This window comes from Taudactylus pleione, unplaced genomic scaffold, assembly GCF_031769625.1.
Source record: "Taudactylus pleione unplaced genomic scaffold, aTauple2 ptg000393l, whole genome shotgun sequence".
In the NCBI taxonomy this organism is placed as follows: domain Eukaryota; kingdom Metazoa; phylum Chordata; class Amphibia; order Anura; family Myobatrachidae; genus Taudactylus; species Taudactylus pleione.
In genome coordinates this window covers 6436282-6580460 of record NW_028284794.1, presented here as the reverse complement: position 1 = coordinate 6580460, position 144179 = coordinate 6436282, and the positions used below count along the sequence as shown (strand labels likewise).

The 144179-nt window shown below is 42.5% G+C and overlaps 1 protein-coding gene and 1 pseudogene across 1 annotated transcript; one reads left to right on the top strand and one right to left on the bottom strand.

Annotated features, from left to right (window-relative positions):
* Positions 1-16066: 16066 nt before the first annotated feature.
* LOC148507434 (5S ribosomal RNA) lies at positions 16067-16185 on the bottom strand (annotated as a pseudogene).
* A 44491-nt stretch (positions 16186-60676) lies between these two features.
* LOC148507433 (galactose-3-O-sulfotransferase 2-like) lies at positions 60677-134483 on the top strand. The gene is made up of 5 exons (XM_088446146.1): positions 60677-60731; positions 93018-93128; positions 97221-97337; positions 126434-126689; positions 128474-134483. Coding segments are annotated over exons 1-5 (1302 nt in total). The 5' UTR covers positions 60677-60729; the 3' UTR covers positions 129290-134483.
* Positions 134484-144179: the final 9696 nt, after the last annotated feature.

Here is a 144179-nt window from a genome sequence, read left to right as displayed (position 1 = left end):
ACCTCGGTGCAACCTTTTGGACATAAAAACACTATTGTGAGGTGTGAGGTGTTCAGAATAGACTGGAAATGAGTGGAAATTAAGGTTATTGAGGTTAATAATAGCATAGGAGCAGAAAAACCTACAAATTCTGTGATTTTAGCTGTTTTTATGCTTTTTTTTAAAAAAATACAGATCCAAAACACAAAACCCAGAAACCAAAACACGGAAGGGTGGTTTTGGCAAAACCAATCCAGATCCAAAACACGAAGAAAGATCCAGATCCAAAACCAAAACACAAAACACGAAAAGTGGCCGGTGCACACCCCTAGTAATAATAAGAATAATTGTGTTTGTTGTGTGTACTTGGGTGAATGTAAGAGTGAATCTCTGTTTAAGTTCCTGGTATTTTCCAGTACCCTGTCAAGGAGATTGTCAGCATAATGTTTTTCTTTAAATACTCATATTAATTCATTGTCCTCAGTTGAGAAGGCGCCTACAATGGAACATTTTCTTTTAAGCCATCTCAGTTGTCCCTGAGGGATATTATTTAAGATTTTTTAGTGGTCACTTACATATTTTAAATAAAGTGTCCACTTTTTTCTTGTTAGTGCAGGTCTCAATCTTATTGTCAATAATTCCTAAGGCTATTTCCAGAACATTCACACTTTGTTTTGATAAGTACTGGTGAAAATTAGGTTATACTGGTTAATGTGAATAGTTAACAAATGTGAGGTTAGAAATATCACGTTTTGCGTCATAGAGAAGCATCTTGGATACATGACCTAAAGACTTTACAGCCTGAAGGCCTCAACTTAAATTCCTAACAAGCCATTATTTCTTCTTAAGGTGAAGTGTCCTCGGGGCTCACTACGGGCCTGGGAATGATCGGTCACACTAAGCCCGGCTGACATTCCAGAGCTTTTCAACCCAGTTATATATGTACAGAAGCCATCTAATTTTCCTATATTCTCAAAAATGTATATGCTTCTAATAAGCCAGCTACCAGAGCTGTAACTAGACTTTTTTATGCCCTGTGCCAGAGAGAGCATGGGCACCCCCCTCCCCAAAAAACATTTTTTAAAAAGGGAATGCACACCTGAAAAAGGGGCATTGCCTCATGGGTAAAGGGCCAAATACAGTGTGAATCCAATGGCTGCAGTGTTGATACACAATCACTTTGCAGTGTAACTCACCAGCTCTAGATGTAGGAAAACGCTGGTGAAGCTGCACCTGCAGCAAGATTTGTCCATCAGAACAGTCGTGCACAAGACTGGAGCTGACTGAAGGTAAAGAATGTGTGATACTTGTAGTGTATATGTAGCAAATACCAGCGGGGGGAGATCCCTGTATGTATCCTGTGCTGGCAGCTGAACTCACTGGCAAGGGTACTCGAGGTGTGCTTGTAACACCTGGGTCAGGAATCAGTGTCTATGTTCAGGGCTGCCATCAGAAATTGTAGGGCAGATAGCTGTGAGTGTTAAATAAAAGAGGATATGACTGAAAGAGATTGGAGTCAGCCAGGGAGGAGATGAGGTGCCCAGGAGATTCTGGGGATAAGAAGAGGAGGATATAGGTTAGAATTATTTAAACTAAACAATTGACAGGCTCAAACAATGCCCCCTGCCCAGCAATGCCCTGTGCCATGGCACATGTTACACCACCCTAGTTATAGCCCAGCCTGCTACCATTGATTCCGCATTGTAGAGGAGTGACACCAGCATGGATAGTGTTAGCCAAACTTTTTACTGTGACAAAGCACCTTATACACTATAAGGCTGAGCTTAGAAGAGCGAGGAACATGTGTGTTTGTAAAGGGCCATTTAACCAGACAAGGTTATAAGGTTTCCCAATAAGAGGAGTCATTTTCCTTTAATATGGGAAAGACCTTATTACCATTGTATTGGATAATGATGACTATAAAATAAAGATGAGCCTTTACAATGGGGCAAGTGGGCAGAAAATCTCTAATGTTAGAGATTCCGCATCGCAGTCCGGCAAGTGTAATGTATCAGAAGTATGGAAGTGTGACAGAAAAATTTCTCAGGAGTTGGCATTCAAAATATCCTAATATACCATTAAAAGGAACTTTTGATATAGGTACAGTAAATGGAAAGGATTAAGAACACGGAGGGCATTTTATATGATGGAAGTGACTCAAACCTCTGGTCTGTCACTCAACACACTTAGGGAACATTAATATTTTATTATGGCATGCAAATATTCCAAAATACGGAATATTCCGATATCCCAAATATCCCTGGTCCCAAGCATTTTGGGATTTGGGAGACTCAACCTGTATTACACTGTGACTGCTACACTCAGTGCCTATGCCTGGTACATTATATTATTACACTGTGACTACTACATTCAGTGCCTATGCCTGGTACATTATATTATTACACTGTGACTGCTACATTCAGTGCCTGTGCCTGGTACATTATATTATTACACTGTGACTATTACACTCAGTGCCTGTGCCTGGTACATTATATTATTATTACACTGTGACTGCTACACTCAGTGCCTGCACCTGGTACATTATATTATTAGGTAGAAAAAAAGGGGGGTCTAACCCCCTAATGTTCCTCAGCACACCAAATTTCACCTGCAACAATACATGAAGACTATATGGTATTAGAAATTAAGAGATATTAGTTGCATGCATTTGCAAAACCATGGGAAGCTGCTAGGCCACATCACAGCTTCTCTGTTACTAACAGTCCCTAACACTAAGGGGTTGACGTCCAGGGTGCAGGGCTCCCCAAAAAACGTCCAGCCCAGGACCCCCAGGGCATTACACGAAAAAAAGGAAGAAGGGTGACAGTGAAGTGTAAAGTATAGATGTGTAAGACTAATTAATAATGGAGCATACACATGATCAGATTTGTCAGATTTGTCAGATGAACGATTGAATGATTTGAACGATTTAACAAATGTTTTGAACGATTTGAACGATTGAACGATTTTTGACTGCATTAAAATGAATGGAATCGTCCAAGTCTGACTGCAATCACATCAGATGTCCGATATCGTTATCTGACAAATGGGAACGCGCATCGTTCATCGTTCATCGTTCAGGCATGTCAGATATGTCAGATTTTCCTTCAGATATGAACGACTGAACGATTTTTAAATCGTTATCATTCAGATCTGAAGGAAAAATCTGACCATGTGTATGCACCATAAGTGTTGAAAAAGGGTTAAAATATATGTGAAAAAATTAAAAAACAAACATAAAAGGTGATATGAAAAGTGACTATGTGTATTAAGTGGTGATGCCCTGAAGAGGCCCAGCCAGAGTAGCCCCCGGGCCCTACGCCCAAACGCTCACCCCACAGGTAATATATTTTCCAATTATAAGGCCTCATGATAAAGGCACATATATATTTTGTCAATTATAAGGGCTTTGTGATAAAGGCACATACATATATGCATCCAAATTGAGAGCCAGCTTACCTGGGAGTCACCCCTGGGAACTCCAACTAGCACTACTAGAACCAGCATGCCCTCCTAATGCTGGCTCATTCATGCATCTCATAACAACAAATAGAAAATGGCAGCTGCTCAAATCAATCTGGCAGTACTCTTCAAGTGCTTGAGAGGGAGGGGTCATACCAAGTAGATTGATTCTAGAAAATGGTGCACTATATACCTCTAAAAAAACAACCTTCAGCTCCTGACTTAGCTCAACTTTTTATCAATATATTTCATCTACATGGACTCCCGACTGAAATCATTTCTGATCGGGGTGCGCACTTTGTAGCAAAATTCTGGAGAGCCCTATAATCTGTCCTATAAGTGAAATTATTGCCAGTGCAACATCTTATACAGCGTAGGCTATGTGCTACTTCTCTGTGCTCTCATTTGTATTTGTGCTAATATTGCAGTTCCGGCTATAGATATCCACTACTTACTTTGTTCCAGTACCAGCCTCATACCTACCCGGTTCCTGTGTGCTAGAGCATGTCTCCTGGTTTCCTACCTCCGCTGGTCCTCCTGCCATCCCAGGTTATTCAGGTTCCACCGTGGGTCTCTGCTGCTGTGCTAACTCCTTGTGCACCATAGTACTTCCTACTATTCAGTCTGCTCCATATTATCCTTGCTCCATTCATGAGTAATACCCCTCTGAGACTGGCTACATACCAATACCATAAAATGGTCCAACAGACAACTCCTGACTCCACTCTGGGACCTAGCTCCTATCAAGTTGTGACAGGGATATTTCACATGCAAGCCCAAGAGAGGTTGTGGAGTGATTGACAGTTTTCTCAACTGTTCCCTCTCCCTTTTAACTTCAAGTTTCGGGGACTCAGTGTGCAGTGTCCAACATTGCAGGGCCTGCCTAATTTTGGTAGAGGGTGCAGGATGTATTGCAGTGCTGGAGGGGTCGCAGGCAAGTTTCCGTGGCTTCTGCAGTGGCTGTTTTGTGTCTCTGCCCTTGTGTCGCAAGTAGGCTGTATGGCCAGCTTAGTCTCCAGGGGATTTTGCAATGTTGCACTTGGTTGCTGGAAAGGTGGCCTGCTGATTTTGACGTGCATCATTTTGTACTGGGCAGATTGACCAGTGCATTTCATTGGCTTGGCAGGAAATCAGGCACTTAGGTGTATAAAAGGCTGGTGTTTGCTTTGTTACATTAGAGTTCGGTCTGTTTTCCATCCTAACTTGGGGACTAGCTATTCGCCACGGTGGTGGTCTTGAGGAATTTTTGTTTAACCACTGGTGTTAACCGAGGCTTCTGCCAACCAGTGGAGGTTTCATTTTTTTGCCCCTTAGACTCTCCCCATGGATTTGTGATGTTTCTGACCAAAGTTTGTTCTTTAGCCTTTGAGGTAAATTTACTAAAGTGAGAGTTTTTGGAAGGGGATCGGTATGAAATACCGCTGGACCTGTGGCTGTAAGTTCACATCCCGGCAGCGGCAGGCCAACAGAAGCAGAGTTCCTGGCAGTTGAAGCCTGACAGTGCTGGAAATCCCAATCGTCCATAGGTAAGTAAAAACTAACCTAACCTAACCCCCTAACCCTCCTTAGGGGTGCCTAACCCTAACCTCCTCCCAAGTGCCTAAACCTAATTCCCCCTCTTTGTGCCTTACCCTAACCCCCCCTTCCCCGCTGCATAAACCTAAGTCCCCTGGGGGTACGTAACCCTAAGTCCCCCCAGGGGGTGCCTAACCATAACCCTCACTCCACCTAGCCTAACCCTAACCCTCCTGGGGGTGCCTAACCCTAAGTCCCCCCTGGTGCCCTAAACCTAACCCCCCCACCCCCGCAGCTGTCTGGTCGCGGCCCCTGGCATCCCTCCGATCGGGATGCCAGGCACCGGTCTCCCAGCATCGGGAAAATGACAGGCGTCTAGATATACTGAAAACTGACTTAAAACCTCTATGTTGAATGACTAGTATCATCATGACTAGTGGCAGCAGCTGCAGCACTAGTACTTGATTGCTGCTCCTGCTACTCTATTGAATGATCATGATATATATAGTATTAATGCAGTGGCATGGCCTGGCCCTAAAAACAGACAAGTTTTGTTTTTTTAATGATTTTTTTTATATTCTATTATTACACACAGCTGCGAATCACGGCACTTATATTATAGAAATGGTAGCACACACAAAAAACTTTTGCAGGTTCCTGAGTGCACCAATATAGGGTTAATGCTACCCTGTATAAGGACTCAAGAGCTCTGGGCTGTACTGTGGGCAACTAAGTGACAGCACCAGTGTGACTGTGAAGTGCAACAATACAATGTTAATACCAATCAATGCTGCATGTATATTAGGAGGAGCTTTAGGGGCTGTGAGCACCAGTAAAAATATAATGCAATTCTGTCATGTATATTAGAAGGAACTCTGGGGGCTGTGTACACCAGAAAAATATAGATTGTAATGCTGCCCATTATATTAGGAGGAGCTCTGGGGGCTTTGTGTACCAATTAACTAATAATAGGCTGGCTTTCCTGTATATTAGGAGGAGCTCTGTGGGCAGTATGTGTGCAACAGAAAAAAAAAGAATACAATACTGCTTGTTACCCTGCATGGAGGAGCTCTGAGATATGCACTATGCTCTCTGTCAGTTGTCTACTGTGACAACTGAATCACCACGGGAGGGACTTATATTGATCCAAAACAACCGAGATCCTACACCGGTAAAAATACTTTTTGCCTCATTTTAAAATCTGAGCCTGGCTGGAAAATCTGAGCTATAGCTCAGATGGGTAAGTTCAGGTGGGTTCGGTTTCCAAGAAACCGAACCCGCTCATCTCTAATTGTAATTAGGGATGAGCGGGTTCGGTTCCCTGAGAACCGAACTCACCCGAACTTCGGGGATCCGGGGCGATCCGAGCCCAAGCTCGGATCTCCCTGTCTGCCCCGGATCCCTCTCCCGAGGCAAAACCTCGAGATCTGCTGTCGGATCTCGAGGTTTTGCCTCGAGCGGCCATTTAAAAAAAAATGCCTTTGCCTTTAATGGGCAAAGTGCTGATTGGCTGACAGAGCCGTCTGTCACGGCTCTCAGCCAATCAGCATTATGGTGCTCATTTGCATGTAGCACGGACTCGTGAGATCCGTGCTACATGCATCTGTGTGATTGACAGTGACACAGAGCACAGATGGGTCCCTCCATTGTAGTCAATGCTGGGAGCCGCAAGGTTATTAAAGTTTACCCTGCGGTTCCCACCATTGACTACAATGGAGGGAGCCGTTCATTGGCTGAGAGACGGGAGATGACCTCTCTCAGCCAATGAACGCTTAGCAGCGGGGTTTCCATGGTGATACCCCGCCGCTAAGCTCTCATTCGGGAAGTACCGTTCTATAGAACGGTACTAAGTTCGTGGATCGCGTTTTCGTTTTTTTTTTTTGCCAAGTCCGGGGATGCCTACTTTGGAACGAAGAGGACAGAAACTCGCATAGGAGATGGTGAGTATGTTTTTTTTCACAGGTCCCCTAGGGATACTTTACCGGACAAGTGGACCGATGCTACAGGTTACATAGGTGAGTATGTGTACATGTGTGTGTGTGTATGTATGTTTAATAAACTTATACTGTCACGGTGTGTGTGTCCTGTGTTTTTTTAAACATTTTTTTTACAGGTGAACTACAGGTACTAGTGGGCCCTTAATGCCCTGCATGCTGGTACTTGTGGTTCTCCAAGTACCAGCATGCGGGGCAGGCTAGCTGGGACTTGCAGTTCTACTTGTAAAGACAATGTTTGATATTCTTTATTTACACCACACCACACAATCAACCCGCCACCCACCGCCACCAGGGGTGGCGGGGATAGCCCCGGGCTATCAGCCTGGGCCTGGGGTGCCCTGGAGAGGGTGACCCCTTTATTGGGGGGGTCCCCAGCTCTCCAGGGATCCCCGGCCTGGGCTGACTAGCGGTCAGGGTTGATGCTGCGGCTGGGGGGCCCGGTGAAAGGGCTCCCCTGGCTGTGGCATCAGCCCCCCGCTAGAAAAAGTCCAGTGCTGGTTCTGGAACATACAGGGGAACCCTACTCATTTTTTGTCCCCTATATTTCCAGAACCAGGACCGGATCAGAGCCCAGAGCTGGTTGCGCAGAATACAGGGGACCCCTACGTCGTTTGTCCCCCGTATTTTGGCAACCAGCGCTGGTTCTGACTAGCCCGGTGCTGGTTGTGCTTAAGTACAGGGGACCCCTACGTCATTTGTCCCCTGTATTTAAGCACACCCAGCACTGGGTTACTAATGCCCGGGGCTGGTTGCTCTTTTTTGGGGGGGTGCACGCCATTTTTTTCTTTTTTTACACAGGTTTTTTTTTTTTTTTTTACCACAGCAGCACAGACGGGTCTCACGGACCTGTCATTGCTCTGTGCCAATCACACAGATGCATGTAGCACGGATCTCCCGGGTTCGTGCTACATGCAAATGGGCACCATAACGCTGATTGGCTTCCTGTCTGCCACTGCAGTGCCACTCCTAGATGGGCCACGTGTTTGTGCCGCCCCCTTGTGTCGCTTAACATAGTCATCCAGCTTCCTCGGTACAACCTTTTGGCCTAAAAACAATATTGTGAGGTGTGAGGTGTTCAGAATAGAGTGGAAATGAGTGGAAATTAATGTTATTGGGGTTATTAATAGCGTAGGAACAAAAAAAGGCCCATTTATGTGATTTTAGCGTTTTTTTTTTATTTTTTAAGAAAAAATCCAGATCCAAAACACAAAACCCAGAACCCAAAACACGGAAGGGTGGTTTTGGCAAAACCAATCCAGATCCAAAACACGAAGAAAGATCCAGATCCAAAACCAAAACACAAAACACGAAAAGTGTCCGGTGCACACCCCTAATTGTAATACATATAAGACATAATTACTATTATAGTTGATGAATAACTTGATGGGAAATACTTTACCATTTTTTGTAGATGTTAGAATTTCCCCTCCCCCCAATGGCAGTGACACACCTCTATTTTGGAAGATGGAGGCGTTGCTGCCCCCTCCCCACTCCCAAATGGCAGCGACATGCCTCTGTTTTGGAAGATGGAGGCGTTGCTGCCCCCTCCCCACTCCCAAATGGCAGCAGACTGTAAATCACTGACAGTTTGCTTCCTCTCTGTGTCCTATCATGCAGGACCCGATCTGCACTTACACAGAATGGGTCCTGCGCACATGCAGATTTCTGGCTATCTGGAATCTGTGTACAGCAGCTGCTCCTAACTGTCACTTTATAGGCTGCGTTTGAAAAATGACTGTTAGGAGCTGATTGGTTGGTACTTTATAGCTTTCGAAGGCTTAGTATGTTGAAGTTGGTTATGATTGCTATTGAGTATTGCACACTCAGGCCTCATGTCATCTATGCCTCTCCCCTAGATTGTAAGCTCCTAGGAGCACGGTCCTCCTCCCCACTGTCTCACAGCCTTCTTCTCTAGCACTTCTATGACAGCCTTCACCTTCCCAGCTGTATTGTGTATGGAGAATTGTGTTGCTAATTGTTACTTGTGCTCTGTTTATAATTTGGTTACTGTATTATAAAGTAAAGTTCTGTGTACCCTTTACTGTATGTACAGCGCTGCGGACCACTTGTGGTACCCTATAAATAAATCTAATAATAATAAGAATAATTGTGTTTGTTGTGTGTACTTGGGTGAATGTAAGATTGAATCTCTGTTTAAGTTCCTGGTATTTTCCAGTGCCTTGTCAAGGAGATTGTCAGGATAATGTTTTTCTTTAAATACTGATATTAATTCATTGTCCTCAGTTGAGAAGGCGCCTACATTGGAACAGTTTCTTTTAAGCCATCTCAGTTGCCCCTGAGGGATATTATTTAAGATTTTTTAGTGGTCACTTACATATTTTAAATAAAGTGTCCACTTTTTTCTTGTTAGTGCAGGTCTCAATCTTATTGTCAATAATTCCTAAGGCTATTTCCAGAACATTCACACTTTGTTTTGATAAGTACTGGTGAAAATGAGGTTATACTGGTTAATGTGAATAGTTAACAAATGTGAGGTTAGAAATATCACATTTTGCAGACTACGTCATAGAGAAGCATCTTGGATACATGACCTACAGACTTTACAGCCTGAAGGCCTCAACTTAAATTCCTAACAAGCCATTCTTTCTTCTTAGGGTGAAGTGTCCTCGGGGCTCACTACGGGCCTGGGAATGATCGGTCACACTAAGCCCGTCTGACTTTCCAGAGCTTTTCAACCCAGTTATATATATATATATATATATATGTAGTTATTTATATATTATTTTGTGTACAGAAGCCATCTAATTTTCCTATATTCTCAAAAATTTATATGCTTCTAATACACCAGCTACCAGAGCTGTAACTAGACTTTTTATGCCCTGGGCCAGAGAGAGCATGGGCACCCCCCTCCCCAAAAAACATTTTTTAAAAAGGGAATGCACACCCGAAAAAAAAGGGGCATTGCCTCATGGGTAAAGGGCCAAAAACTGTGTGAAACCAATGGCTGCAGTGTTGATACACAATCACTTTGCAGTGTAACTCACCAGCTCTACCGTGTTTCCCCGATAATTAGACCTACCCCGAAGATAAGCCCTATCCTTACTATTGATGAATGGCCCAAAATAAGCCCTACCCCGAAAGTAAGACCTAATAAAATCTAAATTTTTCCCGGTCCCTGCACTACACTAATATGCACCCAGCTCCGCCCTCCGCATGAAATCCGGTACTACAGTAAATTAAAGAGCTGGAGGAGGCTGCCCGGCCCGCTCCTCCACCAGCTTACAGGAACGTACTCAGACTGCAAAACAAGCTTTCAATAAAGCTTGTTTTGGAGTCAGCGCGCGTGACGTCATGAAGTCACGGCACGCCTCTGAAGGTGGACAACGGAGGAGCCGCGGATCGTGGAGGAATGCGTGACTCTGAAGGTGGACTTCTTGTTGTAAAGGTAAGTTCAACAGGGAGAGGGAGAGGCTGAATTCAACACCGGGGTGCTGGAGACGCATAGGCTGTATTCATCAACAGGGGGGGGGGGGCTGGAGAGGCACAGGCTGCATTCATCAACAGGGGGGGGCCTGGAGAGGCACAGGCTGCATTCAACAGGGGAGGAGAGAGGCACATTGAAATGGCTGTCAATGTTAAATTAAATAAGCCCTACCCCGAAAATAAGCCCTAGTGTGTTTGTTGGACAAAAAAAAAAATAAGACAGTGTCTTATTATCGGGGAAACACGGTAGATGTAGGAAAACACTGGTGAAGCGCACCTGCAGCAAGATTTGTCCATCAGAACAGCCGTGCACAAGACTGGAGCTGACTGAAGGTAAAGAATGTGTGATACTTGTAGTGTATATGTAGCAAATACCAGCGGGGGGAGATCCCTGTATGTATCCTGTGCTGGCAGCTGAACTCACTGGCAAGGGTACACGAGGTGTGCTTGTAACACCTGGGTCAGGAATTGGTGCCTATGTTCAGGGCTGCCATCAGAAATTGTAGGGCAGATAGCTGTGAGTGTTAAATAAAAGAGGATATGACTGAAAGAGATTGGAGTCAGCCAGGGAGGAGATGAGGTGCCCAGGAGATTCTGGGGATAAGAAGAGGAGGATATAGGTTAGAATTATTTAAACTAAACAATTGACAGGCTCAAACAATGCCCCCTGCCCAGCAATGCCCTGTGCCATGGCACATGTTACACCACCCTAGTTATAGCCCAGCCTGCTACCATTGATGCCGCATTGTAGAGGAGTGACACCAGCATAGATAGTGTTAGCCAAACTTTTTACTGTGACAAAGCACCTTATACACTATAAGGCTGAGCTTAGAAGAGCGAGGAACATGTGTGTTTGTAAAGGGCCATTTAACCAGACAAGGTTATAAGGTTTCCCAATAATAGGAGTCATTTTCCTTTAATATGGGAGAGACCTTATTACCATTGTATTGGATAATGATAACTATAAATAGAGATAAGCCTTTACAATGGGGCAAGTGGGCAGAAAATCTCTAACGTTAGAGATTCCGCATCACAGTCCGGCAAGTGTAATGTATCAGAAGTATGGAAGTGTGACAAAAAAATTTCTCAGGAGTTGGCATTCAAAATGTCCTAATATACCATTAAAAGGAACTTTTGATATAGGTACAGTAAATGGAAAGGATTAAGAACACGGAGGGCATTTTATATGACGGAAGTGACTCAAACCTCTGGTCTGTCACTCAACACACTTAGGGAACATTAATATTTTATTATGGCATGCAAATATTCCAAAATACGGAATATTCCGATATCCCAAATATCCCTGGCCCCAAGCATTTTGGGATTTGGGAGACTCAACCTGTATTACACTGTGACTGCTACACTCAGTGCCTATGCCTGGTACATTATATTATTACACTGTGACTACTACACTCAGTGCCTATGCCTGGTACATTATATTATTACACTGTAACTGCTACACTCAGTGCCTGTGCCTGGTACATTATATTATTACACTGTGACTGCTACACTCAGTGCCTGTGCCTGGTACATTATATTATTATACTGTGACTGCTACACTCAGTGCCTATGCCTGGTACATTATATTATTACACTGTGACTACTACACTCAGTGCCTATGCCTGGTACATTATATTATTACACTGTGACTGCTACACTCAGTGCCTGTGCCTGGTACATTATATTATTATTACACTGTGACTGCTACACTCAGTGCCTGCACCTGGTACATTATATTATTAGGTAGAAAAAAGGGGGGTCTAATCCCCTAATGTTCCTTAGCACACCAAATTTCACCTGCAACAATACATGAAGACTATATGGTGATAGAAAGTCAGAGATATTAGTTGCATGCATTTGCAAATCCATGGGAAGCTGCTAGGTAACATCACAGCTTCTCTGTTACTAACAGTCCCTAACACTAAGGGGTTGACGTCCAGGGTGCAGGGCACCCCAAAAACATCCAGCCCAGGACCCCCAGGGCATTACATGAAAAAAAGGAAGAAGGGTGACAGTGAAGTGTAAAGTATAGATGTGTAAGACTAATTAATAATGGAGCATACACATGATCAGATTTGTTAGATTTGTCAGATGAACGATTGAATGATTTAATTGATTTAAACGATTTAACAAAAGTTTTGAATGATTTGAACGATTTGAACGATTTTTGACTGCATTAAAATGAATAGAATCGACCAAGACTGACTGCAAACACATCAGATGTCAGATATCGTTATCTGGCAAACGGGAACGCGCATCGTTCATCGTCCATCGTTCAGGCATGTCAGATATGTCAGATTTTCCTTCAGATATGAACGATTTTTAAATCGTTATCGTTCAGATCTGAAGGAAAAATCTGACCATGTGTATGCACCATAAGTGTTGAAAAAGGGTTAAAATATATGTGAAAAAATTACATGAGTAAAAAACAAACATAAAAGGTGATATGAAAAGTGACTATGTGTATTAAGTGGTGACGCCCTGAAGAGGCCCAGCCAGAGTAGCCCCCGGGCCCTACGCCCAAACGCTCACCCCACAGGTAATATATTTTCCAATTATAAGGCCTCATGATAAAGGCACATATATATTTTGTCAATTATAAGGGCTTTGTGATAAAGGCACATACATATATGCATCCAAATTGAGAGCCAGCTTACCTGGGAGTCACCCCTGGGAACTCCAACTAGCACTACTAGAACCAGCATGCCCTACTAATGCTGGCTCATTCATGCATCTCATAACAACAAATAGAAAATGGCAGCTGCTCAAATCAATCTGGCAGTACTCTTCAAGTGCTTGAGAGGGAGGGGTCATACCAAGTAGATTGATTCTAGAAAATGGTGCACTATATACCTCTAAAAAAACAACCTTCAGCTCCTGACTTAGCTCAACTGTTTATCAATATATTTCATCTACATGGACTCCCGACTGAAATCATTTCTGATCGGGGTGCGCACTTTGTAGCAAAATTCTGGAGAGCCCTATAATCTGTCCTATAAGTGAAATTATTGCCAGTGCAACATCTTACACAGCGTTGGCTATGTGCTACTTCTCTGTGCTCTCATTTGTATTTGTGCTAATATTGCAGTTCCAGCTATAGATATCCACTACTTACTTTGTTCCAGTACCAGCCTCATACCTACCCGGTTCCTGTGTGCTAGAGCATGTCTACTGGTTTCCTACCTCCGCTGGTCCTCCTGCCATCCCCGGTTATTCAGGTTCCACCGTGGGTCTCTGCTGCTGTGCTAACTCCTCGTGCACCATAGTACTTCCTACTATTCAGTCTGCTCCATATTATCCTTGCTCCATTCATGAGTAATACCCCTCTGAGACTGGCTGCATTCCAATACCATAAAATGGTCCAACAGACAACTCCTGACTCCACTCTGGGTCCTAGCTCCAATCAAGTTGTGACAGGGATATTTCATATGCAAGCCCAAGAGAGGTTGTGGTGTGATTGACAGTTTTCTCAACTGTTCCCTCTCCCTTTTAACTTCAAGTTTCGGGGACTCAGTGTGCAGTGTCCAACATTGCAGGGCCTGCCTAATTTTGGTAGAGGGTGCAGGATGTATTGCAGTGCTGGAGGGGTCGCAGGCAAGTTTCCATGGCTTCTGCAGTGGCTGTTTTGTGTCTCTGCCCTTGTGTCGCAAGTAGGCTGTATGGCCAGCTTAGTCTCCGGGGGATTTTGCGATGTTGCACTTGGTTGCTGGAAAGGTGGCCTGCTGATTTTGATGTGCATCATTTTGTACTGGGCAGATTGACCGGTGCATTTCATTGGCTTGGCAGGAATTCAGGCACTTAGGTGTATAAAAGGCTGGTGTTCGCTTTGTTACATTAGAGTTCAGTCTGTTTTCCATCCTAACTTGGGGACTAGCTACTCGCCACTCCGGTGGTGGTCAGAGGGATTTTTGTTTAACCACTGGTGTTAACTGAGGCTTCTGCCAACCAGTAGAGGTTTCATTTTTTTGCCTCTGACCAAGTTGGGATATTTTCCTTGCAAAATTATCCATTCCTTGTCAGGTGCTAGGGCTCTTTTAAATAGGCCTTGTATGAGATTAGGGAGGTGATGCCCCATTATAATAATTGTAGCTTGGCTACCGTTCTGGTTTATAATTTGATTTTTCAAATATATTGACATCTTTCTTTAATTTTTCTGCCAAGTTGTCGATTGGATGAGTTATTCATAGCATGCCGAGGGATTTAGTGGTTTTTATAGAGAGATGGCCACTTTTGTCACCTCATATGGTCCGAAATAGTTCTGAGGTTAGTTTGGAGAGGGTTGGTGACCCCTGCCACAATTGAGCAGTCTCGGAGGAGGATTAATTCTGTCATTGGCAGAGCAGTGATGGAGAGGGATGGGGCTATATTGAGGCATCACAGAATTTCTTTTTTGATAGACATCTTTTCCAAAGTGATGGGGTACATCTATCCAGGGGAGGTTTGGAGTTATTTGCAAGGGACTTGGTGGAGGTTTTGAGAGGTTTAGACAGTTAGGGCCAAATGTAATATGGTGAGAGTTTAGAAAATATGTGAGAAAACTCTCACATTTTTAAACTCAGCCAATGTAATAAAGTCACAGAACATGCAAACGCGCATGTTTTTGAGACTCAAAAAGCTCTCAAGATTTAAACGCTCATCCAGGTGTTTCTCTTGGGAGTTACCCATGCAGCTGGGTTGGGCTGGAGGCCAAAGACCTTTGTGAGTTGCATTGGAAGGGGGCAGTGGGTCCAGTGAGTTTAATTTCTAGTGGGCTAAATAGGTCCTTCTTTTGTTATTTTCGCATATTGTATTTGTTTTCAAGATTTGCCAGGTGCTAAGCCATTCATATCACCACCACCATTTTTTCCTTCCTTAGAAGGATAAGTATTTTCATTAGTTAAATAAAAGATAGTTTAATTTAAATAGGTTCCTATTGTAGTAACAATAAAAAACTGACCCATTCCTGGCAATGCACTGTGTCTGACTCTTTATTTTTACTTATAGGATGTGGCATGATGTGTGCGAGGAGTGTGCTTGGTGATCTGACCATAGAGGATTTCAGAGATAAATTAGGGGAAAAGCCTGATGAGTGGAAGGCATATACATCAATATTAGCAGCATCTAGTTATGTTCCCCCTCCAGCCTATGTAACACAGAGAATTCCTGTTAAGACAAAAGACCCAGAGATTCCAGACTCATTGGAAGCTATTCTTTTAGCAATAGTGGCATTAGCTAGCAACAGAAAACCAAGTGCACCTAAGGAAAAAGATTAATAAAAAGAGAATTACTATTTAATTCTATAGCATAATTGTATTCTACATATCAGACAGATGAAAATGGAATGTTACCATTACATATGTTAAGCAACAAAAATGAAAAAAGTAGGGCTATTACCTGGGGCACTCTTGTGAAATAATTATAATTGTATTAAAATATCACTTTTATTTGACTTCAAATAAAATAATGTAGTACCATACAGTTTAATCATAATAATCAGATAATGTGCATCCATCATCTGTAGAAATCAGACTTCATAAACATTGTGAAATCTGGTGGCGAATTGTTAATAAATTGTACATTACACAGATTAAAGCTTGATATAAAGTGTTGATACTATATAAATAAAATAAGTATTGAATTGTATTTATAATGCTTGGCCGTGTGCAAAAACAATCCCAAGTTTTTATTTTCATCTACAGCACCTGGTATTCCCAGGAGGTCACCCTTCCAGGTACTAACCAGGCCAATTACTGTTTGGCTTCCAAGATCAGACGAGATTGGGCAAATCAAGTAATGTATGGCTGTAGGTATACTGGTATAGGGAAAACTGCACCATTGCCTGGTCAAAGCAATATATATGTAGGACTAGATCAATGTATAGTCCATTTTATTAGTAAATAACAACATTCAAAAAAAGTAATGCATAAGCAAACTTTATTTGTTACACATGGATACTCAATATATCAAGGATATCACCCGATTATATATGCAGGTAATATTGCGTGTTTCTATGCGTTTTAATCTTGTTCAAAGGCAAATCATATGTTATATACATTTATAGAAATCGCATTTTGAGCATATCACAGAGTATCCTATTGTTCAATATAGCATGTAACAAAATATAGCATTGTTTATCAATCAAGCAAAGAACGGTATTCTATACACCAATATAGCAAGATTAAAAGTCAGACTGACTGTTATATTCTAAATGGTGTATCAGGCACAAATTGCGGAACAGGTATCTCCCTATTGGGGTACAAAAATAAAGAGAATATTCATGAAATTGCAGCTAGTAAGTGAAATATCACTGTGAGAAGTCACATAGACAGAGTGCATAACAGGTGTTTCATTAAACAAATAAAAAATTAATACAAGGGGTTATCACGATTGGCAACTCCTGTCTCTGCAAAGATTACTATAGACTATTATAATAAGTCCATTGTGTATATATGCTTGAACCAAACCTGGTGAGCAGAGTCACTGTGGAAAAAAACACATGAACCTGTAAATGTGCTATTACCCAAGTCCTGGATACGGAGGTCCTGGTGTGTGTGCATGCGAGTAAATACAATACCAGTTCAAGCATAAAGTAGCTAGGAGTCCAGCCCGTGCACTGACTGTATGACCATGGAGTGTGTAGATTTCAAAGAAGACGCGTGTTTCGCCTGGCTGAGGGCTTGTTCATCTCATCCAATTTCTACAGATGATGGATCCACATCATCTGATTATTATGATTAAACTGTATGGTACTACATTATTTTATTTGATGTAAAATGAAAGTTATTTTTTAATACAATTATAATTATTTCACAAGAGTGCCCCAGGTAATAACCCTACTTTTTTCTCTTTTGTTGCTTAACATACGTATTATTGGGCTTTGGGAGCACCACCAACAATTATTGATTATATAAATTATTTTATTAATGTCGGATGGTTGGTATATTTTATTGAATCTATCTTAAGTTCTGTGCAGAATCTTCCTTCTTTTCCCATGTTACCATTACATCACAGATCCCATAACTCTGTTGCATAGCAAGGATAGAGATGGTATTGAAGGTACAGTAAATATACTTATAATACTTTTACCCCCACTTATGATACACCATGTACTGATGATAATGGAAATTTAGTTCAGCATCACTAAGAGAGAAATAATGACAATTAGTACTGCACAAAGAGAAGAGTAGTACTTTAATGGGAACAGATTATGCCAAAATACACACAGATATCATCAATACAATAGGTAGGACATGAAGTATTGGTGAGTATAGACGTGGAATCGCTATACACCAGTATCGGTCATGATGACGGCATAGCAGCCATGAAGTAATTTTTGATGATGAAAGGTCTTGATGATTTCTACAAATTTCTCCTGAGGCTCCTTAATTTCATACTGTACAAAAATTACTTCACCTTTAACGATCAATTCTTCTTGCAGACCAGAGGCACAGCAATGGGGGCAGCATATGCCCCCCACCTATGCCAATGTATTCCTAGGGTGGTGGGAGCGAGAGGTAGTATTCTGCAAAGACAATGACCACCACACTGAGTATGTCATCACATGGCTTCAATACATTGATGACATATTGGTGATCTGGAAAGGCAACTCAGATCAGTTGGTCCAATTCATCAATACTCTCAATGACAACAATATAAATCTCAAATTCACTTATAAAGTAAGTCCTACCAGCATATCCTTTTTGGACTTAAGGATATACAGGGACAAGGACAATATGATAGCCATAGAACTTTACAGCAAACATACAGCGACCAACAGTCTTCTGCACCATGCAAGTTTACACTTCCCCCCTACCTTGGAGAACATACCTAAGGAATAATTCCTGAGACTTCAGAGGAATTGCTCTGATAAAGCAATACATTAGAGCAAAAGTACTGAATTGACCAATCGTTTAAAGGAAAGAGGTTATAGCATAAAAACCATTAAAAAGTGAGCCATTTTGCCTCCATAACAAACAGAGAAGATTTAATTTTTGGTGGGAGAAAACATAAGGAAATTACCAAATCAGGCAATACCAGGTTTGTAGGTAATTTTGGTGGAAACTGGAGGAGGTAAAGAACTCAATTCAAAAACACTGGCCCATATTACTGTCTGACACAGATTTGGCATCAAAACTTGACAAAACAGTACCCATGAGCTGGAGAAGGTCAATGAACCTAAAAGAACATCTCACAAGGAGCCACTACACAAAATATCCTCCCAAAAAACCTACTGTGACAGGGACCTAGCCTTGTGGTTCATGTAAAATATGCAACCACACAGTTAATATAAAAAAATCAGAGATAAATATGGAGAAGACATCAAATTAAAATACTACATCAATTGTTGAAGCAATAATGTCATCTATTGTATCATGTGCCCATGTGGATTGAAATACATCAGCATTACATCACGCATGCTCAAACAGAGAACACTTGAGCACATGGGTACCATCAGACATGCGGAATCAGTTGTGGCTAAAATGAAGCAATTAACCACAATAGCATGACACTTTCAACTGAAACATGGAGATCTGAGAATATGTGGTTTAGAAATTGTGAACTATGGTATCAGGGGGAAGATGCTACTAGTGAACTCCTGAAGAAGGAAAGCTACTGGACCTTTAGACTTGGTAGTATTACTCATATGAATGAGAAGATCAATTTCAGTGCCTTTCTATGAACCATTCCTTTTTTAAGGAATATTTTTACTTACTGCAAATCAGAATGCATGTCATTTAGGCAATTTGATTAACTAGAATTCACTAAGGAATATATTTGTCCTATGCTTTGATTTAGATTGACATTATCATTTTTAATTGTTCACATAGCTAAACACAATTTTATATTATTATTATTATTATTATTATTATTATTATTATTATTATTATTATTATCTATGTATGTCACTTTATAGTATATATATCTTACACCAATCATGTTCAATGCAATCACTCACCATCCAGCTTTACACAATATTTCACAACACAGGCACCACCTTTCACTTGCTATATTTCCTTAGATGAATTTGACACCTTTTTCACACAAAAAAAATGTATACCTTTTTATTGACATTTTTATGGCACCCTTTTACTATAAAACACTTCAAAAAATAATTGTTTCCTTTTTCTTTCTGTTCTTTTCCCCTTTCAATTCTTTTCTCCCCTCATCTCCCCCTCCCAAATACATATACACACCACTCAGGTGTTAATCTCATGCCTATCATCATATTAATTTAATAAGCAGCACTATGATAATTCACCACTCAGCAGCCTATATTATTCAATATATGTGATTACTAAGGTTACTTTATTAAATACACAAATATAAATTTTTACTAACTACCACATTATTATAAGTCCCACCATTTTCTTCCCTCCTACCCCACTGTTTTCCCCTCCCCCCTTCTTTTCTTCTTTCATAGGTCAAACTATTTAATATGCAAATAAATAGATAATTTCATACCTTAGGATAATAACCCCCCCCCTCTTCCAAGGTTTGTATACCTTTATTGTCATTGTTATTGTGATACAAAAAACACAAACCTTATTGAAGATTATATATACCACCACATGACTTGTCGTTTCATTCTTTTCAAAAAATGTTTAAAAAAAAACATTTATTCTTATAAACTTTCCTAGAGCTAATTTTACTGATTCTAATATCTAATAAAGCCTGCTCCTAATTATCAACCAGATGATCTGTGTTGAAGTCCACAGTCATGCTTTGCTTCAGGCAAACATTGACAAATTTTTAATTTCTGTTGCATATATTTTTCATTAATTATAGTATGTTAACATTAGACCAAATATCAGTTATGTACTGTAATTTCTAAACACTTATTAACAATAATGGATCCATATATTAGATTAAACTCACTGCTAATATGGTTACTGTCTCATTGACATGTCAATCACCTAAAAGAGTCTCATGACTAAATACTATGCATGGAGATAGCTGATTGACTTAGAACCCTGTTAATCTAAAGGGTGATTGTTCTGATTGGATGCTAACTGAACTTAACCAGGATAGTGAGAATGGGGGATCAGGTGACTTGTTGTGAACAAGCCTAACGTCGAAACACGCATCAACCACTTCCCTCCCACCGTCGGCCCAGTCAAATGACTGGCAGACACGCTGACAAGACTCCCAGCTACATGCTGACTGCACGCTGATTCCTTATCCGGCGCTGACTTCCAGCCGCACGCTGACACGCAGTGTTACATGGACCTGGCAGAGAGAAGAAGCACTGTTATTCTTACTGCAATCGGGCGAGATGAGTGCTCAGCACAGCTAACATGGGAATCAATTACCTGGCACAGTCTGAACATATGAGCAGGACCTTATACAGGTTACAATACTTTCTGGTGGTGGTTTTGACTGATCTGAGTGAAATTAACCTCTGCAATACCAATTGGCATCAGGGATTTCTAACTCACACTACTAAAAGACCTTTAACAAACCACCACTGTACTATCATTTATTTAGACACAAGCTTCCCCACTCTCTCATCACTGGTTCAATACGTAGGAATCGGATAACAGGTGAAAGCAGAAGTGGGGAACACTTATAGTGTCTTACTTATACTTACTCATGCTACAAATTTATATGTATTGTGAATTTGTGACATACCTGCTATCACATTACAAGAGGAGATAATTATGTGATGATTTACATATTATTTTTGGTAGGATTGTTTTTTTTTTTTGTGAACAGTCCTATCTTCAATCACTAGATACCATTTTTGTATCTCCCATTGTGAATATTAGACATTGCTAAAAACACTGGGTTCTAACTTAATAAACAATCAATGTGATACTTACCACAAACCAGAATGAATGCTATATTTAGGCATTTTGAGTAGCAAGATCCCACTAAGCAATGAGTATTGGTACTGCCACACAGATATATATTGCACACTTTTATATATTGTGCTGCTATTGTGCTGCTATTAGGGACAAGTGCAATATTGAGGACACTTGTTTCATACAATTTATTTGCCCTCTACTGCAACCAAATGGGATATGTGCTATATAGAGTAACACTTCTCAGCAGGGATCTGTGCAATATTGATGACAAATAACATATGCACATAGAGTTTGGTGCAATATTAAGTACAAACGTCCAGTCTGCAGATCTGTGAATAAGGGAACTATGCAATATAGAAGATTGAGATATTGTGCAATTGATTAACCCTACACTGCTGCCATATAGCATACGTGCAATTAAATTAACATTACAAGTGTTTCTACATGAACGACTATCAGATTACAATCAAATGATACATACTGTCACTATTTATGTTGCTTTCAGACGGAATGTGTGAAATTGATCATAAGCTGCTACCAGAAGGGATAAATGCAATACTAGAAATGTGAATAGAATTGTATTATCAGATGCATAAAAAACAGATGCGGAGGTGAATATTTAAATTCATAATTTCTTGTACCAATGATATAAACAATTTCATGGGAGGTGTGCAATAATTCTAGCGGGCCTGGCGCTGCTGAGGAGCACTTTGGAGACAACAGACATGTAAGTATAAAGAGTACATGGGTGCATGGTGTGAGGTGTGGGTCCCATGTGAACCGCACACCTTACACCCATTATAGATATGCCCCTGCACAGAATCAATAAGGGAATATTGGGTAATTTAAAACATAGGTACAAAAATATGGAGATATTTAAAAGATATTTCAACAAAAATTGATTTTCCCAATGCTATCCAGTGCTATTGTTTGACTTGGTTGACTATTAATAATCCCCTATGGCAAAAGTTCCAGAAGGTCTAGCAGCTTAGGTGGTACATCAAACTACAAACTGAGGGCCTGATTCAGAGCCGGACGCTCTGACCAGAGCGCTCGCTCTGAATCAGTGCCCTCCTACCTAAAAATGGAGCAGCCTCTTGGACGCTCGCATAGCTGTGGGTTACCACCCACAGCTATAGCGAGCGACCATGATGATGGTCGCGATGGTCAAGACCATCGCGACCATCAGGCTTGCGATGAGACCCTGTGGTAGGGTCTCGCTGCCGCAAGCCCTGGACTGATTTTGGCTCTATCAGAGCCAAAATCACTCCCACTGACATCACTAGTGATGTCAGTGGGGCCGGACCCAGACGGTAGGCGTTCCCATGGGAACGCCTCCGTCTGGCAGCCACGCCCCTGGCATGCCCACCAAAGGGGGCGTGCTGTCACTCACCATCGACAGCACGCCCCCTTTGGTGCGAGACCCCGAGCAACGGCTTCCTCTTCGCTCGACGGGTCTCGCGCATGCGCACGACGGAGCTCCCTCCGTCGTGCGCATGGACATTCAGGCACCATCGACCCGCTTGCGAGCGTCATGCGCTCGCGAGCGGGTCTGAATCAGCCCCTGAAACTGAACTCAAGCAGCTCAAGATACTTATGATATGGCTGGGCAACAGAAAAGTAAAAATGCTATTACCCATCGCCGAAGATTTGACAAATCACAAATCATTTGTTACAATTGTCAGAAGGTGGGGCACTTTGCCAGTGATTGTAAATGCTCAAAGAAACCCAGAAAATTCCTTTCTAAAAAAATACACCACAGAAATTGAAGAAGAGTTTCAATGACTGGATGAAGCAGCCCCGTTAACACTATGACATTAATATGTTGTGATCCTAAAGAACCAACTATTGTCTAAACATTCATTACTGATTGATAGTAGGGGTGTGCACCGGACACTTTTCGTGTTTTGTGTTTTGGTTTTGGATCTGGATCTTTCTTCGTGTTTTGGATCTGGATTGGTTTTGCCAAAACCACCCTTCCGTGTTTTGGGTTCTGGGTTTTGTGTTTTGGATCTGGATTTTTTCTTAAAAAATAAAAAAAAACGCTAAAATCACATAAATGGGCCTTTTTTTGTTCCTACGCTATTAATAACCCCAATAACATTAATTTCCACTCATTTCCACTCTATTCTGAACACCTCACACCTCACAATATTGTTTTTAGGCCAAAAGGTTGTACCGAGGAAGCTGGATGACTATGCTAAGCGACACAAGGGGGCGGCACAAACACGTGGCCCATCTAGGAGTGGCACTGCAGTGGCAGACAGGAAGCCAATCAGCATTATGGTGCCCATTTGCATGTAGCACGAACCCGGGAGATCCGTGCTACATGCATCTGTGTGATTGGCACAGAGCAATGACAGGTCCGTGAGACCCGTCTGTGCTGCTGTGGTAAAAAAAAAAAAAAAAAACCTGTGTAAAAAAAGAAAAAAATGGCGTGCACCCCCCCAAAAAAGAGCAACCAGCCCCGGGCATTAGTAACCCAGTGCTGGGTGTGCTTAAATACAGGGGACAAACGACGTAGGGGTCCCCTGTACTTAAGCACAACCAGCACCGGGCTAGTCAGAACCAGCGCTGGTTGCCAAAATACGGGGGACAAACGACGTAGGGGTCCCCTGTATTCTGCGCAACCAGCTCTGGGCTCTGATCCGGTCCTGGTTCTGGAAATATAGGGGACAAAAAATGAGTAGGGTTCCCCTGTATGTTCCAGAACCAGCACTGGACTTTTTCTAGCGGGGGGCTGATGCCACAGCCAGGGGAGCCCTTTCACCGGGCCCCCCAGCCGCAGCATCAACCCTGACCGCTAGTCAGCCCAGGCCGGGGATCCCTGGAGAGCTGGGGACCCCCCCAATAAAGGGGTCACCCTCTCCAGGGCACCCCAGGCCCAGGCTGATAGCCCGGGGCTATCCCCGCCACCCCTGGTGGTGGTGGGTGGCGGGTTGATTGTGTGGTGTGGTGTAAATAAAGAATATCAAACATTGTCTTTACAAGTAGAACTGCAAGTCCCAGCTAGCCTGCCCCGCATGCTGGTACTTGGAGAACCACAAGTACCAGCATGCAGGGCATTAAGGGCCCACTAGTACCTGTAGTTCACCTGTAAAAAAAATGTTTAAAAAAACACAGGACACACACACCGTGACAGTATAAGTTTATTAAACATACATACACACACACACATGTACACATACTCACCTATGTAACCTGTAGCATCGGTCCACTTGTCCGGTAAAGTATCCCTAGGGGACCTGTGAAAAAAAACATACTCACCATCTCCTATGCGAGGTTCTGTCCTCTTCGTTCCAAAGTAGGCATCCCCGGACTTGGCAAAAAAAAAAACGAAAACGCGATCCACGAGCTTAGTACCGTTCTATAGAACGGTACTTCCCGAATGAGAGCTTAGCGGCGGGGTATCACCATGGAAACCCCGCTGCTAAGCGTTCATTGGCTGAGAGAGGTCATCTCCCGTCTCTCAGCCAATGAACGGCTCCCTCCATTGTAGTCAATGGTGGGAACCGCAGGGTAAACTTTAATAACCTTGCGGCTCCCAGCATTGACTACAATGGAGGGAGCCGTTCATTGGCTGAGAGAGACGGGAGATGGCCTCTCTCAGCCAATGAACGCTTAGCAGCGGGGTTTCCATGGTGATACCCCGCCGCTAAGCTCTCATTCGGGAAGTACCGTTCTATAGAACGGTACTAAGTTCGTGGATCGCGTTTTCGTTTTTTTTTTTTTGCCAAGTCCGGGGATGCCTACTTTGGAACGAAGAGGACAGAACCTCGCATAGGAGATGGTGAGTATGTTTTTTTTCACAGGTCCCCTATGGATACTTTACCGGACAAGTGGACCGATGCTACAGGGTTACATAGGTGAGTATGTGTACATGTGTGTGTGTGTGTGTGTATGTATGTTTAATAAACTTATACTGTCACGGTGTGTGTGTCCTGTGTTTTTTTTAAACATTTTTTTACAGGTGAACTACAGGTACTAGTGGGCCCTTAATGCCCTGCATGCTGGTACTTGTGGTTCTCCAAGTACCAGCATGCGGGGCAGGCTTGCTGGGACTTGCAGTTCTACTTGTAAAGACAATGTTTGATATTCTTTATTTACACCACACCACACAATCAACCCGCCACCCACCGCAACCAGGGGTGGCGGGGATAGCCCCGGGCTATCAGCATGGGCCTGGGGAGCCCTGGAGAGGGTGACCCCTTTATTGGGGGGGTCCCCAGCTCTCCAGGGATCCCCGGCCTGGGCTGACTAGCGGTCAGGGCTGATGCTGCGGCTGGGGGGCCCGGTGAAAGGGCTCCCCTGGCTGTGGCATCAGCCCCCCGCTAGAAAAAGTCCAGTGCTGGTTCTGGAACATACAGGGGAACCCTACTCATTTTTTTCCCCTGTATTTCCAGAACCAGGACCGGATCAGAGCCCAGAGCTGGTTGCGCAGAATACGGGGGACCCCTACGTCGTTTGTCCCCCGTATTTTGGCAACCAGCTCTGGTTCTGACTAGCCCAGTGCCGGTTGTGTTTAAGTACAGGGGACCCCTATGTCGTTTGTCCCCTGTATTTAAGCACACCCAGCACTGGGTCACTAATGCCCGGGGCTGGTTGCTCTTTTTTTGGGGGGGAGGACGCCATTTTTTTCTCTTTTTACACAGGTTTTTTTTTTTTTTTTTTACCACAGCAGCACAGACGGGTCTCACGGACCCGTTAGTGCTCTGTGTCAATGACACAGATGCAAGTAGCACGGATCTCCTGGTCCGTGCGTGCATCTGTGTCATTGAAATACACAGCAGCACAGACGGGTCTCACTGACCCATCTGTGCTCTGTGTCACTGTCAATCACACAGATGCATGTAGCACGGATCTCACGAGTCCGTGCTACATGCAAATGAGCACCATAATGCTGATTGGCTGAGAGCCGTGACAGACGGCTCTGTCAGCCAATCAGCACTTTGCCCATTAAAGGCAAAGGCATTTTTTTTAAAATGGCCGCTCGAGGCAAAACCTCGAGATCCGACAGCAGATCTCGAGGTTTTGCCTCGGGAGAGGGATCCGGGGCAGACAGGGAGATCCGAGCTTGGGCTCGGATCGCCCCGGATCCCCGAAGTTCGGGTGGGTTCGGTTCTCAGGGAACCGAACCCGCTCATCCCTAATTGATAGGGTCACTGATAGGGTCACTGGGCTGCAAGGTCACTTATAACAGACAAAGGGCCTGATTTAACATGGATTGCACATGCTGCAACGATCGCACAAAATTGCGATCAATCCAAGAACTGCAAAAGGATTTAAGCACACCACCAGTACGCAGTTGCACATGCAATCACAATTACAAACATGAACGCAAATACAATTGCAACCAGGCATGATCGCAGCTGACCACAGATTCTGCATACTGTAGCTTAGGACCTGAACCAATTTATCACATCATTCAGTGATCTTGCTGTTATGTGCAAACATAATTAATGCAAATTGTCCCTTTGATCTGGCCAATTTACTCCTATAACCTACATAAAAAGACTAGTTGTACAAAGCTTTTTTTCCTATCAATCAGTTGTGTGCAATGTGTACAACTAGAAAAAATTATATATAGATACAGTGCATCCGGAAAGTATTCACAGGGCTTCACTTTTTCCACATTTTGTTGAGTTACAGCCTTATTCCAAAATGGAATAAATTAATTTTTGTCCTCAAAATTCTACACACAATACCCCATAATGACAACGTGTAAAAAGTTTTTTTTGAGATTTTTGCAAATTTAATAAAAAAACTAAATCTAAGAAATCACATGTACATAAGTATTCACAGCCTTTGCCATGAAGCTGAAAATTTAGCTCAGGTGCATCCTGTTTCCACTGATCATCCTTGAGATGTTCCTACAGCTTAATTGGAGTCCACCTGTGGTAAATTCAGTTGATTGGACATGATTTTGAAAGGCATACACATGTCTATATAAGGTCCCACACTTGACAGTGCATGACAGAGCACAACCAAGCATATCCAAGGAATTGTCTGCTGACCTCTAAGACAGGATTGTCTCGAGGCACAAATCTGGGAATGGGTACAGAAAAATATCTGCTGCTTTGAAGATACCAATGAGCACAGTGGCCCCCATCATCCATAAATGAAAGAAGTTCGGAACCACCAGGACTCTTCCTAGAGTTGGCCGGCTGTCTAAACTGAGCAATCGGGAGAGAAGGGCCCTAGTTAGGGAGGTGACCAAGAACCAGATGGTCACTCTGTCAGAGCTACAGCATTCCTCTGTGGAGAGAGGAGAACCTTCCAGAAGGACAACCATCTCTGCAGCAATCCACTGATCAGACCTGTATGGTAGAGTGGCCAGATGGAAGCCACTCCTTAGTAAAAAGCACATGGCAGCCCGCCTGGAGTTTGCCAAAATGCACCTGAAGGACTCTCAGACCATGAGAAACAAAAATTCTCTAGTCTGATGAGACAAAGATTGAACTCTTTGGCGTAAATGCCAGTGGTTATGTTTGGAGGAAACCAAGCACCTTTCATCTTTCAGCAGGACAATGACCCTAAGCACACAGCCAAGATAACAAAGGAGTGGCTTCAGGACAACTCTGTGAAAGTCCTGTGAAAGCCCAGACTTGAATCTGATTGAATATCTCTGGAGAGATCTGAAAATGGCTGTGCACCGACGCTTTCCATCCAACCTGATGGAGCTTGGGAGGTGCTGCAAAGAGGAATGGGCGAAACTGCCCAAAGATAGGTGTGCCAAGCTTCTGGCATCATATTCAAAAAGACTTGAGGCTGTAAATGCTGCCAAAGGTGCATCAACAAAGTATTGAGCAAAGGCTGTGAATACTTATGTACATGAGATTTCTTAGTTTATTTTAATTAAATTTGCAAAAATGTCAAAAAAACTTTTTACGCATTGTCATTATGGGGTATTGTGTGTAAAATTTTGAAGACAAAAATGAATTTATTCCATTTTGGAATAAGGCTATAACATAACAAACTGTGGAATAAGTGAAGCACTGTGAATACTTTCCGAAGGCACTGTAGATAGATAGATAGATAAATAGATAGATAGATAGACAGATAGATAGATAGATAGATAAATAGATAGATAGATAGATAGATAGATAGATAGATAGATAGATAGATAGATAGATAGATAGATAGATAGATAGATAGATAGGTAGATAGATAGACAGTACTCCATATTTTTTTATTAAAGTGTATTGTTTTAAATTAATTTAATACAAGTTATGTGTCGGAAATGTGTATTTTTTTTGCTGTGTGTATTATTGCTATACTAAGCTAACCTATAATAATTACAAAACATGTTATATTGCATAAACGATTTTTAGAAACTTTTAAATGATTAAAAAATATATATATACTGTATATTACAATAAATTAAAAATTCTGTCTACAGAGTCTTGCATGGGGCCCAAATACTCTCTTATGCGCCCCATCTCTGTGACAAGTGCCTGCTGACACTCGGGCCTCTGACGTTCTACACCTGAAAATGAAAAGAAATACAGCACATCAGCATATTTCTGTTATTCTATGTACAAATGCAAACAATAACATAAAATACAAACTCATGCCCAAAATAAAGTATAGTAAAGATTATCTAAAAAAAAAATTAAATTCACAGTTTAATTAAGGCTAATGCCAGGTACACACCTAACAATATGATGTACGAGCCGGCAGATTGGATGACGTATTGTCCGCATCGGCCATTGTGTACTGGCTCCTGCGCGTCGTCATCAACATGGCCCGTCGGATCTGCATGCATGCAACTTATTGCGTTTGATAAATGGTGCAGAAGCAAAGAGATGGTAGCTGATTAGCTGGAGCACCATAATCATACACAACAGGTTTGAACACTTCTTGTGAGTGCTTGAGTCTGGTACTTGTGAATATTCTCCATTAGGGGTGCAGAACACAGTGCATCCAAGTTTGCATAATAAATCTCTTCCTAGAAAATTTGCAGGAGCATCTCCTGCTAATAGGAATCGGTGCTCACTGGTTAGTGGACCAATTGTTATTTGTGCCTCTTGTGTTTGCTTTAGGGGAATACCTTTGTTGGGATGTAGTTATCAGCCCGGCAGATGGCATTCTGCCACTCTGAATCCCGACACTAAAAGTCCGACACAGAACTTAAAATCGGCGTAGAAATACTGATGCCTATCTTAATCCCGACGCCGGAATCTAGAAGGACGTTAGCCCTAATGAGGTAAGTCTGGGGCTCCCTTAGCATTGGTTGCAGGGGGGGAGTATTAGGTTTGGTAGTGTAGCAGGGTTAGGGTTTGGTTTTGGGGGTAAGGTTAGAGTTAGGCACCACTAGGGGGGATAGTTAGGCACCACAGGGGAGGGTTATGGTTAGGCACTAAGGGGGAGGGTTAGGGTTATGCACGAAGAGGGGAGACATGTTTAGGCACAAATGGGGAGGGTTAGGGTGCGGGGTGGGGAAGGTTAGGGCTAGGATACAAGAAGGGAGGGTTAGGGGGAGAAGGTGGAAGGGTAAGTATACATACCTGACACCTGTCGGGATACCAACCATCGGGATGCCGCTGTCAGTATTTTGACAGGAGGCCTACGCTACCCCTACTGCATGTACATTATTATTTGAAGTAGGTAGCGTATTTTGGGCCTGATTCAGTATGGATCATAACTGCAATCCCGTACGCAGGTCGGTCGATGGGGCGTACTGCGCAGGCGTATGCATCCCAGGCCGGCTGTACATGATAGTATTGCGATCACTCATGCAGCAATAAAGCCATCGCAGAATTAGTGGTGGGCTGTCAGCATTTGGGGGTGGTGACGGGGTAGTGATTGAAGAAACACAGGCGTGCCAGTCCATTTGACCACTGTTGCATGGGCGTGCATAAATTAGTAACTGCGACAGCATACGCAGCTTGTGTACTCACTGTGTGCGACGAGACTTGCAATTACAATCAATTGCACCAATCCGCCTGCAGGGCTGAGAGCGCATCCGAGGACAGAGCTGGAGATGGGAATGACAGCAGGTGCCATCTATCATGGAGCTTGTAAGCAGGAGCAGGGAATCCTGCTGAGTAGGTTGTGTTACACAGGTATGAACGCATGTATACTTCTGCAGTGCAGACTATTGCATATTTCTGCCCGGTGTGTGGAATGTACAGCACTGTCTTGTGAGGTTTTCTTATTGCACTTTTATTTCAATGCAAGTTGTTAACATAAATTGATTATAATAAAGAATACTACACATTTCCATCACCTTTGCCAAAGACAATTCTGATCTTGCTACAAAATATGTGTTTTTTAATTTACTTTAAATGTACACTGTCTTTGTCATAGTATAATTACTTTGAATTAGCGGTGAGCGGGTTCGGATTTCTGAAATCTGAACCCCCGAGCCCCCCCGATCTGAGGCCGATCCGAGTCAGGCTCGACTTTTCCCGCCTGACTCGGATCTGAAATCGAGGCAAAACGTCATCATCCCGCCTTCCGGGTCTCGCGGGTTTTGGATCCTATATAAGGTACCCGTGTCGGCGCCATTTTCTCACTCGGCTGTGGACAGTGAAGAGGGAGGGTGGGAGTTAGGGCTGGCTGGGCTGTGTAGTGCAGAGTAGTGTTGTGCTGTGCTGCTGTTGTCCATAGGGGCTGTGTCCACTACTTCAAAGTCCATAGGGGCTGGCTGGACTGTGTTGTGCAGTCAGTTGTCCATAGGGGCTGTATCCACTCCAAAGTCCTGTGCAGTGTCCGAGTCCTAAAGGGGTGCTGTAGTGTTGTCCAGTGTTGTCAACAAAGGAGCAGCGCCAAGCGTGCGCCTGTGTCCCATAAGTAAAAGACCAGCTGGCTTGTCCGTTAAAGGGGGCTGTAACCCCCAAAAGGCACTCCAAGCAAAATAAAAAAATATATTTGTTTGTGTTTGTGAATTGTGTGCGCAGTAGCCGCACGTGCATCAACAAAGTAGTGGCAAGCGTACGCCTGTGTCCCATAAATAAAGGGCCAGCTGGATTGACCGCTAAAGAGTGCTGTAACCCCCAAAGGGCACTCCAAACAAAATAAAAAAATATATTTTTTTGAGTTTGTGAATTGTGTGCGCAGTAGCCGCACGTGCATCAACAAAGTAGTGCCAAGCGTGCGCCTGTGTCCCATAAATAAAGGGCCAGCTGGATTGACCGCTAAAGGGTGCTGTAATCCCCAAAGGGCACTCCAAACAAAATAATAAATTTTTTTCTGTGTTTGTGAATTGTGTGTACTGTGGCTGCACGTGCAACAATAAAGGAGCAGCGCCAAGCGTGCGCCTGTGTCCCATTAGTAAAGTGCCAGCTGGCTTGTCCGTTAAAGGGTTCTGTTACCCCCAAAGTACACTCCAAACAAAAAAATATATATATTTTCTGTGTTTGTGAATTGTGTGCACTGTAGCCGCACGTGCATCAACAAAGGAGCAGCGCCAAGCGTGCGCCTGTGTCCCATAAGTAAAGAGCCGGCTGGCTTATTTCTTAAAGGCTGGTGTAACCCACAAAGTGCACTACTCTCCAGCAAAAATAAAAAAATATTTTCTGTGTTTGTGTGCGCCTTAGCCGCACTTATATATCAAATCAATGTAACATAAATGGAGGACCAAACTTTCTCCGATAAAAATAAAATAGGGAAAGATCAAGAACCACTTCCTCCTAGTGCTGAAGCTGCTGCCACTAGTCATGACATAGACGATAACATGCCATCAACATCGTCTGCCAAGGCCGATGCCCAATGTCATAGTAGAGGGCACATACAATCCCAAATGACAAAGTTCAGGAAAATGACCTTAAAAAAAACATTTAAATCATCTGAAGAGAAACGGAAACTTGCCAATATGCCATTTATGACACAGAGTGGCAAGGAACGGCTAAGGTCTTTCCCTATGTTCATGACTAGTGGTTCAGCTTCACATGACGATGGAAGCCCTCCTCCCGCTAAAAAAATCAAACAAGTTAAGCTGGCAAAAGCACAGCGAAGAACTGTGCGTTCTAAGAAGATATCACAAATCCCCAAGGAGAGTCCAAGTGTGGTGGTGGTTGCGATGCCTGACCTTCCCAGCACTGGACGGGAAGAGGTGGCTCTTTCCACCATTTGCACGCCCCCTGCAAGTGCTGAAAGGAGCACCAACAGTCCACTTGCTGATATGCAAATTGAAGATGTCACTGTTGAAGTACAACAGGATGAGGATACTGGTGTAGCTGGCGCTGAGGAGGAAGTTGGCGAGGAGGATTCTGATGGTGATGTGGTTTGTTTAAATCAGGCTCCGGGGGAGACAGTTGTTGGCCGTGGGATGAAAAAGCCCATCACGGTCATGCCTGGGCAGAAGACCAAACATTCCACCTCTTTGGTCTGGCAACAACTGTCTTGCCATATGTACCATATGTAAAGGTGGAATAAGTAGGGATAGGGACGTTAACCACCTAGGAACATCCTCCCTTATACGGCACCTGCAGCGCGTTCATAAAAAGTTACTGTTACTGTCAAGTTCAGAAACTTTGGCTCAGACAGTCCAGGGACACCTAAATCCCTTTTTCCTGTTTTATCCAAGGAATCGGTGGATGAGGAGGATGAGGACGACATCTTGCCTCCGTAGAGCCAGTTTGTGCAGGGACAGATTAATTGCCAGCTTGTTTTGTGGGGGCCCAAACGAACCAATCATTTCAGCCACAGTCATGTGGCAGACCCTGGCGCTGAAATGATTGGTTTGTTAAAGTATGCATGTCCTGTTTATACAACCATAAGGGTGGGAGGGTGGGCCCAAGGACAATTCCATCTTGCACCTCTTTTTTTTCTTTGAATTATGTACTGTTTGGGGCCTAGTTTTTCAAACTGCCATCCTGTCTGCCACTGCAGTGTCACTCCTAGATGGGCCACGTATTTGTGCTGCCGACTCGTGTCGCTTAGCATAGTCATCCAGCTACCTCGGTGCAACCTTTTGGCCATAAAAACAATATTGTGAGGTGTTAGGTGTTCAGAATAGACTGGAAATGAGTGGAAATGAAGGTTATTGAGGTTAATAATTGAATAGGAGCATAAAAACCCACAAATTCTGTGATTTTAGCTGTTTTATGCTTTTTTAAAAAAAAATACAGATCCAAAACACAAAACCCAGAACCCAAAACACGGAAGGGTGGTTTTGGCAAAACCAATCCAGATCCAAAACACGAAGAAAGATCCAGATCCAAAACTAAAACACAAAACACGAAAAGTGGCCGGTGCACACCCCTACTTTGAATATAGGCATATTTAGTTCATACTTGCCAACTCTCCCTCATTGTCAGGGAGAGAGTTATATACATTCAAACGGGGTCATTCGTGTAATTTCCCTGCATTGGGTATAGGGCACAATGATCCCTATGACTGCATGCATTTTCTGAAAAGTATCGGTGTGTTTTCATCAACACGTAGATCTTACTAACTGCTTTTGGGCGCATTTACATTTTGATGTAAGTCAGGTTTATGACACACCCCTCAGATGTAGTAGTACACGCCCATCACATGTATGACACACCCCTCAGATGTAGCAGTACACTCCCATCACATGTATGACACACCCCTCAGATGTAGCAGTACACTCCCATCACATGTATGACACACCCCTCAGATGTAGCAGGACACTCCCATCACATGTATGACACACCTCTCAGATGTAGCAGTACACGCCCATCACATGTATGACACACCTCTCAGATGTAGCAGTACACGCCTATCACATGTATGACACACCTCTCAGATGTAGCAGTACACGCCCATCACATGTATGACACACCTCTCAGATGTAGCAGTACACTCCCATCACATGTATGACACACCTCTCAGATGTAGCAGTACACACCCATCACATGTATGACACACCTCTCAGATGTAGCAGTACACGCCCATCACATGTATGACACACCTCTCAGATGTAGCAGTACACGCCCATCACATGTATGACACACCTCTCAGATGTAGCAGTACACGCCCATCACATGTATGACACACCTCTCAGATGTAGCAGGACACACACACTTTACCGCTGCGCTCATAGATGTTACTTTCACACTGTCCCTGAAATGCTTTTTCAAAAGTAGGCAAGTATGATTTAGTTGTTATAATGTAGTATGTACAGTATAAATCCAAACATGTACAGTATATACCAAAACCTTTATAAAAGCACTAGATAATGTGAAAGTCATGCTTATATAATCGTACAAACAAGGTAGAATCAGGGACATATCTGAGTGTGTGGCAATTGTGTTTATTATTTCTGTTATGAAATTGTGTTGAAATTATAAATTGATATAAAATGAAAACAAAACATAAAGATTGGGCTTTTTCCATCCAAGAATTTTCAAAAGTATTTGTATGGGTGACTCAAGTGATCCACCCAGCCCAGATGTTTACAAACTTAGGAGCTCATTGAGACCCTCTCGCTAGATGCGTTTCTCTCGCTCCCAGCGAATGCAAATCCAGCGCACGCCCAGTAAGGCAGGTGATGGCAAGACATTATCACACCCACTATGTCTTGGCGTGCGATCACTTTGTGTAGGCAGGCGCCCACCAGCCATTCATAAGACGCCCACTTGCGCATGTCATCTCCTGGAAGTGCATGAAAACATTGGTACATCGAGCACCATCGGATGCGATCGCAGCGCTTGAGCTTGACTATACCCAGCCGCAAGCACTGCGATCACTTCAATGTGATATCCCACCAAGTGACATGTACTATGATGCTGCCGTTTTATTATGCACACCTCTGAAATGGCTTTGCGACACTCTGGCATGCCTGCGTTCGCACCACCCACAAACCGCTTCTTCTGTCACTCACTCTGCTGGGCTGGCTATGCGCAACAAGCGAACGCATTCTGAACTTTCACAGTGGTTTGCGCACGTGCATTGCGATGCATACGCATGCGCAGATTGCAACTATCGTTCAGCTACGAGTGTTAGCATCCCAGCGAGCGGGTCTGAATGAGCTGCTTGATATCTTAAAAAAACTTATTTCAGAAGTATAAAAAAATGTTGTAAGCAACACCTGATACATTAGGTCTCCAGGGTCTAATGAGGTTGTAGATAGTCTCATGCTTACACCAATTAGTGTAAAACTCAAGACAGGGGCCATAGGGCCTGATTCAGAGCTGAACGCTCTGACCTGAGCGCTCGCTCTGAATCAGGGCCCTCCTACCTGTTTTTGGAGCGTCCTCATGGACGCTCGCATAGCTGTTGGTGCGATCCACCATCCACAGCTACCACCCACAGCTTATGCGAGCGTACATGATGATGGTCACGATGGTCAAAGACCACCGCGACCATCGGGCTTGCGACGAGACCCTGCGGTAGGGTCTCGCTGCTGCAAGCCCAGGAGTGATTTTGGCTCTATCAGAGCCAAAGTCACTCCCACTGACATCATTACTGATGTCAGTGGGGCCGGACTCAGACGGTTGGCGCTCCCATGGGAACGCCTCCGTCTGGCCGGCACGCCCACCAAAGGGGGCGTGCTGTCAGTCACCATCGACAGCGCTCCCCCTTTGGTGCGAGACCCCGAGCGACGTATTTCTCGTCACTCGCCGGGTCTCGTGCATGCGCACGACGGAGCTCCCTTTTTCGTGCGCATGCGCATTCGCCAAACATCGACCCGCTTGCAATCGAACTTTCCTCGCGAGCGGGTCTGAATGACCCCCATAATTCCCAGTAGACCCCAATTTCCATTAAAACCTGAAGCAGAAAAAGGTGTGTTTCCAGTAATTCAGGAATTGCTGCATCAAGAGATACTCAAATATGTCTTGTACCCAAGAGAAATGGAGGAGTTTTAGGTTAATTAAAGATCTATGTGCTATTAATACAACTGTTGAATAAAGGTTATGTTCTATTTTCTATGTGAGGCAGGTATATATAGTCTCGTGTTGCACTTCTATGCCTGGCCCCTATCCTTAAGCCCTGGGGAACAAAATAAGAAGAAAGACAGGTTCACTACACAAAGGTGCACAACATAAACTTCAACCTTAGACTAGCGACTATTTTGTTTAATTTATCCTGCAACAAAGTATTTCCAACCATAGGGTTAGCTATATTTAAGATAAATGAAGTGCAACATGAGACTATAGATACCTGCCTCACATAGTAAATAAGACTCCTTCACCACTGTACCAAGGAGCTTATTCAGACCCGGTCGTTAGCTCTAAAAGCTCGCAACCGGGCCGATGTTGCTCCAGTGCGCATGCGCATGACGTAGCTGGCTCCGTCGTGTGCATGCGTGAGTCCCAGCTAACAATGGGTGATCCGTCGTTAGGGGTCTCGTAGCAGACGGGCGAGCTGTCAATGTTGAGTGACAGCTCGCTCCATTTGCTGGGCAGGCCGGGGGCATGCCCGGCCAAACGGAGGCATTCCTGTCGGAACGCTTGCTGTTTGGGGCGGCCCCACTGACATCATCAGTGATGTCAGTGGGGAGCTTCCTGCTCAAACAGAGCAGGAAGCTCCCTGGTCTTAAGGTTGATGAGACCCTACCTTAGGGTCTCATCATTAGCCCCGATGGTCACGATGGTCTTGACCATCGCGACCATCACCCCTAGCGGTCGTTAGAGCTGTGGGCGTTAACCCACAGCCTAACGACCGACATGGAGGCGGCCGTTCAGGATGCAAGTGGCCGTCCTGTTTCAGAACGACCGCTTGCATCCTACGACCGCCTCTGAATGAGGCCCCAAGTCTCCTTATGTGAACATAACTCTACAGCCTCCACAGCAGAGGTCACCATTTGTTGCATGAACGTTATTTTTGCACAATCTGATGCATATATTGAATTTCTGCACCATCTGTGGCATATGCAGATCTTCTGCATCCAGTGTATATGTGTTGCTTATAAATAAGTAAAAATGTCTTGAGATATTGCAAGCAAATTACTTACAGTGCTTATTTTTCATCCACCTATATTGACATATAACACCTGTTATACTTGGTCAACACATCCAATAGCATGACATATTATAACGACTATCTTTAGATCCACTCAAAGTTATTGGTTGAACACAGTTTATGTCTCTATTAATACAATTTTTAAAACCATTGCATCCTGTAGTATCAAATTCTTGTATTATTCTAATGCAAATCCTACGCATTTTTTAGTAACTGACTTGTGTTCTTTATTCTTTTCAATTCCAATAAATCAAGATAGTCAATATCTTTTTGCATTCAATTTCATATATCATGGTATGGAATACACCTGGACTAGCTTAACAGAGATTTATACATTCTCCTACAATTTTCAGTCTAACCTTAGCAGAAAACTTACACTCACTTTTGTTGCCAGATGGTTCCCTATTAATTCAATATGTAGATGATTTAGTACTAGGGGCCTGATTCAGACCCGCACGCGAGCGCACAGCGCTCACAAGCAGGTCGATGGTCCCCCACTGCGCATGCGCACGCTGAAAGCTGGCTCCGGCATGCGCATGTGTGAGACCCGGCCAGCGACGGGCGCTCCGTCGCTACGGGTCTCAGACCAAAACAGGGTGGCTGCCGATTATGATTGACAGCTCGCCCCGTTTTGTAGGTGGGCAGGTGGGATGGCTGGCCAAACGGAGGCATTCCCGAAGGAACACCTGCCGTTTGGGGGCAGCCTCAGTAGTGAGCTTCCAGCTCTATTAGAGCTGGAAGCTCCCTGTTGCTTGAGATGGACGAGACCCTACCACAAAGGTCTCATCGCAAACCCGATGGTCGCAACTATCGCAACCATCACCTGGCCGCTCGCAAAAGCTGTGGGTGGTCACCCACAGCTTAATGAGTGGCCAGGATGCCGGCACACACAAAAAAAATACCACCCTGATTCAGAACGAGAGCTCTGAGAGAGCGTCCAGCTCTGAATCAGGCTCTATGCTCCCTAAATATTGAAACATTAGTTACAGATACAGCAGAACTATTGAAGGGAATTTGTTCAGGATCCTGACAGCTGGGATTCCGGCGTTCACAATACCGATCTTGGAAGCCCGACACTTATAGGAGTACAAGGATCAGCATCCCAAACGCCAGGATCCCAAAGGTAAGTACCTGGGTTAGGAGGGTGGTTAGGATTAGGCACTAGGAGGAGGGTTAAGTTTAGGGTGCAAGAAGGAGGAGGGTTAGGTTTAGGGTGCAGGTAGGGGAAGGTTAAGCTTAGGATGTGGGGAGAGGGAGGTTAGGTATAAGCACCAAGGGGGGAGATTAGGTTTAGGCACCAGGGAGGGAGGGTTAGGGGTTAGATTAGTATACTTACTTACAGCTGTCGGGATGGTAACATGGTCAGGATGCCGGCATTGGGATACGGACCGCCGGGACCACTTAAGGTACATATACATGGTACGATATCTATGAAAGATATGAACGGTAACTATATTGTTCAACAATATATCATTCCTTTTAATGCAGTGAACGACTAACAATGCGCATATCCGCATGAACAATAATGATATCTATGATCATTCGTACATGCAGGACAAGCTGGACGATATCGTCAAGTTTGCCTGTTCAGAGATGTGGCAGGATGACTTCACTGAAAGATATCTTTGAAAGAGATCATACACATTATCCATTCTGCTTCTCATGGGAAAATGATTCAAGTCCACGTTATCTTAGATCATTTCTGTTTCCCCCACCCCTCCCTTTTACAGTATACATGTAATTAGAGTGATATATATACCCTCTGGGGTTTGGACATGGAATAATGCATTCTTACCTTCTCCTCTCTCATACTAATAGTGGACATTAATATGGATATTTCCTTTAATTAGATTGATGAGGATGAATTAAACTGTTATGGTGCATACACATGCAACGATATGTACCACCAACGACTTGAAAGATATATTTCAGTGAGTCATCCTGCCACATCTCTGAACAGGCAAAGTTGACTATATCATCCAAGTTGGTCTGTATGTGCGGACGATGAAAGATATCTTTATTGTCCATGCTGGAACGCACATTGTTGATCGTTGACAGGTTGGTAAACACATAAAAATGAATGATAACGATATGAACGATATCATTATTGTTCATATCATTCAGGTTTATTGCACTGTGTGTACGCACCTTTAGACTCTACCCATGTGAATATACAGTGAGTGGAGACACATATTAGAGGAGACTACCACATATCTAATACAACACAACTAGCAGTGCCCACCAGGCTTTGGTTTGGGTGCTCCACGTACATAACCATCTCTCACTAGAGCACGTGTAACCTTGAGAAAGGCCTATTGGCTGAAACGCGTTGGGGCCACGTGACCCGCCGCCGTCTGCATGAACCTGTGCAGCGGCTGAACAGGCTACTCTCACCACTTGTTACTTCTGATCCATGGACTGGTACCATCTTCCAGGTAAGAGACACTCCTGTACCTGAGGGGAGAGGTTTGATTTGATAACACAGCCGGAGAGGGGAGGCAAGACAAGGTGTGACAGAAAGTCAGAAGACACTAACGATACTGCCTTTGAACCTCTATTCACCCCTGCCTATACCTTCTGATATCCTGCCTATAAACCTTTAAGGATGATGCTGTTTTGCATACGCAGTTCTAGAGTAAATAAAGACTCCAGACCTAGAACCTGTGGTTCCAAAGCACAAAGTATTATTCAAGTAAAAGTACAGTCAGTTACACGCTAGTTATAAGTACAATTTGGCACAAAGGAATTATACAGACCCAAGTACAGTTATACATACGCAGCGCTCTCTGGTCCAGATGTAGGCATCAGCAAGAAACCCCTCGTCAATCAGCATTCAGCACGAAGACCAGGAACCCACGGTCAGAGCACACATATTTATACCCCCCAGAAATAAACAACACAATAGAGAAGTTTGTTGCTAATACCATTGGTCCTAAAGGAGAGGGCATATGTTACAAGGCATTTAACAGGTTGGTTCAAATAGACACAGTCCAGCCTCTAACAACTGGTGGTCTCTGGTTTCCCGCCTCATGCAAATCCTAACAGTTGGTCATATAATGTACATTTTGTTGCTTGAAGTCTCTGCGGTCCATAAGTTGAGAATGCATGTTGCGATCTCTCCATCGATATTACCGGAATACTGTTGAGAGAGTACGCATCAGTACAATACCAAACATGGCTTACTTATCACGTATAAAACCTTAGTTACGAAATGATCTTTATTTCCTAGAAATTATAATAGATGTGCATACTTGAATCTTATACCTTAAAGCTTATGGAACCTTGTATGTGAATATGTAATGTGTGAGTATGTGGGGTTTGATGTAAAGACGCTAGTTAACTTTGGGCAGATGCGTGTGCATGAAGCTAATATTCAGCGTTTTCATACAGGATCTTATGCATTCGCAAATATGCGACTAGTTAACAGCGCAATTGTGTGTATTAATGTGTGTATGAGAAATGGCGAAAGATGCAGTCGCATGATGCTAATGGTAATATCGCCACGTGTACTAAAGTGTGAGTTTATCTAAAATGGCGCTTGGGCGGCCATTCACAAAATGGCGTCTTGCGATTTCATTTCCAAGATGGCGTCTTGTGGCCAGTCTCAAGATGGCATCGCTGTGATCCAATTTTAAACTGATCTTGTCTCAGCCAATTATCCAGCTTCGACAGTCCACCCTTTGATAGCGAACAACATGCTATCACAATCTGATTTTAAAATATAATTTAGGCTTATCTTTATATACTATTTAGTGTTATTATGGAATGGCACAAGGTGGTTCTTAATCCATCAATAATGTGTCTCTGAGTTCTGACATAAAACTACTATTATACGCACACCGCAAATCTTGGAAGATCATGTGAAAGGTGTGGGGATACACCAGTCCTATAAAGGCAGTCTTGAAGGGGAATTTGAGACTTTACATTATCTGAGGTGTTTTAAAAATAACATTTCAGTAATACATTCTCTGCAGGTCTAATTATAATACATTAAATGATGGTATTTCCTAGTTCAGGGTTGTAATGCAGTTCTGTATTTACCTCGGTATTCATACTGACCATCATCATGATTTCGTTCTTTCGTTTTACTCTATTTTTACATTTTCCACACTTCAACACAATAGGAACACACCGGACACATATGCCAATTATTATGATGACAATCAGTATAAGGATTAAGAATTTGCCGATGCTGGCGATCACTTCCTGGACTCATTCCCCTAGATCTGAGAACCATTTCACTGGGTTCAGCCATGAAACCCATCCTTCTATCTTCTCCCCTACTTCAGCCACTGAAGCATTATGGTTCTTACGAAATTCCCATTTTAGCTGCAGAATTTCATCCATCTTCCGGTCTATCACTTCCTTAGGGTCTTTGGTATCATTGGTGACATAGGTGCAAAATTTTACTCCAAATTGGGTGGCCAACGTTACGCAATACCCTCCAGTAACAGCAGTTAAATAATTTAACACTAGCCTGTGTTGCACCAGTTCTTTCTTGTACGCTTGCAATTCTCTCCCTGTATACCTGAATGTGTCATCGTACATCTCGGTGATATTATCTATTAATTTAGCCAGTTTCTGAGTATATCTAAAATTTAATGTACCCCGAGCGATCCTGGTGGGATCCAATGCGACTAAAACTTGAAAGCCAGTTGTCTCACTAATTAACTGAGTGGCTTTATGCACATCACCAGGTATCATATTTCGTTTGCCTCTGTGTTCATATTGCATGTGAAGATATGGTGATGGTGTGTTTTTATGTATACCAAGCATTTCAACATGTGTGAGGGTCATAACTTCTGGGACTACTCTTCCCAGGTAACACAAACCTTTGGAACTCGGGGAGAGCCACTTATATGCTTTTCTTCCACATATAAAATATACATTATCAGGGAGAACATAAGGAATGGTATGCATCATTATCATTTAGCACATTTCCCTTGCAAACAATCCTATTTCTGGGTCTTCCATCTGGTACATGCAAGTCTCTGGCTGTATTATTTTAGCACAATAACCATCTGGCACCTTACCAATAATTTCTTTGGTGGAACTCAATGTAAACTGGTACCTAAAATGTCTCCCACTAGATTTAATTGAGTGTAACAGATCATGGTTTATGGATTCATTATCAGCTCTTTGTGAGAAGGTCATCTGATTATTCCCTGTCACTTCCTAACTCCCGGGTTTATTAGGGTTGGTTATGTTTAAACACAAAAGTGATCTATCTACTTGTAATTGATAGAGTTTGAAATGAGGTGGTTTGGATGAGAGGAATTTTCCATCCAATGTCTTCCCTTTCTGTAATTCTAAAATTTCCGTGATATTCAGTGGAAATAGCACCAACCCTACATTATGCTGTCCCTGTGGCACATGTGAACACAACCAGCAATCAGTTTGATTTAACACTTTGCCTACCATGCTATGATAATCCTCTAAAGGATACCCACCCCAGTACGGGTTATATGTAGGTTGGCACCGTTGGATACAGTTCTCATCAACTAGGGACCCACAAAGTTCACAAATACAGGAATCTTCAGATGACAAACTTTACACCGTCCCCGAGTATCCAGAATAACAGCTCTCTTAACAATAACAGTACTAAGATTGGTCAGACACTCCCCTGATTTGCATAGCACTCCTCCTGACTCCACTCCATCGGCGCTGCCATCAGCTCCCATCTCCTCTATCGGTCCTCCATCACAGAAACTGGGTATCCCCAAACAGATCATCATGACAGAAACTCTGGAAGAAAGAACTAGGATGACCACAGCAGACCCCTCCTTTGCTGGAAGCACTGATCTACACATTTCTTTAGCTCAGGTATCTCATTGTCACCTTTTTAATCCTTCCGGCACAAGCTCGCAATTGACAGGTCCATGTTATCGGTCTCGTCTCCGCCTTGAATCTCCACCGGTTGGTTAACCTCCCTATAGTGAGTGGAATGGACCCACGTATCTTCCCCGGCCACCCTTTGAGGATGTGGTACTTTGTCATCAATCGTCAGATACGGAACTTTCCACTGATCAGTCAAACAACCTGAGCTAAAAAAAATTGGATCATAACAAATTCCCCAGGTTTGACATCATGACAGTTTGCATTAGACATGTTAGTTAATAACACTTTCAATTTCTGTTATTCTTATTCATCTTCGTATCTCAAAGGGGGGACAGATAAAAGAAATGACAGTCTGGAATGATCTTGGTTTTATTACCCATCACCTTACACATGTTCTGGGAAACGTCACCTGTAAAATGAGTCCCCCTATCACTTTGAATAATTTTAGGGATATAGGGCCTCATTCAGAGGCTGTCGGAGGATGCAAGCGGTCGCTCAGAAACTGGGCGGCCACTTGCATCCTGACCGCCCGCCTCTGTTGCGGTCGTTAGGCTGTGGGTTAACACCAACAGCTCTAACGACCGCTCCGGTGATGGTCGCGATGGTCAGAGACCATCGCGACCATTGGGGCTCATGACGAGACCCTAGGGTAGGGTCTCCCTTGTCATAAGCCCCGGAGAGCTTCTGGCTCTGTCTGAGCTGGAAGCTCTCCACTGACATCACTAGTGATGTCAGTGGGGCTGCCCCCAAACGGTAGGTGTTCCCATGGGAACGCCTCCATTTGGGCTGCCACCCCCCCGGCCCGCCTTCCAAATGGGGCGAGCTGTCAATCAACATCAACAGCTCGCCCCCTTTGGATCGAGACCCGCTACGACCAGTGCTGTCAGTCATGGCGGGTCTCACGCATGCATACAACGGCGCCGTCGCCATCGTGCGCATGCTCTGTGGGGGGACATCGACCTGGTCCGAGCATATCGGCGCTAACGACCAGGTCTGAATGACCCCATAGTATCTGCATACAGGTTCCTGCAATTAAATCTTGTTATTAATAGCTACTGCTCTAAATAATGCCTGGGCCCCTGGGTTGGATAGTATTCCGAGTATTTGACCTTAGCCTGGCATGGCTGCCATTTATCCTTAGCAACCTTGTGTCCTGTGTGTGAAAGATAAAGCACAACAGTTTAATATCATTTAAACATGACCTAAATACAACAATAAATCGTCCACATTTTACATTAGAACAGATCCATTGGCAGGTTGAAAAGATTGTAAACAGTCATATAAGGCCTGGGAGAAGATAGTGGGGTTGCCTATGAACCCATGGGAAACCCGTGTTCATGTGTGGTGTTCTTCACTTTGCAGTACTTATGTGTCCCACTTGGTGACAGTTAAAACATATTTTTGAACGGATGAAAGGATTGCTGTGGGAGTTGAGCAAGAGGTAAGATGGTTGGTATGGGTAGGAATATGGAGGATAATGGTATGGTGAGAGGTATGAAGTTTGTGGGTAGCATGGGACCTGTGGTTATGTATGATATGTGGGGTAAGGATGTGTTTGCTGTGGTGTGGGATTGGTGAGGACGTGTAACTGTTCAGGTGCAAGTGTGTGTATAGTTGCAGGTGTGTCTACTGGTTGTGATGTTACAGTCATTCCTTCCAGAGCTTGGATACTGACAGCCATTAGTTTTTTGCTCTGGGTCTCTCTCTTCTTTGAGATGTTTTTATCATGTTCTATGGCAGATTCTATGAGGGTATCTATTGTGACTCCCCTCCAGCCAGGCTGTGAGGTCTGAACCCAGGTCTTTAAGTCTTCTTTAAGGTCATCCATGAGTATGGTGACAATCATTCCCCTGTGGTGAGTGCTATCTTTAATATCTTCTAACCCAGTGTACTGGGTGATAGTCTGCAGAGCCCGGTCGCAATAATCTTCTGCAGATTCACTCTCCTTTTGCTTAATGGAGAAAATTTTGTTCCAGTTAACTACTACTGGAAAATATATACCCAATTGAGTTATGATGCGGGAAATATTATCTTGGTTTACTTGGTCTGTTAAGGGAACATCACCATCCAATACACAATCCGAGATAAATTTTGTCACTTCGGTATTGTGTGGTAGACAGGCCCTTAACGCCAATCTTTATTAGTTGGCTCATGAGAACTACCCAAATTCCTCAAAAATCTTTGACATTTGGCTAGTTCCTTTTTGGGATCAGGAAAATCTTTTATGATGGAATTTAGTTCTGGTCTTGTCCATGGACAATGCATTACTACTTCCCTAGTGGGCACAACTCCGTTCGCATCTGCATTTCCATTCGGAACAGTTATAGTCCGAATGGGATGCAGACCGGCAGCGCTGCTACCTTTGACCTTGCTACCTGGCTGGGGGTTTAGTCTGCTGCTGCTAAGTATGATATTAACAACTTCCTCTACGGGTGCAGAGGGGGCTAGCACTTCCCTTACTGTTACTGATGGAGATGACGGCACCACTCATGATTGTTGTGGTGCAGCATCTATCATCTGCACAGCATGGGAAATGGCAGACATTACAATAGGCTCATCATCCACATCATGAACATTTTCTTTATGGTGGCTTAAGAGAGGGTACAAATTGCTTGTTAGATTTTTATGGGTATTTTTGATAACTGTACTTGCACCTCCATCCACATAAGGTGGAGGTGGTGTGCATGAACTGCTGGCAATACCTTCTACAATGCTACTTTGCCGCACGTGCATGCCATTTTGCGGCTCGCTCGTATTGCAATTTAACGTCGCGGATGCATTCTCTGGCAATGTGCTCACAACACTAGTTTGCATCGCTTGCGCATTTTTAAGCCATGCATCCCCTTCATGCTGCCACAACTTTAAACATTCATAATATTTTACCTTTTTACCTCGAGAGCGCATCAGACTGATGTGTTCTAGGACATTATTCAATACATCTTTATCAAAACTACCAATTCTAGGAAATGGTTTAATACCTCGTCATATTAAACCATAAATCACAATACCTGGTTGCATTGGCACCGCACCTAATATGCATAATATGCCACGCCGACCCAAGTGGCGCTTCCAACAGCAGCAAATCATTTAACATCTCTACCATTTGCTTGGCCCTCATCCTGGGAGAACCCTAAGTTTTTCAATAAAGACTTAAATTGGTGAAAGACAGTCTAGATACTTTCACTTACCTACGAATTATATTTCCAGATGCCCCCACTCACCTGCGGAAAAAATTTCTAGATGCCCCCACTCACCTTTTATCTCTCAGCTCACAATCACAAGTTTCCTAGTGTGGGTCAACTACAATGCTCAAATAACCCAACTTAATTATTGAACAATGCAATCACACTGAGAGCCGGTCTCTACAACAAAGACAACATGTACAACTGCTGATGTGTATAGAACGGTAAGCTACTTACCGAGCTACTAGGCCAACTCCTGCACCTAGTACTTAAGGGTCATACAATACCCTTAACCTTTAGGTCCCGTGTTACACCCTAAACAAATACTCACAATCACACACTCTTTTCCTGCGCAGAAAACTACACGTTAACCCAATTATTGGCAACAATTGATAATGTAAACTCAATGGCTTTGTTAAAACATGTGGCAGCACAACCGGAAGTATGTATACGCTATTGTGCGAAAGGTCGCATACACAATAAATGCGACTACCACACAACCGTATGACAACCTTTAGCTGCGTACACAAAAGTACGTCTTTACTGTGCGCAAAACTGCGACTCAGCCGCGTGTTCAATACTGCGGCTCCCCTTTAAATGTTAGGTTCTATCAACAAAGGAAAACAAACTTTTTCCTCTCTTGTCCCTGGATTCTAGTCAGCATCCCTGGCTCACACGAAAATGGGTAGCAATCTCTCAGCACCGAGCGGTTGCAGGTAAACCCTGCATGTGGCCACTCCACCCTTTGGTGAGATATCGATAAACGTATGTGCCGTGTGAGTGGGTAAGTGACTTCACTACGAGCCCCCAACTAACGATACTGCCTTTGAACCTCTATACACCCCTGCCTATACCTTCTGATATCCTGCCTATAAACCTTTAAGGATGACGCTATTTTGCATACGCAGTTATACTGTAAATAAAGACTTGAGACCTAGAACCTGTGGTTCCAAAGCACAAAGTATTATTCAAGTAAAAGTACAGTCCGTTACACGCTAGTTATAAGTACAATTTGGCACAAAGGAATTATACAGACCCAAGTACAGTTATACATATGCAGCGCTCTCTGGTCAAGAGGTAGGCATCAGCAAGAAACCCCTCGTCAATCAGCATTCAGCATGAAGACCAGGAACCCAGGGTCAGAGCACACATATTTATACCCCCCAGAAATAAACAACACAATAGAGAAGTTTGTTGCTAATACCATTGGTCCTAAAGGAGAGGGCATATGTTACAAGGCATTTAACAGGTTGGTTCAAATAGACACAGTCCAGCCTCTAACAGCTGGTTGTCTCTGGTTTCCCGCCTCATGCAAATCCTAACAGTTGGTCATATAATGTACATTTTGTTGCTTGAAGTCTCTGCGGTCCATAAGTTGAGAATGCATGTTGCGATCTCTCCATCGATATTACCGGAATACTGTTGAGAGAGTACGCATCAGTACAATACCAAACATGGCTTACTTATCACGTATAAAACCTTAGTTACGAAATGATCTTTATTTCCTAGCAATTATAATAAATGTGCATACTTGAATCTTATACCTTAAAGCTTATGGAACCTTGTATGTGAATATGTAATGTGTGAGTATGTGGGGTTTGATGTAAAGATGCTAGTTAACTTTGGGCAGATGGAGGTGTATGAAGCTAATATTCAGCATTTTCATACAGGATCTTATGCATTCGCTAATATGCAACTAGCTAACAGCTCATTTGTGCGTATTAATGTGTGTATGAGAAATGGTGAAATATGCAATCGCATGATGCTAATAGTAATATTGCCACATGTTCTAAAGTGTGAGTTTATCTAAAATGGCACTTGAGCGGCCATTCACAAAATGGCGTCCTGCGATCTCATTTCCAAGATGGTGTCTTGCGGCCAGTCGCAAGATGGCGTCGCTGCGATCCAATTTTAAACTGATCTTGTCTCAGCCAATTATCCAGCTTTGACAACACCAACCGGTAAGAACAGGAGCGCGGGATGACGCCTCTGCTACCATACAGTCCCATTACCCACTTGCACCACTGACTCGAACATAAACAGTGAGAGGGACGTATGTCACAGCTACACATACGGTGGGTCACTCCCTAGCAGGGGCAGACCGACACCCTGCACTGAAGTTAAATCAGAGCATGCCGCTGTGAGGATTACCAACAACACAGGACTATAGTGGAAGGTGGATGGCAACTGCATCCACTCATTTCCTTGGCAGCTCACTATGACAGCAATAAATGGGGATTTCTTTGAGACATTACTCAACTATACACCAGTGTGGTTGTCACAAATTAGTGGTAAAAGGGAGACGTAAGAACAAAGTGCTATAGAGAAAGAAACACCCTAAAGGAGTCTACTTATGTTACCTGCAACCAAGTTGTAGGAAGGACATTGACTAATATACAGAACAGTCAACCACACAGGTGACTCAACTGTCTGGTTTTAGGGAGACATAGGAACACCGTGCTATACGAAAAGAGGCACCCTAAAGGAGCCATCAGACCTCACCTAAATCAACTCAGGACATTATTTAAATTGATACGTATAGTGGCTTCCCCGGAGAGCTGTAACTCCAATTAGCGCAATTTAGTAAATAAACATGGTTTTTAAACATTTAAGTTTCTTGCTCCATTTATATGATTTATCCCAAGGATAACACACACACACAACATATAGGTGAGGGCTGGACACAAAACCTATTTGTTTGATATTTATTTTTCAGCTCACGTGCCCAGCAGCTTCCGACACTACGGACCACTGAAGCACTAGTATACTAGAATTCCAGAGAATCCAGATTACTGTATAAATTGGATACCTAACCACAATTAACTGCACATTTTTATGACTTGTTTAAATAACAGAACGTTTGGTACATACTAAATTACATAAAGTATCATTTTAACTACTCAACAATGACCTTATAGGAGCCCCAGCTTTAGGGTTACCCAATTATAAGATGGAGTTTCCTTTATACCATGATGAATATCTACTGTAGCAAAAGAAGCAGGAACCCTTACACAATTACATGGGGAAAACAGAGATGTAGTCAGTGCCCAATTAGACTTGCAAAGGGATTACTAGTAGTATGTCTCAGAGCGATAGCAGCTGCTACACAACTTTTAGACAAATCCACAAACATTGTTTTGGGTTGCAATCTTAAAGTGTGTGTTCCACATTCCATTGCAGCCATAGGCAAAACTGGGGGGTGGTCCGGGGGTACACTAGACCACCCATTAGCCCAGTTTGCCGATTGGCAATTTTTAATGAGTGGCTGACAGCAGCGAACGGTCAGGAATGCACAGAATTGTCTGCTTGGCTGCACCGCTGCACCGCGCATGGAGGACCAGTTTAACTTTTTATCTCCAGAGCTCCACCTCCCCCGTGTATTAGCCCAATAGTGAATCAGCCCATGTATGAGCGCATGATGTCAGGCTATTGCACGTTTGCTTGCTGTCTGTCAAAAAGAGCTTGTGGAGGAGCTGTGTGTGACCTATAGGTGGCATGATGTCATAGGTCACACATTTTCTTGCGGGGAGCAATTAATTAATGTATGCCTTATTTTTTTCCCTGTGGGGCAATGAATTTATGTATGTTTTATATTTTTTTCCTGTGGCGGACAATGTGTTTGTTTATTTTCCTGTGGCGGATGGTGCATTGGTTAGGTCTAAAGTGAAGTGGTTTATTGGACTTCTGATGTCACAACCATGTAACTCGGGACAACAGGCATAGAAGCAAGGTTTAGAACAGAGGGCCAAAAGTATACCCTCAGTGTGCCACTCTAAGGGCAGAGTGGCTCACTTTGATAGACACAGTTTATATTGCCATTGTATGCTCATGTGAATAGTAACACTGGCAGCTGACCAACCCTGCCATAGCAGTCATGTGGCTGTGACATCAGAAGTCATTTCTCCAACTTGGATCTAACAACTTGCATTAAGGGGTAAATTTACTAAGATTCGAGTTTGGTAGAGATGCCAATCTCGGGTGAGTTTAGGACTGATTGTCATCTCGCAAATTTACTAAAGGCAAAGCTGGGTGAGTTAGAGAGAGATTTCTCTCTTCTCACTCGTAAAACTCGGGTGAGATAGCAAACTCGAATCAACTCACCATCAAGACAACTCGGAAGTACTTTTCACCTAAAAGATACATCTCTCAAATTTACCAAGAAGCGGGATGAAAAGCTCGGGTGATATGACAGCAAACTGTCTGCCAAACTCACTTTTCAAACTCTCTACCTCCTGAGCTGTGAGTTTGGCAGAAACATACACAAATTGTTGTGATTTGTGTATGTCTCTGCCTGTAAATAGTTAAAAGAGGGTTAATGTGAAAAAAAAATTACATAGGGTCCCCCCCCAAAAGCCTAACCAGCACCGGACTTGTCAGCCAGTCCTGGTTCCAAAAATTATGGGGAACAAAATGAGTAGGGTTCCACTGTAAGTTATGAATCAGCACCAGGCTGCGGGCCAGTTCTGGTTTTAAATATAGGGGGGAAAAATTGCGTAGGGGTCCCCCTATATAAAAAACCAGCACTGGACCCAAACTGACAAGGGTGTAATGCCACAGCTAGGAGATGATAGTACCGGGTCTCCAGGGCCAAAGCATTCTCACCCCAAGCTGGTCAGCCAAGCCATGGATCTCAGGGGAGGTTGGGATACCCGAAAAAGAGGTCCTCCCTCTCCCGAAACCCCAGGCTTGATCTGAAGACCGGGGATCTTCTCCGCACCACTGGGCTTTGGGTACGAGGGTAATAAAGTGTAAACTAGAAGTAAACTATTGTAATTTACAGTGGAACTATAGGTGCCAGTATGCCTGCCCTTTGGCACTTTTGGAACTACAAGTGCTAGCAGGCGGCCAGCCCCCGTACATCCACTGTAGAAAAAATTGTTAAATAAAAACATAACACACACACCTTAGATAGTACAAGTTTATTACAAACATAACTCAATCACACATACTTACCTGTACCAGCCAGTCTGTCCACTTCTCCAATGTAGAAATCCATGTGGAATGACCTGCAAAAAAGATCCTATACTCACCTTCATCCTGGAGCTGCTCTCCGTAGCATCTAGGGTCTTTTTAAAACAACAAAGCGACTTACCCGAACCAAGCCAAATAGCTGTAAGTATATGCTGTTACATATACTTACACCTCGCGAAATGACAGATGACCATAATCTGCTATTATTTCTCATAGGCCACTTGCCAATCAGTGCCCGCTTTACATGTAGTGGCTGCTCATTGGCTGGGACCAACCTGGAACCAGCCAATGAGCAGCCGCTACATGCGGCCAAGCCAGCATGTGTTCATCAGGGAAATTATATTGACGGGTCTATTTACTAAGCAGTGTTAGGAGACAGAGTGAAATGAGAATGTACCAGCCAATCAGCTCCCAAATGCCATGTCACAGGCTGTGTTTGAAAAATGACAGTTGGGAGCTGATTGGCTGGTACCTTATCTCTTTTCACTCTGGACCTGATTCACAGCCGGACGCTATTTGTGAACGGTCGTTCAGAAAAAGGGGCCGGCTATTTAAATTGAGCGCTCGCTCTTTGCAGTCTGTTGCCGCCTCTATGTCTGAGCGAGCAAACAAAACATGCGCTCACTATTTTGTAAAGATGCCCCCTGGCTGTTCGCATCATACGTCATCTCCACTTTTGTTAGATTAATCGAGGACATCAAAAGGCATCTGAACTGCTGTCAGCAGTGCATGGGTACCAGCGGTGTCTTAGTGCAGGTTTGCTGGCTGTGTCGGCAGTGTGGGGGTGCCAGTGGTGTCTTTAGTGCAGGTTTGCTGGCTGTGTCGGCATTGCAGGGGTGTTCTCAATGCAGAGTGCTGGTGGTGTCGTCAGAGCGGGGGTGCCAATGTGCAGGTTTGCTGACTGTGTTGGCAGTGCAGGGGTGCTGGTGGTGTCCTTAGTGTGGGACTGTCAGCAGTGTCGGCAGTGTGGGGGTCACTGACAGTGTCCTCAGTACGTTGGGCAGCAGTGCAGGAGTGTCAGCAGTAGTGGTGTCGGCAGTGGGGGATGCTGCCAGTGGGGATGTCGGTGGTGTCGGCAGAGGGGGGTGCCAATGGTGTCAGGCAGCAGGGGATGATGGGCGCCATCTTCTTTTCTTGTTTTGTGATGTTGTCAATGGACTTAACGCTGATTGACTGAGAGCCAAGACAGACAGCTCTCTCAGCCAATCAGTGTTAAGCCCGCTGAAAACAAAACCTCATGACTCGAAAGAGGGGTCGCAAGGTTTTGCCTCTGGTCAGGGATCCGGGCCATCAGGGAGATCTGAGCTTCGCTCGGATTGCCGAAAATCTCCCAAATTTGGGTGGGTTTGGATCTCTTAGATCCAAACTCGCTAATCTCTAATAGTAATGTCCCCTAGTAATGCCCCTTTACTGCCCATATAGTAAAGCTCCTGTAGTGCCCATATAGTAATGCCCCTGTAGTGCCCATATAGTAATGCCCCCTAGTAATGCCCCTGTAGTAACCATATAGTAATGCCCCCTAGTAATGCCCCTGTAGTGCCCATATAGTAATGCCCCCTAGTAATGCCCCTGTAGTGCCCATATAGTAATGCCCCCTAGTAATGCCCCTGTACTGCCCATATTGTAATGCCCCCTAGTAATGCCCCTGTAGTGCCCCTTCCAAAAACAAAAAACAATAGTTACCTTAAACCCCGCTCCTGCATCCACCGCCGTCCGGTCCAGCCGGATGCTCCTTAGAACTATGGGAGAGACATCATGATGTTTCTCCCATAGTGCCCGTTGGGAGAGCCAGAAGCTGGAGTTCAGGAGAGAGCTCTGTGCAAGTGTGCAGATAAAAACACAGTCAGTTTGTAATACAGACACCACTACTAGTTTCTAAAGTCATGAAATCACTATAGTGTCTGAGTCTGGGACAGTGCAGACATTGATGCAAGTATGCAGCTTCAAACGTACAGTCAGTTTGTAATATAGAGACCCCACTTTTAAACAGAGCCCACTACTAGCTTCTAAAGTCATGAAATCACTATAGTCTGGGATGCAGTGTCTGACTCCTGACCCACTGGGCATGCGCAGTACTGTGAGACTCTACATGCCATAGCGTGACTAGCAGGTGCTACATGGCATATGCAGCGCCGCACACCACTTTCTTGTGTACACAGTGCATCAGCAGTAGAGTGTCATAAAGTAGCATAGAAATTCCAGGTGTTGGGACATTGTGGATAATTTATTGAGTTCAGTAAGGGTTGAATAACCATACTGAACTTCAATAGCTTGGTCTTTATGCAATGCTGGGAGTGTGTCTTTATGGTCAACACAGATATCTATATAAATGACAGAACTCACACACCACCAAGTGATATCTTTTTACTCTTGTAGTAAAGATTTGAAAAAAAAATTAAAATATGAAAATTTATTTTCCAGGTCTCAAACCCCCAGGACAAGCACTGTAGCAAGGCAATCACCTAACCTCTAGCCCACACGCCATCCATATCAAGAGTTGCACCTGTCGTGTATGTGATGTGACGTCTGCGAATTACAGCAGCAAATGTGTACTATTAGCCTCCATAAGCATAATGAGACTGGAGTATGGAGTGGCTCCACTGGGCATGCACCAGAGATCCCATTGCAACCCCCAGAGCTGGCAGCCACCACAGCATCGACGTGCCGACAGTGCCACAAGTGTGCGGATTAAAACCGCACTTTCAAACAGAGCTCACTACTAGTTTCTAAAGTCATGAAATCACTATAGTGTTTAAGTCTGGGACAGTGCCGACAGTAGTGAAGATTTAGAAAAAACAAATATTTATTTTCCAGGTCTCAAACCTCTGGGACAAGCACTACCAGCGGTATTGCTGGTATAACCATGTGTGGGGTTACTACATATTTGCCTACTTTTGAAAAACAGTTTCATGGAGATTGCAGATGGCAGTAGATTTTGACTTTAAGGGGGCGTGGTCCACTCCGCCCAAAGGGCGTGTCTAGCTCAACCTATGGGTGTATATATTCCTATTAGCTGAGACCTACATGACTATAGGACACTACATACATGACTGGGGACATGACTATAGCACATTACAGGCATTACTTTGCTATAGCACAGCACAGACTTGACTATATGACAATGACAGTCACAGTACATTTTTCTTTAATTTTCCACTATAGTGTGAAACACACCCACTTCCCACTGTACATGCCCTCACCAATCCAGCTAGCAGTTGTCCCCTGACTACCCACCCATATACTGGCAGCCAATGAAAGCAGGGCCAGCTGTCACATAACGCACGCTGCTTTCATAGATCCTGCAGACTGCGGAACAAGCATCACCCACCTGCTGGAAGTGCGGCCATTCCACCCGAGCGGCATCACCACCTGCTGGAAGTGCGGCCAACACAACCAAGCGGAGTCATCCGCCCTGGGTGGAGGAAGAGAGGGGTTTGAAATGGTGCTGCATACCTTGCTAAGAGTCCCCGGCTGCCTGCCTCCATTCTCCTGCTGCTGCTGCTGTGTGACTGGGGGAGGAGGCGCCCGATCAGAACTGATGGGGAGGAGCCATCTGGGCTGCGTCTGCCTGTAGGATGAGATTGACAGACGCAGTCTTAGGGGGTGATGGGAGATGTAGTCCCGTGGCCACTTTCTGTCATCCAGACAATGTCACCTTCACCTTGCGCAAGCGCAGTCCAGATTCCCGACAGGGCAAGTGGGGAATCCGGGAGTTTTATTCAATTTTCCGGGGTAGCGGGAGACTATATTAAACCAGGAGTCTCCCGCAGGATCGGGAGTGTAGGCATCTATGGTGTAAGCTATTGTTTAAGAAGCAGTTGACAGCAGAGAGAAAATCAAACCCCACCCAAGTCTGAGGTCATGTTTACCAAGAACTTTTCATAGTCCTGTATCTGCCTCAGAAAAACATTTTTGACTGTGATGCATCTATCATGGAACATACTTCAATGGCCTACTGTGATATATCCAGATTCAAGTCACAGGCATTAACTGCACTCTGAAAGGGCACTCACTGACAGCTATCCATTTATTGGCTACTCACTGACAGCTATCCATTTATTGGCTACTCACTGACAGCTATCCATTTATTGGCTACTCACTGACAGCTATCCATTTATTGGCTACTCACTGACCGCCATCCATTTATTGGCTACTCACTGACAGCCATCCATTTATTGGCTACTCACTGACAGCCATCCATTTATTGGCTACTCACTGACAGCCATCCATTTATTGGCTACTCACTGACAGCCATCCATTTATTGGCTACTCACTGACAGCTATCCATTTATTGGCTACTCACTGACAGCCATCCATTTATTGGCTGTCAGTGAGTGCCCTTTCAATGTGCAGTTAATGCCTGTGACACTCAGTCTCAGCACCCACACTCATCACCCAGCCCCCATCAGTGTATATATATGACAGAGGTCTGATTGGCCGTTTATGATTATATTGTAGGCCACACACCTGTCTGAAATCTGCACACACACAGTGCAGCGCTGCTGGCTCTGCTCCGCTCTGCACATTGCCGCCGTCGCACCCAGCCCCAAGCACACTCCGTGTGCTCACACTTTCCTGACTAGCCGTCAACGCTACCCACAACCCCGCAGTGGCCGGCCTTTAGGTATCATGGCATCACGCGTCGTGACGTCATGACGTCCCCTTCGCAGACTTTGCCACCCGACGGTCCGGATTGTACATGTGCAGGCCAAGGGGATTAGAGAAATCCTGAGTTTAGGTAGTGTTTGCGGGGGAGCGGGAGGGTTAAATAAATAACGGGAGACTCCCGCTAAAATCAGGAAGGTAGGCAACCCTGGGTTACTAGAGAAGTAATTATGTAATCATATACGAGGTACTTCTGATATAACCATGTATGGGGTTACAAGTGATGTAATTATGTAATCATATACGGGGTACTGCTGGTATAACCATGTGTGAGGTTGCTAGTGATGTTATTAAGTAATTATATATGGGGTACTGCTGGTATAACCATGTGTGGGGTTACTAGTAATGTAATTATGTAATTATATATGGGGTACTGCTGGTATAACCATGTGTGGGGTTACTAGTGATGTAATTATGTAATCATATATGGGGTACTGCTGGTATAACCATGTGTTGGATTACTAGTGATGTAATTATGTAATTATATATGGGGTACTGCTGTTATAACCATGTGTGAGGTTATTAGTTATGTAATTATGTAATGATATATGGGTCAGTGCTGGTATAACCATGTGTGGGGTTACTAGTGATGTAATAATGTAATCATATATGGGGTACTGCTGGTATAACCAAGTGGGAGGTTACTAGTTATGTAATTATGTAATCATATACGGGGTACTGCTGGTATAACTATGTGTTTGGTTACTATTAATGTAATTATGTAATCATATACATTGTACTGTTGGTATAACCATGTGTGGGGTTACTAGTTATGTAATTATGTAATCATATACAGGGTACTGCTGGTATAACCATGTGTGAGGTTACTAGTTATGTAATTATTTAATCATATATGGGGTACTGCTTGTATAACTATGTGTGAGGTTATTAGTTATGTAATTATGTAATCATATATGGGGTACGGCTGGTATAACCATGTGTGAGGTTACTGGTTATGTAATTATGTAATCATATACAGGGTACTGCTGGTATAACCATGTATAAGGTTACCAGTTATGTAATTATGTAATCATATACAGGGTACTGCTGGTATAACCATGTGTGAGGTTACTAGTGATGTAATTATGTAATCATATATGGGGCACTGCTGGTATAACCATGTGTGGGGTTACTAGTGATGTAATTATGTAATCATATATGGGCACTGCTGGTATAACCATGTGTGAGGTTAATAGTTATGTAATTATGTAATTATACATGGGGTGCTGCTGGTATAACCATGTGTGGGGTTACTAGTGATGTAATGATGTAATCATATATTGAGTACTGCTGGTATAACCATGTGTGGGGTTACTAGTGATGTAATTATGTAATTATATATTGAGTACTGCTGGTATAACCATGTGTGGGATTACTAGTGATGTAATTATGTGATTATATATGGGGTACTGCTGGTATAACCATGTGTGAGGTTATTAGATATGTAATTATGTAATGATATATGGGTCAGTGCTGGTATAACCATGTGTGGGGTTACTAGTGATGTAATAATTATTATTATTATTATTATTATTACCAGTTACTTATATAGCGCACACATATTCCGCAGCGCTTTACAGAGAATATTTGGCCATTCACATCAGTCCCTGCCCCAGTGGAGCTTACAATCTATATTCCCTATCACATGCACACACATATACACACTAGGGTTAATTTTGTTGGGAGCCAGTTAACCTACCCGTATATTTTTGGAGTGTGGGAGGAAACCCACGCGAGCACAGGGAGAATATACAAACTCTGCACAGGTAGGGCCGTGGTGGGAATCGAACCCATGACCTCAGTGCTGTGAGGCAGTAATGCTAACCATTACACCGTCTGTGCTGCCCACACACACACACATAATGTAACCATATATGGGGTACTGCAGGTATAACCAAGTGGGAGGTTACTAGTTATGTAATTATGTAATCATATACGGGGTACTGCTGGTATAACCATGTATGGGGTTATTAGTTATGTAATTATGTATTCATATACGGGGTACTGCTGGTATAACTATGTGTGAGGTTATTAGTTATGTAATTATGTAATCATATATGGGTACTGCTGGTATAACCATGTATGGGGTTACCAGTTATGTAATTATTTAATCATATATGGGGTACTGCTTGTATAACTATGTGTGAGGTTACTGGTTATGTAATTATGTAATCATATACAGGGTACTGCTGGTATAACCATGTATAAGGTTACCAGTTATGTAATTATGTAATCATATAAGAGGTACTGCTGGTATAACCATGTGTTATGTTATTAGTGATATGATTATGTAATCATATACAGGGTACTGCTGGTATAACCATGTGTTATGTTATTAGTGATATAATTATGTAATCATATACAGGGTACTGCTGGTATAACCATGTGTGAGGTTACTAGTGATGTAATTGTGTAATCATATTTGGGGTACTGCTGGTATAACCATGTGTGAGGTTACTAGTGATGTAATTATGTAATCACATATGGGGTACTGCTGGTATAACTATGTGTGGGGTTACTAGTGATGTAATGATGTAATCATATATTGAGTACTGCTGGTATAACCATGTGTGAGGTTACTAGTTATGTAATTATGTAATTATACATGGGGTGCTGCTGGTATAACCATGTGTGGGGTTACTAGTGATGTAATTATGTAATCATATATGGGGTACTGCTGGTATAATCATGTGTGAGGTTACTAGTTATGCAATTATGTAATTATACATGGGGTGCTGCTGGTATAACCATGTGTGGGGTTACTAGTTATGTAATTATGTAATTATACATGGGGTGCTGCTGGTATAACCATGTGTGGGGTTACTAGTGATGTAATTATGTAATCATATATGGGGTACTGCTGGTATAATCATGTGTGAGGTTACTAGTTATGTAATTATATAATTATACATGGGGTGCTGCTGGTATAACCATGTGTGGGGTTACTAGTTATGTAATTATGTAATTATACATGGGGTGCTGCTGGTATAACCATGTGTGGGGTTACTAGTGATGTAATGATGTAATTATACATGGGGTGCTGCTGGTATAACCATGTGTGGGGTTACTAGTGATGTAATGATGTAATCATATATTGAGTACTGCTGGTATAACCATTTGTGAGGTTACTAGTGATGTAATTATGTAATCATATACGGGGTACTGCTGGTATAACCATGTGTTACTAGTGATGTAATTATGTAATCATATATGGGGTACTGCTGGTATAACCATGTGTGGGGTTACTAGTGATGTAATGATGTAATCATATATTGAGTACTGCTGGTATAACCATGTGTGGGGTTACTAGTGATGTAATTATGTAATTATATATTGAGTACTGCTGGTATAACCATGTGTGGGATTACTAGTGATGTAATTATGTAATTATATATGGGGTACTGCTGGTATAACCATGTGTGAGGTTATTAGATATGTAATTATGTAATGATATATGGGTCAGTGCTGGTATAACCATGTGTGGGGTTACTAGTGATGTAATAATTATTATTATTATTATTATTATTACCAGTTACTTATATAGCGCACACATATTCCGCAGCGCTTTACAGAGAATATTTGGCCATTCACATCAGTCCCTGCCCCAGTGGAGCTTACAATCTATATTCCCTATCACATGCACACACATATACACACTAGGGTTAATTTTGTTGGGAGCCAGTTAACCTACCCGTATATTTTTTGAGTGTGGGAGGAAACCGGAGCACCCGGAGGAAACCCACGTGAGCACAGGGAGAATATACAAACTCCGCACAGGTAGGGCCGTGGTGGGAATCGAACCCATGACCTCAGTGCTGTGAGGCAGTAATGCTAACCATTACACCGTCTGTGCTGCCCACACACACACACATAATGTAATCATATATGGGGTACTGCTGGTATAACCAGGGGCACGGTGATGGGGGGTGCATGTACTTTTTACCCAGGCCTGGGTTTCCCGAGGGGCCCGGCATGGACCTGAGTCTGGAGCCGCCCCCCCTCCCTCCCTCCCAGCAGCCCAGCACACAGCGTGTGCTAAGCTGCAGTGGGAGACTGTTCGTGGTTGCTGAGCAGCAGTCTCCTATGCCTGGGTCTGATTCAGACCCGCTCGCGAACGCTATGCGCTTGCAAGCGGGTCGATGGTGGCCCAGTGTGCATGCGCATGACAGAGCCGGCTCCTTTGTGCGCACGCGTGAGATCCAGATAGCAATGGACAAACCGCCGCTCCGGGTCTCTTACCAACTGAGGCGTGCTGTCGATGTTGAGTGACAGCACGCCCCCTTTGGTGGGCGGGCCTGGGGTTTGGCTGCCCAGACGGAGGTGTTCCCATGGGAACGCCTACCATCTGGGGCTGGCCCCACTGACATCACTCGTGATGTCAGTGGGAGTGCTTTCGGCTCTGTTAGAGCCAAAATAACTCTAAGGCTTGCGGCAATGAGACCCTACCACAAGGGTCTCGTCGCGCACCCGATGGTCTTGACCATCACGACCATCTTCCTGGCCGCTCGCTATAGCTGTGGTTGGTCAAAAAAAAACAGAAGGCCGGCCCTGATTCAGAGTGAGCACTCTGTCAGAGCGTCCGGCTCTGAATCATGCCCTCTCTTGGTGGGAGCAGGTATTTCACTTACTCATTTATTAGACTGAATTTCCTGTACTTTGTACATTTAATGGAAATATAAGTTAGTGATGGTAGTTTTAGGTGTATTGCACAGGATATGAAAATATACTCTATCTATATGTGTCTAATTTCATTTTAAAGCTCCTTGTATAGTAAATAAATACCTGCATGGGACACTTTTCATGTTACACACCTTAATACTGCCAAGATCTGTTCTAAGTTAATTTAGAGAAAGAGACGTGTCTTGCCCCAGGTAACATGAACAAATTCTGTAATGCATACATACAGTATGTAATTATCAGCAACATACTGTAGTTACCACTTTCCTCCTTCTCTCTGCAGGTGGGATCCGGCCGTCTCTACCTTCTGTCTCGCACCTGCTCCTACTTCATCTACATAGTATGTACGTCTTCTGCTTTTTATTTATATTTTGTATTTTGTATGATTTACCATTCTTACTGTCTGGCACTGTGGAGCTTTGGGGCATCATGAATATAAATGCTGATAAGGATAGGAGGTGTGTGGCAAGAGGAGGGTTATCCGTGAGATTGGTGTAGAAGTTTATGGAATTTAAAAGTTAAAAACATGATGGGCTACAGATTCCATTATAGGGCTCTGAGTGATGTGAAGCTATTTAGTATGGGGAGATGTAAAAGCCTAAACTTCAAGATGATATATAAGCTCTCTGCACTGGAAGACCGTTTCTGGCATAAAATATCTCTCTAATTTATGCAGTATCTATCTATCTATCTATCTATCTATCTCATATCTATCTTTCTATCTATCTATCTATCTATCTATATATCATATTTCTCATGCAGTATCTATCTATCTATCTATCTATCTAATTATCTATCTATCTATCTATCTATCTATCTATCTATCTATCATCTTTCTCATGCAGTATCTATCTATCATCTTTCTCATGCAGTATCTATCTATCTATCTATCTATCTATCTATATCATATCTATCTATCTATCTATCTATCTATCTATCTATATATCAACTTTCTCATGCAGTATCTATCTATCTATCTATCTATCTATCTATCTATATCATATTTATCTATCTGTCTTATATGTATCTATCTATCTATCTATCTATCTATCTATCTATCTATCTATCTATCTATCTATCTATCTGTCATCTTTCTCATGCAGTATCTATCTATCTATCTATCTATATAATATTTATCTATCTGTCTTCTATCTATCTATCTATCTAGCTATCTATCTATCATCTTTCTCATGCAGTATTTATCTATCTAACTATCTATCTATCTATCATCTTTCTCATGCAGTGTCTATCTATCTATCTATCTATCTATCTATCTATCATCTTTCTCATGCAGTATTTATCTATCTATCATCTTTCTCATGCAGTATCTATCTATCTATCTATCTATCTATCTATCTATCTATCTATCTATCTATCTATCTATATCATATTTATCTATCTGTCTTATATGTATCTATCTATCTATCTATCTATCATCTTTCTCATGCAGTATCTATCTATCTATCTATCTATCTATCTATCATCTTTCTCATGCAGTATTTATCTATCTATCTATCTATCTATATATCTAATATTTATCTATCTGTCTTCTATCTATCCATCTATCTATCTATCATCTTTATCATTCAGTATTTATCTATCTATCTATCTATCTATCTATCTATCTATCATCTCTCTCATGCAGTGTTTATCTATCTATCTATCTATCTATCTATCTATCTATATATCATCTTTCTCATGCAGTATTTATCTATCTATATATCTATATCATATTTATCTAACTGTCTTATATGTATCTATCTATGGAATCGGTATGAACGAGCATAGATGCCCGGCATTTCATCCCACGCCAGGATATGACAGTCGGGAAGCCGGCTGCCGGTATTAAGGCAGCCGACTTGCCGATTGTATACTCTATCTATCTATCTATCTATCTATCTATCTATCTATCTATCTATCTATCTATCATCTTTCTCATGCAGTATCTGGAGGTGACAGGCAGAGACAGGAGGGAATAGAGCTTAGGTGGGGTAGCAAGGCCATGGAGGGCGGTGGTTGAGAGTGGAGGAACAGGAAAAGTGGGGGAGAGAAGCAGATGGTTGGATAGGAGACTGAGGAAAGAAGAAAAAAGGGGGGACAGCAAGTGGAGGAGACTAGAGGGGGAGGATAGAGATGGAAAAAGTATGTAACGTAGAGAATTATGTGGGCACTGAATAAGGGGGGTGGTTGAAGTAAGGGTATTCATACTGTGGATGAGGTAATCAGTGAGATGAAGACTGGAGTGGAGGCTGTGTGATATAGAGACAGTGTAGATAAATGTACAGTAGTTAAATGTTCAAAAATACAGGTAAAAGGACAGTGCTGCTAATGTATGATCAAAGCTACAGTACAAAAGTGACATACTGTATAAAGAGAAGTATTTGAGTAGTGGGTGCAGGAAATAGTTACTAAAATAAAGAATGTAGATACATGTGATGCAATGGAAAAGGCAATACAGTACAAACAGGTTTTTCAGTAGTATGAAGGGAAAAATGACATTGTACAGAGCCGATCCAGTCTGAGGTGTTTTGCACAACAAAAGCAATTAATAAGAGCAGAACACAGATTGGGATGTACCTGTAATGTCCAAGCTGTGAGTGCAGTAAGGAGTTTCCTGGATACACAGCTGGTGTTCGTGATGGTGAATTAGCTAATTCACATACAGTAAGTAATTCCTATTATGTCCTTCAGAAGGATTTCTGGCTTTTAGGATGTTTTCCTTCAGTTTTCCTCCAGCTTATCTCTGGCGTAACTTCATCTTAGTTATCATTTTGCAATTACACTTTAAATCTTATACTGACTATAGCAGCCTATGGCTATGGATCCTGCCTGATCACTAATAAGTATAGCTACAAATGTGTCTGTGTGCTCACTGATTGGGACCCCATCCCCAGTACTCAACACACACTAGATTGGGATATAATAATGTCTTAAGATAAACAAATGGTGAGAGGGGAGTAGACCATCACATATACACAATAAATTCCTAACTTCATTTATAGGAATTGCTGCTAATATAAATCTATTTCTATAGATTGTAAGCTTGTGAGCAGGGCCTTCTTACCTATATATCTGTGTGTTACTACCCAGTCTTGTTCTATTTATGTTTCCAATCATAAAGTGCACCGGAATATGCTGCGCTATATAAGAAAATGTTAATAAATAATAAAAGCAGTGGCAAATTACCTAAAACTATTTTTCAAAGCTGTGCTATCGAAAATCAAGGTAGCAGCATCTGATGGGAACTGTTGTGGCAAATTACCTTAGCTAAACAACATGGGCCAAATGTAATAGGGTGAGAGTTTAGAAAATCTGAGAGTTTACCAATATACTCTCAAACTTTTTAAACTCACCCAATGTAATCGAGTCCGAGAACAAGCAAACCCGCATGTGTTTAGACTCAAAAAAATCTCACGATTTAAACTCTCATCCAGATGTTTTCCCATTTTGAAGATAAAACTCTACCAATGTAGGAGTTTACTGCTAAACTCTCACATTTTAAAAACTCTTACCCTATTACATTTTGCCCCTTGTCTCCCTACTGCATGGTTTTTCAATATTGTTGCAATCTTCTGTTTTAATAAACAAAGACATCGTATTGTACACTTTACCTGCTGTAAAGTCGGACACTTAAAATCACATATGCAATAGTTGTGGCTCTTGATATGGCTGGTGTGTGTGGCTGACTGGTTAAGGTAAGTTCCTCATAGAGTGGACACCTCAGGTTTGAGGCCTGGAAAGAGACAATGTCATTTTGCACATCAGTATTTTTTTTTTAATCTTCAATACAGGATTAAATAAAGAATAAATCATTTGATGTGTGAGCTCTGTCATATATATATATATATATATATATATATATAACAGTCCAAAGATCCGGCACTCAAGTCATAAAGATGTATACTTGCCGGGTGCCCTCCTCAGTCTTACCGCAAATAAATGAGGGAAGCTGTATATATCGTTCGAATGGCGGCACTCCGTAAAAAACAGCACACAAGTCAGTGCATAGTATAAACAACGTTTCAGCGCGAAATAAAGCGCTGAAACGTTGTTTATACTATGCACTGACTTGTGTGCTGTTTTTTACGGAGTGCCGCCATTCGAACGATATATATATATATATATATCTACGTTGCCTAGAAGACACGCGCCTAGCATTAAAAAAAGACACTGAACTGAACTCAATACATTGCTCCCAACTTCCCATCACCTATAATTTTTATGCTACAGTAAAGTATGCCACCCAACTGTATTTTACGCTAAATCGATATTGACATTGTATTGTACATTTTACCTGCTATAAAATCACACACTTAACATCATATACACACCAGGTATAGCTCTTGATACAGTGCATTATGTACACCAAGGTTGTGATATACTATATTTCTAATGTTATGAACCACAGGTACAGTCTATGTCATTGAGTGATGTGATATTGGTCAAAATCCAGACCTGTCACCTTATTGTAGGTTTAATAACCCTTCTTACCCCTAACCTTCCCTCCCCGGTGCCTAAACCTAAACTCCCCCTAGTGCCTAAACATAACCTCCTCCTCCCTGTACCCTACTTTCATTGCTTAACCCTAACCTTTCCCCTAGTGCCTAACCCTAACCTCTAACCCTCCCCCAAACTCTGCTACTTACGTTTGGGAGGCTGGCATTCAGGATGCCAGCACCGGGATTTTCACAAGTGTTGGGATTCTCACTGCTGGGATCCCATTTGCCAGGCTAATGACTGTATCCCGTGTTTGATAGCTATGTGCTCTGTGTGTGTGAAGTAGTGCATAATGTAACAGTGGCCATGTTGTCTAAGGCTGTGTTATATAGAAAAAAGAGCGTACTCCCGCACCAAGTTATTGAATAGATAATAATATTAGAATGAGGTTACCACATATCATATGTACAATAATTTAGATATTTAATATATTTAAATATTATTGGTGCTACCTACTGATTTGAATATACAGACCAAAATTTACAAAGCGAAGGAGAATCAGTTTTGTTAGGTGCACTAATATCCTCAAATAATACAATATATAAAAACTATTTTTATTGGGTATACCTAAAAAAAACAATATCTTCTGGTCTAAATATAGTAATAAGAGTTCTAATGTCCTACTCTATTTCTTATATATGAAAGGGAATATTTTTATATTTGTATACAAATTGTATGTCCTTAAATAAGGTCATTAAAATATAATATTAAAAATTATATAGACATATAAAGTGATAAAGAAAAATAAATTTTATAAGTGAATAAAAAGATATTTGAAATGAAGGCTGTGTGCTGTCTTCATTTATAGGTCTACTAGCTGAAATACTCGGTCTTGCCCGGGATTTTAAGAATGTTTGTTACACATCATCCTCCAACAAACCTCTCTTTAGGCAGGCCTCACAAAAAGTGTGACAAACTTCCCCATCAACAATCCTAAGGTCTTTGAAGGAAGTAGGACCTGTAACGGTGTAAAGCAAACTTTGGAGATAGAAGCATTCAAAATTTGTAGGCTGTACAGTGTAAACATGGCCAAGAGCTTCTGTTGCTCTGATACCAGGATGACCATCTATAGCGACTCCCTGTTTTCTGTGTAGAAAAACTTTGGGAGAACCATTCCATGTGTAATATTTTGGCAGCTCACAGTACAGCAGGGTCCTTGCAAAGTCATCATTTTGACTCAGTTGGAAGAAAGAAGTGAATGTTGTTACGTAATTTGGTATAGTCAGAGAGCTGAGAATGCTGGCAAAGCATGCTAAAGCTATCTTCAATAATAAACATTAAGTTCGTGACAAAACATGACAACACAAAACGCTTGCTCCGATGCCCTACTCATATGCCGTGAGGCCCCAAAATGAGTGTCCAGCAAAAATTGTTTTTTAATTAAATAATTATTAACAGTAATTAATTTCCATTTAAATTTTTTTTAGTTGCCTCCGCCGTGTTTTAATACGCTCGTATGTAAAATGTCATGATCTTCGCTTGTAAACTGTGGATTTGTATAGAAAGACAGAAGTACAGAATGATAAATTTTCACTTTTATATAGTAGAGAAGATAGAAAAGAAAAAATAGTAGATAAGCTAAATCCTTTTGTAATTCCATACCTGACCTGTAGAGGGTGAATGCTATGCAAAAATTGTGGTTTTTCATTAATTAAAATTTAACAGTAATTCATTTTGATTTAAATTTTTTTAGTTGCCTCCACTGTGTTTTCATATGCTCGTATGTTAAATTTCACGATCGTGGCTTGTAAACTGTGGATTTGTATAGAAAGACAGAAGGACAAATTTTCGCTTTTATATAGTAGATTACAATCTTGTCACTGTGTGTGTGTTTCAAAGATATATCTATTGTTTAAATTTGATACATTTACTGCAGGAATCTTTAGAGATACAAATGTGTCATAAAATTTATTTTTTACATTCTGTCAGCCAGAATTGTAACCATCCAGTCCTGGCTGTTCTTATTCAATCCAGGCTACATGCTCGCATAGTATGCTATATGTAAAACATATGTTCAAGGGCTTATAGTAATGATGATATGTTGTTATATATATGGTATGGTTATGTTGCTAAATACTTTTATTTCATATTCAATCATCAAAATAAATCATACTTTATAGACATAATATATACTATAGTCACAAGCTGCAGCTTTGCATGGGAGCGGTAATCATACGTTTACTTTTGATGTTTGTTCTGTCAATTATTCATATGTGTTTAACATAGACAGTTGAGGGTTGAACTAATTCTGAGTTACTTGGTCATTTATTTAATATACACCTTAGGGCTGTAAAGATAGCAATTCTCTGTAGCAGACACTAAACATCTAATTTTATGCAACCACTTATCCCATTATCAAGGAAAGTGATATTGATACAGTTTCCTATCTAAATAAGTTGAAATTACCTTGTTATTTTAACTTAGCCTAGAGTGGCTGTGATTCAGTAGAAATCTGTCACATACACACTAATGAATTTAGTATCAATAGACATAAAGATCACACTCGTATCTCAATCTCTTTTTCCTTATGTGTTAATCTTTCACCACCCCCCAGTTCTGCGTGCACACATTTCTTGGGACTATTCTATTCTGGCTAACACATCCTTATGCTTGTACAAATATCCTTAAGCTATACACGTAATCTCCATGTTGGCTGTTTCTGAGTCACAGCGTGTCAGTGTAATATATTCTGTACGATCTCCTTGCATAGGCTATATTTTTTATTTGAGATTCACTCTATATCATGGATGGCATTTCTGCAGAGAAATGCTATTCCACACACACACACACATATATAGACATTTTCCAAATAATATATCTAGACAGCGCACAGCCAAACGCCGAAGCGCATTTCGCTTCAACAAGCTTTCTTAAGGCATTAGCATGTGGACACCAAGGGTTAATTGGCAGCATAGATAAAGACAGGAACTGGGAAATGTACCTCACCCCATCAACTTAAGGTGGGTACACACCTGACAGATATATCTGCAGATGATGGTTGTTCATACACACTGAACGGCCATCATCTGCTTGTGCTCTCAGGTCTTGGCAGCCAGGGGGGCAGGACCCAGAGGCTGGTGGGTGTGTTGGGGGCGTGTTCCACCCACTCCTTGCAGCTGCCGCTGTGTGTGTACGGGGGGTCTGCAGTCCACCTGTACACACCTGCCAATGGACAGATATGTCTGCAGACATATCTGTCCATTGGCTGTGCAGCACAGCCAAATGCGATATGTCAATGAACGCCAACGTTCACCTACACATCGCGGGTACACACTGCGCATCAGGGAGTAGATACATTGGCCAATCAATTGATTGGCCAATGTATCTGTCAGTGTGTACCCAGCTTTAATCTTCTAGAGGTCTGAGGAGATTGGGTGAGGTACATCTCAGACTGACAAGTAAATGAACAATTCAAAGACAGTACTTCTGTGAGTGTGTTGATAATTCAATTCAGAATTGTGTGTTTTAAGATACTGACCAGCAGACTGTGAATAGACCACATGTATGAGCAGTGGCATTTCCAGAGAGGAGGGGGCCCGTGTGCAGTCTCCGACACGGGCCCCCTCCTCTTTGCCCGGCGGCCGGCAGCACACTGAGCTGTGTGCGGCCAGTGCCGGAGTTATAGACTCTGGGCACTAGAGTGTGCCCAGAGTCTATAGTGTATGCACAGGTCACCAGGAAAATGGCAGCGGCGGCCATTTTCCCTGTACTGCGCATGCGCAAACGATGGGAAAATGGCTGCCACTGCCATTTTCCAGTCGTTTTACAGTGCCAGACCCCCGTGCTGACATAAGTAACATTATGGGTGCAGGGTGTACGGTGCAGGGCCCATGTTCCCCGCACACCCTGCGCTCATTATAGATACGCCCCTGTGTATGAGTAGTAGGCTATTGTGAGCAGTCTGTGATTCTGTTGTCTAGTACCAGGTCTACTGTACATCAAATAACCCTGCTTATCCCTGTGATATGTGTATATTATTTACCAATACAATGTTAAGTAGTTAACTGTCATGATGGTGAATTTGTTTATTCCAGTGGGGATGTTAGAGATGGTATCTCCAAAATAGCAGGGATCATATGGGAAAATACTAGTTTATAGAAGAACATGCAACAGTTCTGCCACCAGGCTTTCACCTGAAGCACCCAATACCAGGGCTTAGGGCTTGGTAACTCACACCCAGGGGTGTCACCTCAGTGTGGGAAAATGTTACGTTTTAAAAGAACAAGGACAGTACTTTTGGGGTGGCCTGAAGCTGGTTATCTGCAGCACAGACTCTGGCTAGACAGGATGGTGCCACAAGTGGAAAGGACTCGTGGCATGATGTGCTGTGGAAGATGGTAGTCACCAAATTAGTCTGCCAAGTATCCTGTGGAATGCATCCCCAGTCCTGTGTGGAATTATATGAATTTACTCCTGTGTGGGCAGTCAAAATGACTTTTTTTCCATTCAGAATGATACAGATCATGTCCTTCTGCCGGCCGCCCAGAGGGGATCGTATGAAACACCACCGGATGCCAGGAGGGGATCAGTACGAAACACCACCTGATGCCAGGAGGGGATCGGTATGAAACACCGCCAGATGCCAGGAGGGGATCGGTACGAAATACCACCGGATGCCAGGAGGGGATCGGTATGAAACACCGCCAGACGCCAGGAGGGGATCAGCACGAAACACCGCCGGCCGCCAGGAGGGGATTGGTATGAAACACCGCCGGATGCCGGAAGGGATTGGTATGAAACACCTCCGGACGCCAGGAGGGGATCGGTACGAAACACCACTGGCCACCAGGAGGGGATTGGTATGAAACACCGCCGGATGCCGGAAGGGATTGGTATGAAACACCACAGGATGCCAGGAAGGGATCGGTACGAAATACCACCGGACGCCAGGAGGGGATCGGTATGAAACACCGCCAGACGCCAGGAGGGGATCAGCACGAAACACCGCCGGCCGCCAGAAGGGGATTGGTATGAAACACCACCGGATGCCGGAAGGGATTGGTATAAAACACCTCCGGATGCCAGGAGGGAATCGGTATGAAACACCACTGGCCACCAGGAGGGGATCGGTATGAAACACCGCCGGACACCAAAAGGTCATCGGTATGAAACACCGCTGGATGTCAAAAGGTCATCGGTATGAAACACCGCCGGCCGCCAGGAGGGGATTGGTATGAAACACTGCCAGACGCCAGGAGGGGATTGGTATGAAACACTGCCAGACGCCAGGAGGGGATTGGTACAAAACACCGCCGGACGCCAGGAGGGGATCGGTATGAAACACTGCCGGACGCCAGGAAGACATGGTTTCCATCATTCTAAATGGAATTTATCTGAAATATATGTATGTATTCACATCGTTCACATTGTTTTTGATAAAAGTCATTTTGGCAGAAACGTTGAACACTGACACTGTACTGTCTGGAGTCTTCTTTAAATGACCTGTGCAGCAGTTTCTTACTTGCATTATATGTCGGTAGTTTTGGGTACCTGCTGAGGGCACCTGGGCTGTTGTGCATCATTTATATCATTGTGGAGCGTTGGCTTTACATTTGATATGAAGTGATCTATCTGTGGTAATTAGCTTGGAGTCACAAAGTCTCACACTCTGCTTCTTCCACAGTAACACTGGCTCTGGGCCCGGCTTGACTGGGTGTCACAGCTTCTCACAGTCACAGTGCCTGATTCAGCTTGGATTGCAGTTGCTTATGTGTACGCTATCGATCGATTGTTGCATACTGCACATGCATATGCATCGCAGTGCGTGTGCGCAAACTCGCCATTGCGAATGCACAGACACCACGGACTCCGCGCTGGGCATTAGCAGATTGATTGACAGGCAGAGAGCATTTGGGGGTGGTGACGGGATTTTGGTCAGGGAAACGCTTGCGTGTCTGTGCGTTTGAACACCATTGCATGAGCATGCATAAATTAGCCTGAGATTTCCACGTGACCTGGAAAGTTACCAATTTGTTAGTAAGGTCTGACCTGCCACAATTCTAGGTGTGGGTTTGATGTCCTTCGATGTGTCCAATGTTTGGCCTGGTATGAGCACTGTTATGATTGTGAGCATAAGCAGAGGGTGTGTGTATGTTAGCCGTGCGACAGCATTGCACATCCAGCATTTGCCTATATTCGCCTAAGACCTGCCTACAGAATTGCACACAAGTTAGCAACTGCGATCCAAGCTGAATCAGGCCCACAGTCTTTAGAGCATACGGGTTCTTCCTACCTACTATAGGTCTGAACCCCAGCTTCCTAGCCTCAAGACACACCAGACTCTCACTGAAGTCTTTACCTGGAGTATCTGACTGCCCAGTTCACCCTGTACTGAGTCCGCAGGGCAGCATCAAGGCATGGTCATGCACCTTTTTTGTTCCTTGTGTGGGCAGATCCCTCCAGCCCCACACTAGAACACCTGTTCATCATCACAATATTAACTTATACTGCCACATTTCCCTCTCCCCTGCTCAAAACCCCTGCGTTGAGTGACATGGGATGAGGCATTCTAATACCGAAGTCCTTCTTCACTTTTCTCATGAGAGTCATTCACTACATCCAAGATCATCCAGGCTCTTGTAATTTCTGGTGGCCTTTTTTTCTAAGATCTGTGGTTTCCTTTCTTCTAACTTTTTCCATAACTTTATGGTACCCCTTGAACTCTTTGCTCTCTATATGCAGTATTTGAGACTGATTTTTGGGTACCATCTCAGGCATTAATAATTAAGTAACTTTTCCTAAAGTAACCTACTTCTTTATTCTTGTCAAGTTCATCAAAATCCAGCAGGTTACTTTCTCAGAATCGTCTTAATCAGACAAAGAACAACTTTTTCTTTGTTTCTTTTTAACAGAATATAAGTTTTTCTTGCTTAAACCTCTTAAAGGCACACCCATTGGCCAACTTCTGCTTGAAACATCTTTAACCTTCAACCTTAAAGTGCAATATTGGCTACTCGCATGCTTCACTGGTAACTCATCTTCTTTGCAGGAGCCAACATTATCCTGAGAGCCACCAGCATCATAATTGCTGGACCTTGCCTTTATGTCACCAGACCATGTACTGGGACTGTCACCCACAGATTCTGGACTCTCATTTCCACGTAAGATACTTGAATGTTTACTCCATTGATCCGCAGACTTTATCTCATGGCTTTGGTGGCTATCTTCCATATCAATAAGGCATATATCTATTTAACTTTCTTGTGCATCCACTTTTTGGGATTTTGAAAAAATTACTAACAACTTCCACTTGTTCCACCAGCACAGTTTGAAATTCACTCTCCACACAGGTCTTTATTTTCAAAATTTGTTTAACTGGACTGAATTGCTTCAAGCTTTGTAGTGTGAACCCACTTCACTTCCCAAAAGACAAATTTAGCAGCATTTCAAGTTCCATCTTGGTTGCATGAAGGCATTGTTTCACATACATGAGTACTACTCTTCACAGGACTGTCAGTATTAACTTTCTTTAAGGTTCTGTTTTCCACAGCAAAGTTGTATAATTGGGTCACATTACCATCACTCTGATCATATGGTGACAATGATTCTCATCAGTGGAAGCCATAAATATCTCTGTAGCCTTATGTACAATACATCCTGTATCTTTGCCTCAAGGGTCATATGATCACCGTCTGTATACATTAGTTCTTTATCATCAACTTTAGACACAGTTTTATTATCTGGACCATCCCTTTGGGAAGACTGTAGCTATCACTATAAGCTGAAAGTCACTGCAAGGTATCTCATCCACTTTTAGAAGACAGACTTTTAGGAAATTTCCAAACTTTGATACTTCTATCCCTTCTTGTACACTGGTATTGTTAATGAGGACATCTCTGTGGTCCCACTGCTGCTGAGAGACATAATTTGGGAACTTCTTAGTTTGTTCCCACAATTATCTGTTTGTCCTATGTCAATTACACAAGACTCTTGGCACTGGTAGCATATCACTCTTCATGCCAGCCTCTTCAGGATCAACCTGTAATAATTACTGCTTGTTTTTCTGTATTTTTTTCTGTAATTCTGTCAAATTGGGTTCAGTGAAGACATCAAATGCCATTTTGGGTCCAGAATACAATTTCAGAGAGTTATTCAACTTCTTTTCTTCTTCTGATTTTCCCACTACCACATGGAACTTTTTCTGAGTTGCAGACAGCTGCTCTTCCAGCTGGGTAAATTTTGGCAAGGTGCTGTCCAATTTGTTCTCTGACTGCAGAAGATTGCTCTCCATATATTCAAATTCAGCAAGTATCAACTTCTGTACAGCTATTTCAGACTCTGTCATGTTTAATTTACAGTGCAGCTCCTTAACACTTTCTTCAAGACTGATAGCCTTAATTGTCTTTTATTCAAGGTCTTTATTCCTCTGAGCATGAGTCTGCAGCATCCTGAGACATCTCTCTTCTACTCTACAAAGCACTTCAGCCAGAGAATCTCTCTCCAATTCACAATCTTCCAGCTTTACTTGTGTGGACACAATGAAAGAGTTTTTACTTTTACCACCAAAGTTAAAGCCAACATTTTTCATTGTGTACATGCTGTGTCAATCTGGTATCCTTTTATACATTATTTTAATTACTGCACTTCCTGCTGAAGATGTAAACACCTCTGTTGCAATTCAACAATGGCTTGCTCAAACATCTTATTTTTTCCAAGCAGCCAATAATTTTCATGCTTTATCGTAAACTTTAATGATTCATCCTGCTCTAGGCATTTAGACATAACCGCTAATTTGAGGTCTGTCTCTTTAAAAAAATTAATCTCTAACTCTCTTTTATCTTCTTCTTGTTTTTTAATGCTATATTTAAGAGGACACTCCATAATTTCTTTTCAGCTTGCTCATGCAAATTTCTCTTATCAGCCAACTCTTCTGTTAAGTCACCAATCTGCCCTATTACTTTTAGACAAAACATTACACATATGGTCAAATTCTTCCAGGCTGATATAGTCCTCTCTTGATGGACCTTGTACCATACACTGACCATACTCACTGCCAAATTTACTCTGCTTTAATAATTTAAATGTCTATTTCTCTGGAACATTACTCAGAGCCCCAGCACTTTGAAAACAGTTACCACAGATGATTTCAAACAACTTTAAATCACTTCATTGGAACACACTTGCTTTACTTGCAGACTATGCATACATACATAAGGGGAAGATATCATTATCATCTTCAGCGTCATCATCCTCATTAGTGTTAATATCATCATCACATAATATTAGCTCATCTCTACTGGAATCCACAGTTACAGAAGTATCTGTACTTTGTTGCAATTGGTAGCAAAGGTCTTCCTCATAGAATGTGTAGTTTATTTTTATGAACAGGAGTTTTTCCACATTTGTAGGAAGTAGCCTCTTACACCGATGGCTCACAAGGTTCCTGGCTGTGCTAAACACTCAAGTACACACTGGAGGTTGGACAGCTTAAGTAAAGCAAAGTTTCTAGTACACAGGGCTCCAAATTGCCATTTTTTTACTCCCTGCAATCAAATGGACTGTGTGACATGCTAAATTGTATTTTAACATTAAAATATACTTCCACCATCATAGTGATACTTAGTGTATCAGTTTGAATCATGGTAGAAGTGTCAATAATTTGGACAATTCTTTTAAATCTGATCAGATGTCAAAATAGTGTTTCATTTTGATGCACTGAGTTGACTCATCATCCACACCCCCAGTGGGCCTCTGGGAAAAGTAATTTTTCTTGGCAGTAGCATTTTCAGGAGAAATTGGAGCAGGAGACATCATCTTGTCATGTGCCATTTGAGCTGACAACTTGCTGGCAAGGAGCTCTTTGCATCTGCTATGATCTGTGTTAGTTGAAAAGAAAGATAATACTTACAGCTTAAACCTAGGATCAAGCAAGGTTCTCAAACTGTAGTAATCCAATTGCAAGATCTTGACAACCCCTTGGTCTTGGCTAAGTGAATAAAGAAGTTGATCTACAAGTCTAACATACTTCATAGAATCACTTAATTTGATCTCCTCCTTTAGTTTATCTAGCTGATTTTCCAGTAGTTTTATTAAGGGTATAACCTGACTCAAGCTGGCAGTGTCCAAACTCACTTCATTAGTTACTACTTCAAATGGATTTAATAGCTTTCATAAAACAGAGAGTATTCTCCAGTATGCTGAACTAAGGCACATTCCCCCTCCTTTCCTTATGTCATGGCTTGTTGTGTAGGTTTGTATGACTTGTTGCTGTTGCTCCATTTGCTGAAGCATATAAAGGGTGGAATTCCACCTAGTGACTGCCTCTTGCTTCAGTTGGTGGCATGGCAAATTCTAGTTCTTACAACCACTGCAATCTTCTACATGTGGTTGCTGAATGCCAAAAATGTTCAGAAATTTTTCTGGCCAAAGACAGCATTTCATTTAACCACTTTTGAAAATTTTGAACCACCAAGTTTAATGTGTGAGCAAAACATAGATCCCTATAGATTGTAAGCTTGCGAGCAAGGCCTTCCTACCTATATATCTGTGTTATTACCCAGTTTTGTTCTATTAATGTCTACAATTGTAAAGCATAATGGAATATGCTGTGCTATATAAGAAACTGTTAATAAAATAAAAAAATTGAATATATTCAAATTCACCTAGTTTTAAAGTTCTCACAATCTTTCAAACATTATTAGAAAGGACAGATCCTGAGGAGAATCTAAAGAAAGTAAGTAATTTTGCTATGGCACTCTGAGTTTTCCTAAGATGCTGCCACCGATATGCCTCTTAGTGAAGCCGGTGATGCAGAAAGTAGCCTGCATGTGAATGAGCTGGCATTGTGTTATATGCTGCTGCTGAAGGCGAGACACCCACTCAGTGGGCTGTCATGCTCATGTAATCTTTAGTTTGACCTGTACTGTTTTTCTGCATATCTGTGGTTAAGTGGATATTGGGTACAGTGGCATTTTCCAGGCCAAAAACCAGTTTTTATAACATCCTAGTACAGGCAAAAAAGTTGTTTTTGTGGTGAAATGGAATTGAGATGTAATTTGGTAGAGGGGGCACAGGAACTCAAATTACTGTCTATAGCCAGATGTATTGATGGTGGATATAGGGTGCAGATCTAATGCTAACATAGCCATCATGGCTTCAGTGATCCACTGAGCAACTGGATGGCAGCTTTCATACTTGCTTCCTCTTGCAAATTATTGTTTCACAGTCAATTATTGTTTAAAACTAGTCTTCTTGGTTCCCTTATGGGGGTGAAGATCCATCAGTGGCAGCATTAACAACAGCCTAGCCCACAAGGATTTTTATGGGGAAACCTGGATAGGGAGGAGTTAGTTAGCCTTCACAAATTGAATGCTGGAGGACTACCTCCAAACATTAATGAGGAGAATAATGATGAAGGTGTTGGTGGTGGAGATTGCAGGTGCTGGTATCTAGTTGCGAGCTGGGAGCTAGCTGATGCATGACTGCTTGTTATTATTTTGCCAGAGTTTTCAGCTTTTTCAAAAACTTATAATGAACTCACTGAAATGCATAACAGGAAGGTTTCTATATGGTTAATACTCCCACCTCTAGCTTCTTTACAAATGCTATAGATGGCTTGAAAATTGTTGATTTAGGTAAAAATAATTCCACACATCAGAGGTGGATTTTTTGGTCTTATGCCCAGGTATGATAATGTCCTTCTTCTTATCATGGGCAAGAACTCCTGTCACTAGTCCCTGACTTACACAAACAACATCCTCTTCATCAACATTATCATTAATGACATGAGCTACACAAATATCCCACTCATCCTTTTGCACTTCCTTAGTAGCATTCTCAATTTCTATGTCACCATTGTTACTTGTGCTTCTCATCCCCACATTTGCAGAGGATGCAGTAATGGTGGAAGGTGGCTTCTCTATGAGTACAGTATCGGAAATGTGAGATTCACACATAACACTCGTGGGCACCCTTAGACTCTTCCTTAGGGATTTGTGCTGTTTCTAAACACACAGTTTGTTCTTCATCCTTAGTGTTTTTGTCTGCACTGGTTTGCCTGTTTCACATTTGACACCTCTTCTAGACTCTGAGGGGTATATTTACTAAAGTTAGAATGTTTAGAAGTGGAGATGTTGAGATATTGTCCATAGCAACCAATTTGATTCTAGCTATTATCTTCTAGAAGGCATTAGTTAAATGTTAAGTAGAATCTGATTGGTTGCTATGGGTAACATCTCCACTTCTAAAAACTCTCACTTTAGTAAATTTACCCCTGAGTGAGAAAGTGTTTCATCATCACATGAGGTTACAGAAGTAGATGCCTGACTGGCAGCAGTTCTAAAACTACCACTCCCAAATACAGTAATAACCACAATGGTGTTGTGCTAGTTATATCAAAAGTGAATCATTTATAAAAAAAACTCATTGGCATGGCAGAAATTAAACAAGAAGCTGTCCTATTAAATTAGTACATTTTATATGTTTAAAAATATATAAAAAATATTACAGTCATAATACATCCATTTATTATTGGGAATGAATATGGATTCTATTTTACATAGATTACAGTAATTGCAATAATTCTAGCAATGATTGGATTAGTTTAAAATAGTCAAGAAATCTTTATTTATAGAGAAAAGCTGTATTAAAAAAACCTGGTGCTTTATATGCCAGTTCAAATAAACTTTGTAGCAAGTCCATGGATAACTTGTATCAGGTCTGTACTGAACCTCTAAGTCTCTCCAATAATATCACGGCTTGTAACAATATGTTTCCTTGGGTTTGCAATAATGTATAATGCTGTATGACATATCTCACCACATGTATGAAGAATGAAAGCTCTAGAATGTCTTCTGTGAATTATAAAAAATATGTAGATTCTAATATTTTTCTACACTTTACATTACAAATTGTAGCATCAAAATGTAACACAGAGTCAATTTAATAGACTGTTGTAATTGTTATAGTATTGAGGCATTTAAGATCAAAGCGGATGTCTTAATACTTGATTTGGAAAAAAGAGGTTATCCCAGAACACTGTTGCATTTGGTCTATAATAAAGCAATAAGGGGTAAATTTACTAAAGTGAGAGTTTCTAGAAGTGAGTTTTAAAAGTGATGCTGCCCATGATGACCAATCATATTCTACTTAACAATTAACTAGCACCTTCTAGAAGATAATAGTTAGGGGTAAATTTACTAAGAATCGAGTCTATTCGAGTTAGCAATCTCTGGAGAGTGTGGGCATTTTTTTCCACTTGCAAATTTTCTAATGTTAAACTTGGGAGAGAGATCTCCTTTGCTATGGGAAAATACTGGAGAGTTAGCAAACTCTTATCAATTCACCATCGGCTAAACATGAGAATCTTTTCACTAGTGAAGATAGGATTCAGGAATTTGCAGAGAGTTTCTAAACACTCATGAGATGGGGCAACTTTTCTGTAAAAATTCGGGAAACAAATCCACCTGCCTGTGAGATGCGAGCTTGGCAGAAACATACACATATCAGTGTGATCTATGTATGTTTCTGGCTTTAAATACAAAAAAAAGGGTTAATTAAAAAAATTATGTGAGTTCCCCCCACCAAAAGCCTAACCATCTCCGGACTTGTTAGTCTGCCCTGGTTCCTAAAATTACAGGGAACAAAATGAGTAGGGTTCCACTGTAATTTAGAAACCAACACCAGGCTGAAGGGCCAGTCCTGGTTTTAATTATAGGGGGAAAAATTGCATTAAAACCAGCACCATACCCAAAACGGCTGGGCTGTAATGACACAGCCTGGAGACCCTATTATCGGGGCACCATGGCCAAAGCATTATCAGCCCAAGCCACTCAAGCCAAGCCGGAGATCTCAGGGGAAGTTGGGATCCCCCCCAAGAAGGGGTCCGAAGCTCGGGGCTCTTCCCCGTACTCCTGGGCTGTGGGTACAGGGGTAATAAAGTAATAAATATAAGTAAACTATTGTATTCTACAGTGGACTACAGCATGCCTGCCCTTTGGCACTTGTGGAACTACAAGTGCCAGTAGATGGCCGGCACCTCTATCCCCACTGTAACATAAATAGTTAAATAAAGACACCACACACACACATTGCCTAGTAAAACTTTATTCCATACACCTACCCACTCACACATACTTACCTGCTTCCAGAAGTTTCTGTCCCCTTCTCCAAGTAGAATCCATGGCAGGAGCTGAAAAAAAAGAGTCTATACTTACCTAGATCCTGGCGCTGCTCTCCGTAGCATCCAGGGTCTAAAAATAATATAATGACTTACCCGAACCAGGGCGGACATGTGTAAGTATATGCTGTTGAATATCAGCAGCTGCTTTACATGTAGCGGCCGCTCATTGGCTGGGACCTCTCACGGAAGCAGCCAATGAGCGGCTGCTTTTTTTGCTGACTTGCGGATGCATGTCATGGGAAGTGGGTGGCTTTATACAGTGATGTACGCCTTGGTTTAGAGCTGTGGTTGCCATGTGATTGCATTAATTAGCATATTTTCGCAGCTAGCAGATGCATGCAAATGCAACCGTGCGGTCTGTGCTGAATCAGACCCTAAGGGGTAAATTTACTAAAGGTCGATTTGGCATTTTGAGTGATTTGAGGTGCGATTTTCATTCGATTTGGATTTGATTTTGGTTTTGAGTATTTACTAAAGGCCAAATTGCATGTAAAATCGGACCTCAAATCGACTTTGGACTCAAATCGCCCTCAAATCGACCATCAGAAAAACACTTTTACATAGGCTAACACACAAAACCCTTATTTACTATCATTTGATTTGAAATCGTCCTCAAAATCGGACTTCAAATCACTCTTCAAATCCCTAATATAATAGACCTGCTTCATACTTTCGATTTGAACATGAGCAGGTCGGATTCACACAGATACATGCAGACATCAGTGAGATGCCTGCATGTATCTGGCTGGGAAAAGTGTCTAAATAGTTAAATAAAAAAAAAACGTGAGGTCCCTCCCAAAACATAACCAGTTCCAGACTTTGGCAACCCTGTTCTGGTTGACTAAGTACAGGGAAAAAATGATGTAGGGTCTCCCTGTATTTGGTACAACCAGCACAGGGCTATGAGAAGAAGAGCTGGTTCTGGATTTACAGGGAAAAAATTGCTTAGGGTCTCCCTGTAAGATCCAGAACCAGCCCTGGACCCTTTCTAACGGGGGGCTGATGCCAAGGCCAGGGGAGCCCTATCACTGGGCCCCCCAGCTGCAGCATCAGCCCTGACCGTTAGTCAGCCCAGGCCAGGGATCCCAGGGGAGTTGGAGACCCCTTCAAAAAAAGGGTCTCCCTCTCCAGGGTACCCCTAGCCTGGGCTGATAGCCCAGGGCAATCCCTGCCACCCCTGGGTGGTGGGTGGCGGGTTGATTCTGAAAGTGTGGTGTAAAAATAGATATCAATAAACATTGTCTTTCGAGTAGAACTGCAGGTCCCAGCAAGCCTCCCCCACATGCTGGCACTTGGAAAACCACAAGTACCAGCATGCGGGGCATTAAGGGCCCACTGGGATTTGTAGTTCACCCAGGGGTGGCGGAGATAGCCCGGGTTATCAGCCCAGGCTAGGGGAACCCTGGAGAGGGAGACCGCTTTTTTTGAAGGGGTCTCCAACTCCCTGGCCTGGGCTGACTAATGGTCAGGGCTGATGCTGTGGCTGGGGGACCGGTGATAGGGCTCCCCTGGCCTTGGCATCAGCCCCCCATTAGAAATGGTCCGGGGCTGGTACTGAATCTTACAGGGAGACCCTACACAAATGTTTCCCTGTAAATCCAGAACCAGCTCTTCTTCCCATAGCCCAGTGCTGGTTGTACTGGGTACAGGGAGACCCTACATCATTTTTTCCCTGTACTTAGTCAACCAGAACAGGTTAATTTAACTCTTTAGACACTTTTTCCAGCCAGATACATGCAGGCATCTCACTGATGTCTGCATGTATCTGTGTGACAACTAACTGCTCATGCTGAAAGTGAAAGCATGAAGCAGATCGTGTGTCAGTGATTTGCAGGTTGTTTTGAAGGGTGATTTGCCATTTGATTTTGACATGAACCTGTCAAATCGAACAGCAAATCACTCTTCAAAACCGACTCAAATCAAATTTTTTTGCCAAAGACTTTCAAATCGAATGTTAGTAAATTTGGCAAAATCACTGGTTTTCAAAAATTCGATTTGAGTCGATTTGAAAAGTGCTAAATCACTCCTCAAATCGAACTGCAAATCGACCTTTAGTAAATTTACCCCCTTGTGTCTACATTCAGCAATAAATCATGTGAAATCAAATATATATTGATTACAATTTTAATATATTACAGCAAGATCCTATACTAAATGGTAATATTGATTCACGATTGAAAGTTATTTTTAGAAAAAATAGGAACCTTAAAAGCATTTTGGTTCCTAGTGTTTTGAAAAAACCCTATAAAGTTACAAATTTGGGTGAAAATAACTGGCTCCCTTCACCATTAAAGGGTTGTTATTGGTGTAGGAAAACTAGATGTATTACCTGTAGCTATATGGTTACCAAAATGGTCGAGATCAACTCTCATAGTAGTGGAGAGAATTTTAAAATAAATTAATTTATACATTTTGATACAAATTATTGCATATACGTATGACAGTGCCCTTGTGGTCCACACAATTCATAAAAATGAGGTTTATAGAACATAGATTGAACATCATTTAGAAATACAGTTTACATAGCGTTTCTCAACATTTTGCTATTTTGCATGAAGGTAATCCCAAAGGTCTTATGGTGGTAGGAGTACAGCATATAACACCCTCTCAGAGAGGTGGAGATTGGTTTAGAACCTTATGTGGGAAAGAGTCTTTATGAATTTTTAGATTGCAAACTTTGTTTCCAGCTGGTCTTAATGATAATATAGATTTCCAATTGTTTCCTTTGTTGATCAGTCTGGAGACTTAGATAGTTTCTGATTATATTATCTGTATACAGATGTGTCCTGCTACATCTTTGCTGCGTACGTGGCAAATCGTGCCATGCATGGCACGAGGCATGCGCCCATGAGTGGATATGCTCATTGCGTTCACACCTGTGACTCCATAGGATTGCAAGGTGCGATTTGCGGTGCGCCCCATAGCGTAATTGCATGGCGCAATGCATTCTCACATTTGTAGCGCAATCGGAAAGGATGTAAGAGGACATATCTGTATTACTGGATATATTTTGATATTGTTCATAATAGTAGGTACATATGGGCAGTGGGATGGGGATACGCCAAGTCCACTCTTATTAGATGGGAGTAGATCAACTGTTAATATGGTAGCTAACGGATTGTTTATTAGAGGCATATAGTGAGGATGAGGGGTAGTTCTTTCTTTCTTAATTTATATAATCAGGTATTTATTCATTTATTTACATTCACTACAGTAGCAGGGTATACAGTAAGAGGGTATGTTCAGTATGTGGTGAAATCACCGATGTTCTCATGGGATTTCCTTTCATACGCATATACTCAATATCATATTTCTATAAGATATCCATTGACTTATTGCTAATTAAATACCTTAAACATCCCTACTTAACTTGGCACTTTATTTATCTATTTCAATAAAGCAATGGACACCATAACAGCTTGGATAAAAGGTTACAGCTTTTTATTTCCGAATTAATTAACTCACCTAACCACGGTGGCCAGGAGACGCTGCAAACTCAGTTCTAGCTTTCAAGCTGACAAACACAGTGAATGACTGAAACGCTCCCCCTAAAAATGCACTTATGCTGTGGAGGTCTCGCCTCCCTCCTGGGCCAGTCTACTCTGAGCGCTTCCGTACAAAAGCGCTCGGGTCCCCTCGTTTGAGATGGACAAACTCGCCATGTTACATCAAGGTCCAGCACCCTCACAACGCTCTCTTGCGCCACAATAAAGCCACTGAGATGCAGCATTCTCCCGCCACGCTGTGCCTTCCCTGAATAAGGAAAAATAAACACAACAAAATACAAACAGCAAAGCTCTGGGTGGGATGGTGGGCTCCAGAATCAGCAAAGAGGCAGATCACATGCACATCACCTCATTTATACCCCAAATCATAGGCACACCAACAATTCACAGCATTGGTCAGCTAATAACCACCTGACCCCTTAACCCACTTAATCTGCCTAGTAAGAAGGCTGTCAAGACAGCCAATCAGCAAATCCCCAGGATTCTTATTTCATCTCACGTCTATGCAACCTTCTCTTTCTATAAGATCTTCATTGGCTTATTGCTAATTAAGGCCCTCATTCAGAGCCGTACGCTCTGAGCAGAGCGCACGCTCTGAATGAGGGCCGGCCTCCATGAAAATGGAGCGTCCTCCTGGACGCTCATATAGCTGTGGGTCACCACCCACAGGCTATACGAGCGTGCATTTTGATGGCCGCGATGGTCGTGACCATCGCGACCATCGAAATTGCGAGCCGGAGCCTGCGGTTGAGGTTTTCAACCGCAAGCTCCGGAGTGATTTTGGCTCTATCAGAGCCAAAATCACTCCCACTGACATCACTAGTGATGTCAGTGGGCCGGCTTCTGATGGGAGGCGTTCCCAAGGGAACGCCCCCGTCAGGGAGGCACGCCCCCGGCATGCCTACCAAAGGGGGCGTGCTGTCAATCAACATCGACAGCACGCCCCCTTTGATCAGACACAACGAGCGAAGGACTTTCCTTCGCTTGTCGCGTCTGGCGCATGCGCACGACGGAGCTCCCTCCGTCGTGCACATGCTCAGTCCAGAACATCGACCCACTTGCGAGCGGACAGCCGCTCGCAAGTGGGTCTGAATCAGGCCCTAAATACCTTAAATATCCTTACTTAACTTAACACTTAACTTATCTATTTCAATAAAGAGATGAACACCATAACAGCTTGGATAAAAGGTCACAGCTTTTACTTCTGAATTAATTAATTAACCTAACCGAGGTGGCCAGGAGATGCTGCAAACTCAGTTCTTTCTTTCAAGCTGACACACACGGGGAACGACTGAAATGCTCCCCCTAAAGACACACTTATGCTGCAAAGGTCTCGCCTCCCTCCTGGGCCAGTCTACTCCGAGCGCTTCCGTACAAAAGCACTCAGGTCCCCTCATAGGAGAAGGACAAACTTGCCATTTTACATCGAGGTCCAGTGCCCTCGCAATGCTCTCTTGCACCACAATAAAGCCACTAAGATGCAGCGTTCTCCCGCCAAAGCCAGCCTCAAATTGAGACTGGCCCGCCACCTAGAGAAAAAACCAACTAATCCAAAAGGCAGGCAAATCCTTTATAAACAAACCTAAACCCAAATTATTAAAATGAACTGCATCTGGACGAAAAAAATTTAGCTAAATCCGAACCCCAAAAGCTATGCCTGACTACCAAGCCACCAAAGGACAGAAGATGTTTATTCAAAGCTCTGTTAATGTTATGCCTCACCTTATCCAAAGTCTTGTGATCTCGCACACCATGCCACACCAGTCGCGGCATTAATTCAGACCAGATAATGTGCACATTCGGCCACAACAAACGAACCACATCAACCAAATCTGTCTGACAAAAAGACAACTCCAAGCCTTTCAACTTACGAAGATTATTCCCACCAACATGCAGGACCAACCAATCAGGCACCCCCCATTTTGCTGCAGACTCCACCAACAAATCTTGCACAGATGTACACAGCAGACCACGCACACCTATCCAGTGAACATGCCTGTCACCCAACAATAAACTGGCATGTCTAGCCAAACCATGCCGTTCAGCCCAGAAAATATAGGAATGGCCGACCAGCCAAACCTGCTCTTCTCCAAAGTCTTCCACTGTAAGGAAAGAACACCCTAACCATGAATCACCGCACCAAAACCAAACCGTACAAAACAAAATTAACACACAGCAACTAAACTAACAGGGATGCAATGGGGGAAACAGGTAACCCAATTAAAAAAGAAAAACCAAAAAACCTTCCCCGTGAATGGTCCATGGGAGGAAAAATTTAATTATCCCTTCACACCCCCACTTATCGAATACTAACCATTTGATAACTGGCGGGTAAACAGCATTTTTGGGTTGGCGCAGGAGTGCACCTAAAGCTTGTCATAGCGGACATAAGATCTATAGGCAGAGGACCTCCACCTCCCAACCTTTTTAATATCACTGCTGGATGCTCCCACTATTGCTGCACAAGTAGCAGCACCGATCCGAAAGGAATGGGTCCCGTAACTAGTGCCATCTAAACCTATCACCAATAAACTATGCCCAAGAACAGCAGCAAATTGAAATTTGGAAAGAGGAGACAAATTTGAATGCACCAACCATTGGGCACCGCCTGCTGGGTGACCAGCCATATACAACATGGCAAGTCACACTGGGCAAACAGAGGCATCACCCTGTTTATGCAAGGTAACCCACCTGCCCCGGCCTAACTGATCTGTCTTGGAAAACCGAAGTTTGCACAACACGGATGACTCCTGGAACACAAGGTCTCCCATCATGAACCCTGTGGATACCGAGGCATTGCTGGAAGCTACAATCTCGCTGACCCTAAAAGCCCCAACAAAATGTGATTGCAAAAGCTAAACGGAACAGCAAAGCCTCGAAAGCATCCGAAGCCACACTGTCTATCCCACCCAGCAAGCGAACAAGGAGATGGAGATCGATGGGCCTGTGGGAATCAGCCCTGGTGGGAAACTCCTTGGCCCAACCTTTAAGGGCTTTAGAAATAAGGAATGATTTGGTGGGGTCTGGTAAACCCCTCAATTTACTGAAAAAGGAAATACTCGCCAGGGCCCAGGCCATGGAAGCCTTGGAGTGACCATGCTGGCAATGCCCCCAAACAAACCTGGAAATCAACTCCGCGGAAGACTTACCCAACTGGGGGCCCTGCGAACAGAAAATCTGCCAGTCATGCTACGCCACAGAATAAACCCTCCGAGTTGCTGGAGCCAGCGACCTCTGTTCCAGGAACTCTATTCCAGCCTGATGATCTGCCATACAAAAGGAGGGCAAGGGAACCCAACCACGAGTGCCATGGGAAAAATGGCGTGCGCGAAACCGAATGTTGGCCTCTAAGCAACGCAAAATCAAATGCCTTAGGATACACAAAGCCAGAGGGGAGAAAAATTGCTGATTGTTAATGGCTTGAACCACCCCTAGATTGTCACACCAGAAAACTACATGCTGACTAGCCAAACGCTCCCTCCATAGCGCTACTGACACTACAATAAGGAAAAGTTGCAATAAAAGCAATTTGCCAGTAATGTCTTCCAAATGTCACTCCGGAGACCAGGGCGCTGTGCACCACTCCCTGTTGAAAAAGGCCCCAAAACCAGAGGAACCAGCCACATCAGTGAAGAGCTGCAAAGTAGCATTTGCCACAGGAGAAGGCCAAATGCGTTCAACATTAAAACAGACCAGAAAACTGGACCAAGTTCGAAGATCATCTTTGATATCAGAAGACAAACAAACGTGGTGATGGGGCTGGCTAACCCCAGCCGTGGACCCCACCAACTTACTGCAAAAAACCATGGGGATAATGCGACAAGCAAAATTAAATGACCCAAGCAAGGTCTGAACTACGTGCAATTTAACTCTATCTGCTCCTAAACAAACCGCAATCTGATCCTGCAACTTACTGACCTTATCATGCGGCAAATGACAACAACAAGCCACTGTGTCTATTTCAATGCCCAAGTAAGCAAGGCAAGATGAGGGGCCCTCAGTTTTGTCATGTGCAACAGGAACCCCTAAAACCTTAAACAATGCTGTGGCGGAAAAGAGGAGATCCGTACAAACCGCACTCCCTGCTTTACCTATAAAGAGAAAATCGTCAAGGTAATGCGCAACACTGACATGGCCAGTGCCCGCAACAATGGACCAGTTTAAAAACAAACTGAATTTCTCAAAATAGGCAAAGGAGACCGCACAACCTATGGGCAGACATTTATCCACAAAGAATTCACCCCTGAGCCTAAAACCCATACACTGCATTGCTTCAGGGTGTAAGCCAGCAAAGCACCCAGACCAAAACTACGAACCAGACCTAAAGTGTCATCAAAGGACTGATATACAACACTGCAAGCCAAATCAGGTATAGCATTGTTGACAGAATTACCAGGGGGTATGATAAACGTTGAATTAGACAAAACTTCCCAGGCACCTTCTTGGGAACCACCCCCAAAGGCGAGATGCAAAGATTCAACAAGGGAGGACATGGGAACGGGCCCTCCATCCTGCCCAGCGAAACCTCAGCGTCCTCCTTAGATTGAAAAACTTGGGGGAATTCTCAGGCAGAGCGCAAATTGCGGGAGGCATTAACGTGGAGCGGGTCGGAAAATAGGCAAACCAAAACCAAATTTAAATCCATCCAAAAGAAAGGCAGCAGCCTCTCTATCAGGATAGCGAGCCAACCACCTAGTAAGCTCCGTCAAACAAATGGGCGACCTAGCCTTAACTAGCCATCTTGGAGCCATAGTCCCTATCAGGTGCTGAGGCTCTGGAGCCCCAACGGCAATCCCTGGCTGGGTGTCCCCCATTACAAATGCGGCAGGAGTGGCAAAAATGACAAGAGGCACCATGAGAACACCTCGAGTCATTGAAGGCAAAACATTTCCCTCTCGCCACACCCGACGCACCAGACCTAGGCAAAGAATACTTGTGGGAAGCACCGCTCCAAAGGAGGCCGACGCTGCTGTAAAACCTCGAGCCAAACCTCGACATCTTTAACACCAAAAGGGACTATGCGACTTACCTCATGTTTACATCTAAACTGACAATCATAATCCTTCCAAGACGTGCCCTGCGACAGAACATACATATTATGCATCAAGTAAATGTACCTGATAACATTCTGATGCTCATCCGGCCGTGTCTCTAAATAGTAAGCCACACAAATTAGAATACTTCTGAGCCAGGAAATGTAACCACAGAAAACATCTTCTCCAATCCCTCCCGGCTTCTTAGCCTGAGCTAAACCCTTCTTAATATCGTCCATGAGGGTGAAAACAACAACAAACTTTCCCCTACGGATCCTTTCCCTAATGCTTTTGCACAAACCAGCAGCTTTTACAGCAGTATTAGCGCAATGCACAGAATCAGCTCCCGGCGGTGGGTCACGATGGCTGGGAGACTCACCTATCTTACTCCTGCCCTCAGCCTTCTTGGCTAAATGCCGTGCCACTAATCTAGCAATCTTGCGCAGGCACCCTTGGGAACCAGACGAATGAGAGGATGAGGCAGAAAAAGAAGACGAAGATGAAGATGTGTCATACTCACCAGCACCCGGAAGAGGAACCGAATCACCGGAAACTTCACGTGGAGGGTCCGCTGGAGCCACCTCCGGATCCAACTCTACATGTGCAGGAACAGGAACCGCAACAGCCCCCACACCATCCGGAATGATCGAAGCTGCCAACACATCTGAAACTGGAACAGCAGCGCGAGGAACACAGAAACAGTAACTGGTAGATCAGTGGATGGGGGGGAAGGAGGGGGGAGGGGGGGCAAAGGAAGGAGGGGGGCTGGGAAACAATGTAAACAGGAACAGGGGTAATGGACAACGGAGGAGCAGAAAGAGAGGTGGAAGGCACTGGAGGAGTGGAAATAGCAGGGGCAGGACCAAATTAGGCAGAAACAGGTGGCACAGGCATAAGAGCTGAAAGGGAAAACTTGGGGGTGGGGGGGTAATGCATGAAGGGGGCAGAAGGGTGGATGGGGTGCCATGGAGCAGAGCCAGAAAAAGAGGAAGGCTGCCAATAAGGGTAGCCTGGGGGGAAAGAATGGGAAATGTATGGGGGATAAGCAGAAAAAAGTGGGGCAGAGGAATGGGGGGGAACATAGGTGGAGCAGGCCCAGTGCTCCAAGAAGGCTGGGACCACACAGAAAAGGATGCAGGGGGGTGAAGGTGTGAACTGGCAAATGTGCTGGTAGGCACTGAACCTGCCAGCAAAGGGACAGGCTGGGTTGTTTACCCCCTGAAAACAGGGGTGGGGCAGGCACAGGAGACAGGATGTGATGCTTGTCAGCCTGTGTGCTGTTAATGAAGGCTTGCAGGAGGGTAGGCGGGGCTGGATCCCACTCTTGAAGTGGGATCCAAGATGGCTGCTGCTGATGAAAAGTCCACTGAGCCCGAACGGGGCCAGTGGACCATGTACAGGGTAGAAGACAAGCAACCCCGGCTCCGCCAGACTAGCGGGGGAGGAGGGCGCCGAAGGGGCAGGGCTTGCGGGATCCATGGCCGTGGCACCCAGATAGGAGTGTGAAGCAGCAGGGGAAGTGGGAGCGGGAGCACCCACTGCATCATTTACACCAGGGGAACTCTGAGGGCAGAGGAGAAGGTTTTTCAGGGGGGGAAGCGGGGAGGGGTGAAAGAAGGGAGGGGGGAGAACAGGCGGCCAGGGGACATGGCAGGGAAGGACCTGAGTGGATGGGAAAACTCAGCTAATCAGCTGGGGGGGGTGTACCTCTTGGGACGGGGCATGGTGAGAGAGGGAATGAAATTAGAGTATGAAGGGCTGAGAGGGAATGTAATGACAAAATGAAGGGATGAGGGGGAATGAAATGACAAAATGAAAGGATGAGAGGGAATGAAATTAATAAAATTAAGGGATAAGAGGGAATGAATTGAAAATAATGAAGGTGAAATGGAGCCAAAGAAGGAGAAAACAATGCAGAAAAGGATGTGATACTCAGCTATTCTCCAGAATCAGCAAAGAGGCAGATCACATGCACATCACCTCATTTATACCCCCAATTACAGGCACACCCACAATTCACAGCATTGGTCAGCTAACAACCACCTGACCCCTTAACCCACTTAATCTGCTAGTAAGAAGGCTGTCAAGACAGCCAATCAGCAAAACCCCAGGATTCTTATTTCATCTCATGACTATGCAACCTTCTCTTTCTACTATGCAGTTTTTCCTGCATATTCATGTTTTCCTAGTACCTGTAGGTCGACCTTTTTTGTTCCATTTGTTCTTTTCATACAAGATTCCAATGCAATAGGGATTTTATCTAGCTATGGTCTATCTGAGTAGACGAGGTCTATTATACGAGGTCTATTATATGATATTATGAGGTCTATTATACGATAGCCTATGATAATATGTTGGGAGTACATCGACTGTGTCAAAATCAGATTATAGTAAATTCATTGTCATCACGCAAAGCAACATACCATGTATGGGAGGGATGCATTTGGCATTGTGGCAGTCAGGACACTGATGCAAAAATTACTTCCACCAGAATCCCAACGCCGGTCAGAATCCCAGCGCCAGCATCCAGACCACCGGGATGCCAAGGTAAGTAGAGGGGTAGGGGAAGGGTTAGGTTTAGGGTTAGGCACTAGGGGGAGGGTTAGGTTTAGAGTGCAGGGAGGGGGAGGTTAGGGATAGGCACCAAAGAGGGAGGGTTAGGGTTAGGGTAGGGACAGGGGGAGGGTTAGCATACCAACCAACAAGTGTCGGTATGTTAACCCTGTCGTGATTCCAGCACCGGAATTCTGACAATCAGGAACTCGACTGTTGGTATTTCATACCGATCCTGTAAGTGAGGTGCAAAGTAGACTTGTATGTGGTCACCGTCAGTGATGATGGCAGTTAATTTTTTGTTAACAACATCGGTAACTATTAACTTGCATTTGTAATAGTAGTCAAATAAGTAACACAAAGAGAAAAGTTTTGAGGGATCTATCTTTGCGCAATGAACTAACGGTTTGCCGCACAAAAACTCAACAATACAGTCAGTTATACACCTATTAACTGAAATAAATGGACACAACGTTGTATAGGTAATGAGTAACTCCAAGCGCTCCCTTTAGAATGATGTGCAAGAAATAGGTGCAGACTATGGGCCTGATTCAGAGCAGGACGCTCTGACCAGAGCGCTCGCTCTGAATCAGGGCCCTCCTCCATTAAAATGAAGCATCCTCCTGGGCGCTCGTATAGCTGTGGGTGACCACCCACAGCATATACGAGCGTCCAAAAAGATGGTCGCGATGGTCTTGACCATCGCGACCCTCGGACTTGCGACGGAAACCCTGCGGTAGGGTTTCCCAGCCACAAGTCCTGGAGTGATTTTGGCTCTATCAGAGCCAAAATCACTCCCACTGACATTACTAGTGATGTCAGTGGGGCCGGCTTCAGACGGTAGGCGTTCCCATGGGAACGCCTCCGTCTGGCAGGCACGCCCCCGGCACGCCCACCAAAGGGGTGTGCTGTCACTCACCATCGACAGCACGCCCCCTTTGGTGCGAGACCCAGAGCGACAGCTTGGCTGTCGCAGTCCGGGTCTCGCGCATGCGCATGACGGAGCTCCCTCCGTCGTGCGCATGCGCAGTGGGGAACATCAACCCACTTGCGAGCGTACTGCCGCTTGCGAGTGGGTCTGAATGACCCCCTTTGTCAATTATGCACCAATTATGAGAAAAGAATGTATTTTGTCAATAAAAAACACATCATAAAATACATAACACAATCTTTAGAACTCGCTGCCATATACATACATGCAAATGTAAACATAGTAGAAAGTGCTAGTATAGTGCAGAAAAGAATAGTGATCAATCTTGGAACTTGTATAGTTCACTATCATATACATACGTGCCAATGTAAGCAAATTACAAAGTGCTAGTACAGTGCAGAAAGAAAAAATGAAGGTGGAAAGTGCTCTTGTAGGTAGGCAATTTTCACTACACACCACCAAGCTTTGCCTTGTGTCACTGGGATGAGATCCAAAAGGGGGTCCATTCACAGCAGCATAGTGGGTGCCAGGTTGATAGTGTAAATGTGTGCTGTAAAAGATAGAAGTGTAAATATTGTCTTTTGCAATAGAACTGCAGGTCCCAGCAAGCCTCCCCCACATGCTGGTACTTGGAGAACCACAAGTACCAGCATGCAGGGCATTTCAGGCCCGGTGGTACCTGTAGTACCACTGCAAAAGAAATATTTAAAAATGACAAGACACACACCGTGACAGCACAAGATTATTTAAACATACATGCACACTCAAATACACATTCACTTTCACACTCACTATCTCACATACTCACATAGTATCCCTGCCAAATCACTGCATCTACGGTCCTCAACGCTTTATGATGCTGATGAAAGAGTTAATAGTTTTTTTTCGAATGGGATGATTATTGAAGAAAGAATGATAAAGTTGATCAAAAATACACTATTATATGGCATAAACAAATACTTTCTCTACTTTATGGCTGTCACAACTTGTCTCTGTATTATATGATGGTAGATGGTACTATATTTATTATAAGGTGATCACTGGTGCTCTTTGTATTGTATAACAGTCACTGATGCTCTCTGTCCTATGTGGTAGCAACTGAAACTTAATGTATTTTATGGCAAGCACTGATGCTCTCTATTTTATATGACAGTCACTGATACTTACTGTATTATACTCACTGATACTTACTGTATAGCAGTCACTGATGCTCTCTGTATTATATGGCAGGCACTGATACTTACTGTATTATATGGCAATCACTGATGCTCTCTGTATTATATGGCAGGCACTGATGCTTACAGTATTATATGGCAGTCACTGATGCTTTCTGTATGGTAGTCACTGATGCTCTCTGTATTATATGGCAGCCACTGATGATATCTGTATTATATTGAAAACAGGAGAGCACTTATGGGTAATGTGCTACCACTAGTGTAGGTTCCTATTATTAGGTTAGACACCTCTGAATGGTTGTGATGTTAGTGCCACCACCACCTGGGTACATTGCATCATTAGTGCAGTCACCGTTGAGGTCTCATCATATCATTAGACCAGATACCTCTGAGAGATTTATAGTTAGTGCCACCAGCCCCTGGGTGACATTACATCATTGGTGTAGTCACTGCTGTGGTCTCACCCTATCATTAGGCCAGATACCTCTGAGAGGTTGTGGAGTTAGTGCCACCACCCCCTGGGTGACATTACATCATTAGTGCGGCCACTGCTGTGGTCTCATCCTATCATCAGGCCAGATACCTCTGAGAGGTTGTGGAGTTAGTGCCACCACCCCCTGGGTGACATTACATCATTAGTGCGGCCACTGCTGTGGTCTCATCCTATCATCAGGCCAGATACCTCTGAGAGGTTGTGGAGTTAGTGCCACCACCCCCTGGGTGACATTACATCATTAGTGTGGCCAACTTTGGTAACTATTTGAATTAGTGCAGCCATTTTGGTGTGATAACATTTACTCATTATTTTTTTAACAGGAGCATGAAGTTCCATAAACGCCGCACATTATGGATCCTGGGTTTAAGCCTAATTGTTTTTCTGGTCATTGGATTTATAGTACAGTTTGATCCTAACTATCTTCTAAACCGGTGAGTGAGTACTGTAACTAAATTGTTCTGTTAAATTAGGAAACAAAATAGAGTGCTAGTCCTTGAGGCTAGAAAGAAAGGACTCATAACCTCCAAATATAGTTTTGTAGCCAGGTATAATGTAGTGGTTATTAAATATATACTTGTTACTAAGGTTATCTTATAGTCGTAAACCAAGGCTATTACAGTACAGGGGAAGATTGGGCCACCAGGACAATGGGCTGGTTCCCGCTGGGCCGGTCCCTACAGTGGCCGGTGGCTGCCCTCCACTCACCCACAGCTGCTGCTGCAACAATTGGAGCTGAGCTCCGATCGGGCAGCTCTGCACTATAACAGCTTAATGGCTATGAGGGAGCTGCTGCGCATGCCCAGCCATAGCAGCTCCCCCACAAGCCTTTGTAGAGCCTGTCAGTCACCACTAATGGCTCCTCCTCCAGACCCTCCTCAGCCCCACCACACCTCCACACAAACTCAACAAACAGGGCAGCAGCCTGCACGGGGATGCCGGCCATGCTACAGATAAGCATCAGGCAACCAAGCAGAGCAGCTTAGTGTTGGCAGGCAGATGGACACTGGGGCTGAAAGACATGCTGGTGGTTGGGGACTGATGCTGGGATTTGGGGCAGGTGGCTGGGGTCTGATGCTGAGGACTGGGGCTGGAAGTTGGGGATTGAGGCTGCTGGCTGGGGACTGATGCTGAGAACTGGGGCTGGGGGCTGATGCTGTGGGCTGGGGCTGGTGGTTGGGGACTGATGCTGAGTATTAGGGCTGGTGGCTGGTGGTTGGTGGCTGGGGACTGATGCTGTGGTTTGGGGCTGGTGGCTGGGGACTGATGCTGAGGATTGGGGCTGGTGGGTGGTGGCTTGGTACTGAGGCTGTGGTCTGGGGCTGGTGTCTGGGGACTAATGCTATGAACTGGGGCTGGTGGCTGGGGACTGATACTGAGGATTTGAGCTGCTGGCTGGAGACTGAAACTGTGGACTAGGGATGGTGGCTGGGAACTGATGCTGTTGGCTTGGGTTGGTGGCTGGGGACTGATGCTGAGGATTGGGGCTGGTGGTTGATGCTGAGGACTGGGGACTGATGCTGAGGATTGGGGATGGTGGCTGGGGACTTATGCTGTGGACTGGGGCTGGTGGCTGGAGACTGATGCTGGTGACTGGGACCTGATGCTGGGGACTGATGCTGAGGACTGAGGATGGTGGCTAGGGATTGATGCTGGTGACTGGGACTGGGGACTGAGGATTTGAGCTAGAGGCTCAAGACTGACGCTGTGGACTGGGGCTGGTGGTTGGGGACTGAGGCTGTGAACTGGTGCTGGAGGCTGGGAACTGATGCTGTTAGATGGGGTTGGTTGCTGAGGATTGATGCTGAGGATTGGGGCTGGTGGCTGGGGAATGATGCTGAGGATTGATGCTCATGACTGGGGACTGATGCTGAGGACTGGGGCTGGTGGCTGGGGACTGATGCTGTGGGCTGGGGCTTGTGGTAGGGTACTGATGCTGAGGATTGAGGCTGGTGGCTGGGGACTGATGCTGAGGACTGGGGCTGGTGGCTGGGGACTGATGCTGTGGGCTGGGGCTGGTGGCTGGGTTCTGATGCTGTGGTTTGGGGCTGGTGTCTGGGGACTAATGCTGTGAACTGAGGCTGGTGGTTGGGGACTGATGCTGAGGATTGAACCTGGTGGCTGTGGACTGATGCTGATGACGGGCTGGTGGCTGGGGATTGATGCTGAGGACTGGGGCTGGTGGCTGGGGACTGATGCTGAGGATTTGGGCTGGTGGGTGGAGACTGACACTGTGGACTGGGGCTGAAGCTGGTGGCTGGGGACTGAGGCTGTGAATTGGGGCTGGTGGCTGGGAACTGATGCTGTTGGCTGGAGTTGGTATTTGGGGACTGATGCTGAGGATTTGGGCTGGTGGCTGGTGGCTGATGCTGAAGACTGGGGACTGATGCTGAGTATTGGGGATGGTGGCTGGGGACTTATGCTGTGGACTGGGGCTGGAGACTGATGCTGGTGACTGGGACAGGATACTGATGCTGGGGACTGATGCTGGGGACTGAGGATGGTGGCTGGGGAATGATGCTAGTGACTGGGACTGGAGACTGAAGCTGGGGACCTAGGACTGATGCTGTGGACTGGGGCTGGGGCTGGTGGCTGGGGACTGAGGCTGTGAACTGGCGCTGGTGGCTGGGAACTGATGCTGTTAGATGGGGTTGGTCGCTGGGGATTGATGCTGAGTACTGGGGCTGGTGGCTGGGGACTGATGCTGGGGATTGAGACTCATAACTTGGGGATTGATGCTGAGGATTGGGGCTGGTGGCTGGGGACTGATGCTGTGGGCTGGGGCTGGGAACTGATGCTGTGGGCTGGGGCTGGTGGTTGGGGACTGATGCTGAGGATTGGGGCTGGTGGGTGGTGGCTGGGTACTGATGCTGTAGTCTGGGGACTAATGCTGTGAACTGGGGCTGGTGGCTGGGGACTGATACTGAGGGTTTGGGCTGTGGCTGGAGACTGACACTGTGGACTGTGGCTGCGGCTGGTGGCTGGGGACTGAGGCTGTGAATTGGGGTTGGTGGATGGGAACTGATGCTGTTGGCTGGGGTTGGTGGCTGGGGACTGATGCTGAGGATTGGGGCTGGTGGCTGATGAGGAGGACTGATGCTGAGGATTGGGGGTGGTGGCTGGGGACTTATGCTGTGGACTGGGGCTGGTGGCTGTAGACTGATGCTGGTGACTGGGACTGGGGACTGATGCTGAGGACATGCTGAGGACGGAGGATGGTGGCTGGTGAATGATGTTTAGGGGTGAGGACTAAGGCTGGTGACTGATGCTTAGGACTGAGCTGAGGACTGGGGCTGGTGGCTGGGGACTGATGCTGGGGACTTGGGCTGGTGGCTGGAGGCTGATACTGAGGATTTGGGCTGGTGGCTCGAGACTGACACTGTGGACTGGGGCTGGGGCTGGTGGCTGGGGACTGAGGCTGTGAACTGGCACTGGTGGCTGAGAACCGATGCTGTTAGATGAGATTGGTCACTGGGGATTGATGCTGAGGATTGGGGATGATGGCTGGGGACTGATGCTGAGGACTGGGGACTGATGTTGAGGATTGGGGATGGTGTCTGTGGACTTATGCTGTGGACTGGGGCTGGTGGCTGGGGACTGATGCTGGGGACTGATGCTGAGGACTGAGGATGGTGGCTGGAGCATGATGCTTAGGGCTGTGGGCTAAGGTTGGTGACTGATGCTGTGGACTGAGCTAAGGACTGGGGCTGGTTGCTGGGGACTGATGCTGGGGACCAGGGCTCATGACTGGGGACTGATGCTGAGGACTTAGGCTGGGGACTGATGGTTAGGACTGAAGCTGGTAGCTGGGGACTGATGCTGAGGACTGAGGCTGGTGACTGGGGACTGATGCTTAGGGCTGAGGACTGAGGCTGGTGACTGATGCTGAGAACTGAGCTGAGGACTGAGGCTAGTGGCCAGGAACTGATGCTGAGCACTGATGCTGGTCGCTGGGAACTGATCCTGAGGACTGAGGCTGGTGGCTGGGGACTGATGCTGATAAATGAGGCTGAGATTGGCTGGGGTGAGACACACTGGGGTTGGGGGAATGAGGCTGAGAGCCACAGGTGGGCCAGGGGGAAATATGGCACACATGGGCTGAGAGACACTCATGAAGGCCAGAGAAATGGGGCTGAGAGATGCACACAGGGGTTGGGGAAATGGGGCTGAGACATAATGGGGTTGGGGGATTAAGGCTGAGATCCATAGGTGGTCCTTTGAATGGAGAGATGCAGGTGGTCCAAGAGATTGAGAAACATAGGGGGTCCTGAAAAGAGACAATGGAGTCTGGAGGTGGAGAGACCTGGAAACCTCTAGAGATGGAGAGACACAGGGAGCCTGGAGAGCCACAGGGGTCTCAGAGAACCACAGAGGGGCCTGGGGATGGAGAGACATAGGTTGGACTGGAGTAATGCAGTGGGGCCTGGAGAGACACATAAATTCACATTTTTCCCTGCACAAAAGCTTCTCTTACTATATATTAACTGGTTATGATGATGACATTGGTTATGTTTTTATGTAAACAGGCATGTTCCAGACAGTGAGATCTACAAGAATAGTGAAGATCCTGCCCAACAGAAGATCCTGCCCAGTGAGACTCAAATGTTTCAGTGGCTGCCCGTTACAGAGAAACCACCATATAGGTAAGAACAGACTTACAAACTAACTGGCCTGTACCTAGTGCAGAGGGATGGGAGGGCCCCAAAAAGAAGTGAATCATTCACCAGGATTTCTGTTGCTGGCCCTGCTCCTCTCAGCAGCTTGAAAAAGTCCCTCCAGGCCCTAAGAGGAGGGTGTATCCTGCCCTCCTTCACAGACCCCAACCCCTCAACAGACCCACCCACATTAGGGCTGCTTCCAGAAATTTCCTGGGCTGGTTTTCCACCCCTGTCCGTCCCTGTTACAGTATATACTCCAACCCCTTGAAGAGTTTTAAGGAACACCTCTAAGGTGAGTAACATACTTTTCTCTAGACCTATACTAATGGCCATATTCAATATGGGGTGAAAAGTACGTTATTGGTGATAATTTATCGTCGATTATGTCATTTTTGCCTATTTGCAATATCCCTGCATTCAATTTCATTGGTGCGAAAAGTCAATGTAAAAAAACGGGGATACTTTTTTGCTTGCCTTTAGCAGGCGAAAAAAAGTGCAGAATTGGGGTTTAGGGGTGCAGGCTTAAAAAAAATAGCCTGCACCCTTGGGAAGGCCCCCTTAAAATGCTCTGTGTTAAAAAAAGTTTAAAAAAAAAATAGGGACACCCCAAAAAATGAATTTACATTTTGTAGTTAAAAAAAAAATAGGAAACACACTTCTTAATTAGCAGAATTGAGTCCAGAGGGGTTCACTTATATGCGACAGATGTTTTCTTCATTGCGGGAGTAGCAGCAGGTGCATTTTTGCAGAATTTTTAAAAATCATTTCTTTGACTTAAAAATATGCTTACTCCCATTTTCAAGTACCCCAAATTTGATGGCCATAGTTGTTTTTCTCCCAAAAAAACTTCTAAATGCTCTTCTGCATCACTTTCATCAAAGCCACATTTATGCACCTGCCGTGGCTATTTACAAAGCTGACTTTCTTCTGCAGGCAAAAACGTGGGTACCCATAGTGATCCCCCATGTCTGGACATCTTTAGGGGGGTCCTAGGATGATTTCCCAAAAATTCCCGTTTTCTTTCGCCGATCCAAGTTTCGCCGGTTCCAGATTTCGCCTACTTTGGAAGTGAATACGGGGAATAGCGGGCACAAGCATGACACTTTTCCACCTGGAAAACAGGTGAAGGAGGCGAAAAGTCCAGCAGGCAAAAAAGTCTGGACTTTTCGCCTCAAACTGAATACGGGCCTATACTTGATATTACATTTAAATACCTCTGACTTCCATCCTTCTGTTATAACAGCATAGTATACATTAATAAATAACAGTTACAGCAAGTGTATATTTACTAAGAATCATATCTGGCCATGTTTAAACAGTCTGTCCATCGCAGGGACTCGCAAAAGTATTTTACACCCCAGATCATGGATTTTCTAAGAATCTTGCTTGCCTGTCTATTTTCATATGATGGTACAGTAATACTGATTGTGTTATATAGTGTGTGAGTACAGTCACACTGGTCCCTTCTCAATAGACTCCACTAAGCACTGTACAGGTCATTGTCTATTTATCTATGTGGACAGAATTATAACACAACATTAAAAGAACATAATAAAAGTCAGTAGGTTACATGCCCTCTGACATAGAATATTTGTCTGAGCATGGTCGCTGGTGCCCGGGCAACTGGAGAAAAAGCCACAAAATGCCCTTGTCTGACTAGCCACCCCCTTTATACCTTCTAGGAATGCTGACCGAAGGTGCCTGTCTCTGAGTCTACATTTGTTTTGTGACTCCCAGTGGTGATCATTGGGATGCGCAGCTCGGACAGATGCACAGACTGAAAACATTGACCACTTGTGTCCATTGCCACAACAGCATCCACCTCTGAATATGGCCCTCAGTGTATCACAGGGGCACTTGCAAACACATTTTACTTGAAATAAAATGAAACTCAACAGCTGCTATCTCTGGATTCCTGTTAGAGTCTATTTGTTACAGACCTGCTCTGCAGTCACTCACTGGAAGCTGTTCTCTGTACTGATCCAATCAGCAGCCCTACTAAGGAGCTTAGTGTCTCCATATAATGCAAACTTAAAATTTATTCCTCTCATTTATTCAGTAAGACAAAAACAGTAAAACAGACAGTTTGACAGACAACATACAATATGTGATTGATCAGATCACAACTTCCTCATTAGAATGAGACAGAGGAACATTCTTCAGGACAACAGTGTCTAAAGCCACTGAACCATGAAGGCAATTTACAATGGGCTTTCTCATTATAATAAGACAGAGGATGCTAAGCAGATTTATTGCTATTAACTCTTTGGATTTTAAGCATATTTATGGCTATTAACCCTTTGTATCCCACTTCTGACACCAGTAATGTTCTCGGTGGAACAAGATTAGAGTCTTGGATACGAAGACATTAATCAAGCCAAAAAAACAATTTTCTAAGTTAATAAGACATTTATTACAAAGTAAAAGAAAATATATTATTAACACTTAACTTTCTCATTTACTTAGGACATAAATAGTTAAATTCCCCTCCAACATCTTGGAGCTGGAATCTTGCATATTGAGAGAAAAGCAAAGGCTGAGCCTGATGGATGTGCTTTGTCTTCAACTTTTATACCATCCTGACAGTGAGCTTCCAACACAACTTACAAATATGGGTATAAATCTTTTTAAAGCTATCTATTGGTTAAATACTGATAAGAAAGGTATAACAAACTAGGGCATGCATAGAAACCTAAAGACAACCCCTTGAAGAATTATGGCATGTCTAGTTTTCACGTTCCTTTGTACTACCTAATGCAATGCCTGACCACCACCTAATCCCTGATACATTCATAAAAGCATTGCACACATCATGACTTTCAACAGCCATTTTTGCTCTCCTATGAAAAACTTCAGAGTGGTAACATTGGAATTCCAGAAAACATACTAGGGAGGGTTGAGTTACTTGTCTGAACTCCCATTGGTGTACACTGGACAGAACTTTGACACGGGGAGCCAGTTCTGGGATTTCCACTGGATGGATTTGGATGAAAACTTCAGAGGGGTGGCAATTGGTCTGGGATGCCTAATGGAGTGGTTGGGTTCCAGTTGGACCTCACAGTGGCATGCACCAAGTAGAACTTTGACCCAGTGAACCTTATCTGGGCCTTCCACTGGATAGATTTAGACAACATCACATAATAAAACTAGTATATATATATATGCAAAGTTAGTGTCCGGCACTTACTATACCAGAGATGAATACTGCCCAGGTGTTCTAGTCCTAGAAGAGCTGCAATCCACTCCCCGTTTACATCAGCAAAAAAGGGACATCACTCAGGGTCTTGAATATGCACACAGTCTCTGTATTCAAATAATCAAAAACATCTAGTTGACGTTTGGTGTATATAAGCACCTTTGTGAAGACAAATATAAAAAGTCACATACAGTACTGTAACAATACACCTAAAGCAAAAGAATAGTCTAACTAACCCCTCCTTAAGTAAGGAACACTGGCACTATAAACAAAAGAACAAAGAGCATGCACAACCACACCACAAGTAGTTAACACAAAAAAATAGAAATATAAAAAAGAACAGACAAGATAAGAATAATGCAAGATTGAGAAAATAGTGTATCCATGAAACAACGCACCTAATAGAAGTTAACAATATAAAATATACCCACTACGGAACACAGCTTAAAAGCAGAAATAGTAGCATAAAACATTTAGTTCCTATCATGCAATAGAAAAAGTACTGATGACACACTTAATAAATCTTAAAGTAATTTCCATAACTGATGAAGACTTAATAGCTGAATAAACACACAAAGCAACAGTAAATAAAAAAAACAGTTCATTATAAGAATCAATTCCAACAGTTTTTTTCATTAAGGCCCTTCAGAGAAACTGTGTCCAGGCGCAAAATCCATTTTGCTTCCAATTTCAACAATTTTTTGTTTCTGTCTCTCCGACGCACTTTCTTCCCGGACTTGGTCTATGGTCATGTACTTTAAACAGGATAAGGTACTGTATAACTCCTTTCTATAAAGTGTTTCAATACTGGCTGATAGCTTGTATGACTAGATATAGCTGCTCTGATTGACATGAAGAGCAGGTGACAATGTGTCTGATTGGAATGTAGCGACTGCTATGAGGATGGCAAAAAGAAGATCCCGTGTCCAGATATCTGTACATTACACAGTTGTCACATTTATAGTATCCCAGTTTCCTAATGGTAGTCCTCAATTTACAGCAATCAAAGTTGGTGATATCTAGAGATGAGTGGGTCCAGTTGTCAGAGAACCAGATTTGAGGAGAGAACCAAGTCTGGCTTGGATTTTCCCATCTGGCTCAGATTTGAAAGTAAGGCAAAATGTCAACCTCCCATTGATGGATTCTTGTGGGTTTTGGATAACTATGAAAGGTACCCAGTCATAGGCACCATGTCACTCCGTCTGTGGAGAGTGTAGTGAACGGATGTGCTCTGTCCATTCAAGAGCTGCTGTATTTGACCAGGGCAGGGGCTTCTGTGTCCGTCCAGGGCAGGGGCTGCTGTGTCCATCCAGGGCAGGGGCTGCTGTGTCCATCCAGAGGCTGCTGTGTCCACTCAGGGCAGGGGCTGATGTGTCCATCCAGGGGTTGTTGTGTCCATCTAGGTCAGGGGCTCCTGTGTCCATCCAGGGGCTGCTGTGTCCAACCAGGGCAGGGGCTACTGTGACCATCCAGGGTAGGGGCTGCTGTGTCCATCCAGAGGTGTGTTATTCTTTTCTTAATCAGAAAAAATCTTGTGACACTGTAGGTCATTGATACCACAGTGTAATATTTAAAATTGGTATAAATTGATGTGTGTGCTGTACGCCACTTCATTTGTGTTTGTTAATATGGAGAACAATCAGTTGAGAGGAGAGCAGGAACCACATACTATTGGTGGAGCTGCTGCTAGTGGGACCAGTCATGACGATACTAGTCCAACTACATCTACTAAAGCCCATAGATACCCAAGGGCATACAGGGCTTAAGTCAGGGCATCTAAAATCAAGCAAACAATGTTTTACAGTGTTAAAGAAAAACAAATTAAAAGCTACGGTAGCTGCAGAGAAACAAAAAAATTGGCAATATGCCATTTACTACACGAAGTGGCAAGGAAAGGATAAGGCCTTGGCCTTTATTTATGACTGGTGGTTCTGCATCTTATGATGATGTAAGCCCTACTCCTTGTAGAAGTGTCAAAAATTAAAATTGCTAAGGCTCATGAACCAACTGTGTGCTCAGAAAAGTCACAGATCCACGAGGAGAGTCCTAGTGTGTCCGCAGCTGCCATGTGTGAGCCAGACCTTTCTAATACTGTACTTGAAGAGGATCCTCCTTCCACCATTTGTGTGCCCTCTGCAAATGTGGGGATGAGCAGCACAAGTCAACATGCTGATGTAGAAATCGAGGATGCTTATGTGGAATTGCAACAGGAGGATGAGAAGGATATTTCTGTAGTTGGCGATAACAAGGATGATGAGGATGTTGATGATGATGAGGATGGTGATGCTGAGGATGTTGGTTGTGTAAATCAGGCAACAGTTGTTGCCTATGGTAGGAAAAAGTCCATTGTTGTCATTCTGGGGCAAAAGACAAATAACTCCACTTCTCATGTGTGGAATTATTTCCACCCAAATCTGGACAACAGTTGTCAAGCCATCTGTAATGTTTGCCAAGCAAGAGTGAGTAGAGGTAAGGACTTTAACCATCTAGGAACCTCCTCCCTGTTACGTAACATGCCGCGCATTCATCAAATTCAAAAAGGTTTTTCAAATTCAGAAACTTTGGCTAAAAACATAACAATCAGTCCAGTGTCACCTAGCTACTCTCTATTAGATCCAAGTGCCTGCAATCTCCATTACCAACACCTCCATCATCATCATCATCAACATCCTGAATTGTGATTGGAAGTAGTCCTGCATTCAATTTCATAAGAATAACTGACTACTCTCCTATCCATGATTCCTCAGAAGGATCCTTGAGTGCTATGCCTATTGCTGCTGCTGATGTGAGTGGATCTTCATCCCAGAAGGTGACCAGGAAGAAGACTACTTTTAGTAGTTTAACAAAACAATTGACTGTCAAACAATCCTTTGCATGGGGGAACAAGTATGACAGCAATCACCCAGTTGCACAGCAGATTACTGATGCCATAGCAGCTATGCTGCTATTAGATGTGAATCCAGTATCCACCATTAATGCAGTGTGTTTTAGATAGTTAATTGAGGTCCTGTTTCCCCGCTACCATGTACCTTCTAGATTACACTAAACTAGAACAGCAATTCCCAGTCTGTACAAGGACATTGAAAAAACTTTATTAGTGTTCTCTGAAATGCCATTGTGCCCACTGTCCACTTAACCACTGATATGTGGACAAGTGGGACAGGGCAATCTAAAGATTACATGACTGTGGCAGCCCACTGGGTAGCTGTATTGCCTCCAACAGTGCAAACAACAACAGCAGCAGCATCTAACAAATGCCAGCTCATTCAAAGGCAGGCTACTCTGTGTATCACTGGTTTCACTAAGAGGCATCCCACTGAGAACCTCTTAGAAAAATCCAGGGAAATCATTGTAAAATGGCTTACCCCATTTGGACTCTCCTCGGGCTTTGTGATTTATGACAATGGCACCAATATTGTCGAGCATTACATCTGGGCAAATTTGAACACCTCCCATGTTTTGCTCATACAATTAATTTGGTGGTGCAACTTTTTTTAAAAATGATGGGCATGCAGGAAATGCTCTCTGTGGCCCAAAAGATTTCAGGACATTTTCCACATTCAGCAGCTGCATGTCGAAGATTGCAGCACCAGCAAGTACTGTTAAATTTGCCCTGCCTTCAGCTGGAACAAGAGTTAGTAACTAGTTGGAATTCTACCCTCTATATGCTTCAGAGGAAGGAGGAGCAGTAAAAAGCCATACAAGGCTACACAACGGCCTACGACAAAGGGAAAGGAGTAAGAATGTACCTTAGTCAAGTGCAGTGGAGAATAATTTCTGTGTTTTGCAAGCTTCTCAAACCCTTTGAACTTGCTACATGTGAAGTTAGTTCAGACACTCCCATAAGTCAAGTTATTCCCCTAATCAGACTTTTGCAAAAGCAGCTGGAGAAACTGAAGGAGGATCTGAAACAGAGTGATTCCATTAAGTATGTCAGACTTGTAGATCAAGCCCTTCATTCACTTTGCCAGGATCCAAGGGTCATCAAACTCTTGAAATCAGCTCACTATATTTTGGTGACCATACTTGATCCTACAGTAGGTTTAAGTCATACCTTGTGTCTTTCTTACTGATGTACATAAATCCGATGAGATGCAAAGAGCTGTTGGTGAAAAAATTGTCAGCTCAAGCGACATGTGACACAGCAGCATCTCATCCTTCAGTTTATGCGTGTCCCAGGAAAAAAACATTTTCCATTGCTGGTAAGGCAGATCAGTCAGCAAAACCTAATGACATCTGGATGGGTCTGAAATAACTGCCTACAATTAGTGACATGTCTATCATGAATTTATCTGATATGGTCAAAAATCAGAGAATGGTGGATGATTATTTTAGGAATCGCATCCTAATAGGCATGTCAGACAGTCCATTTCACTACTGACAGGAAAAGAAGGCAATTTGGAGTCCCTTACACAAACTGGCTTTGCTTTACTTAAGTTGCCCACCCTCCAGTGTGTACTCTAAAAGAGTTTTCAGTGCAGCCGGGAACCTTGTCAGTGATCGGCATAGGAAGTTACTTCCCCAAAATGTGGCAAAGATGATGTTCATCAAAATGAATTACAAATTAAAGAGGAAAACCTTTGCCGGCAATTAAGTAACAAAAAACAGGTGCCTGTAATGGTGGATTCCAGCTGGGACAAATTAATATTGTGTGAATAAGAGGATATACACACTGATGGGAATGATGTTGATGATGACAACATCTGATCTTACCAATGTTGTAAAGCCAATTTGTGTATGGGATCATTGCCACCAATGTCCACTGTGCATTAGCAGCTTGTTTTGTGGGGGTCCAAACAAATGAATCATTTCAGCCAAAAGTGGCAGTCCCTGAAGTGATTGGTTTATTAAACTGTGAATGTCCCGTTTCATATATACAGCATAAGGGTGGGTTTGAGGGCCCAAGGACAATTCCATCTTGCACCTATCGATTCCTACCTATCTATACACACTAAAATTGTTGCTATTTAGTGTTATGAGTTGCACAAGAAATAATTGCTTTCAGACTTTGATTGTGGTTCCAAAGTACAAAAAGTTATTATGCACCATAAAAACAGATAGTTACATGCTGTGATCTAAATACAATTAGCGCAAACAAATTATATAGACACAGGCATTACATACGCACGCACTCTGGATCCAGATCCCGGCATCAAAGATGAAACCTCCTTCAACAGCAAAGCAAGAAGACTAGCATCTCATTTCAGAGACGCTGCATATATACTCTAGCAGAAATAGGCAATACAATAGAACAGATTGGCATGATTTCATTGTTCTTCTTTCTGGTTCTTCTGTTACAGTACAGTTCATAGGTCAATTCGTATGGTCACATTCCAGCCTCCAACAGCTCTTTGTGTCCATTTTCCAAATTCTGAACCATCAAGTTGATGGTGTGGGCAAATATAAGCAGCAGCACAGAGCATCTTCCTGCCAGGCTGAAGTAACCTGAGGCATGTCGCCTGTTTTTGATAAATAACTTCCAGTAGGCCCAGCAAACATCACAGATGCTTGGAGTTCTAGTTCAGCTGAAGAACTACAGGCTGCTTTCCTCTAATGTAAACAGCAAGTCTTGGTCTCATTATCCCTAGCAACCTCCCTTAGTACAAAGTAAATGTCTATTTACAGTATTTTCTAACAACACCTCCACAAGCAAGGCCACCTCATTTCTTTTAGATGTATAATAAAAATCTAAAAACCTTCTCCAGATCAAAGATGTCTTTTAGGAACTGAAGAAATTGATCCTAGATTGATCTTACCTCATAAATATTTTTAAGAGTCAAAACATTAAAATAAATTAATTAATAACTAATCAATCCTTCTGTCCTTTCCCTGTCTTCAGTCTATAAATATATTCCAACTCCGTCGGGCCTCTGACCCAGTTAAGGAAAACATTCTTGGTTTTTAAAATTCCTAGGGGTCGTATAGTTTATTAAACTGCCATCCTGTCTACCACTGCAATGCCACTCTGTGCATGTTGGAAGCTGAACTGCCACGTGTTAGTGCCACCCACTGTTGTCACTTAGCTTAGTCAGCCAGCTAGCTGGATGCAACCTTTTGGCCCTAAACTAGATAAAAAATCAATATTGTGAGCTGTGAGGTGATCACAATTGACTGGAAATGACTGGAAATAAATGCTATTGAGGTTAATAATACTGTAGGAACAAAAACCATCCCCAAATATGTGATTTTAGCTGTTTTCATAATTTTTTTAGAAAAAATACAGATCCTAAACTAAAACACAGAAAAACCAGATGCAGATCCAAAACACAAGGAGATACATATCCAAAACCAAAACACAGGAGCCGACGAACATCCCTATTATTAATATAATTCTATATTGGTTTCCAGGGGTAAATGTACTAAATTTTGAGTTTGGTCAAGTTTTTTCTTTTGAATCTCAATTTGCATTGTCGAATCTCGGGTGATTTTCTCGTTTTTCATCTCGCAAATTTACTATGTAGTGAATTTAGCTGAAAGTGAGTTTTCCGATGGTGATGCAGATTGAGATATCTCTCCCCAAGTTTCAAGTTTAGATGAGATTACTCACCCGAGATTGCCGTGTTATCTCTGTGCAAAATTCTCCCAAGCTAGCAGCCTGTACATATCAGTGAATTATGTGAAGGCTGCTTGTGTGTTATACCTGTTAAAGAAGGGTTAAATAACAAAAATTATGTAGGATCCACCCCACCAAAAGCATAATCAGCCCAGTACTGGTCAGGCAGTCCTGGTTCCAAAAATTACGGGGAACAAAATGAGTAGGGTTCCCCCTGTAATTTAGGAACCAGCATCTGGCTGCAGGGACAGTGCTGATTTTAAATATAGGTGGAAAAAAATTGCGTAGGGGTCCCATTATATTTAAAACCAGCACAGGACCCAAACCAACCGGGTATAATTCCACAGCCAGGAGACCCTATTACAAGGTCTTCCTGGTCAAAGCATTCTCACCCCAAGCTGGACAAACCAAACCTGGGATCTAAGCGGAGGTGGGGACCCCCCAAAAAAGGGGTCCCCCATCTCCAGAAACACCAGGCTTGGTCTGAAGTCCGGGGCTCTTCCCTGCACCCCTGGGCTGTGGGTACAGGAGTAATAAAGTGTAAAATAGTAGAAAACTATTGTATTTTACAGGTACCATCATGCCTGCCCTTTGGCACTTGTGGAATTACAAGTGCCAGCAGGTGGTCGGCACCTGTACCCCCACTATAAATTAAATAGTTATAAAACCACTGTACAGACACACCATTTCCAGTAAAACTTTATTACATACACCTAACCAACTCACACATACTTACCTGTACCAGCTGGTCTGTCCTCTTCTCCCATGTAGATTCCACGGATGTACCTGTAAAAAATATCCCATACTCACCTCAATCCTGGTGCCGCTCTCCATAGCATCCACATTCTTTCAAAAAAGAAAATGACTTACGCGATCCATACTAACAGGTGCAAGTATATGTTGTCACATATACATGCACCTTACAAAATGTCTGTACTGCGACTCCAGCCACAACGTGTGTACTCAGTACCATCATCAAGTCCATCTTGGTATACCATTCCTAAGGGTCTATGCTGCGACTCCCGCCACAGTGTGTGTACTCAGTACCTTCATCCCGTACAGGAGATACCAGGTCTCATCAACATCTGGTACTTGTGGATGAGGAGGATGTATATCCAGGCCCCTCACCTCTGGTCCATTTCCCAACCCGGGACCTTGACTTCCAGCTCCTCGATAGGAGATCTCCTTAATAGGAACGTGACATGACTGCATGCCACTGTGACTTCTGGCTAGGGAAGCAGATTAAGGTGTTTATCAGAGGCTCTAATGTCAGGTATCTGGAGAAGGTTGACTGGGATATCCAAGAACTATACCAGTTACAGACTGGAAGTTCTCAGTCGTAAAAAAGTGCAACAAACTCAGAAGCTTATGCAGGTCTGAGACAGCATGTTAGTTTGACGGGTATGCAGATGGAATATGTTGGAACAATTGAGATGGAACATCTGTATGACCTCACCATTGACCAATGCGTTCAGGTTCAAACACCCCTTTAAAACACAGTGGCCTGCTCAGCCTTTGTGGTATCTGCATAACCTCTTGAGCCTGCTCAGTTTCTTGCTCTTGGGTCTTTAAAACCTGGTGGTAGAGCCTCTGGTATCCCTAGCCATGTACATGCCACAGCAATGCTGACAAACTCCATTATTGCTTACACAAAATAATGCAGCTGAACTTTTCCCTTTTGTAGGCTTCCTGAGAATGTGCTAAATTAGCTTCAAACACATGCAAACTAATTACAAACACGATTGTAATTTCAGAAGAGTTGAAAATCTCAAGTAGAAAAAAGGGGGGTTTAACCCCCTATTGTTGCTCAGCACATTGAAATGTACCTGCAACAATGTATGAAGACTATATAGTGATAGAATTTCAGAGATATTAGTTGCATGCATTTGGAAATCCATGGGAAGCTGCTAGGCCACGTCATGACTTCTCTGTTACTAGCAGTCCCTAACACTAAGGGGTTCACATCTGGGGCACAGGGTACCCCAAAAATCATCCAGCCCAGGACCCCCCCAGGGCATCACACGAAAAAGGAAGTGTAAAGTATAGATGTGTAAGAATAATTAATAAGTGTTGAAAAAAGGGGTTAAAATATATGTGAAAAAAGTACATGAATAAAAAACAAACATAAAAGGTGATATGAAAAGTGACTATGTGTATTAAGTGGTGATGCCCTGAAGTCTCACCTGAGTTTACTGCCTTCTTCAGAACACGCAGCCCCCAGGCAGGTCTATTTGTTTCGAGATTTTACATCCAAGTTTGCTCCGTTCTCTGTAGAGTTTAAAACTCGATTCTTGGTAAATTCCTGAGTTGTATATTTTCCACAGAAAGTACTTGCGAGTTTGGCCAATGGTGTATTGACTTGTAATTGCATTCTCACCTGAGATTTTCTGTCTCATTTGAGAAACCTCTCCTGAGTTTGCCTTTAGTGAATTTCTGAGTTAGTGAAAATTACTATTTATGGTTGTCTTGACAAAGGTACATGTATGCACCAAAACGTCGACTAGATGTTTTTTAATATATGACTACAGACACTATTTGCATATTGAAAACTCTGAGTGCCATCACTTTTTGCTGATATATATATATATATATATATATACACACACATATATGTACATATATATATACACACACACAAAGATACCCTATTATTTGCGCTAAAACTATTGATGATACTGATATGTAACCAAAACTTAAATCTAATAGAGTGGATGGATGCACCTTTCACCTAATATCTCTGTTAGACATATATGGAGGGAAATGGAAACCAAGAAAGAAGAGAAAGGGCGCTCTAATGTACAAAATATAAAAATATATTAAAATACAAAATGTGTAAATAATACAAACTGAATAATTAAAAAATCAACAATTAATGCAGCAATGAAGATACTTCAATGATCAGTGCTAGATGTCGACACAAAGGATGAATCTCCCTTTTGTTTCCCAGAGAGTGGATTTATTGAGTCCTTTGTTGGTCTTTAAATGATTTTGTAGAGGTCATAAATCCTGTTTTCAGGGTTAACAATGATTCCTTGTAATGTTACTGAAAAATACCCTTCCACCAAAAATACACCCTAACAGGCCAAACGGCCACTATTAGTATTTGAATAAAACACTTCAATCTCAATAAAATAGAACAATATTTATTCAATAAAATCAGTGAATCTGATGAGCTTACATCAAACACTAGTCAAAGCACGATGGAGACCCAACACGTTTCGTCCCCACATGGGACTTAATCAGGGGTACATCTTATAAATCATAAATGGGTGCATGTAAGTAAAGGGTAACAGCACAGAAATCAGCCTAATAATCCTCTTAATTGCTTATAGTTTGCATATTGACATATACAGAGACAATGATTATACATACCATCAAATGACTGTATTATCAATCTTATTAATAGTCAGGAAAATGTGAACACTGATCAAACGATCCTAAGATCTGTTTACAGAGAATAGACTGGAGTAGACACACTTTATATAGTGGTTGGATTTATACTCCCAGGTAAGGATTGCTCAAAAGCAATAATCCTCTAAAAAAACACATAATATCAGCTGTTAATATTAACACTAGCATCCAAAATCTATAGCATGATAATGTGTAAATAACCAAGAGGATAATCTCTCGGTATATACATAAGTAAAATAGTGACTCATTAGCAAAAAAGTTCAGCTAAATTATTGGAGCTTATCATATCGGAAAGGAAAAAAGAGTTGGTACAGATTGAGGAAGATATGAATAAATTGGACAAATTTATCGGTAGGTTTGAGAATAGTGAAGAATTTAAAAATGAGGTCACTAATGTACAATTTAAATTGGATCGGTTGGAAAATGACATTATAGCCACTAAGCAAAGAAAATTCCTTAGGGATAAAAGAGATTATGAGAGTGGCAAATCACATAATTGGACGGTTTCTGATAATACGAATGTACCCATTCGACCAAATAGCTCTAATAGAAATCCTAATTGGGAACCTATCCAACAGAGACAGTAGAGGTATCGACATAGATCTGAATGGCAACAAATTAAAATGAGACCAAGGAGGGATTCATCCAATCAATCTCCTTGGTACAGGAAAGATTATGATAGATATCCAGTACAGGTTAATAGATTTGACCCATTTAGACCCCCGTCCCCTAATGAACATCATCCACATTTTTTAGGTGGAAAGAAGGGAGTAAAATTCCCGAATACACAGAGGAGAGAACTTTTTGTGAGGTTAGATTCCCCTCAAGGGGTCAAAAGGGGATTGAGATTAGGAGGAGAGGAAAGAGAGGAGGGAGGAAACTCCCCCAAAATAAGACGGGCAGGCTTCCATCAGCACGAGAATGCCCAAATAGCATCATCAACATTTCCCAGAAAAACTTTCTTCCCCACAGATTTCATTATTAGAAAAGGGGCTCAAATTTGCACCTGATTTACATGTTGACAAATTTAATTTATTTATAGATTTGAACAAGTTTGTTTGTAACTTGACTGTCCAAAGACATTTTTTGAAAAAGTCTGTTCCTAAATTAGATTTTAGGCCTCTAAACAAACCATTGGTATCTCTACCATGTAAGTTTTATCCTGTAGAATCTAGAGGTAGTTATTTGGATATCTTTTACGAAAATGTGAAAGAAGATTTTAGGAAACTTCGAACTCAAATTTGTAAATTTAATGGTAATTTAAACCCCCACAAACAAAAAGCTATTAAACAGTTTAAGACTGATGATAGTTTAGTTATTAAGAGCGCTGATAAGGGGGGGTGGTTGTTTTACAGGACCGTGAAATGTATGCAAAAGAGGCGTATAACATATTGAAAGATAATACAACTTACGAGAGATTGGATGCTAATCCTACTGACCATTTTCAGGAGGATATTTTTAAATTGCTGAATGATGCTAAGAAAAAAGGGTTGATTTGTACGGAAGAATTCAAATATATGTACATTGAAAATCCGAGGGTATCAGTATTTTACTGTATCCCTAAGGTTCATAAAATAAGGAAATTCCTCCAGGACGCCCTATAATTTCAGGGGTTCAGTCTCTCACATGTAATTTGTCACATTATTTAGATTTAAAACTTCAGCCTTATGTAAAGAATTTGAAATCATATCTTAAAGATTCTACCTCACTTTTAAAACTATTGAAGGATTTCAAATGGTCACCTGCATATACATGGCTTACAATAGATGTACAGGCCCTCTATTCCTCTATCCCGCACTCTAAGGGGTTAGGCAGTGAATGAAGCACTATCCTGTTCCTCGGATATGACTGTAGCAGAAAAAGAGTTTATCCTAGAAGGAATCAAATTTGTGTTAGAGCATAATTTTTTCGTTTTTGAAAACAAGTTTTTGTACAAAGACAAGGTACTGCCATGGGCACAAAATTGTCACCTTCATATGCGAATATATTAATGGGTCGATGGGAGGAGCAATTCATTTATAATTCCAATTTTGAAAAAAACAATATTATATTATTCCGTCGGTATATAGACGACCTTATATTCATTTGGAATGGTGATCAAGAAAGTATTGAGTAGTTTATTAAATACATCAATGAGAATGATTTCAATCTTGTATTTACATTTAAACAAAATAAGAAATGTATTGAATTTTTGGATATAATGTTGGAAGGTGAGGTGGACCAAACGATTAGTACTAAAACTCATTTTAAGGATGTTGATGCAAATAGCTATATACCAGCTTCTAGTTGTCATTATCCAGCTTGGATTAAAAATGTACTGTTTGCTCAGTTTTTGAGATTGAGAAAAAATTGCACTAAGATGGATCAATTTTTACTTCAATCACAAATGCTAAAAGATAGATTCATTGAGAGAGGCTATAAATTAAATGAAATCGAAGCAGCACGTATTTAAGTCTTGAATTTGGCTAGAAATGATCTTTTGAAAGATAAGATCAAGAATGCAGATTATACATTTTCTAAACATAGACTGTTTATCACACAATTTAATAGGGAAAACAAAGCAATAAGGAATATACTGGCTAGATATTGGAATATTTTACTGAAGGACCCAATCTTGGGCCCATCCTTGTCGACAAAACCTCAATTGGTTTTCAAAAAGGCTATAAATATGAAAAACATCTTAGCACCAAGTAAACTTAGGTCTATAAATAATCGATCAATCAACCAATCAAATCAAGGTTTTTTGGCATCTAAAACAGGTTGTTTCCCTTGTAAAAAGTGCATCTGCTGTAAATTTATGGATAGACTACCTTTCCATTGGACAGACAACAAGGGCAAAAAATATACAATTAAGGATACAATTACTTGATACAGAATTTGTAGTTTATAAAATCACATGTGGCTGTGGAAAAAATGATGTAGGAAAAACTAAAAGGTGTCTTAAAATTCATATCCAAGAACATCTAAGGAATATTAAAAATAAAGTACGTACTCATAGCCTGCCTAGACACTTTCAAGAAATACATGGGTCCGATACTAGGGATTTTCTGTTTACAGCTTTGGAACATATTAAACTAGACCCTATGGGGAGTAATAGAGAATTGGCATTATCCAGAAGAGATTCTTTTTGGATCTACTCATTGGATACCCTTCACCCTAAAGGTCTTAATGAGAATATAGATATAGTGTCCTTTTTGACGATTTGATGGGGGGTCACCATTATTTCTACATTAGAGTTCCTTAGATCTTTGTTCTCTTTGTTTCTATCATGTCATACTATTCCTTCTGTAAGATTTTTAGCAAATGTATATGAATCTCGGATACTTATTTGTAAAAGTTATGGTCCTAAATGGGGAGTTTCTATCCATTATATCTCTCAGGGTATTATGGTTATGTATTTTAGTATATCATTCATAAGGATTCAGGATAAGGGTTATATTTTTGATATACACATCAGTTAGGATCTAACTATCAGTCAGGATCTACATAAAGGGCTTTTTTATTTCATTTTTATATTTGTCACCAGTGACATTAAACTATTAAGTTAATATTTATTATCCCCACAGCTAGGCTCATCAGTGCGCTGCTGACTAGTTGCTGTATACTTCATCCCACTAGTTGGTACGTAAGTTGTAGTTGCATAGCAACTGACTGCTGCGAACTGGGTTCTGACTGATGGTTGTGTATGCTGACTGGCTGCAGCGCACTGCGTTCCAATAGTTGAAACGCAAGCTGAAGTTGCATAGCAACAGAAGTCTTCCTTCACTTCCATCTAACCTATCGGAGGGCGGATGCTACTTCTGAGCGTTGCGGTTCACGAGGTTGAACGCATGACGCCAACAACTAATACTGGCGGAGATGACCCGGATGTGTTTGCTATCGGCTGGGTTATGGGCAGAGGCTGTTTAGCCTCAGGTTTATTGCTCACATTGATGAACTTGTGTATATGCTCAGCTACTTGGGGCGTTTGTTTACTTCCGGTATGCGTTCCAAGTGTTGGAATGCGGAAGTAATATTGACATTGTGCATAGTTGTATATTGTTCAGGATTACCTTCCTTAGGTGATTTCAGTTCACCAATTTAACATTTATCCTCTATAATAAAGGTTTTTTAAATATTTCATAGCTTGCTCGCATATGGAATTTATAATAAGTCAAATTTAGAAGTTTAGTGATAAAAATCATTTTATGATTAATGCATTTTATGCACTGGTTTAAGATTTTTGCTAATAAGGGCTTAAGGCTGAATAGTCAGGCATTAATACTGACATTGTGCACAGATGTATTTTGTTCAGGATTACCTTCCTCAGGTGATTCTAGTTCACTATTTTTATAATTATCCTTTATAATAAGGTCTTCTTTGAAATATTTTTTAGTTTGTTCACATATGGCATTTAGAATAGTTAAATTTAGAAGTATAGCGATAAAAATAATTTTATGATTAGTGCATTTTATACACTAGTTTAAGATTTTTAGCTAATAAGGGTTTAAGGCTGAATAGTCAGGCATTAATACTGACATTGTGCACAGATGGATTTTGTTCAGGATTACCTTCTTCAGGTGATTCTAGTTCACCAATTTAACAATTATTCTCTAAAATAAGGTATTTTTTTTAATAATTTATAATTTGCTTACATATGGCATTTAGAATAGATAAATTTAGAAGTATAGCGCTAAAAATCATATTATGATTAGTGCATTTTATGCACTGGTTTAAGATTTTTTGCTAATAAGGGCTAATCATGACATCACTTCCCAGAAAGGGGTTTATAAGGCTGAACAGTCAGGTATTGGGGTAGATGTATGCATGTTATGTGCGCTGATACCGTTTCTCCCCGATGTATGATCGGGGGTCTGGGCGGTAAATGACAGAGGCGCTATGCGCCCATCATTATCGGTGCTGCTATCTACAAGATAGCAGCGCCGACAGGCTGGGCCATGTACGAACGGTCAGATCGTCTGACCGTTCAGCCGGCTGTAGCTGTCGTTATCGACAGCTACAGTCTGGCGTTAGCCTATACCCACAGCAGGAACAGCGCTGTCCCTGCTGTGGCGGCTACCAGCTCCAGGGCTGCACGCGGGGATCTCGCGATACTTGCGAGATCCCGCGCATGCTCAGTGGAGCCGGCCGGGCCTGACACACATCGCATCAGCACTAGGCTGATGCGATGTGGTCTGTGGCGGGTAGCGCCGGAGGGGGGAGTTAACGCTTCCCCTCTCCAGCCGGTGAGATGTTCACACATCTCACCGGTAGTGCTTCCTGCTTCGCCTCGGTAAAGAAGCGAAGCAGGAAGCGTTATAGCGGCATGGTAAGTGCCGCTATAATACATCTACCCCATTAAGTCTTATTTGCAGCAGACTGAAACACTTGTCAGTAGTATTTTGCAGGAGTGGAACGTGAGTTGAACCTGTATTATGATGCTATTTCACTCTGAGACTTTCCATTTAGGATTTGACTTAAAAAAGATAGATAATACTGTTTATGTTTATGTATTATTTATACTACCAATGTTAGCATTATACTAAAGATCATGCTGCATGTTAACCATGTTAAAGTCTGTCAGATATATGCTCTTTTATATCTTCACACATTAGATTTTGTCATTATCTGTTTCCAAAGTTGAATAAAATCTATAAATTGTATTATTAGAATGAGATAGAATTGATTATAGAAAATGATGTTATAGGACTATTTGTTTGATTATTTACATTTATATGAATGTTAGAATTACCATGCTGATTGCACTTTAGGTGAATTAATGGAGCAACCAGAGTAACTAGTTATCTGGAAGTTTACGCATTTTTGCTAATGAGTCACTATTTTACTTATGTATATACCGAGAGATTATCCTCTTGGTTATTTACACATTATCATGCTATAGATTTTGGATGCTAGTGTTAATATTAACTGATATTATGTTTTTTTAGAGGATTATTGCTTCTGAGCAATCCTTACCTGGGAGTATAAATCCAACCACTATATAAAGTGTCTACTCCAGTCTATTCTCTGTAAACAGATCTTAGGATCGTTTGATCAGTGTTCACATTTTCCTGACTATTAATAAGATTGATAATACAGTCATTTGATGGTATGTATAATCATTGTCTCTGTATATGTCAATATGCAAACTATAAGCAATTAAGATGATTATTAGGCTGATTTCTGTGCTGTTACCCTTTACTTACATGCACCCATTTATGATTTATAAGATGTACCCCTGATGAAGTCCCATGTGGGGATGAAACGCGTTGGGTCTCCATCGTACTTTGACTAGTGCTTGATGTAAGCTCATCAGATTCACTGATTTTATTGAATAAATATTGTTCTATTTTATTGAGATTGAAGTGTTTTATTCAAATACTAATAGTGGCCGCTTGGCCTGTTAGGGTGTATTTTTGGTGGAAGAGTATTTTTCAGTAACATTACAAGGATTCATTGTTAACCCTGAAAACAGGATTTATGACCTCTACAAAATCATTTAAAGACCAACAAAGGACTCAATAAATCCACTCTCTGGGAAACAAAAGGGAGATTCATCCTTTGTGTCGACATCTAGGACTGATAATTGAAGTAGCTTCATTGCTGCATTAATTGTTGTTTTTTTAATTATTCAGTTTGTATTTTAATATACTTTTATATTGTGTACATTAGAGCTCCCTTTCTCCTTTCTTGATAAAAAAATAAATAAAATATATATATATATATATACACATGCGAAGAGGGTACTTATATACAGAACAGGACTTGATCACTAGGACAAAGAGCAGACATGGTTAACAATCCTGCTTCTATAGCACATTTCTTACAGCTGCACTCCCTGTGTATGATTTATTTGGTGTGTGTGAAAGTATAAAGGATTGTGGGATCCAGTGGGCAGAGTTTCCGATGAGGATGGTAGAGAGAGCTGGTGTGGCATAGATGGTGTTCGGGAGCCATCATAGATGTTCAAGTGTGTTATTATAATATTTTGTGTCATTACTGAGATCCTTCTATCAGCCACATCCCACATGGCAGAGACCAGCCACTGCCTTGCTGTGTCAGTGATTGAGGTTAACTGGCCTGAAAAAAACAGCTTTATTTGCACATGTGAAAGATTTATGCAAAGTGCAAATGTGTCAAGTTATGCTGTGTTCTTGAAGAGAATAAGTGTTTACACATTTAATATTTGCAAGCAAAAGCAACTGTTTGTGAGTTTGTACAACCAGAGTAGGAGTTATTGAAAAAAGTGTGTTTCTTTTCTCTTCCTTATTTTCTCTGCAATGTTAAGCCAGGGTGTGGTACCACAGAGCACCGATACCTTTAATCCAGGTGACAATGTGCTTGTCCTGGTGCCCACCCAAGAGAGTAAACTGTATGTTTATTGGAAGAGGCCCTTGTAAAGTGATAGAGGTCATATGAACTGTGTACTATCAAGTATAGCAGCTGGGTAAATAGTGAAAGAGCAAATCTATCATGTCAACCTGTTAAAACTGTGGGTGGATGAACCTCTGCTGCTTTTCCTGAGAGCAGTGAAAACTGAGGACTGCTTAGTTCCTATAAAGTCTTCCCTGGCACCGGTTCAAAGTCAGCAAGCATTGGAAATGGTAGCTCGGAATAAGGATGTTTTTTTTTCAGCTATTCCAGGGCATACAAATATAATTGAGCATGATATTGTTACTCCACCAGGCGTTATAGTTGAGCTAAAACCATATAGAATATCTGAGGCAAGAAGACCTGCATTAAAGCAAGAGGTGGAAGACATGTTGCAAATCAGGACCCTGGAAGAAACCATTAGTGAGTGGATTAATCCCATAGTCCTTGTACCAAAACCCTTGCAAGCCATTCACTTCTGCAACAACTAGGACAATGAATAAGGTGTTGGGATTCAATGCCTATCCAATACCATGTGTGGATGAGCTTGTGTAGAATCTGACCAGTAGTCAGTATTTGCTTGCTGTGGATTCAACAAAAGTGTCATGGCAGATACCACTCATTGCCTAAATCAAGCCCAAAACAGCCTTTTCAACACAGGAAGGGCTATTTCTTTACAAGATGTTGCAGTTTGGCCTGCATTGAGTACCATCCACATTCCACTGGACAGACTGCTTAAGCCTCACAGAGAATATTTAACTGCTTACCTCGATGACATAGTCATCAATAGCCAAGACTGGGAACCCCATCTGCCCAAGGTGGAGGCTGTTCTGGTCTTTGAGATATCACGGTTTTATGACAAACCCAGCCAAATATCTGATAGCCATGTCAGAGGCCAAGTACCTAGGCTATGTAGTCATCTGGGGAAACATAACATCCCAGGTGGATAAGAGAGCCATAAGGGAATGGCCTAAGCCAGAAAGGAAGTCTCAGCAACTGACTTTTCTGTGTTTAGTCAGTTACTACAAGTGGTTTATTCAAGACTTTGCTACTCAGGCCATTTCATTGATATAATTCTTGAAAAAGAACAAACTGGACAGGTTAGAGTGGTACAAATCCACGGAGGCCGCATGGAGGAGTTTTAAAAAAGCTTTATATATGGCACCTGTGCTGCAGGGATCTAATATTCAGGAATGGTTATTTTGCAAACTGATGCCTCCAGGGCAGGTCTGGGGGCTGTGTTGTCACAGAGAGTGAAGTACGAGGAGAGACTGAGTCTTTTCCTCAGCTGTAAACTCCTCCAGAGTATGATACAGTGGAGCAGGAATGCCTGGCCATTAAGTGGGCAGTAGAGGCCCTCCGGTACCACCTGCGTGGTAGGGAGTTCACTCTGATCATCAACCATGCCCCGCTATAGTGAATACATAGAAATAAGGAGGTAAATATCGGTCACGCATTGGTTCCTGGCAATACAACCTATCAACTTTACACTGAAAATTAGAGCTGAGGCTCTCCATAATAATGCTGATGCCCAGTCCTGGAACTTTCCAGGGCAGCTGACTTGCCAATGTCGGTGAAGTTAAGAGAGGGGGAGTTTGGAAAAGGGAAATATTTTCCAGGTAAAGAGTCCACTTTGCCAAGTATTGCAAAGCTAAGCGGAAGGGTATTTGGCAAATAGGGTACTTTGCCATGTTCTGATGTACAGGACTCTGGGACAAGGAGCAGACAGGGTTAAGAATCCTGCTGTCTCACAAGGCTTACAAACAGCTGCACTACCTGGGTGTAATTTTTTTGGTGTGTGTAAAGTATTGTGGGATCCAGTGAGATGTCTTGTGTTGCATAGAGAGTTTTAGGGAGCTACTGCAGATGTACAAGTGTGATGTTATAACATTTGTGAAGAGGAGCAAACAGCCCTCTGACAAAACTGAATGGTGTGAAGTCTTTCCTTTGCAAGCAGTTTCTTACAATATACTGTATGTATAAACACATATACTATACACTAGTGGAACATTCAATGTACAGTAAACAAATAATTTTAATAAACTCCTTTAAATGGCGCAAAAAGCTTGAGCAACATACTCTGCACGATACAACAAAGATTTATTATTATTATTATCCTTTATTTATATCAAGCCACAAGGGTTATGCAGCACATTACAAAGTACATAAACAGTTGAGCAGGACAAGAGAGCAGAGACATGCAGGACAAGAACATGATTCATAAACATTGCTGTAACAGCGGTCATAACAGTCATATAATTAGAAAATATATATATATATATATATATATTATATACATCTAGGCTGATGTGCTGTGTCTATCCTTTCCAACGCCTGTGGCTGCTGCTGTGCTCTGCCCACTCCAGTCCATGTGTCCAGTGGCTGCTGCTGTGTCCATCCACACCCTGGGTCCAGTGGCTGCTGTGTCCAGCCTCTCCATCTCCAGTGGCTGCTGCTGTGCCATGTTCATCTTCTCCCTGGGTCCATTGTCTGCTGTGTCCATCCTCAGTGGCTTCTGCTATGCTGTGTCCACTCCTGTCCCTGTGTCTAGACTCTAGAGGCTGCTACAGTGTCCATCCAGTCTCTGTGTCCAGCCTCTTCACCTCCAATGGCTGCTGCCATGCTGTGTCCAGTTCAGTCCCCTTAGTGTTAAACACTAACTAGTGTTAATATTGGCCAAGCAAGTTTTACAATACAGGCAGATAGCAAATCATTGTTTATTATTTTTATAGTGCAGGAATTATTTTAGTAGTCACACAGTGGTGCTGCTCTGTGACTCCATAGTCCATAACCCACCGTGATATAGGCAGTGTGACTCCACAGTTGCCATTTGGGAAAAAGTGAAAAAATAAAGTTAATTTTTTTTAAAATTATTTATACTACCTGTGTGTGCTGTCTTTGCTCATGTAAATGCATGCAGTATCAACTAAGCTAGGCATTTAAAAAATTGGGATCTCAATTAATAAATTCTTCTATTGTTTGTAGTTGTACTACATCTGTGTATTCTTTGATAACTCAATAATATGGATAATGATAATTTGAGAGACGAGCAGAAGCAGCAAGCAAATACTAACACTGCAGCTGCTACCACCAGTCATCATGACAAACCCAATACTAGTCCTTCAACATCATCTACTAAAGCATCAGGGCTTCTGAAATCCAAAAATCAATATGTTACAGTGGTAAATAAAAAAGCACCTCTAATAAAGTTTTTTGCAGAAAAATATAAAATTGTCCACATGCCATTCACCAAATGCAGTGGCAAGGAAAGGCTCAGGCCTTGGGCTTTATTTATGAGTGGTGGTTCTGCAAGTGCTGTCAGTGAGGCATCTTCTGTCTCTCATGATGACGATGCAAGCCCTTCTCACTCAGAGTGTAGAAGAGGTGTCAAAAAATTTTAAACTGAAAAATTAGTGCAAAAGTAAACTAAAGCCATTAACCAGGAGAACAAACAGTGTTTAGAAATATCACAAATCCCTTAGGATAGTCTAAGTGTGTCCACGAGTGCTATGTGTAGGCCTGACCTTTCTGAACTCATGGCAAATGTGGAGATTAGCAGCACAAGTCAAGAAGTTGCTGACCTAGACATTGAGAATGCTATGACAAAGTGAAACAGGATGAGGGGGATATTTGTGTAGCTGACACAGGTGCTAATGAAGATATTGATGATGAGGATGTTGTTTGTGTAAGTGAGGCACAAGTGGAAGCATTTCTTGCCTGTGATAAGAAGACCATTGTCATGCCTAGGCATAACACAAAAAAAATCCACCTCATGTGTGAAATTATTTTTACCCAAATCCAGACAATTGTCTTGCCATCTGTAGCATTTATAAAGCCAAAGTAAGTAGAGGTGGGGAATTTAACCATCTAGGAACACCCTCTGTTATGTCATTTGCAGAACGTACATGAAAAGGTTTTAAAGTAACAATGATCAATCAAGTGTCAGCTAGCTTCCTTTTTTCTTCTAGATCCAAGCACCTGCAATCTCCACCATTAACACCATCATCATCAATATACTCAATCATTATCACAAGTTGTCCTGCATCCAATTTGATAAGGCTAAATGAGTCCTCCCCAATCCAAGATTCCTCAGAAGTTTCCTTAAGTGCTAGGCCTGCTGCTGCTGCTGCTGCTAGGGGTGGATCTTCCCAAAAGGGGACCAAGAAGACTACTACTAGTAATAGTTTAAAAAAACAATTGACTATAAAACAATCCTTTGATAGAGGAAGCAAGTATGATAGCTGTCACCATATTGACACAGCAGCTCACTTACACCATGATGGCTATGCTAGTATTAGATGGTTAAATAATAGAAATTGAGGATGATAGTGTAGAGAAAGTCTAAAAGAAGAATGAGTGGATATTTATTTGCTATCTGATGCTAATGATGATGTTGATAATGTGGATGATGTTTGTGTAAATCAGCCACCATTGGCAGCAGTTCTTGCATGTGAAAAAAAGCCAGAAAGGCTACCTTTGGGTGTGGAATTATTTAAACCACGTCCTGACAACATTTGTGAAGGCACCTGTACCATTTGTGAAGGTCAATTCCATCCTGCGCCTCTTTTCTTTGCTTCATGCACTGTTAGGTGCATTGCTGACTGACATTTTGATTTAATTTAATCTGCCACTGCTGTGTGGTAATGATTCATAGATGTCTTCTATTTTTTTAAACTGCCTTCTGTCGCTTACTTTAGCCAGCCAGTTTGCTGCAGCCTTTTGCCTATGTTGATTAAAAGTAGTGAAAACAATATTGTGAGCTGTGAAGTGGTTGGAAATAACTGGAAATTAAGGTTAATTCTGTATGAACAAAAACAGGCCCAAATTATGTGATTTTTCGCTGTTTTTATTATTTAAAAAAAAACTACAGATCCAAAACCAAAACACATGAGGGTGGTTTTGCAAAACCAAAACAGGAAAGATAATCCAAACCCAAAACATGGGGGTCGGTGCACATCTCTAATATATACAGTATATAACAACCTTGTTAGGAACTGTCTTTCTTAAGATAGGTACACACTATACAATTATTGGGTTGATTAGCCAATAATCAGGATATCATGCCAACTTCTCTTTAGTATGTAGGAATGATGGTTGTGTCCAAATGCCAATTACCCCAAAACACTTGGTCTCGAGTATCTGTGTTCAAACTTGCCATAAAATGTTGGCCAAAAGGTCCCAATATTATGTAGTGTGAGGACATTTTTTATAAGATGATCCTTTTGGGCACATATGCAAATTATTGATCCATATGCCTAAAAATCAGCAGGCTTTTAAGACAAATTGTATAGTATGTACCACTGATATATCGGGACTTTCTACTGGTAGAAAAATTTGCCATTTTTCAGTTGTATTGACAAATCGCTCTAGTGTGTAGCTAGCTTTATTCATATTCCTTGGAGGAATCAATGTGTAAATGAATTAGACGTACACTCATTGGTTGAAGAAGGATAGAAAAACTGAGTATTGCTTATATAAGAATATCAGAGGTAAATTACTAAGAATCATGTCTGGTCCGAGATTGCCCGAGTTTAAACATTGATAGGATCAATCATACCTTTTTTTTTTTTTTTAAAGAGTTTTGAAATTTACTAAGCTCCTTTGTTTGATGGGATTGTGTTTTCCAATGGTGTATGTGATCATTCCTACCCATGCTCCCCTAGCCCAACGCTCCCGAACAGTCAGCACATACTGTATCAGTAAGATATGTGCAGGCTGCTTGTGTGTGTAAAAAAAGCATGACAAGCCCCAGGCTCCATGAGCAAGTCCTGGTTCTAAAAAGACAGGTGACAAATGTGTAGTGGTCACGCATATTTTATGATCCACCACTGTTCTCTTTGAGCTGGTCCTAGTTTTAAATATACAGGGAAGTTTTGTGAGGTTCCCCATATTTTTAAAACCAGCACCAGGCTCAAACTAGCCGGAGTGTAACGCCACAGCCAGGGGACCCTTTCACCAGGCCCCCTGGCCAAAACATTAACACCCCAAACAAGTCATCCCTAGCCAGGGATCCCAGGGTAGGTGGGTTTCCCCCAATAAAGTGGTCCCCTCTCTACTAACCACCCCAGGCCTTGGCTGAAGCCTGGAGCTCAACCCTGAACCCCTGGCCAGTAGGTGATGTTTTTTACAGTGGGACTACAGGTGCCAACGTGCCTGCCCTTTGGCACTTGTGGGACTACAAGTACCAGCAGGCAGCAAAAACCGTAACAAAATAACAGGACACACACAGCGTAGAAAGTATACGTTTATTACACCCAAACACACATACTACAGCCATGCAGTTCAAAGCCAATCAGTGGCTGTTTACTGTAGAGAGGACTTTGACTAGCTGGTGGCCCGGCAAGTGACAGAACCCATGAGGTTTCCGTCATTTGCAGGGAATAGATGTATGTTGAAACACATACATCTCTTCAATGTCCATGGTCCGGCTAAGTTATTCTGTATGGCCAGGACTCTACTCTAGAAGAGGACCAACCTGCGCCTGAAGGCAGGTGAGTTTTTTTTTTTTTAAGGATAATTGTGGATTTCTACTGGAGAAGGGAGTCGATCACAGGGTAAGTATAGTATGTGTGTTTGGGTGTAATAAACATATACTATCTATTGTGCAGATGTGTGTCTTTTTTCATTACTATTTCATTTAAGTTGGGGGTACCAATGCTGACCACTTTCTGGCACTTGTGGAACTATATGGGCTGGCATGCTTGTATTTCTGTCTATGGAAAGTACTTCCACGTTTATACGAAGGTGTATTCTTTTTTATATTTGTATTTACAGGTGCATTTTCTAAAAATACACCCATTTTTGCCATAATAAATTTCCGTGTTTGAAATACACTCATGACTGCAAATTCGGACCAACAGGAAGCTTAGTAAAATTACCCCTAAGAGTCAGTCAGGCGAGATTAGTATAAACAGATGAACAAAGTCTATTCCTCAGATAAACAGGGATAACAAGACAACTCCTTGCTTCTCTGTATTGGGCAAAGCAAAGTCCTGTGTTGATCCAACACTATGCAATAAATGAGCTAATATCAGATCACAACTTACTGTAGCAGAGTGATTTATAAGATATTCAACCTGCTCTGTCTACCAACTATATACAGATCCCAAGGTTATGCAGTGAGGTACATTGGCTAAAGTGCTGTTGATCTCCAGATGACAGGGTTCCATTTAAGCTGGTTTTGCTTACCAAAACAACTTCTCTATATATATCATAAGCTGCAGTGTAGTTTGAAAAGGTGCCATTTAGATAAAGGAGAAATGGTAAGTCCTCTTAGATGGAAGATTATATGTATTGTTAGAAGTGAGCTAACTTTAATCTCCACGTCACTCAGAAGGGTTGGGGGGGGGAAGCTGTGCTCAAAATGGACATTACTAAGCCAAAATTTCACATGTAACACCTAAAGTTTTTCCAGCTATAAAGCCGTACTGGCTTCTGCAGAGTTATGAGCTGCACTAACACAGATCTTTGTCAAATAGGGTCATCAATATCACCCTGCTACGGATCTATCCATACCAATAAAACATTTTGCTCCCCAATGAGTCCATAGTGACACTATGGTCATTATTCTGAATCACATGTAAATCCTTATGCAGCCACACCTAGCCATTTTTTGCATACCAAGCATACATCGCAGGCTGCATGAGCAGTTTTGTGAGCCTACAAGCAATTTATTTCACTGTTCTTTTTGGAGTAATTTTCCTGCTATAATTTAAATCTCCATTACATGTCCTGATTCTCTTGCAGGCTGTCTAGTTCTTTAATCCATACATATTGTTATCTATTTAAACAAGTTGTCTATTCCCTGAAGCAGAGAAGCCTTCCTATAACATTATGATCTTGTCACCATGTTTCATGGTAGGATGACATGCAGAGTTTCATGACACCATAGACATGAGGGTGTTTCCACATTCTGGCAAACTGTAGACAAGATACAATGAGAAAACAGATGGACAGGTTGGGGAGATTCTGGCACAAGTTGCTGATTGCATCTTGTTCTACCTTAGTACCAGAGGGTTATGGAAACAGTGAAAAAGGTACAATTGGTGGCACAAGTGGGATGAAACAGCAAAAAGAATAACCCTAATGAAAGACATTAGATAACTATAAAAAGTATATTGCTTCCCTTAAACATTTAAGGCAGAGATTCCCAAACTCCACCTTTACTGTCCATATTTTAAGGATTTCCATGCTTGAGCAGAGGTGACTTAATTAGTACCTTAGTCAAATTGATTTAACCATCCAGATTCAAATATGAATATTCCTTAACACCTGGATTGTAATGGTAGAGTTGGTAAACTCTGATTTAAGGGAAGCTATACTATATTGTATGTATTCAATTATTATGTTATTTGAAATTAAATTTTTCTAAAAGTAGTTTTTTATTGACATAACAGATAATTTTGCATTGATCAGTGTTAAAAATTCACAAACATGCTCTTTAGTTCCATTATGAGAACAAATAAAACTTAACACTTCTACTAGGGCCATGCTAATGTATGCATATGTTTGTCTTAATTATTATGTGCTGAATTGTGTAATAAGATGTAAATGTCTGTACTCCTTTGTCAGGCCTCCATCATCTTCTCGGACATGCCAGGCTAAAAGACACATTGTGTTTCTAAAGATACAAAAAACAGCGTCAAGCACCGTATTGAACATACTGAACCGTTATGGAGACAGGAACGGATTACTTTTTGCTTTACCTTTCAAAGGGCATTTCAGCTATCCCTATCTCTTCCACTCTAACATGGTAGAGGGGTTCAATTCGTCCATGAGGCAGAAGTATGACATAATATGTCACCACATGCGCTTCAACCTGTCAGAGGTAATGCCATAGTCTTTTGTTCTACTAGATCTATTTGTCAGCATGTAAACTGTGCTAAACATAAAGGGGATCATTCAGAGATGGGAACAAAGCCAACCAAGCAGTAACTTTACACCTTGTAAAAACCATGTTAGGGAGATTTAACGTGTTCAGAGAGATTTAGATTCGGGAGGGACAGAACATAACATAAAGCTGTCTAACATCAGTTGGCCACATGCAAAAGCAGCCAGAATTTACCCAGCATGCAGTAATAAATAAATATTTGCACACCTTGCACTGTAACATGGTTTGTTCCAGATACAAAGTTACTGGCTTTTTTTTGTTTTGATCCCAATTTAAAATCAGCCCCAGTCTTTCTAGCTTGTGTTTGGCAGCTCCTTTTACATATTATTGTACAAGTGTGTTTACCTATACCTAACTACAGGGGTGCTTTAAGACAGTAAAAGGCCTATGTTCAGACTCTATGTGGACCCCTCCTTTCTGGCATTGCAGTACACTCATGCTTTGTGCAAGAGTCTACTCTGCATGGTAAGGCCTCTGGGAAAATAGCACCTACGTTCCCAGTTACTTCTGTAATGTACATGTGGAAATCTCTGGGAAAATATTTATATGGTGCCACAAAGCGCCTTACACAGTACGTAAATGAGCACACAAGAAAAACAGTTATTAGCAGTACAAAACAATGCAGGACAAGGACATAGTTTATAAACATAGCAGCAACCAAGAGGAAATCAACAAGAAGAAAGCAATTGTGGTCCCAAAACATGGTCACCATGACCTTCTTTACTGATGGAGTTGTTTTGAATTTCATTGAAGGTGGGGGTGATGCGTAATTTCATGTCATGGAGGCTTGTTTCATCTCTGGTGTCCCATGAAGCAGCCACGTTTTATTGCCTGTAACAATATGCTGCAGGAACTGCACTCCCTCCTCATGGTAGCACATCAAGTGCACAAGAGACAAACCCATCCAATTGGTTTTGTGGACTTATGTGAGTTGTTTCAGTACCCAGCATTTTCCTGTACCCCAGTTGCTCATGAATGATGTGCACAGTACCCACTGAGATGGTCAGTTTTTCAGCAATATCACTAACTCAAATGTGTCTGTCCTCCTGAATCAGACCTTCCGTGTGGCACAAATTGTCATCTGTGGTGGACAAGCTTGGCAACCAGATTGTTGTTCATCATAAACATCTGTCCTGCCATTATCAAAGACAGTGCGCCAAACCTGCTATCATGACATGACATTATCACCGTACACATCAACAATTTGCCGTAGATTTTCAGCTGCTAACATGCCCCTTAGATGAAGAAATTTGATCACACTTTGAATCTCTATATTTCACTTTGTTTAGCCATGTGTTCAACAGCCAGCCCCTCCATCTTACAGCTGATGTTGAGACAGTATGACTGAAGTGAGGCACAGTCTGATGGCCGTGAGGGGAAGCAGTGGTCTACCTGCTCTGTACTGGCGGGAAATTAGATTGAAATAGAGAAAATTACACACGTGAGAGGTCTTGTCACCTTACTTATTGAACCACCCATGTATATTATTATTATTATTATTATTATTATTTTCTGCAGCTGTTGCAATCCCTAGAAGCCGACTGGCTTGTTAATTTGTGCACTGCATGTGAATGCGATTCTGTGCATGCACACAATTACAGACCCCCCCCTGGCTGGCAAAGACAGGAGCCATGGCTGCTGCTAGTCTCTGTGCACTGTGCACATAGTCATGGTATAATTACACTAAAATGTAAATAAAACAAAGTTTGTATATGTTTCAGGTACAGAAGGTCATGCCGTCAGACTCCTTCTACTTCACAATTCTTCGGGATCCAGCTACATTGGCCGAGTCCTCCTTCTCCTACAATTATTATTTTTTATCTGCTTTCATGAAGGCATCTAATTTTAGTGCATTTATTTCCAATCCGTCACACTACTATAAAAAGGGAGAAAGTAGCCATCAATTTGCACTCAACCTATTGTGGTTTAATCTAGGATATAACCCAGAAGCCCCATTTACAGAAAATCTGGCAAGTACAGGTGTCCAAGAAGTGGAGAGGACTTTTGACTTGGTCCTTCTAGCTGAGCACTTTGATGAATCCATGATCCTCTTGAAGGAGGAGCTGTGTTGGGAGCTTGATGATGTGGTGACATTTACAGTTAACATGCGTGAGGCCTCAATTCCACTGGACCAAAGAGAAGTAGAGAAATCAAGGGCTTGGAATGCTCTGGACTGGTACCTCTATTCCCACTTTAACCGTACATTCTGGGAGAAGGTGGAACGTTTTGGGAGGGCAAAGATGGACAATGAGGTGAGAAGATTGAGAGAAAGGAGACAGCAGTTGGCTGAAGTTTGCCTTAAGAGCTCAAAGCCTGTTGGAGCAGAAGACATTAAAGAAAAAGCTTTTAGGCCCTATCAATCTGGACAGCATAAAATCCTAGGGTGGAATCTTAGGACAAATATTCCCCACCAAGACCGTTTACTTTGTGTTAAAATGGTGACCCCAGAGCTGCCATACCTGGAACTCTTACAAGCACGTCAATTTCTAGTAAAGGGACAAAATAATACAAATATAACAAGGGCTATAGGTCAGTGAGAAGACCAGATAAGCCATGTAAGCAACATACACTTGGGGCACATTATATAGCACTTTATAGTGGATATTTCACCTATTAATTAAATATCAAGCCTAATTAAAAAACATGTCATCATCTTTATTACAAAAAATCTGGCAACCATTTTATAGGTCCTTTACCGTATATACTCGATTATAAGTCGACCCGAATATAAGCCGAGGTACCTACTTTTACCACAAAAAACTGGGAAAACTTATTGACTCGAGTATAAGCCTAGGGTGGGAAATGGCAGCAGCTGGTAGTGCCCCCAGTGGTAAACCCCCCCTGATAGTGCCCCCAGTGGTAAACCCCCCCTGGTAGTGCCCCCAGTGGTAAAACCCCCCCTGGTAGTGCCCCCAGTGGTAAACCCCCCCTGGTAGTGCCGCCAGTGGTAAACCCCCCCTGGTAGTGCCCCCAGTGGTAAACCCCCCCTGGTAGTGCCCCCAGTGGTAAACCCCCCCTGGTAGTGCCCCCAGTGGTAACCCCCCCCTGGTAGTGCCCCCAGTGGTAATCCCCCCCTAGTAGTGCCCCCAGTGGTAATTCCCCCCTTTGTAGTGCCCCCAGTGGTAATCCCCTCCTGGTAGTGCCCCCAGTGGTAATAACCCCTTTTAGTGCCCCCTGTAGTAATCCCCCCCCTGGTAGTATCCCCAGTGGTAATCCCCCCCTGGTCGTGCCCCCTGTAGTAATCCTCCCCTGGTAGTTCCCCCAGTGGTAATAACCCCTTTTAGTGCCCCCTGTAGTAATCCCCCCCTGGTAGTATCCCCAGTGGTAATCCCCCCTTTTAGTGCCCCCTGTAGTAATCGCCCCCTGGTTGTGCCTTCTGTGTTCCCCCCCAGTAGAGAGAGACATAATAAGAATTAAAAAAAAAAAATCACTTACCTGAAACTCCCACTCCTGGTCCCGCCGCTATCCGCTCCTCCGGCCGCTTTGCATGGGAGAGACGTCATTACTCATGACGTCTCTCCCATTACCCACTGCGGGAGCCGGAAGATGGCTCCCGCAGTGGGAGCAGCAGCAGCCGCTGAGAGTCTGACAGACTCTCAGCGGCTGCTGATTACAGCAAACACACAGCTGCCGGCCCCGGTGGCTGTGTGTTTGTGCTGTGTAGCGCTGACCGAACTCCATCCGGTCAGCGCTACACTTCACTCGAGTATAAGCCGAGGGGGTACTTTTTCAGCACAAAAAATGTGCTGAAAAAGTCGGCTTATACTCAAGTGTATACGGTACTTCCTTCAGGTCTTCTATTACGCTGAGACATTGTAAGAATTCAGAGAATATGTAAAGAATAAAACGTTCCTCTATTGTAGACAACACAACATATATCATAAAGCTGTTCACAACTCTTTAAGACTCACTTGAATTAACTCTGAAAACTGGAACTCATCTGGGGAATATAAAAACACATTAAATATATTCACTATTCACAATTTAGAATTAAATGTAAAATTGCTACTTTTGTTTTACACTTTGAAATCCATTTATGGAATTATTTTATAGATAAAAATGGTATTGCCATTGTGTCTAAGATAAGTGTAACTTTAAATCCTGTATATAGATATGTCCAGTGCAAACATGAGTTATCATTATCATCTTCAAAATGTGCATAATAAGCCTCCTACAAGGCATGCTCTGAATATTTTACTGAATGTACCTATTAATTCTCTAACCCACCTCTACAGTCCACACAAGTATTTATAACCCCAAATACAAGTGTACAAAAATTGTCATGAGTCACATTTTTTCATGGTGCTAAAGGGCTTACATCCATCTGTATATCAAGAGCTTAACAGTCAATTAGAAAATGATGGTGAAAGATGCCCTTAACTACCTAACTGATAATTGATTTTTTATTTATTCATTTCATTTAGTGAGAAGAATATAGTTAAAAACATATTTAACTATTTTAGTGAGAAAAAAACCCACTAGGGGTGGCTATCACCCCCCCCCCCCAGTGTTAATAGGCCAGCATTGATACATCCAAGGATACTAAAAGAGCTTAAAGGTCTGCTGGTAACACCATTAACAGAATTATTCATCCAGTCACTAGCTCCTGGAGTAATTCCAGAGGACTGGAAAAGGGCAAATGTTGTCCCACTGCACATAAGTGGAAGCAAGGAAGAGGCAAGCAACTACCGGCCAGTGAGCCTTACATCAGTAGTAGGGAAATTGATGGAAACACTCTTGAAATAAATAGTTGTAGATTATCTCAAATCCAGCAATTTGTAGGATCCGAAACAGCATGGATTTACTAGAGGGAGATCATGTCAAACAAATCTTATCGACTTTTTTGACTGGGTGACTAAGGAAATAGATAAAGGGGGGTCATAGATATAGCTTATCTAGACTTTAGTAAGGCTTTTGACACTGTTCCACATTGCAGACTGTTCAATAAACTGGAAAGCATGGGATTGCATACAAAGATGGTCGAATGGATAAGATCATGGCTGCAGGATAGGAAACAGAGAGTTGTAGTAAAAGGAAAGTGCAGTCTTCATAGGGAAATGTTACCAGTGGAGTACCTCAGGGATCTGTACTTGGACCAGTGCTTTTTAATGTCTTTATTGGTGACATTGCAAATGGTATTGAAGGGAAACTATGCCTTTTTTCAGATGACACACAGGTATGCAACAGGGTAGACACACCAGGAGGGGTAAAACTAATGATTGATGATCTAGGTAGAGTAGAGGAATGGTCAAGAACATGGCAACTACAGTTTAATGCCAAAAATGCAAGATCATGCACTTGGGTCTCAAAAATCAAAGGCTAAATACAGTATTAATGGCACTATACTGGAAAGTACTGAAGAGGAAATGGACCTAGGAGTCACTTTTTCAGGTGACTTAAAGGCAAGCAAACATTGTAACAAAACAATGATGAAAGCAAGTCAGATGCTTGGTTGCATAGGGAGAGGAATCAGTAGCAGAAAGAACGAAGTGATAATACCACTGTATAGGTCATTGGTACGTCCTCGTCTCGAATACTGTGTTCAGGTCTGGAGGCCATATCTCCAGAAGGATATTAATACATTGGAGACTGTACAAAGAAGGGCAACTAAAATGGTGCAAGGTCTACACCACAAAACTTACCAGGAAAGACTAAAAGATCTTAATATGTATAGTTTGTAGCAGAGAAAGGATAGGGGGACATGATAGAAACATTCAAATATATAAAGGGTTTTAACAAGGTAAAGGAAGGAGACATTCTTCAAAGAAAGAGAAGTATTAGAACAAGAGGACATGTTCTGAAACTGGAGGGTGGTAGTTTCAGGGGAAATTTGAGGAAAAATTACTTAACAGAAAGGGTAGTGGACATGTGGAATAGCCTCCCATCAGAGGTGGTAGAGGCTAAGACAGTAGAGCAATTTAAACATGCACGGGATAGACATAAGGATATCCATCAGAAGAAGAAAGGATCAATAATAGTTGAGGTAACAATATGTTTAAAATAGGGCAGACTAGATGGGCCAAGTGATTCTTATCTGCCATCAAATTCTATGTTTCTATTGTACTATTGCCCACTCCTGGTACTAGAGGAATGTAGTAATAATGTCAACATCAGAATGTCAAATGTTATGATGTTGAGATAGTTAAATGTCAACATTTAACATATCGACATCTGCAAAATGTTAACAAGGAAAAAGTGTCTCCCTATGACATGTTGACAGAGTAAAAATGTTAACGTTAGGGTTATTTTAAGGGTTAGAATTAGAGTTAGGATTAGCATTACGGGTAAGGGGTTGACATTGTAAACATGTTGACATGTTACATTTCCAAATGATAAACAAACTGAACTGTTCACTTCAGCTCATATTATTATTATCAGCTGAATATTGGCACTTTGCTTTGTCATATGTCAAATTGATAATCATTATTATTATTGTTGTTGTTACAATTATTATTATTATTATTATTAGCAATAAAAAACATTCCCATGCAAGAACTGATTGCCATTATTGGGTAAAAACCTTTTGCATCAGGCAATTCTTTGCCATCTAGCCAGGGCTGCCATCAGGAATTGTGGGGCCTGGTACTGACATAATAGACAGGGCCCCCCAGGGAAGGGAGGGGATTGGGGGGGCAAGGTAGGCAGAGCTGTGTATAATGTGGGTTGAGCTACAGTGGGGGTGGGGCATCAATTGATCCATAAACCAGTTTAAAAATTGTGAAAGTTTTGGCTGTGGGGGTTGGTGTTATTATATAACATATCAATCTATCATCTAATATATAAAACTATACAAATACATAAATATAGGAGAGCACATGGAAGGCTGGATGGACTGAGGGAACCATGTCATAATCCATGTAAATAAAAATATAAAAAGTATATATTGGCACAAAAAAATTGTCCTTAGTTTATTTATAAAAAAAAACATTTGAAAAGATGTTTGAAAATACTGTGGTATTACATGCATAGAAGTACAGTGTCTCAATAATTTAAAATGTATGTTTCTATAATGCTATATAGACCTGCATTTGGCACCTCTCAATTAAGTTTATTTACAAATATGATGATACAATTAAAAATAACAATTATGCATATTAAATGAAAAAAAAGTTATCCCCTATGTTGCTTGGGATGTTGGGTGTCTCTTCGTATCACCAGAGGTTTGAAAGTCCAGAGCATGCATCTCCTACCTTCTGGTGATCTGGTCTAACTTCCTTGTGCTAGTTGCTGTGTTCCCACTGCCACTGCACTCAGCCCACTGAGTGAGTCACTCATAATACTGGTTGTGGCTGGTGCCCTGGCAGCTAACCAGGCATGGAAGGCTAGAGACGGCATTTTGCATATAGTGCCGGCCGTGAGCCAATCACAGCTCACGAACCAGCAGCCAATCAGGAGCAGCCACTGCAGTCTCTCCTCATTGTCTGATTGGCTGCTGGTCCATTAGCTCCAAGGCTTAGATTGGCTTGCGGCTGGCAGCCAGGCACCACATATATGAAATGCTGCCGCTAGCTGTCTGGACAACCAGGTGGTTTATGACTCACTCAGCAGGCTGAATGCAGCTAGCGGACCAGCTCAAATCCACATTGCTGCCACCCGGGCCCCCTCTCTCCCCAGGCCCGGGACTCCGGTCCCTGCAGTCTCCCCCCTGATGGCGGCCCTGCATCTAGCATCCATGACTGACAGACATCGGGTTTTAAATAAATGTCTACTGCTAACAGATACCCACTTTAGTGCAACTAAGAATGTTTAAAATGTTTCCTTCAAACAACAAACAATAAAGAAAACACTATTTTTGCCTTTTGTGTTACATATGACTCCATGGTTGACACCAATGACATCAACTAAATGATCAACAGATTCTCCTCTTGCAGAGCAACATTCATTAACAGACCCATTTTGTGTGTTGTACTAGTGTTAAAAACTGCTGGTGCAAAGCACAGAATTAACACCAGCGGGTATTATCCCTAAGCCACACTCCATAATCATTATTTATAATCTTTTCTGTAATGTCAACATATTCAAAGCTTCAAAGAGAATGTTGGATTCACATCAACCCTGGTCTAGGGGAGCTTACAGTCTAGGGGTGTGATTCAGGAATTGACAGATTCTGTCCTTGCAAATAGGCAAGAGTTGCCTGACACCCCCTGCTGAATTTGCAATCACAGCACTGCAACCAATGTCACAGGCTGAGATAACCGGTCATGATGGTGATTGGCACTGGCCAGCTGAGTAAGCCTCAGCTTATGCAGGCTAGCCAGCTTGCGAAGTTGGGAAACTGCATATGTGGACACAGTCCTTGGCCCTGCCACTCCCGGAAAATGGGACTGACATGCCATTGTTTCCGAGAACGCCGGCTGTCCATGCCTCCGCCCCCTAAATGCCTCTGCATGTTAATCCAACAGAGGCATAGCAGGGGCTGTGTGTGATCACACAGGATCCATTATGCACATGAGCAGAATGGGTCCTGCACATGTGCAGATTCCCAATAATCAAGAATCTGCGTTCTGCAGTGGGGTTGCAATCGGGAAACTGGCTGTCTTAATCCCGACAGCCGGCTTTCCAACTGCTTTATCCCAGCGAGGGTTAAATGACAGTCATCTATATCTAGACGCCTGTCATTTTCCAGATGCTGGGAGACCGGCGCCCGGCATCCCGATCGAAGGAATGCCAGGTGCGGTGAGCGGACAGCCATGGGGGGGAGGGTTAGGTTTAAGGCACCCAGGGGGGACTTATGGTTAGGCACCCCCCTGGGGGACTTAGGTTTAGGCAGCAGGGAAGGGGGGATTAGGTTTAGGCACTTGGGGGGGAGGTTAGGGTTAGGCACTCCTAAGGAGGGTTAGGGGGTTAGGTTAGGTTAGTTATTACTTACCTATGGATGATTATTATTTCCAGTGCTGTTGGGCTTCCGCTGCCAGGAACTCTGCTTCTGTTGGACTGTCACTGCTGGGATGCGAACTGCTGGCCAGAGGGCTGGTGGTATCTCCTGCTGCAGTGTACTAGCGCACTACTACCACACATTTTCATTACCTTACCAGTAAGTGTTCAGGCTGTGGGAGGAGACCAAAGAAGTAGAGATGAGCAGGTTCAGTTTTCTGAAAACCGAACCCAACCAAATTTTGCATATCCAAGTACAGTACATGTGAGCCCGGGCTTGGTTTCTCCTGCCAGACTAGGAATCCAAAACAAGGCAAAACATCATCTTCCTGGCATTGGATCTTGCGTGTTTTCCATAGAAGTCCTTCGGTCATTATTACGGGCACCATTTCTCTTAGGACACTGGATGGTTAGCGTGGGCTGTGGGTGCAGAACTGTCAGTGTCAGCGAAGGGCTCTGGGGTACAACAAAGCACTGCTATGGTAGATTGTTATGGGCTGTGGGCTGCCTGCAGCACTAAGAAGACTGTGTCAGAGAAGTCTGAGGTGTAAGCACTACTGCTGTGGCTGTGTCAGACTGTGAAGGGCTGTGGGTGCAGCACTAAGAACTGTGTATTCAGGGCAAGGCAGTGGCACTGTGTTAAAAAATAACATTCTGTATGTGCCATGTCGCCAATAATATCAGTGCTGGGAATTGCAGTGTGATGTTGTCATTTGTTAAAAGAAAGAAACAAATCGTTTTTTTAAAAAAAAACTTGTGTTCAGGGCCAAGCAGTGGCACTGTGTTAAAAAATAACATTCAGTAGATACTGTGTGTTAATATCAGCGCTTAGAGCTGCAGTGTGAAGTTGTCATTTGTTAAAAAAATAATAAGCTTTTCTTTCTATAACTTGTGTGTGTTTGGGGCCAGGCAGTGGCACTGTATTAAAAAAAAACATTTTTCTAAAAATTGTTTGTTCAGGGCCAGGTCACCGCACTGTTTTAAAAAATAATGTTCATTAGGTGCCATACCACAGTTAATATCAGCGCAGTGAGTCGCAGTGTGAAGTTGTCATTTGTTAAAAAAATTAGTTTTTTTTAACTGTGTTGAGGGATAGGAAGTGTCACTGTTTTATAAAATAACATTCAGTAGGTGCTATGCCACCATTATTATCAGCACTGTGAGATGATATGGATCACAACCAGTCGATAGAGGAGCAGAAACAAAATACTAGTGCTGCAGCTGCTGCCAGTCATGATGATACTAGTACTTTAACATCTAGTAAAGCTGGTGCTCAAGCACATAGAGGGACAGGGCACCTAAAATCAAAACAATATTTCACAATGTATCTTCTTCTGTAACCTCACATGATGATGTAACACCTTCTCACTCAGATTCTAAAAGAGGTGTCAAATCTAAAACAGGCAAATCAGTCCAGAAAACCCCCACTAAGGGTGAATAACAAACTGTGTTCAGAAATGTCACAAATCCATGAGAAAAACAAACTGTGTGTTCAGAAACATCACATATCCCTGAGAATAACAAACTGTGTGTTCAGAAACATCACAGATCCCACAATTGTTATGTGCAACTCTGACATTTCAAAAACTGTACTAGTAGAGAAGCCTCCTTCCACCATTTCTGCAAACTCTTCAAATGTGGGAATGAGCAGTGCAAGTAAAGATGCTGACATAATAGAAATTGAGGATGCTCTTGTGGAAGTGCATCAAGAGGATGAGGAGAATATTTGTGTACTGTCTGACGTTAATGAGGATGTTGTTTGTGTAAGTCAGCCACCAGTGGCAGTGGTTCTTGCTCATGATAAAAATAAATACATTGTCATGTCTATGGATAAGACCAGAAAAGACACCTCTTGGGTGTGGAATTATTTTTACCCTAATCCTGACCACATTTGTGAAGGCATCTATACCATTTGTGAGGTCAAAGTGAGTAGAGGTAGGGACATATAACCAACTAGGCACCTCCTCCCTTTTATGTCATATGCAGCAACATTTAACTAATCATTTGTAAAATAATACCAAGCAGTCCAGTATTAGCTTCCAGCAGTTTGGACCAGCAATCTCCACTGCTTCTTCATTAATGGTCAGAGGCAGTCCTTCCAAAAAATTATTTTGTGGAGCCCAAACAAAACTTGCTCTAATACATTTCTACACATTTTTAAAAATAAACTAATACTAATAATACAATGTTAATAGCCAAGGATTCCTGACAAGGGCTAGATAACAAGTCACATTAGGTCATATAGGAGGCTGACCTGCTGGCCATACTACCCCCTACTCTCATAAATTTTCTTAATCAAACAATTAAATTAATTAATACATCAATCCTTCCTTGTTTTACCTACCTTCCATTACATATGTACTCCACCTCCATTTTCCTATATTGCCCTTGGGTCTCTGATTTAGTTCTTGACACCATGGCCAACTCGATGACTTCCATGAAGCATAAAATTATAGACCACATACCTCCTTTGACAAGAGGTGGTGACTGCAAAGAGTTATTGTTGTAGAGGTAATCCAGTTGGATATTCCGAATGGACTCATTGGCACCAAAGGGAATTAATGAGACTCTTTGGTTACAAAGCTTTTTATAATCAATATTTAGTTACTGCCTTTACTCTTGGACCCATTTTCATATGTCATTTATTCTATTATATGTGTAGTCTGTAATGTTTATTTTTGGCCAATAGATGGCAATATCTGATACTTGTATGCTTATCAGGCACATTTATGTATGGATTTGTCTTGCAATACTTAATTGAAACACTGACCACAGGAGTTAATACATTGTGTATATTGAATCTTCAGAGTGCAGCATTTGTTGCTATTTCTACTGCAGCAGGTCTGGACTGGACGCGTGTGTGCTGGCAACGGGGTGAAGTTAGCACATCTATGTTAATGAGTGCCAGATTATGTCGGAGTATAAACACATATTATATATATATATATATATGTGTACTGTCAAAGCTGGATAATCGGCTGAGACAAGATCAGTTTAAAATTAGATCAAAACAATGCCATCTTGCGAATGGCTGCAAGACACCATCTTGAAAATGAGATCTGCGAGACGCCATTTTGCGAATGGCCACCCAGCGCCATTTTAGCTAAACTCACACTTAAGTACATATGGCGATGCTATTATTAGCATCATGCGATCACATATTTTACCATACACACATTAATATACACAGTTGCGCTGTTAACATGTTGCATATTAGCGACTGCATAATATCCTGTATGTGAACACTGTTTATTAGCTTTGTGCACACATCTGCCCCAAGTTAACTAGCATCTTTTCCCAAACCCCTAATACTTACACACTGCACATTCACGTAAAAGGTTCCATAGCTTCAAAGTGTAATATTCAAAGTTTTGTCATTTATTACTATTGCTGTGAAATAGAGACTATTTGGTATCTAAGGTTTAATACATGATAAGTAAATCGTGGTATTGTACTGATCTACACTTTCTCAACAGCTTTCTGGTATCATCGGTGTGAAGATCGCAACATGCATTCTCAACATATGGACCGTAGAGAGTTAAAACACCCAAATGTACATTGTAAAATTAACAGCCTAGATTTGCATGAGGTGGGAAAACAGAGACAAAAGGCTGTTGGAGGCTGGTCTGTGTCCATTTGAATCCACCTGTTAAATGCCCTGTAACAGAAGCACCATGATGGAGAACCAATGGGATCGCAACAAACCTCTCTATTGTACTGTCTATTTCTATAAGGGTATATATATGTGTGTTCTGACCCCAATCGGGAGTGTTCTTGCTGATTGCTGATTGATGGACGTTTCTTGTTGATGGCGGTAACTGGTGCCAGAGCGCATGCGTATGTATAACTGTACCTTGGGTCTGTATAATTTCTTTGCGCTAAATTGTATTTAGATCACAGTATGTAACTATCTGTACTTTGCTTGAATAATAACCTTTGTGCGTTGGAAACACATTTTCTCAAAGTCTGAAGGCATTTATTTACTGTATGACTGCGTACGCAAATAGCGTCAAATCCTAGAAGGTATAGGCAGGTTTTAGAAGGTACAGAAACAGACAAATCTCAGGTGCACAACTCCAAATTATTAATAATATATATAAATGCAATAAAATTTTGCAATCAATAGAGGTTTTTAGCATAATCATGGCCAAGGTTATGGGTCTACCCTCCATATCCAGGTAACCTCTTTTGGGTAGGTCCCTAACATACTAGGGTTCAAATCCAGAGTGCAGGACCCCCCTAAACTGGCCCAGCTAAGCCGCCCCAGGGCACCACCATAGTAAGAAAAGTGCAGTGTAAAGAGATAGTTAGGAGCAGCTGCAGCTGCATATAAAGAATGAAAATAAAAAAGTGAAGTACATATATATTAAACACACACAGTGAAGGGTTAAAATGTGTTATAAAGGAAAATGTGTTATAAATATAATGCGGTGCCCTGAGACAGATTAACCAACGCAATCCAGGGGGGCCCACACCCCAAAAATGAACCAAAGTTGCACTACAGTATATAACTTGTAGGACTTACCTTGAATTGTGCCTAATACAGTGTGCATATACATTACCATACTCCATGCTTTGAAACCAGAAGCCAGAAACCAGAAGTGCAATAAAGCACATTAAATGGAGTATATGGGAAAGATTTCTGGACTGCACACCCTGACTATATATATGATGGGAGGTGCTACCTGATGAGACTAATTGCAGGCACAGAAACAGCCAAATCTCAGGTGCACAACTACAAATTATTAATAATATATAAAGTATAAATGCAATAAAATTTTGCAATCAATACAGGTTTTTAGCATAATCATGTCCTGCGCTCTGGATTTGAACCTTAGTATGTTAGGGACCTACCTGAAAGAGGTTACCTGGATATGGTGGGTGGGCCCATAACCTTGGCCATGATTATGCTAAAAACCTCGATTGATTGCAAAATTTTATTGCATTTATATATATATTATTAATAATTTGGAGTTGTGCACCTGAGATTTGTCTGTTTCTGTGCCTGCAATTAGTCTCATGAGGTAGCACCTCCCATCATATGTATAGTCAGGTTGTGCAGTCCAGAAATCTTTCCCATATACTAGGTTTTAGAAGGTATAGGCAGGAGCGTATAGAGGTTTAAATTCAGTATCCTAAGTTGGGGGCTCGTTGAGTGAGGTCACTTACCAATTCACTTGATAAACATACGGTTATTGATTTCTCACCAAAGGGTGGATAGTGGCCACACGCAGGGTTCACCTGCAACCACTTGATGCTGAGAAATAGCTATCTGTTATTGTGTGAGTTAAGGTATGCTGACTGGAATCCAGGGACAAGAAAGGAAAAAGTTTGTTTTCCTTTGTTGATAGAATTACACGCTAAAAAGGGTGCCGCAGTATTGCGTACATGGCTGAGTCGCATTTCTGTGCACACAGTAGAGATGCATTTTTGCGTACGCAGCTAAAGGGTAAGAGTCATACGGTTGTGTAGTAGTCGCATTATTGTGTATGTGACTAGTCGCACAATAGCGTATACGTATTTCCGGTTGTGCTGCCACGTGTTTAAACAAAGCTGTTGAGTTTACATTATCAACTATTGCCAATAACTGGGTTAACATGTATTTTTCTGCGCAGGAAAAAAGTGTGTAACTGTGAGTATGTGTTTAGGGTGTAACACGGGACCTAAATGTTAAGGCTATCATAGGACCCTTAAGTGATGGGCATAATGAATGGCCTAGTGACTCGGTAGCAGTTTACCGTTTACTTTACACAAGGCAGGTGTATGGGTTGTTATTTTTGTTAGTGTTCGGCTCCCAGTGTGATTACAGTATTCAGTAATCAATGTGTGTGATCTGTTAGGCTTATTTGAACACTATAATTGAACCGCATAATTTTGGTTAGATTATGATTGTGAGCTGGTGAGAGGGTGGATGAAATCAACTGGAAAACAAAGGGTACTTTGTTATCCCCTAGCGGTTGAAACATAGTCAAAAAGGGATTTCTGTGTGGGAGCAGCTTTTCTTCCATAGGTGAGTGGAGGCATCTAGAGGTCCTCCATAGGGTTCGTGGATACACCCCTTTTTCAAAGGCATCCGCAAGTAAGTGAAAGTATCTTGACTGTCTTTCACCAGTTTAAATCTTTATTGAAAAACGTAGGAGTTGTCACAAGATGGGAGCCATGCAAACAATAGAGATGTTAGACAATGATGTGCTGCTAATGGAAACGCCGCTTGGATCGGCCTGTCGTATTATGCATACTAAGTACGGTGCTTATGCAATAAGGTATTGTGACGTATAGTTTAAGATAACGATGAAGGGTGTTAGACCGTTTCCCAGAATTGGTAGTTTCAATAAGGATGTATTGAATAACGTCTGGGATCACATCAGTCTGGTGCATTTTTGAGGGAAAAAGGTAAAATATTACGAATGTTTAAAATTGTGGCAGCATGAAGGGGATGCGTGGCTTAAAAATGTACAAGCGACGCAAACTAGCGTTGCGAACGCATTGCCAGAAAATACACCCGTGGCGCTAGATTGCAATGCGTGCGAGCTGCAAAACAGCGCACGTGCAGCAAGGTAGCGTTGCGGAAGGTATTGCCAGTAGTTCACGTGCACCGCCACCACCTTATGTGGATGGGGGTGCAGGTACAGTTATTGAAAGAACCCATAAAAATTTTACAAGTAATTTGTACCCTCTCTTAAGTAACCATAAGGAAAATGTTTATGATGTGGATGATGAGCCTATTGTCATGTTTGCCATTCCCCATGCTGTACACATGTTAGATGCTGCACCACGACAAGCACAAGTGGTGCCACCATCTCCATCAATAACAGCACGGGAAGTGTTGACATCCTCTGCACCTGTAGAGGAAGTTGTTAATACTATACGTTGCAGCAACAGACTAAGTACAACCTCTCACTAATTGGTTGTGCAAGCTCCTTTTTTTACACATTATATGAGACCTGTGAGACATTTATGATCCAAACCAAGTCGCTACTGTCTCCAATTATTGGATGATCTATGTACAGTTCTACTATAAGTCTCTTTCGTTACCTTACAAGATATGAAGATTAACTTTGTTTGATACCTTCATACTCAGGGACTTATATCACAGTATCCCATATATTCACATTTTTTATATTCTGTCGTTTTTTTTCAATTTTTATTTATCTTTGCTGTGTATTTATTTGATTATATTTGCTGATTTATACTAGATGTACATCTATTTATATATATATATATTTTCAACCTATTTAGTTATTTTATGATAGAGAGACAGTAAATGTGTTTTAAATTATCTTTTTAATTTTTATGTGTACTGTAGTTATCAACCAACTAGCGCTCCCACAACTGTTTTGTCTTTCTTCCTCAAATTCTCTTGGGGTCTGCCTACCCCAATAGTGGTGAGCTGCTTCTTGATTGCACTACTTAGTACTTCTGGAGCGCCTGAAATTTTTTTTGTGTATTTTTGTTTTAAACCCCCAGCCAGGTAATAAGGTCAAAGGTAGTAGTGCGGCCAGTCTGCATCCCATTCGGACAATAACTGTTCAGAATGGGAATGTGGATGCGAACGGAGTAGTGCCCACAAGGGAAGTGGTAATGCATTGTCCTTGGACAAGAGCAGAGCTAAATTCCATCATGAATGATTTCCCCGATCCCAAAAAGGAATTAGCCAAATGTCAAAGATTTTTGAGAAATTTGGGTAGTTCTCATGAACCAACAAACAAAGATTGGCGAGTGGTGTTAAGGACCTGTCTAGCACGCAATATCGACGTGACCAAATTTATCATGGATTGTGTATTGGATGGTGACGTTCCCTTAACGAAGTAAATCAAGGTAACATTTCCCATATTATAACTCAATTGGGTGTATATTTTCCAGTAGTAGTTAACTGGAACAAAATCTTCACCATAAAACAAAAAGAAAGTGACTCTACAGAAGATTATTGTGACCGGGCTCTGCAGGCTATCACAAAGTACACTGCACACACCACAGCAAACACAGCCCTACCCCACTTATCATACACAACCACAGGTCCCATACTAACCACAAACTCCATACCTCCCACAATATCCTTTTCCTCAATATCCTTACCCATACTTACCAACTACCTCTCCTGCTCAACATGCACAACAATCCTTTTCTTCATCTAATCCATGAAAGTGTTTTAATTGCAACCAGCCAGACATCTAAGAACTGTACTGCAATGAGGGTAGGACCCCCAAACCAGGGAGTACCTGGATATCCCCATAAAGGATATACATAGAGACCAGCAAATGTCCAACAAGCACCAGCTCCAATTGTGGCCGTTAATGCTTTATTGGAGAGTGGGAGCCAATGCTAGGGGTCAGGTCATACCTGTAGTCTACAGATAGTCAGGTTAACAGGAAGTACTAGGGAAGAACCGGTCATGATGGTTGATGTAGCTGGTACTAAATATCCTTTTCTTGTAGACACAGGGGCGACCAGGTCAGTGATAAAATCTCCCATTAATTTACAGGTAACCAACGAGACAGTACCAGCAATGGGCATAACGGGTAAAGTGCAACTTTATCCTTTAACAAAATCCAC

Bases quoted from the DNA above. Each gene is read 5' to 3' on its own strand.
- LOC148507433 (XM_088446146.1), top strand. The intron at 93,129-97,220 runs GTGAGTGAGTAC...TTATGTAAACAG, and splicing joins CCTAACTATCTTCTAAACCG to GCATGTTCCAGACAGTGAGA. The intron at 126,690-128,473 runs GTAATGCCATAG...TATATGTTTCAG, and splicing joins TGCGCTTCAACCTGTCAGAG to GTACAGAAGGTCATGCCGTC.